A 144,179-nucleotide genomic window follows, 5' to 3' on the forward strand; every position below is an offset into this window, starting at 1 on the left:
TTGGGCGATCGGGTACTCAGCTGCTAACTTGGCTCGGTCCATACTCAGAGACCAGAGGAAAATCCACCCCGTTTCAGTTCTTGCAAAGGGGTTTTATGGCATTGATGATGGCGATGTGTTCTTGAGCTTACCTGCACAGTTAGGTAGGGGAGGGGTTTTAGGGGTGACCAATGTGCATTTGACGGATGAGGAGGCACAAAGGCTTAGGAAGTCTGCTCAGACCATCTTGAAGGTGCAAAGCCAGTTGGGACTTTGAGGATCAGTGAACATTTGTTTCCATGGTTGCTCTTTGCCGGGAGTTTCTTGGATTAATCTTGTTATCATTATATAAATCTTAACTTCTATATCACCAGTTTCCGCCTAATGGTTAGCTTTATAGAAGATCAGGCTGTGAGGACAATAATTATATCTACCCAGTTTAATGTATCTTTCAGGAAAAGCCATACCTGAAATCGTCTAGAATAACAAAACGGGTACTCCGTGAACGATAAAATAGTAATTTTATCTTTTCCGACCATTAAGGTTTATTGAATCAAGTTATGATCATCAAGTCAAAGATTACGCAGCTACTGGAAGTGAACCTAAAATTTTCGTTTCTGTTATACATATAGTAGCATGATTTTGAATTTTATATAGCATTTTTAGAGTCTAAAAATACGGTTCAAATCATGTTCTTCTAAAATTTGAATTTTTTTATTTAAAATTAATTTTTTTATGTTTTCAAAACATTTTAATATGTTAATATAAAAAATAATTTTTAAATAATTAAAAAAATGATTTTTATATATTTCTAAGTAAAAACATTCAGAAAACCAAGATCTTTCTATTGCTTGAAAAACTACACAATCTATAATAGACTATTTCATGCATGTGAAGAAGCTTTATGCTGACCTCGCTATGGCAGGTCAAGCCCTAAAGCATGACGAGATTATCACATATCTTCTTGCATATCTAGAACCCGAGTATGATTCTTTTGTTACCATGATTTATGTTAAAGAAAATATATCTTAGAAGAGGTGTAACATCATCAACAAGCTCTCTTATTTGCTATTCTTTTGGCTCATGCTACTACGTACCAAACAACAACCTTCTTCTGGATACCGTGGCCGCGACAACAACTCCAACTTTCAAGGCAGGGTCCTGGCCAATTTTAATCTCGTGGTAGAGGTAATTTTCAAAATAATTTATGTTTAAATAACAACTACAATAATCTTTGATGTTACGTTATGTGATAAACCTGATCACACTACACACTGGTGCTTTAAAAGATTTGATAGTCAATTTCTTCCACAACCTCCTTGACCTAATCATCAAGCTAACATTGTCTTTAAATATGTTTGGCAGTGTGGTTGTGGTTGTTTTTCAAATAATTTTTCGTATTGAAATACATGCCAATGATGTTTTTTCATTTTTTAAAAATTATTTTTGACATCATCACATCAAAACGATCCAAAACATACAAAATATATTAAATTTTAATAAAAAATAATTTAAACTTTTTTAAAATTACAGTTTGCATAACGTTTCTAAACGATTTCGAGCAAGAACAACATGTCAACACTGCTGCCCACCGTTTGGTAAACAACTTTAATACTCGTGCTGAAAAGTATGTTGAAAACCAAGTAGGAAATGACATAGGTTTGCACATAACTCACCTGGGCAAAACATCTTTATCCGGACATCAATCTTTTATCATCGATCAAATATCAGGACAAACTCGTACGTTTGCATTTCTCTATTGGCAAACAGGGGCGGAGCGAGGAATTATTTTTAAAGGGGCCAAACTAGGAAAATCTTTATAAGGAGCAATAAAATTTCATTAGTATTTAGCTCTAAAATTTAAATTTTGATGGATTTATGAGGGGAATATTATTTACTTTTTTTTTTTTTTGCAGGGGCCAAGGCCAGAGACCCCACTAGCCCTGCCTCCACCACTATTTTTGGAGTTCCTGCAGCACAGTAAGAAAGGGCAAAAAAAAGGAGACAATGAGGACAGTGAAGGACATCTCGCTCATGAGTTTTTCAAAGCCTACCTTGTAATATTGGGCTTCCTCTGTGACTGTTTCTTTACAGATAGTACGGCACTGTTTTTTTTGAAAAGTTACTTCCTATTAATTACTTTTTTAATTTTAATTTATTTATTTACTATTAAAAAAATTATTTTATAAAAATACTTTCTAATTAAAAAAATTTAATTTGATTTTGAAGAACCTTATATTTTGAGCAAAAAACAATTTATAAAGAGTTGTGGAAAAAATAAAAAATAACTTATTATTTATTAAATATATTAAATTTAATTCTTGATATTTAATTTATATATATTTTGTTTTGAATGTTTTTTTTTAATTTTATCTTTTAGAATTTAATTTAATTTGATTTTATATCAACTTTGATCTTCATTCTTTTCATTGTTATTTATTTATTTATTTTTTTAATTAATTTTTTTATTTATCAGATTTGGTCCTTATTTTTTTATTGATATTTATTTTATTTTAAATAATTTATAAAATTGAATTTTGTTTTTCAATTTCATCATCTTTCAATTTTTTTATTTGTTAGACTTGATCTCTATTATTTTGAATACTATTTTTTTCATTTAAAATAATTTATGAAATTAAATTGTTTTAATCTCATCATTCTTCAACCTTTTTATTTTTCAGATCTAGTCTTTATTCTTTCAATAAACTTAAAAAACATCAAGATATTAATAAGTTATTTTCTAACTTATTTTTTATAATATAATCAAACATTAAAAATTATTTTTCAAATTATATTTCACGAGACTATAAAACATTAAAAAAAAAAATTCATGAAAATAACTTTTAAAAAAATTACTTCTTCGTAAACAAAAAAGGATTAAAGACTATCACAGCGAAGGAAGTTGCTCCAGGTGATCAAAGCACGTGTTTCCTGTCAATTGGTTCACATTTACTCAACCTTATTCTGCAATTAAAGGATATATTCCAAGTTCCAACAATCATCCCATTCTCAATTGTGTATTCCAACAAAAATAATTTCTTATTGTGCTCACCATCTATCAAACATTAATTACACATTAACCTCCACTATTAAAATTTATGCCAAAAAGTGTAATTTTTATATGATTTTCAAGAAAATGTTTTTGAATAGATGATTAATTGGGTAACGTATAACATATGATTAAGCCTCTAATAAACTACAAAGTCTTCCAAAAACCAAATTTGGATTATACACAGTAACTGTACAGTGTATAACAGCCCACCCATGATATATAGGGGTGGGTGTAGGAGCCGGAGGCCCGGAGGGGATGTATTTTTCGAAACAGTGCAATGACATTGAGATCCGTTCCTCTCAAACGTCAACTTGCTCGTGAAACGTCTTCTTGCTCATGAAACGTCTTCTTCAGAGAAGATATGCAGACAATGTAAGTGGAGAAACACAAGTAACATCAAGATTCACAAGTGATAAGTGAACCGCGTTTATATAAATCTTATTCAGGAAAAAAGCATGCCCATCAGAGAGAGAGAATGAAATTATAACTTGAAAATCTTTCCATTTATGATTTTAAAGTTCAACTTGCATTGATTTGGACATCATTCTTTTTTGCCCAAATAAGCATGCAAGGCAATGATTTCGTCAATGATCCTCTTCTAACTGATGCGATATATGTGTATGTATTCGGTATGCATGGAGGTGGGTTTTTTGTGTGTGTGAAAATATACATGGAGATGTTAAGAGACAGAGTTTTGCAAGTGCAAATCTTTTCTAGAAATAGTTGAGTGGGATAAAAGATGCTAACTTTATCTAATTATCTTGATATGCAAAATTTAGACATGACTGGATATATAAGAATTATTTTATGCCTAATTAAGATTCATACTTTATATTAACAAAAAAAAAACCTAAATTTAATAGCAATTTCTTAAGTTTCCTACAACTAATTTGTTTTTAAAGGTTTAACTTGGTTACTAATTTGTTTTTTCTCATGTTGTTAATCACAGTTCAAGTCTTAAAAGAAGTTGGAAGAAAAATTAATTATTTATTTTTATTTGTTTTTTTTGGAAGAGATCAATGCATTGAAGGGATTAACTAGAAGGTAGTCAAAAGTAAAACATAAAAATAAAAATAAAAATAAAAAACAGAATAATACAAGAACAGAAAGCAAACAATAAAAAATAAAAAACTAACAAATACAAATTAAAAAAAATATATTAGGATTGAACAAGCTGATACGCCACATTTAAAATCTTGATCTAGTATTTGATTTAGTGTTGTTGTACCAATATATGATACCTTCATATTTTTTAAGATCCAACTGGAAAAAATCTTAATCATAATATGAGAATGCCCTTCTAGCTAAGAACCCCTCCTCTCCATGGGAGTGGGGGCAGTGGTATTCTCTCTGTAGGTTTGAACTTGGTTCTTTCATCTTCCAAATTAAATTATGCTCTTTATCAATTTTTTTACCGTTTTTAGTTTTATTCCTTGAGTTAATTTTTGGATTCAGAGTCTAAGTTCATATCATAATCCAATAAAAGTTTTAATTAACTAGCTTAATAAAGTTTTTAAATATAAATCAATTTTTATCAAAGATTTTTGGGATTTCAACTAATATCTAACAACTTCAACTTACCTCAACTCAATTATGGAGGTAAAAAGTAAAAACAAAATCAACATTTCTGTTCTTTATCTCGAGAAAGATTGATAATGCATAGAGATTAAATGATAGGATGTAATCTTGAAATGCAAAGAAGATGGCTAATATTCCTGTGATATATATCAGGCTTCATTACAAAATAATTTACAATAAAAAAAAGGATCAAGGGCACCGAATAATCTTAACAATGCGCAAACTTGCAAATTTGAAGGGATTTCACTCTCTTTTACCGCTTCAATAGTTTCTTAATCAGTACCACTTCAATCTAGATAGTTTTAAAACTTGACATTAGAGCCTTTGTTATTAATATTGTTAGTTTGATCATAAATATATTCTCTTTTAATGGAAAAAAACAAAAATATACAGGGAATAGTTCACATGTTTACATCGTGAAATGAACTGCAAAATAATGTACGACCAGCGCAGCTAACCCAAAGCTCTACCCAGCAAGCTTTCAGACTATACCGTCACGTAATGACAGAAATAATAGATGATCGATGGACCAAAAGCAAGATCCTAGCTATGCCTGGCTGTGAACCCAATATAATTCATCCCTATATTTCCCTTCAAATATCAAATGACAGAATATAATAAAAGAAAGAGATGATAACCCATAAGAGCAAGAGATATACACTGCGACGTGCGAAGAAGAAAAGCAAGTGGCTAAAAAAACAGGGGAAAATGGACAGAAAATATGAAATTGAAGGAAACGAACAAAGGAAGAGCCATATGGAAATCTGTCAGACCACTGACTAGGGCTCTGAAATTAACTAAACAAGTTCACGGATTGAACTGAACCACAGTCACGGATGGGGCATTGAAGTTTGCAAAGGACCAACAACGTTCCAAATTCTCCTATTTCGTTTCACAAAACAAAGTCTCTTGGATTTCTCGCTGTTAGATTTTTTTTAAAATAAATTAGCACAACCCAAAAAACATTTTAAAAAATAGCATAAGTTTATTGATTGCGCTGCTGTTAGAAACAACACAGTTTAAATAAGTTGAGTTGTTACCGGCAATTTAATGGATTGTGTTATTCTCATTATCATAACTATGAAGTTCTATTTTTTCAAATATTTTTTTTATGTTAGTCTGTGAAAACTCTTTTTTTTTTGGACATTGATATTTTCAAAAAACAAATCTCCATAATATTATATATTTTTGTACACAAATTGATGTTATATGCCTAGTTTTCGCTTTCATATCATAAATGACCAGTCACGGGTTGGTCATAGATTCATCTATATAAACTTGGGATCACACCCCTTCACAAAAAACCCAAGTGCAATTAGCAGTGTAACCTTCCAAGGAACCCTAAGTCATGGGTTCTAAATTTGCAGCCATGCTTTTCATCTTCATGATCTTCATGGCAATATCCTTGCCACCCATTTATGCTTGCACTCCTTGCACTCAACCACATCCACCATCATACCCTCACCCTCCAACCCGCCCTATAGTTCCTCACCCAAAACCACCAACCACGAAGCATCCACCGCATCATGGAGGCCACTCACCTTCCAAGAAACCACCATTGCCACCAGTAGTACTACCACCAATTATAATAAATCCCCCGCCAGTTATAACACCTCCAGTAATAGCACCACCTATAACAAACCCTCCTGTGATAACACCACCACCTTCTTCAAGCTACCCTCCATATCCACCTGGTTCTGGTGGTCCTCCATTTGGCGGAGGTGGTGGTGGAGGAGGAGGAGGAGGAGGTGGTGGTGGAGGTGGAGGTGGCGGGGGTGGCAGCATTCCAGGGGTTAATCCTCCTCCAACAACCCAACCAACTTGTCCAATCAATGCATTAAAACTAGGGGCTTGCGTTGATGTGCTAGGAGGCTTGGTGCATGTTGGATTAGGGAACCCAGTTGAGAATGTTTGCTGTCCTGTGCTTAAAGGATTGCTAGAGCTTGAAGCAGCTATTTGTCTTTGCACTAGTATAAGACTTAAGCTCCTTAACCTCACCATTTTCATTCCTCTAGCTCTTCAAGTGCTGATAACTTGCGGACAGACCCCCCCTCCTGGTTTTGTATGCCCACCTCTGTGAAATTATTGTAGTTGGTCATTATAAAATAAGGTCATTTCAGGATTGTGCGGTAAAATGGTCCTGAATTGTTCTGTGTTTAGGTTTCTGCATGTTAGTCTTGTGAACTAGATCTAGGGTTTGGTTCTTCTCCGTGTTTGAATATTTTTAATTACGTGTAATTTATTGACCATGGAAGCTCTCTCTACCAAACATAAACATGCAGTCTATGTTTATGCATGCACGTATATGCATGGGTAGAACAAAAAAATTGGTCATCTCGTAAATGTAGACTTCGTTTTCCCAGCATAATTCAATGACTTCTTTTATTAGCTATTGAAAAAATTGTAGCAGTATATGGAATTATTGCAGCTTTTGCAAAAGACTACACATATGGGCCCCAAGCTATTCTTTTTCAGCCATGCTCCCTGTGAATAATAGTGTAAACTAATCGGATCATTCTACCACCATTTTTTTTTTATGTGTATTAAGTTTACGCAAGAGTTCTGAGAATGTATTCTCGCGCCTTTAGTTTCAGTTGACAACATGAGCGCTGCTCCTTCAAGTAGGGCCTCGTGTATGGTGTCTAGTCTGAAATTTCATCATGATATTTTGTGACCAGTGAGAGTAAAATTAGGGTAATATTTGGAACGAATACTTTTATGTAGGTTTGAGTTAATCATCCGGATTAATCACTCCAAAAATCAACTATATATGCTTTGCAAGCAGAATTGGCTTCTTTAATTTACTCTTAGGTCAATGAATTCCATTCATTTATTAAGAAAATGCATACATATAAAATGCCCATATTATTAATATTAATCATCGGTCAAAGTTTTTACACAACGGCCAGATTAACATTATGGTTTTTGTATATAGAAAAATACCATAATTATTGGTCAATTAGATATATGTAACATTTTGACTAAGTTTCAAAACTTTGAGGCATAATTCCTATCTAAAGCTGGCCACACAAATGTTTACCATTATAAAAAAAAAGTAAGAAAGGAGTTTATAGAAGTATTTTATGATGAAAATTTGAAATAAAATTAGTATATAACAACGAGAAAAGATAAGTTTATATAATTGGATTCATCTTCCCTGTGGGAAGAGAAGCATAATATATAGTGCTAGAAGATTTCTTTGAATTCGTGAATCTCTAACGTATTTAAATATATGTTGAAAAATCATTTGAATTTAAAAGTTTAAATTGTTGGATTAAGATTGTTATTCAGTACAATATTAGAATTTTGATGATTAAATACTGTTTGAATTTTATTATTAAAATCTTATTTAATAACTGAAATTTTTAGTTAATATGTTTATTTTACATTGTATATATGTAAGACGACCTTATATCAAAATTAATCCGTGCATCTTGTATTTATTCTTGATTAAGTTCCATCATTTTCATGCTAATCTATGAAAAAGAAAAGGGAAATCACATTTCTTTCTTGGAATCTTATCAATGGTGGCTCATTACTGCAAGCTATGTAAGTAGAGACGTGGCATTACATGCGTACTTCATAGCAATATACTCTTTTTTTTTTTTTAGTTTAACATGGATGTCCGGATCAGTTTGCGCGCACCTCGACTAATCCTACGAGCCCTGAAGTTAATGACCATGTAAGCCTCCAGTGACCATAATATGAGCAACCACAGGGTTCGAACCTGAGACCATAGAAGGAGCAAACCTCTTGGTCCTAAACTTTTATTACTGGACCACCACCTAGATCGTTTTCATAGCAATATACTTAACCGCATAAGTAACTGCTCAAAATTTTTTATTCACCGACTGAAAAGCTGGAAAGCACTGAGGATTAATTCTTCACGGGAATGAAATTTGTGGACTTAATATTCATCGAGGACAAGTGTATTATTGATTTCTTAAATGGGTTGATGTTATAACAAACAGATATATTAGATATATAGCAGTTCAAATGACATGTCGCTTTCGCATCATCATGTCTCAAGAACATATAGAAACAAGTATTCAACAAGTTTAGGATGACCATCATCATTAATTCTTGAACAATAAGCATGTAATTGGAGAGTTTCAATCAAGAAATAAAATATGGAATCTTTGCCTTTTCGTGTAGCTGAGAAGTCGAATATGATGAAATGAAATATTGACAGTTTTTCTTTTTGGCATGTGATCGAGGTACGCGTTTCCCTTGATATATGGGCATCGATGTTCAACTTGTTTTTTTTTTATTATAATTTTAAATTAATTATTTTAAATATTTTTAAATTATTTTAATTTACAGATATTAAAAATAATATATTTTTAATATATTTTAAAATAAAAAATAATTTAAAAAACAGTACAATTTTCGATTCACGAGCTGGAGTTGCGGTTGACATATGTCTTGGTGCTGTTGATGAAAGAGGATACTGTCTTTAGCAGTTACTTTGACAAGTAGCAGCACTCCAAGGAATAGACACCACTTTTGGAAGATAAAGACATGCATGTTGTAGCCATCTCACCATCCACATGGTGGATTCATGTTCAATTATTGTCGACGATTTAAATTAATTCTGATTTTGCTCTATTAACGTACCACATTAATCTTTAGACTTCTTAATCATGTTCTTTTTTTTTAATTATTGCTAATTTATTACGCATTGATCATTTGATTCACTATCGAAATACTCGAATGAATGAAGGAAAACTGGAAGAAGAAAAAACCCCATTGATTTTGCACCGAAATTTGCGATCAAAATACTTTCGGTCACTCACGTGTTTTCTCAAATTTTCATTTTTTTTTGTTTTGATAGATTTTTGACTAAATATTGCAGTCACAAATCTATTAAAAACTTGTGAAATTTTAAAAATCTCAACTTCTTTTTTATCCTTGTCATCTATCATTTTTTTCTCTTGTTTTTCAATATAATTTCAAGAAAATAAAAAATTATGAAGTTTCCAAATTATGAAAAAACATTTTGATGCAATTCAGTTAATTTTTTGCCATTTCATGATTTTTCAACCATTTTACTTATCAATTTTTTTATTGATGGATTTTCAAAAAAATCAAAAAATTTGATAAAGAAAAAAAAATCAAAGAAAAAGAATTTAGTGAGCATTGTGATAATTGAGGAAGGGGTGGGACTACTAGAAAATTGACAAATACAAACGAACACATCGATGAAATATTTTCGTCGGTGGATTGCGATGAGTTTTTTTGACTGAATATGTACTCACAGTATCCATCGGTAAACACCGACAAAAATATTTTTTTAATATATACCTAGAGAATTACAATGGAAAACAAATGAAAAAAAAAATAAACAAAAAGTATGATGACATGATGAAAAAACAATATATACTGAGGGGATTACAGACAGAATTACCGATAGATTTAAACTCGTCGATTAAATTCGTTTGTAAATCTATCTCTAATATTTAATTTATGACCTGACGAACGACCCTCTACTCTCCCTTCCTCATTTTTTTTCCCATCATTTTTCTCTGCAACAAACATCATTCCCCCCCCCCCCCAAATTTGTTTTTATCACAAATCAACCTTCCACTACAAATCCAGCCACCTCAACACTTAATTTGTCAGCATTCTTGTTCTGATTCAAATTTTATTGAAGATTCTCCACTTCAAATAAGTAAAACTATTCATTTTTTATTTGAACTCGATTTTAAAATATTAATTTTTCTTGCATATTTTTGTAGTATGTATATTTTGTTTGAGTGTTTACTTAGCATTTTCTCATGAAAATTTATTATATGAATGTATGATTTGTCCATGTTAGAGTTTGTTTGAGATTTTAAAAAATTATATTTATTTGTAAATTGATGAAATTTAACTTGAATTTGTGACCTAGGTTTTTCGTTAAGAAATAAATAATGGTTTATTTAACATGTTCATTTTATATTTTGTCAATTTTATTGTTAGGTTAAGACTTTTGGTAAATGTATTGAAATTTGAATTTATATAGATAATTGATAATGAATTAGTTGTACTTTACCGAAGGAAACACCAATTAAAAAATTAAATATTAATTTTTAATTTTCCAAAGGTAAAGACATCGATGATAAATGACAAGTTTCTGAATTTTTTTATTAAGCTGAAAATTTCAATTAGACTTCAAAGAAGGATACACTAATGAAAAATTAAAAATATTAATATTTAATTGACTGTCAATAAAACTATCGATAAAATAACTCCTATTAAAAGATTAGAATCCCTAAAATCAGAATAGACAAACACATCTCCTTTTCTCTCTTTCTCTATAGCTTTAACTCTCTTTATCCCACATCTTCATCTTTCTCTCTCTTCTCTCTCTCTTTCTCTCCTTAACCTATTGTCTTTTCCTTCATTTTTAGGTATGTCTTCTCCTCTATTCTACTTTTCTTCTTCTCTTGTTATTTAATGATCTGTTCAATTTTTTTTCTCTCTTCACAGGCTCGAGAAAACTCAACATTAAGGTAAAATTCTTCTTTTTCCTTCTTTGTTTTGCATTTTTTTTATATTTTTTGTTATTAATAATTGTATAAATGTTATTAGGAATTATTTTTAAATCTTTTTATTCTTTAATGATTGTATATGGATTGTTGGAATCTTTTTAATTATTTTTTTAATTTTATGTTTTTTAACGATTGTATATAGATTGTTGGAATTTTTATAACTTTTCTGATATTTAATGATTTTATATATGTTGTAGGAATTTTTTAAAAAATTTTCTGTTCTTTAATGATTATATATAGATTGTTGGAATTTTTTAATGTATTTTTGGATCCAATTTGACATAACAAATATAAAAATAGCAATCAAAAGAATATGGATCCAATTTAACATAACATTAAAATGACAAGACACCTTGGTATTTTTGAGATAATTTGCTTGAAAATCAAGGTGAGGAGGGAGAAAACAGTGAGGAGAAGAAAAATAAACATCTATGTGCCACCACTAAATACATGTGCCGGAACACTAGCTAGGGCTTGTTGAGATGCATCCAACACCACAAAAAAAGATGGCATTCAAACACTACAAGACACCACACACGCCATTTAATCACGACAACCTCATTCACATGTTGGCGCATGTAATGCACATGTCAACCACTTTTCCACTACATGTTGGCCCTAGTCACCTAGTTGTTTTAGGTTACAAATTAGGTTCCTTATGCGTTAATTATTTTAAATCAAAGAAATTCAATTTTATTTTTCAAAATCGAGCATCAACCATATTTCAGAACTTTTCTTCGACATCGTGGGATACCTATATTTAAGCAATAAAAAAAATTAAATTCCAATCCCATAAAAATAAATGTAAAATGTTCAAATTGAAAAATATTTTGAGTTCCAAAGAAAAAATTAGGATGAGCTTTCCACTAAATGTAAAATTAAGTCCTTAATTCTTTTAAGAAAGAGGGGTGAAGTATTTTTCTATTGTTTAATTTTAGTCCACATTGCTTCAATTGTTTTAAATCAATAAAATATTTTTTAATTTTTTCAAACTAAATATCAACAGGCTTGTCTTTCTCGAAACCACAAGAATCCTATCTAGAGCCAATTAAAGCAAACCATTAAATCAGATCTCAATTCTAACCAATTGGAAATGATGAAATTGAAAAGCTAAACAAATTTGAGTTGAAAAAAAACACATGTGATATTATTATAATTCATAGTAAAATATTTATAAAGAACAAAGCTCGAAGGATCAACTCATTCTCTACCTCATCACTTATAAATATATAAACTTTTTCATTATCCCAATAAAAAAATCTGAAAAGTTTTTTATTTTTTTGGGATCGAAAACAAAATGCTATTCAAGATAGCGACCCTAAAATGCAACTCTGTGAAAGATAAGAAGATATAAATTATCTCATTCAAATGATAGCACTATTTAAGACAATCATTCCTAGACAACTATTTTTTTTGCTTTAATTTGATTGTTTCTCCACCATCCTTCATCGGGTTACTATTTGATTGCATACTCAATATTCAAACTTCACTTATACAAGAAATGACCTCTTAAGATCTTTTGATGGCATCAAATTGTGGTGTAATAAGAAATCTTAGGCAGTCTTTTTGTTGTCTGCTGTAGTAAATCAGTTTTTTATTTTCTCATATCCCTTATATTTTTCTTTGACTATTGATTTTATGGTCTTTTTAATATACTCTCGATGATTATAAAAAAATAAAAATAAATTCCTAGACAACTATTTAATTCTTTTGCATGGACCCGTGAGCAAAGAAGCACCATTGTTTGAAAAGATCATCGACCGAATCAGGCATCACCCACACAAAATCCCACCATCCCAAATGCGAGACCATAATTAATAACCACACACACACACACACACACACACACACACCCCCTCACAGCAGTGGAGAGAAAGAAGAGAAGCAACTTTAATCAAAGGGTTGGAAGCGGCATCAACGATTCCTTTCTGAAAAAAGATTTTTTTATAATAGTTTAGATATTATTGATAAATCAGTATATCATTAAATCTATAGAGATATAAAAAAAAAAACATTGACGAGCTCCTAAACCAAAACCATTTTACTTATTAGTCCATGATAAATTACCATCAGTACCTCTAATTAAATTATTACTTGTGTATGTAAAGTTATTGCTCGAAGCTTTTAATCGAAGTGTATGACGGTGAAGAATAAGCTGAAACTGAACATTCCAATCCAATATCTTATCCTCAAACATCAGCTTGTTTCTTGCAGTCCAAATACCCCTTAAAATACCATATGATAGTATCATTAAGGCACTTCACTGAAACTTGCTTTTATAATGTCCTGTTATTGGCTCGTTATTGACTGATTATATGATCTATTCTATTTGACATGCATTTAAAGATATCAAACTAGTTTTGAAATTGTTGCCACAATCTCCACGTGTGATAGTAATGGAAAAAAAATGATTATTCTGTTTGATGTTCATAAAAGAGACATATTGCTTAGCTAAGATGTATCAAATAATGACATGCTAGGAAAGATCTAGCACACACTCCATCATTCCTGCAGTAGCAGTTATATAAGATGATCATTTCAATTTTTGGTGGGTAAAATCCTTTCCAGAAGAGGAAAAAAGAGTAAGGGACGTTTCCTTGAAAAAAAGATTGTCTTTAGTAGTTAGTTAATTTACCAAAGACAATATAAGATGATGAAAGACTCCACTTCAGGTGCAGCTAAAGACTTCCATAAATAAGATGAAAATTAAGGGATAGCAATCCGACAGCAAGATGTCATGCTGGGTCGAAACACACCAAATTAACGATCTTGAACATCTTGACATAAAAGTAACCTCGGAAATAAGCTTTTAAAAGACTCTAATGGAAACAATGTTTTTATTCATGATATTTTTATCTTGCGTTTTTTTTCCCTGTATAAAGGATAACTTTTTTTATCCTTTATTCTCTTCTCTCTCTGTTTAGTACTCTTGCTGCCCCCCCAGAGAAAGGCATGCGTGTCATGTAAAAATTGATAACAAATTAGAACACTAAGTTTGTACTATTCTATTTAATGTTTATAATTTGGTAGCTTCTTATAATTGCTACGTACCAGCTTGGGAAAAGAAACTTGTTTCAAGATATTGATAAAGCCACTCAATCAATTTGTGGCATCTTTCTGTATTAGTTGATATCAAAAGTTTCACTAGTAATATATAGTGTTATTATAGATTGGGAGAATGATATTATCGTTATAAATGTATATTAAAAGGAAATCATATTTCCCTATAGAAATAGCATAATTGTATTTTTTTAATTTTTTTTTATTGAAACGGTACTATAGCAGTGATAAACCTATAATTTTTAGGATTTTGTTTTTAAAAAACAGATTTATGTAGAATTTTATTTTATTTTCTTTATAATTGGTATATTTATCACTTTACATGGTATATTTATCACCATTATTTTTTTTATCTTCATGTTTTTAGTTTTTCCTTTTTTTTCTTTACACTTTTTTTTTGAAAAAAACATTATTTTTTATTCTTTACACTTGGAATACTTATCACTCTACATTTAGCCTATCTATATTCTATACTATTTTTTTTTTCTTATCTTCATTCTTTTGTAATTTTTTTCTTTACACTTCTTTTTAAAAAATTATTATATGAAGACTAAAAGTTTCATTATAGCAATTGCAACATTGTCATATTTTTCTAGTACTTAAGAAATTAAATTGAAATCGTACACGTCTTATTAACGTATATGATCTTCATTTTATGTTATTATATGTAACCATCGGCCTTTTGATTTATAATTATATTTTTTACCCGAAGTCAAAAAACACGTTAATAAGACCTACAATTCATTCCTTTGTATTAGAAAAAAAATTATTTGACCCGCATTGAGGCGAATTGAATAAAAATGTTAACTTCTGTTTTGCTTTTATTGGCACAAATAGTTCTCGATTTATATAATTATAGGCCTTTTGATTTATTATTATTATTATTATTTTGTAAAAAAACCATGTTGAAAAAGCCTGCATATTCATTTTTTTTGCTAAAAAAATTTAATCTGACCCGCAGCGAAGCGTAGATTAAATAATTAGTACATGTACTAAAAGCAAACGATGTTTTCCTGTAAAAATAGTATAATTGTAAAAAATTTTAATTTTGTTTACTGGTGGAAAATCTATAAATTTTTAGGTTTTTTTTTAGAAAAATAATTTTGCTTAGATTTTTTCCCTATTTATATTTATACTTGGCATATTTATCATTTTACACTTGGCTTATTTATCACCACTTTTTTTGTTTTATTTTCATTCTTTTTTATTTTGTTTTAGTTTTTCCTTTTTTTTCTTTACATTTTTTTGGAAAAAAAATTATTATTTTTTATTATTTACACTTGAAATATTTATCACTGTACACTTGACTTATTAACCATTCTTTTTGTTCTTATCTTCATTCTTTTGTAATTTTTTCTCTTTTTTTTCACATTTTTTTGAAAACTTATTATACAAAATTAAAAAATAATGGTATTTCACTATAGCAATTACAATATTGTCTCTTTCTTCTACTATATTAAAAATTAACTTAAGATCTTACACTTTTTTATTAACACATATAATCTTCATTTTATTTTATTATAAGTAAGTATTGACCTTTTGATTGACAACTATATTTTTTACATGATATAAAAAATACGTTAATAACACCTACATATTCATTCTTTTGTGTTCGAATTCAACCCATAACGAGATGAGTTGAATAGATGCGTTAATTTTTTTTTTGTATTTATTAGCATAGATGCTTATTTATTTATTTAATTAAATACATGCACAAATTTTATGATTAGGATTTTTTTGTAAAAGAACGCGTTGAAAAAGTTTGCATATTCATTTTTTTTTGCTGAAAATAAATTATCCAACCCATAACGAAGTGTAGGTCAAATAGCTAATTATCCCAATTTTGATGTGATACACATGATTTAAAAAAAGGCATTACATTACATGACATCCATTGTGGTCCGTTTGTTTTAGTGGTTGAAAAACATTTTTGTAAAAAAATAAATTTTCTTGTTTCAAATAATTTTTTATATATATTTTTAAATGTTTTGATATATTTATATCAAAAATAAAAAAATATATAATATTTTTATGCCTTTTCAAGTAAAAATATATTTTAAAAAACAACGGATACAACAATACGAACACAGGGTCATGTATTGTAAACTTTGCATTCCGTAATGTTACATCTGTTTATAGGTTTTAGGAATTTCTTGTCGCAGCCGCCATTGCAATTGTTATTTACAAGTGGAACACAATTACACTACCTAAAAAATCTTGAAATTACTATATTGTTTTCTTAAATTTTTAGATAAGGAGCTTCACATAGAAACAAAAGATCCCTGACAATTCTCATTTTGGAGAGTTAGTGATTAACTTTGTAATGTCTAGTAGAGAAGTAATGTGTTTATGGTGACTATTTATGTTTTTTTTTTTAAAATCTGGAAATACTAATAATATGTATTTTAGTGAAATTCAATCAAATCAATGATGTGTGTGTGTGTATGTACAAATATTTTGCAAGCAAGATGGTCATGATCGTTATATAAAATCTGTGGCAGCCCGTGTTATACAGCGACTGTAATTTAAGAATACGGTACTGTATGTTTCAATATCCGATAATCACACATTAACATAAAAACTAATCATAGTTTGTTTTTTCCAAAACTGGATGTCATGACACCCAACTGAACCATTTCTGAAAATTCTATGGTTATTTCAGTAATTATAAAGGAAAACTGCCCGTTCTGAAAAGTTGTAACTTTTATGGAAATTTGTTTAGGCTTTGCAAGTGACAGAAGTTTTCCTTGTATCACAGTAATTATAAAGGAAAACTGGCCGTTCTGAGAAGTTGTAACTTCTATGGTGATTTTAATTCAAAGGATTTGTAATGACAGAAGTTTGAGCAAATATTACACGTTAAACATGATATCAAAGGAAACGTTTATTTCACATGGGATAAAAAACATGATACAACATCAAGGAAAACTAATAAAACTTATTCGTGGTAGCTGAATAAAAACAGATAAAGCACAGTACAAGCGAAAACAAGCAGCTGTTTTCCTTGTATCACACAATTCTTAATAGAAAACATACTTCAAAGCATGCAAAGGCGCCGTACGCCAATATGTTTAGGAACATTGGAAGTCTTTGGGGACTTTCTTTCCACAGACATTGAGAAGCAAGCTTAGAGAGAGTGGGATGTTAAGGTTGATACCCAGGATGTTAGCTTTGATGGCAGTGCAAAGGCAAACAGCAGCCTCGAGATCAAGAAGGCCTTGAATGACACTGCAGCAAGGCTTTACAGGGGGACTGCCAACGGTGACATTAAGCAATGAACCGAGCAAATCAGCACATACACCTAATTTAAGTGCATCTTTAGGGCACTTTCCACCGGAAGGGCTTGGTGTTGGTGTTGGCTTTGGCTTTGGCTTTGGTTTTGGTTTTGGAGACGGGCAACCCCCTCCACAGGCCGTGACTAGGGAAAAGAAGAGGAGGTTGAGTGCAAGAAAGAGAGCAACTGATGCTGTGCTTTTGGAAGCCATTTCTATCAAAAGCTAATAGCTCCTTTTGAATTTAGAAGCTACAGTGAATACTAGCTAATAGAAGCTATAGAAGAGAGAACTTTAAGTGATGGGAATATGCACCAAAGGAGTGGCTTTTTATAGGGCTCAAGGAGGTCCTGTCGGTTAATTTGATGTTGAGACAAAATAATATATTGAATTTCTGCCAAAAAAACAAATTGAAGAAGTCCATGCACCCATGTGTGACTTGGGAATTTAGCTGGCAGCAGACAGGTGGAATTTTAGGCAAACTTTTGGATGATTGTGTTTTAGCTAGGGATTGCAAATTGCCATGTTCCTAGGCCCTAGCAACATTACCATGGATCATCCATAGTTAGCCAAGATTTCACTATTCCTGTGCATCCAGTGCTGAATAAAGATGTTCTGGTTTTTTTAATAATTCATGCATGAAATAACGTTAAGCGTCTCCCTGCATCACATCCTTTGGTTGTGTATGAGATCACATGTCCCATGTCATCTGTGGTGCAGGGTTGGATATTTAGCTTAAAGAACAAAGCATTTACTCCATCATTCTCTTCCTTCGAAAGACTGCCATTCGTTTCTACCTTCATTTTCATGAGCGGCAGTACATATCTCTTACATCCCTTCTATATTAGGCAAGATCCTACTGCTGAGGACAAATTGGTTTTCATGATTATAAGTTGTTCCCAGCTCACATCCTTCAAGACGCTTCTTCTTTACAATTGACTTGTACTTAATCCTTCACTGTTTTGTTTTTTTTTTTCCCCTTAACAGTTCGAATGGATTCATTATGAAAACGAGGGTGCAAAATATAGAGCTTGCCAAAAACAGAAAAGATCAGTCGAACAAAATAAAATAAGCATACAAGGTAAATAAATTGACACTGACAAGGTTAAGCATAACTCGACTTGTACGATGGAAGTACTATCCATGGATGAATCTCAGAAGATCCATTCCAATCAAATCATACATAAATTCTCAGAGATAAACCTAGTGCCACAAAAAAAAAATGATCGTGTTTTTTGCTAAACGCATCAGATATTAATGGAGAGCCATAGTTTCAATCACAGCAAAGTTTTTCTATGATCTCTTAACCGATTTCAGTGTGAAACAAAAAGTTTGCTTTTTTCTTTTACTGTTACTTAGTGTTTCATGTGTTCTATTTATGAAAACAAAACTTGGAATTTGTCCCTTTATATAAATTATGGGAAGGAACACACTTCCAACTTGGCTTATTTGATTCTCGTGGAAGTTAGATGGGATCGTGTCACGGGCAACCCTAAAACCCACCCCATGGGCTCCACTGCGGATTTTGATGAAATTATGCATGCTATCAGCCGAAAAAATATTAACTTAAACCATTGTCGTCATCTGTTAATTTTCCCTTCATTCACACCGTGTGGAGCCAGTTTTAGCTCCACTAGCTTTGTGTCTGATGGAATTTCTCGACCAAGACAGCAACCCATCTTGCAAACCGTATATGATTTGATTTTAATTATTGCTTTAATTACTAATCACACAGATCAGTACATGATTCCAATTGGTTATGTCTTGATCTACAGAAGATGAACGCTTACGTGATAATGATGGTATTTAGAAACTCGAAGCTGATAAGAATATATTACAAGTTTATGTTTAGTGCATTCCTCTGTTCGGAGGTAGCCTTTTGTCAATATTATGTGCAGTCACTAGCCAGCAGAAAATTAAGGCCAGCCTGATCCATTGGAAAATTCTAACTTCTTCGACTGATTCCTGACAAGGTTGTGCAGAAGATTAAATACAGAACAAAACAATATTTGTTACTTTGATTGAATCTACAACATTGTTGGCATTAATTAAGGGAATATTACGATGGCACATGTACCTTTTCTTTTTTTAATTTGCATTGAATTTTTAAATATTATATTTTCCAGATCAAAAATAATTTTTAAAATAATTAAAATAATCTTAAGACCACACACACTATCCATTGAAACCTCCTATCTATTACTACATCAATCTTGGGATTTATTTTTATTTGAAAATATATTAAAATAATATTTTTTATTTTTAAAAATTATTTTTTATATTAGCATATTAAAATAATTTAAAAATACAAAAAAATAAATAATTTAAAACAAAAATATAAAGCAAAATTAATTTTTTTAAAAACACAAAAACTAAGGCGCCCATTGTATATCTTCCCCCACACCTTTTTTTTTTCCCCCCCGTCGAACACTCATTTCCCTCATCGCACTTTCCAAAAATTAGTCTTTCCCTTATTTCTCCCTTATTGTCATTGTCAGCCATACTTACCGCCACCACTGTCACTTCACATCAGCCCTCCCTCTTAATTATTTCCAAAAATCAGACATTTTTCTTGGAAATCCCCGACCACATGCAGGAACCCATTGACGAATCACATAAGATTTAAAACCCTGTAATTGTAAAACAACATTAGAATAAATCATCTTATTAAACAACTATACAAAGCAGTATAGATTCCATGCAAATGACAAATAGTAGAGAGATGCATTTAAGATGGGCAGGGCAGACTTAACACTTGTAAATACACATTTTTTTGTTGATTTTTTTTAGCGTCAATTCTTGAGGATATAAAATGTTATTGCAATCAAAGTATATAATTCAAAATATAATATTTAAAAATATAATTGTAAAGTTAAAAAAAATGATCAAATCTTGGGGTGTTAAGTGTAATTTTCCCTTAAAATAATTAGAAGAAGGTGAAGAATTTTTCCAACGATTTCGTTATTCACTTTTTGGTTGAAAGATTACTACCTTAGAAAGTCTTTTGGATCTCTTTCTTGCTGGAGGTGGCTATCAGTACAACGCTATCTATTTATATCGACGTTAGTTTAGCTGCACCTTGTCTTAGTTGAATATCCTTCCTTAAAGAATCCTTTTTGAAACATGCACTTAGCTATTTTTGACTTCATTGAATATCAGAAATTCAATTATATATATATATATGGAATTGATATTAATTAAAAGGTATTAATTTAGGTTTAATGATTTTGAATTGAACAAATCATGGATAATTAGTTAAGCATTGATTATTTACCAGGGTGGTTCAGAGAGTATTTATAATCCCTGAACTTCGTCTTTTTTATGGAGTGGAGGGGTTAGAGAGTTATTTTTTCATTATGGCACTAATGATGGATAAAAACTCCTTACATGTTATTAATGAAGAATAAACATTTCTTACACATCATCAATAAAATGGAAATGTGGTAGGTTATTGAAAGACCTTTTATGCACCTATAGATATAGATAGACAATTATTCATGACATAAATAGTTCATGTTAAAAGTCTTAAGAATAAATAAAGGACCCTTATGAACCTAACATGCATGGGTCTATAACGACCCCTAGACCAATTAGCCTTGGCACGTAGCTAAGCTCAGTGGAGGTGAATCTGATAACTTGCTAGATCCATGTTCGTTTAGACTCAAAAAGTGGCTGAAACCTATGGTGTTGGGTGTGACAATTCGTTAGACTTACGCTTACTTGGGCTCAACACATGGCCGATCTTAAGTAAATTGGGTCTGCAAACTTTCCAGACTCACACTTACTTGAGCTCTACATATGACTGAGCTCGAGTATGTTGGGTTTAGTATTTTTCTTGACTCATATTTACTTGGGCTCCGTATGTGTCCAACTCAAGTTTATTAGGTCTAGTAGGTCACTAGACCCACGTTTACTTGGGCTTAGCAAGTAGTCGAATCCAAGTATATTGAATCTAGCAGCTTGCCATACCTATCTATCAGTGGATAACCACCTTGTTATTGGATCTTTTTAGACAGGGTTTTAAGCTTTTACACAAAAGTGTCAAAAATATTGATTCATCAGTAGCCTAATTATTTATTTTGATTTTTAATTTTTTTTATAAGATATTATATCAAATGAAGGGATTTGAAAGGGAAAATGCCATAAAAATAATAAAAAAAGTGAAAGATAACAAGAGGGGAAAAAAAGAGAGGAGTTTTCCATTTAATTTTAAGTATGTTATCTAACATCAAGAGTTATATTGATTTAACTTTTTTTAAAAAAAATACAAGGATAAAATTGAAAAAATTTAACTTTTTTTTATAACTAGAGAATTTTAAATATTTTTTTTAGATGATTAGAAAGCTTAAACTTTGAAATTGAAAAAGATGGTATTTAACAGTGTGGTAGAAGTTATTTTCAAAGTGTTTTTTGTTTAGAAATGTATTAAAATAATATATATTTTTAATTTTATTTTTAATATTAATACATCAAAACAATCTAAAAACACTAAAAAAATAATTTTAAAATAAAAATAAATAAATTTTAACAACAAACAGGTTTAATTTCAATACCCAACAGGCACGTAATAGAGCATCTGGCATAAAAATAGGATGATGGTCAAATGATTGGCGCTTGTCGGTTTGCACTAACGTAATGTTAGAAGCCACTTCATCGATTGGACTGGACGTGGCCCGAAGTGCCTTGATCCATAACTGGTGTTATGTATGAATTTCCAGCCCTATAGAATTGGCAGTAACGGACCATGAATTTAATAAAAGCCCACTTCTCTGGGCTCAAAGAGTGTATTTCTTGTTTTTACTTGTACATTTTCAAAGAGAACATGTCAAATTCAAGGCTAATTAATAATAAAAAAAAGGGAAAAAAAAACATAGAGAGCGAGAGGGACAAGGTTAATCTTTTGACCTCGCAACCTGCTTGCACCAAAAACAATGTATCATGTATCCAACTCTTTTGGAGAAGTTAGATCAATAAAACCATATACAATAATAATAAAAAAAAATTACCCCCAGCTTCCTTCCAACTTAAATTTTTCAAAAGTAATGAAAAAGTCACTTTAAAGATACTTGGGATTTTAATATAACGAATCATATCACCTTTGTAAAGTTGTTTCTCCATAACAAGGTAGAGAATCTGAGCTTTCAGTACAAGTTTTGAAATTGTGAAGTGAAGGCTCGAGCATGATCATGATCAATGTTAACATGTGATTTCATGTGGGAAGTGAAAAAAGAATCGAGATAGATTACATTTTCCTTACAGAAACAGATCAATAATGTTCAGTACCACTGTATTTTTATTGGGGTTTCGTTCAAAAGCAATCAAAGAGCCAGTTTAAATATATTTTAGAAATTTAATTTATCATATAAACTCTTGGAAGTGGTTTCTCGTTAAATATATTTTAGAAATTTAATTTATCATATAAACTCTTGGAAGTGGTTTCTCGTTGATAAAGTAGACAAACTTGAGCTTTAACACATGATTTTTAGTCTTGAAATTAATTATGTGTCATTGCTGTGAAGCGAAGGCTCGAGATTGGCACCAACAACATGTAATTTCCTGATGAGAAATGAAGATTCAAGATTGACATTTACTTGCATGAAACAGAAATAAGGTACGCACGCAGACAAGATGTATTTTCTATTAGGGTTTCAATCACCTCCAGCCCACCGCATTTAAAAAAAAAACCAGCTTTTGATGGTGGGAGATTATTGACTTGTCATTTTCAATATCATGCTTTCCGCTTTCCACATGCCATATAAATCCTGATCTTGTAGCTGGCCATGAGGAGAGCGAGCGTCCTCCACTCTTATGATCACTCGTCAACAATGACGTGCTTAATTTGTGGTAATCACAGATTTTGCTAGCCACTCTGTTTTATTTATAGAAAGCTTATTTTGGTTGCAATGTTTTGTGACCAAAGAAACATGTCAAACATTGACTAAGACACAATCTGTCTTACAATAATTGAAGTACTGAAGCTGATTTCCCCCCACTTGATGCCTCCTCCGGAGATAGGGTGTTCTATACAAAGTCGCATCCAAGGTATAAACAACCTCCTCGTTCCTTTTTGGAATCGAAGAGTTTAGGATCATATTTTACGGAAAATAGGATGCGTTGCGTTCTTTTTAATTAGATAGTAACTAGTTGAATCGCACGTCGTGCTTTTTTTTACTGTGGTTTGGACATAATTTTTTTAAAACGTGAAAATAAAAAATAAAAAAATATGTTAAGAAATCTTAACCTGATTCTTTAATTAATGTGTGATTAAACCGTTAAATTTATTAATTTAATTTGTTTTATTATATGATAAAAAATATATAAAAATAATAATTTATTATCAATCAAATATTAAAAAATAAATTTAAATAAAAGTTTCGTTCTAAATAATATACTTGAAAAAAAAAAAGCTCAAAACAAAACTACTAAGAAAAAACTCAATCACGTTAAAAAAAAACCTAAATAAATTAAGACTAGCCTATTGTTAGTGCAATTTTAAGAGGTGACGGTTTTAAGTTTTAGCAATTGTTTATGCGGTCAAATTATTTCCTATCTTTATTATATAATTTTAGAAAGTTATACAAATGAATGAAATTAAATAAATACAAAATGTAAAACAATGTAAATATATAGTGAACAAAACCTAAAAAAAAAGAGGAAATATAACATTGCAATGAAGAATTATACTCTTTGTATTTAAGGCTAGTTTGTTGGTTACTTGATGCAAATATTTGTTCGTGCAAAAAAAATCTCTAAAAATCCCAACGACACTACCTGTTCTCTTAAAAAGTTGTTTCTTGAATCAATGAACTAGAAAATAAACTTGATTTTCTCTCAACAACACAAAAACCTAAAATTTTTATTAATCAATAATCAATATTCTTTAAGATCAATTTCTCATTCATCTATAATTAATTTTAATCATGTTAATATTTTATATTAAAGTATTTATATTAGAGAATATTTTTTAACAAACCCTTAACTCCAAATGTGAAAGTATCTTATTTTTAATTTGGATTCAACAAAACATTAATTTTAATAATGTTAAAATTAATTTCTAACAATATAAGTTCTTAAAACGTTTTTCGATCAAAAGTTATCAATACTAACAACTAATACTATCTATATCTATGTACAAGCACTTGTAAGAAACAAAAACCCATCTAATTAGTTCAAATTGTCATCATATTTGTCGACGTTGTAATTTGAAGTCTATTAATTACATATAAGAGGGCTTGTGCCGACCATGATGATGACTTAACCTCAGGTTATCATTAAAATTAAAACCAAAGTATCACGAAAAACTTCTTTTTCCAAAATCAACATCGTGCATCAAAAATCGACAATAGATGTATGAAACATAAGACAACTCCCCACTTATCTTAAACACGTATGACGAGTTTCAGCATTTATTTTCATTCTTCTCACTCTTCAATTATAAGCAATTTTTTAGTGAAATAATATCGACGAACCAATGTTTTTGTATTATATATATATGTATTCATTTTGTTTGTCCTTAACACCTATAATTCAGCCACTTGTCTAGAGGATTGGCTCTTGGAGAACCTGAAAGAATAAACTGGGAAAATATACCTTTAATTAATTGACTCCCATCTTATCATAATCCAAAGTCATCATTTATAGAATGAAAATATGCTTCAGTTTTTCGAGAAGCCAACCACTTTATCATTCATTTCGAAACTGTACAAGAGAGTAGCACTAAATTGATTGAATTGTAATAGAAAATAATAAGAAAAAGGAAAGATTGGGTGTTTTTTTGGAATTGTGGTAGTGATTATTTTTGTATTAGAAATTAATATATTAAAATAATAATTTTTTATTTTTAAAAAATTATTTTTGACATAGAACATCAAAATAATTAATTTAAAATTAAAAAATATATTCTTTTAAAAAATAAAAACAACAAGCGGGTTGATACCAACCAATAAAGTATTTTCCAACTAGATTTCTTATGCTATTTTATATTTAGGACTTCTGGGTCGACTTGTCCCCAAAAAAAAAAAAAAAGAGTTTCTTCGTCGACCCCTAAGCCTCGACTACTACTAGGGAGCATTTATAGTCGTGTTGTGAAAAAACAAATAGAAAGTGAATGGCTTAAATTCAGCCCAGAGACTCATGAAGGCGTCACGTGTTTAATTGTGGAGTCGGCCATCTGTCACGGGCTAGCTCTGTTTGGCTGCTTAAACAGAGTTCTCACTTCGGCTAAATCTCTTTCATTTTGTTAACAGTTAACTTTTGCTGAATTTTTTTCTTTCCAAAGCAACTGGTTAATTAAAAAAAGTCAATGATGCCAATAAGAATCTTAATTATGAAATTGTTATAATTAAGTATATATAAAGAGTAATTAAAATAATGGTTGTCGTGCATAAGATATACGTGTATGCATGTGTAATCCCATAGATCTGGAACCTAACTAGGTTGCCACAGTACTGCTTCAACAGCTCCTATAGTAATTCTTCTATTCTTTCTTCCTCAACCTTTCAACAAAAAAAAAAAAAAAAAACCCGGAAGTTGAACTATAAGAGCTAGCGGATAGCTATGTCAATGGCGAAGAGGAAAAAAAAAAAAAAAAGGGAGAATAGGCAAAAGAAGACCCCACCGCGCAAGATAGAATCACAGGACGATTTGGCCCACGAAATATGAGTGGTGCTTGTAGCATAGAGATTGAACCCATAACATCACAAGCTTTTGCTAAAGATCAAAGATCCCGAGGTGTTTTAACTAGTTGCATTCGCGGCATGAAAGGCAAAACCAGAATGATCGCCAACCAAGTAATCTCAATTTAGTGGCCTAATATATGCTTCTCCATCTAGTGGGGTTCGATGCTAGCTGGTTATGCAATGGACGACGGTGATATACTGCTCAAACTTGCCCTCTTCGGTTCAATAACTCACTTGACACTGCTGCTCATATGCTCTTCTGAAGCTGGTTTTTAGTGATATATTCTATTACTTTTTTTCAATGAAAATCGTTGTTTTATTATTTTTATTAATCATTATATAAAATTTATCTGGTTTTATAATTTTACTAATAAATTTGATGTATTTTATTTTTTTTATTCAGTTTCAAAATCTAGTTGAGAGAGAGATTTTATCCAAATCCAATCAGTCTAAAATAATTGGGGTGGCAAATTCCGTCCATAAAATACATATTTTAAACAAGTTGGCATTCATTACCGTACTTGGTTTATGCTCATACACGAACCAAATGGATCTCTTGAATGCAAGTATTGTCCTATTGTTGAAACTAGTTTGACTGTATTAGATCACTACAAAGTACCTCAAAAGTCTTTGGAGTTTTCATTTGAAACAACCGTCTTCCTCGTCAATTGTATGCCTACTCTAGCTTTAGATGGCATTTCTTCATATGTGAGCTTATACATTTTTTAAGACCTGTGGGTGTCCTGTCCATATAATCGACATAAAATTGATTTTAAATCCAAGCTATATGCATTTTTAAGGTACAACTCTTCTCATTTGAGCTATCATTTTTTGAAATTTCATGTAAAATAATTTATTGATGAAATTAGGGGGGAAATTGAATGAAGAAAGGAGGGGAAATGGGGGGAAAGGGCTATTTTTTTAATTAAAAAAAGAAGAAGAAAATAGCATGCTAGATCTTTTAGTAAAGAATGGAAATGTATTTTGGGTTAATAATATTTTTTTTTTGTGTTTTATTTTTTAGTCCTTTAACATTTAATTTGGTATTTTATCATAATTCCAAATCTAATTTCATCTAATTAGCTATGACGTAATTGAAAGAGAGATAAAAAAAAAGTTAGAAAACTAAAAAAGAAAAATAAAAAAGAAGCTCTATAAAAGGATGCAATTGAAATCAGAAAAAAGTTAGAAATCTGAAGTTAAAAAAAGCTTCACTTCATATAAATAGTGAATTTCTCAATTGTTTTGGTGTCAATATGAGAATCACTATTTTGACTGTGGCTTTTAAATGTATGGTAATACTTAAAAACTAATATCACGTCTTTTAAATTTATAACTTTTTAAAAGTCACATTCATAGCTAAAAGCAACAATCTTTCCAAACAGACCCCAGAGTTTAGTAGGGTAATTGTGTATATTATTATTATTATTATTAGTTTGCAATGAAAAAGTATCTACTGATAACTTCTTCCGCCCTTTCCAAGAAACATGGATGAACTAGCTAGATATCATCATTGGAGGAGCAAAGCAAAGAAAAGGAGAAAGGAAGTACACCCTCCCACGTAATATTCAAAAGGTGATTTGAATGTCTAACCTTCAACCTTTCTTTCGAAAAAGCGCCGCCGCTAGGGCGATTCAGGCCACGAAATATCAGTGGTGCTTATGGCTTGAAGATGCACGACCATTAATTGCCAAAAGCTTTTTGATAAACATCAGACAGAAACCAACCAAAGGAATATATACGAAGCAGCGTATGTATGCTCGTTGAACTTCATGGATCTTCGAGAAGAGACCCCCGGTACCTACAAACCATATAAATAGGAAAGCTAATAATCACGAAAAGAAATTCTAAAAGTATTAAAGACTGATTTTCTCATTCCTTTTTCTTTCTTTTTTTTCGGATTCTTAATCTATTTTATCCATTTAAATTAGATTAATTTCGGATTGGATTTTGCTATTTAGTTTTGTTTAGATTGGTATTGACTATTTGAAGAAACAAAATCAATTATTGGTTGATGCTTGATTTTATAAAAATTAATAAAATTTAATTTTATTAAAATAATTAAAGCTATAAGAGTAAAATTTGAACATTAGATAAGTATTAAGCCCCTTTTCCTTGTGAACATTAGGGATTGAGTTGCATGGTTAGGGGAAAGATTCTGTCCTCTTTTTGGCCTCTCAATGCTTTTTTTTCAAATTGATCCTTTTACATTGATTTTGTTTAAGATTGGACTTGATAATTTTTTTTTATTGTTGCTTGGATATAGGGATCCCACAATGTCAATGAAAAATTTCAACACATGTTTGATGCTCGGTTTTGCAAAATCAAATTTAATTTTATTGATCTATAATAATTAAGGTTTGAGGAATCAAATTTGAAACTAAAAACATTTTAGGGATTGAGCTGGTGCATGCAACACACATTCTAGCATGTTGGGTGAAGTCAGTGCGCTCTAACGGGATGTGTGACTTTCTCCAGTGGCAGAACACCACCGTCCATATATAATTGCGTTAGAAACAAAGTAGTGAGCTTTTGCTGATAACGCGGCTCATGGCAACGGAGTAACAACAATGGGGCTTCAACAACCTTTTTTTATAGTGCTGTATTACTCTTATTTCTGCTACTACTTTAATCAACCCAGATTTATATGGTTTGGGATGTAGTTATAATTATAATATAAATTTATCAATTGTATTTTTATTAATAATATTTTCACAACTATCATTATCAATAGTTAAATCAAACAGGTTATTATTTATGATGCATCGGGTATAAACTAACATGTTTCGTTATGAATCATCTACATCCTTTAGTATTAGCAATATCTTTCTAATCATGTAGGTTTGTCCATCATCATATAAATATTCTTTGTCATCTACATCAAGTTTCCATGGTTCATCCTTGTCTTTATAAGGTTATTACTTATATTGTTTATATATATTTATATATATAATGTTGATGGATTTCTAGCGCTCATTTTGTGATAGTCTATCTTATTCTGGTAAGGCTCTACGACCCCCATCAAGTTCGTCTTCATCAACACCCTCTACATAGATAAATAGTTCTCTAAATGGATATTTAAAAGTGAATTCTATAGATTCTCTCAAATTGTTTCTTGGTTTTAACTACCTTGCATGGTCTTTTCTGAACCTTATGTACGAGGTTATGTCTAACTCGAAATAAATCTCCAAGTACGTTTCTCTTCTCTTCGTGATTTTTGTTTATACCTCTCCATTGTAATTGATCCATCTACTTAATTAAGTTTTCTATGGAATGCTCTTGTCAATCAAATTTTTATGGTAGATTTTTTTGCATTGCCTCTACAGCTTTTATAGTGATTAAGATGACATGAGTTAATATCGTTTTCATCTATTAAATAGACTGATTTACTTTTATATCAATTAACGCAACATATAATACGGATAAGGTTCATCAATCCTTAAAGTTTTATAAAATCTAGAAAACAAAATTAGAGATTCTCAAACTCTATAGCTACAGCCCTAACATATAGAGAAAATTGTCTAATATTCTGAAAATTTTATTTCATTAAAATTCAATGAAAATAGCCTAAAATGTTGTCTAATTACAAAAAAATCTAATTAGTAAAATCATATTTAATTTAAAATTTATAATTTAAACAGAAAAGAGAATCAAAATACTATATATATATATATATATTAAGCAATAATTTTTGTGTCAAATTTGAGCATGTTCCCAAACTTTAATAAAGCTGTCTTTTTTAGACTTCCATGGAACAAAGCTTTTATAACCTTTTGAAAAAAAATGCAGTCCAATCTACCATGCAAATAAAAAAATTATGCATATTTTTACAAAATTGCGCATTGGACTCTGTCATGACCCTTTAAAATCTAAAAATGTTAACAATTAAGTAAATAAAATAATTCTGCAAAAAATAATGAAGAGAGATGATGAATTTAAAATATATATGTTAGAATTTTTATTTTGTAAGAATGAAAAACTAATAGTCTAAAAAAATAAAATATCAGAATTTGTATGTAATTACCATTTTTTTTTAGTTCGACAGTAAAGGTCATCCTAGAATGATTTTGTATATCAAATAAAACTTTCTTTTTTGAACGATCTTAAATACTTATCCTAAGCACGAGCTTGGTATATTTAGATAAATTAAAAAAAAAATCCCTCAAACATTAATTTAAATCCAGAAAATCAAAATAGCATACTTTCTTGACCAACCAATGTACTTAAGATGATATATAATTACCTATGCTAATTAATTATTGCACCACGATGGTACTCTTTCACCATTAATGAAGGGCATCTCCAGGAAAAAAAAGCTATAAAAAAGAAGATAAAAAGATATGATTTTCATCCCTCATTTTTATATCTAGCCACAGGATACAGCTATATTGGAGATCTAAAATAATCTAAGTTGAAGAGTTATTTCTATATATTGGTTAAAAAAGCTAAAAATTTGTTTAATATATTTTTATATAAAAAAGAGGTTTTAATTAGAGTTATATTAGTTAGTTACTATTAATAAATAGCTATATCAATATCAAATATATTAAAATATAATTAACTTTTCTAAATAGTTTTTTTTTCATTAGAGTGTATTTATAAAAAAATGCTATATTTATACTATTTAAAAACTATATACTAATTTAACTTTTCTAAATAGCTTATCTTATTGAAGATGCTCTAACATTATAAAAAAAAAAAAAAAGGTACTAAAGAGATTACTGCAAACTTTACTGAGAGGTAGCGTAGCACTGATTTGGTGAGATTACATATTGGGTTCTTATCTGTGCGAAATAGCAAAGACGGCTATTTTGTTTTAAAATAAATAATGTTGTCACAAAGACTACACCTGCACTTAATATAGGCTGGGTGAATTTTACTGGACTATGATAGTGTTTTTAAAGGAAGGAGAAAAATTTAGGTTGAGTTATTGATTCAAATAGGTTGAATAAATTAGATTAATTTAATAATATAATTATAAAAAAAATATCAATGATAAAAAAAATACTTGTTAATATTATAAGAATATATTATCTAAATATTATTAAAATATCTCAATAATTTTATTTAATAACAAAACAAAAATTATATGAGAACGGGATAATCTTATAAAAATAAAATAAAAATCAGAAACTTAATTACTAGAAAATCAAATACTCAATAATAAATTAAAAAAAATCAATTTTATTCGAGTCAGCATGCCAAATTTACGGTTTAGTTATAAGGCTGACATAACCCTGTATAAAAAAAATTAAAAATAATGGAGGTCAACTCTAAATCAAACAAAAAAAATAAAAAAAAACTTGATTAAAAAAAAATAATAAAAAAAAAAAGTTAATTTAAGTTAATTACACTAATATGTAATCATAATAACTTTATAAAAAAAAACGATAAAAATTATGAAATTGAATGTTCAAGATTCTAATCTTGAACAATGAAAATATTCTAACTTGGCCCCTCCAAGAAACTTTTTTCGCTCTCCACCTCTGCCATCTCTTTCTTCCAAATTCCAGCAGCCACCCAAAAGAAAAACTTTTCCAATCAAACACTGCAATTGCCACTTCAAAATCATAGGGTCCACTAACATGTGGAGAGAAAACTGGGATATGCATTTAGGGTGTTCGTCTAAAGATAGATGACAATGGTAGCGTGTGGGTTGAGTTTTGTTTTTATATTTATATTTTATTTATTATTTATCAAATAAATAATTTAAATATTTATAAATTACTCATCAAGTTTTGAATATTCAATAGGTATTTATTATCTAGTATAATTTATTAATTAATAAAAAATAAAATAATATATATATATATGAGATGTATATATGTACATGTATATTAAATGATTAAATGATAAATATTATTTATATTTGTGTTTTTATGCTAATATTAAAGTATGTATATATGTTAAAAAATCTAAATATATATTTGAGATTAGATTTGGGTAATATTTATATCTTATTTATTATTTATCAATTTCAAAAAATACTTATTCATTTCAGTCAAGTTAAATCTGTATATATATATATATAGACGAACATATATTGATATATATATGGAGTCTGCAGTGAACTACTGAATAAATTTTCATTAGAACATAAGCTGACACATTTCACTTTATCCAAAATACAACTACCTTATTGTTTATTTTTAACATTATTAGATCCCCTTAAATCCCCTATAAAAAGGGGCAGTTCCAAAGCATTCAATGTGCAACATAGTTTCTTCTTTTCTAATCTCTCATATTTCTAGTTCTTAGGCTTCGATCCAACATTAAAATCAAAGCAATGTCTCTTCCAGAAACACAAGGCAAGACCCTCCCAGATGCCTGGGACTGTAAGGGCCGCCCTGCGGAGCGGTCCAAAACTGGTGGCTGGACCAGTGCTGCCATGATTCTAGGTTACAGCTTTCTTTCATTTTCTATGATATTTATATCTTACTTATCTGTATATGTTTCTCTATCTATCTGATCTCTCACTCTCCTGTTCTGGGTTTTATCAGGTGGAGAGGCAATGGAGAGACTAACAACACTTGGTATTGCTGTTAATCTGGTGACGTATCTGACTGGTACTATGCATCTGGGCAATGCTACCTCTGCCAACACTGTCACCAACTTCCTTGGAACATCTTTCATGCTTTGTCTGCTTGGTGGTTTTATTGCTGACACCTTTCTTGGAAGGTTTAACCAGTTTTTGCACTTTCGGTCTTTTATTTTGTGCTATATTTGTTTCTAAATTCAGGATTAGTGTCTGCTTTCTGCTTTCTTAACCCTTTCCTTTGTTTCACGACAGGTATCTCACCATCGCCATCTTCGCCACCGTGCAAGCAACGGTAAGACCATCGCACTTACCATTAATTGAACCATTTTTTTTAATGATCCATCAGTGGCCAGGGAACTTTGTGTTAATTGTAACAAATTGAAGTTTGCTAGCCAATACACAGCTATATATACACATGTAGAGCACTTGCCCTAGTCCCCAGGGCACTGGCTTCGCCCTTTTATCCTGCACCTGAAGTTTGTTGTTGCGCGTTAATTAGCTAGCTGATTTCTCTTCATATTTCCTTTTGAGTAAATTATCTCAATATTTTATTATAAATCTTTCTTCTTGGTCGTAGGAGGTTATGAACCTTGTTTTTATTTGGTTCCTAACACATTACTTCACTTGTTTCATTTTTCTTATTAATTTTTGTTGATCAGGGTGTCACAATCTTGACAATCTCCACCGTAGTCCCAAGCCTCAGGCCACCAAAATGTGTGGACAACACAGATTGCATCCCTGCGAACGGAGAACAACTCACGGTTCTTTATTTGGCCCTGTACCTCACTGCCCTCGGCACTGGAGGTCTAAAATCAAGCGTCTCAGGATTTGGCTCCGATCAATTCGATGACACGGACCCAAAAGAACGAAAACAGATGCTCAATTTCTTTAACTGGTTCTTCTTTCTAATCAGCCTAGGTGCACTTTGTGCAGTGACAGTTCTGGTTTACATACAAGATAATTTGGGGAGAGAATGGGGATATGGCATATGTGCCTGTGCTATTGTGCTAGGCCTAATTGTGTTCCTTTCTGGCACAAGGCGGTACCGGTTCAGGAAATTGGTGGGTAGTCCATTGACACAGATAGCCACTGTTTTTGTGAGTGCTTGGAGAAAAAGGCACATGGAATTACCTTCAGATGTGTCTCTTCTTTACAACGTTGATGATGTTGAAGAGGGAAGCAAGGAGAAGAAGCAAAAGCTGCCACATACCAAGCAATTCCGGTTAGTGTTTTATTGAACATTAATAACTTCTTCTTTTTTACTATTTATTATTTTCTACTCAACTAGAAAACTTTTTTTTTATTGGAATTAATTTCATTTTGTCTTGAAATACATGATGAGAATATCCTATTTTATGGAGAGTTGATTGTTTTTCCATTTTAATAATGCTTTTAAAAAAAATGAAATTTTTTTATTTTTTCTTTACTTTAAATTAATATTTTTTTGGTATTTTAAATCATTTTAATATATTAATATCAAAAATAATTTTTAAAAATAAAATAATATTATTTTAATATATTTTTAAAAATTATATATTTTAAAAAATAACTATTATCATACTTACATAGATTTTGAGAAGGGGTAGCTTTCATGTCATTAAAGATTAATAATTATGTTTTTGCTTTTCGACCTAACTGAGGAACTCATCCATATCCTCGAAATCCCTAAAGCCCAGTCCCTAAAATATCTGGATCTTAACATTCATATACAAATCAATCAGGACTGGTTTCGTGCTTCCATTTTCATACATCTTATAATAATAATAGTATATTCAAACTTTCCAAGAGGGTATATATCGCTTTGATCTACAGCTTCTACCACTCTTAACGTGTAAGTTGAAAAATATTAATAACTTATTATGTTAGGTACGTATTTTAATGGTTTTTTTTTTTTGTTAATTTTGATTGAAATCATATTAAAATAATTATTTTTTATATCGGCACATCAAAACCATATTAAAAAACATTAAAAAATATCAATACAATGTTTTTCAAGTCAAATATATTTTTAAAATGCTTTCAAGCACAAAAACTAATGCATTTCTAAATATTACAGTTAGTTTGTTTTTGTATTTCAAAAGTATTTTTAAAAAATTAAAAAAATTTAGTTTTTTTTAAATTTTTTTTATGTTTTCAAATTATTTTGACGTGCTAATATTAAAAATAAAATTTTAAAAAATAAATAAATATTATTTTAATATATTTCCATAAAAAAAACACTTAAAACAAATTACAGCAAAACCAAACTAATATCTCAAGCCACTGAGCCAGTCTGTCTCCCAATCGAATCTCCTGGGGTGATTTTTGTCTTCAGCATTTCAGTTCACATTCCCCCCAGCTATCTCGTGACAGATATTTTAGCTTCAATTTTTTTAAACCTTCTCTGGATAGTGGATACCTTTAGGCTTAACATATAATATAGTACATGTCACCCAAAATGAGTGGAAGAAAACAAATAGGAAATTATGTGTTGGTCACTAACGAGGCCCAGCAGCTAGCTATCTGTCGGTCCATGCCCATGGATGGGTTATCTTGCAATTTTAGAGTTACGTGATAATACACTGATCATGCCATAACTTTTATGTATTCTTCATATACGGTGCAGTTTCCTGGACAAAGCAGCGATCAAGGGCCTAGAAGTGGGCAAGGTAAACAAGTGGAATTTAGCAAACTTAACAGATGTTGAAGAAGTGAAAATGGTAATTAGAATGTTGCCCATCTGGGCTACTACTGTGATATTTTGGACTGTCTATGCCCAAATGACCACATTTTCTGTGTCACAAGCCACCACCATGGACCGTCGCATTGGAAAATCTTTCCAAATACCTGCAGCATCACTGACGGTCTTCTTTGTTGGTAGCATTCTTTTGACTGTTCCTGTTTATGACCGAATTATCGTCCCAGTTGCCAGAAGAGTGCTTAAGCATCCACAAGGGCTAACCCCATTAAGACGCATAGGAGTCGGCTTGGTTTTATCCATTGTTGCCATGATAGCAGCAGCACTCACTGAAAAGAAGAGGCTGAGAGCCGCGAGATTACATGGTTTGGCTAATGATCCAACGGCCGAGATCCCACTGAGTGTGTTCTGGCTGGTCCCACAATTCTTTTTTGTGGGGTCTGGTGAAGCTTTCACATATATAGGGCAGCTTGATTTCTTCCTGAGAGAGTGTCCAAAGGGGATGAAGACGATGAGCACAGGGCTGTTTCTGAGCACCCTTTCTCTAGGGTTCTTTGTCAGCTCTTCATTGGTTACTATAGTGCACAAGGTGACTATAAACAAGCCATGGTTAGCGGATAATCTAAACCAAGGGAGGCTCCATGATTTCTACTGGTTGTTGGCAATTTTGAGTGCTTTGAACTTTGTCATATATTTGATTTGTGCCAGATGGTATGTCTACAAGGACAAGAGGCTCGCCGACGAGGGAATTGAACTGGACGAAGTTGATGAGCCCACTTTCCACTGAAAAGTGTTTTATATTATACTTTTGTACACCCTTTTCGCCTACTTTTGTGTTGGGAAGTGCAGTTTGACAATGTTTTTATTTTTAAATTAATTTTCTTAGTATTTTAGAAAAATAATATATTAAATTGACTTAACTTTCTGATTTGTTTTTTTTAAACCGCGACGTGGATCATGAATTTTAATAGCTTGAACAACTCTATTTTTTAAAATTAATTTTTATTTAATGATATAATAACAAAAATAATCGCTTGTAAAATTGAACATCAACCAAATATCACATCACGATATTTGTTTGAGATTATGATAATTTCACATGTTACAAAACAAAATAAATTATGAGAATCATTTTAAAATCAATTAAATATTGAACGATAAAATTGTTTAAGAAAAAAGCCAAAAAAGATTCAGTCGAAAGAGGGGAAAACTGAAAGATGGAGTTTTTTTAAAAAAAAATTATTTTATATTTTTATTAAACTCGACCTAGCAAGTCAACATTGAAATCTATCAACCATCTAGGTGGTAGCCCAGTGGTAAGAACTTGGGACCAAGAGGTTTGCTCCCTCTCAGATTTGAGTCATGTGGTTGCTCATATGATGGCCACTGGAGGCTTACATGGTCGTTAATTTCAGGGCCCGTGGGATTAGTCGAGGTGCGCGCAAGCTGGCCCGAACACCCACGTTAAACTAAAAAAAAAAAACATTAAAATCTATCGACTTGACTCTTTACTTAGCTCAAGTTTAAAAGTAAACTGCATGAAAGTTGACTTTATTTAACCCAGTTGACATGGCTGGTTCAGATACAACCTAGGTGATCAATGAAAGCATGGTTTAAAATAAAAAAATCAAGATAGCATCTTCTTTTTTTTTTTTTTTCTTTTTGAATATTGAGATGACAATATATTAAATGACTCGAACTTCATCGCTTGTAAAACCGATGACTTGGGTCGTGGACTCCATTGGACTTCTTTTTAAAAAATATATATATATATATTTTTTTTAATAATATGATAATAAAAATATATGCTTGTAAAAATTAAGCACAAACCAAATGTTAGAACGTTTGTTTAAAATTGTAATAACTTCATAAAAAGCGAACCGAAATAACTTATGATGACCAGTTTAAAATCAATAAAATGTTAAAGAATGAAATTTGAAGAAGAAAAATTTGTTGGATCGACTTGGATTTCCCAATGCAACTACATGTTCTAATTAAAAAGTTGAATTATTATGGTACAATATATATTGAGCACCTTTTGAACTACCTAGGAGAATAACTTTAAAATTGTTGAAAGATGACCAAATTATTAAGAACATTATGAAAAATGATTAAAAATTTCACGTAAAGATGTTTCACGTAAAAATGCACTCAAAATAACAATTAAACTGTATAATTTTCTCTTGCAGTACAAGAATATCATACCAAAATTTCTTAATGCACTGAAAAAGAGTTAGAAATAAAATTAAAATAGATATCAGAGAGAAAAGGTAACAGTGGAGTCATTTTACAAAAGTCTAGTCTCTCTCTCTCAAAACACACACACACACAAGGAGATTATTAATTTATATATCAAATAGAACCTATGTATTATCTTATAAATAAAACGAACTATTAATTTACCATATTAATTTAACGATGTTATTATATACAGTTCAACTCACCTTAAAAAATTCTATTAGAATGAGCTAAATTAGGTTTGAAGCACATATTCATTATGATTAAGATGGGCTAAAACCTAAAATCAACTCTCCCAATTTCAGCCCTGTAAAAGCACATAATTTGTTAAACCAAAAGTTGCGAGTTTGGGATGATGACAACAATATATTTCCTTTTTCTTTTATTTCTAAAAAAGAAAAATAAATATCAAAATAAATTTTTTAGCCAATGGCTAGTGCAGTTCAAAGAACTATAACACACAGAAGAGAGTGAGTACATTACAAAAATAACACCTTATTGCAGACAATTAAGAATGTTACAAGAAGATATATCTCTAATCCTATCCATCCTCTATGAACTGCAAAAACCAGTTCCCCCTCAAGCGCCCACAAGAAAAACATAGTCAAACTTGGACTAAAACCTTTTAAAAAGGCTGGAATATGATAAACCCGACCAAATTAATGTGCACAGCTTGCTCTGGGACACCCCTTTCTGCATTATCAACAAGCACATAATCAGGTCAGGTCTAAAAGAATAGTAGTAGTTGGAGCTATATGCTGTAGTCAGATTTGATTTCCGCTTTTGAACTGCTTGGACATTTCGTTGAAAACAGAGGGAATTATTCTATGAATGGTAAAATTAAGCTTAGAGGGGTCCATTTAAAATCACAATATGCATAACTTTTTCATTGTTTATCCTTTACACCAGTCAGCATGGCATGGGAAAGCGCAAGCCAAGACAGGTGAGATGCATTTTTAGACTAGGATATTGTCCTCCATATTGAATCTTGTACATGCTTTAGGTTCAAGTCTCACCATAAACAATGGTGCAGCATTGCAAAAAATTTCAGGCATCCACTATGGCAATTCTTCAGCCAAAGGAGCCGCATTTAAAGGAGTGTGAAAATGCAGTTTTCTGGAAGAATACACACCTAAATAAGTCAGGGCCCTTCAGAGGATTCCACTAGGTCTTCATTGAATTCACCAAAAATATTTGGACATCCATCCCAATTTCCCTGCTCCCGAGCTTCCCAATAGCCACCCCCATAGCGGAAAGATCCATTATCACCTTCCTTTTGGAACCATCTGGGCTTCCATCCATGTTCTTGTAATTTCCTTGACTGCATAGAATGAATGAAGTATGATGACAACGGGTCTTGCAAGTGCATATATAAGATTTATGACTCATTCCACCTCTTAATGTTCAAATCTAGCCATGCAAAGAATTTCTTAAATACGATTTCTTCCAGATCTAAACTGATAAGTAGGATACAAATGATGTTAGTAGAAGTAAAGTCTAGACATCAGTGCAACAGATAGGTAAACTAACAAAAAATTATATGATGGCCTAACAGTCCATATCTCATCTAGTTCATATGCAGCCCAAGCAACAGCAAAGTCACACTAGATATCTAATAATAGTAATAAAGTTCAACTCTTAGCCGGGGAAAAAAAGAAGTTCTTCCATCACCAATAGAAAGTTCAACTCATATTCCCTATTCTTATAATTATTCCAACTTATCTGCACTAAAATGAAGTGTATAATTAAGTTAAGAAAGATCAAAAGGAGTGAATATACCATTCTTTGCCTCCTCTCCAGCCGTTGTTTCTCTGCATTTGCTTTCTCATATTCCCCATTCTCCAAATGCCGCTGGTCTGGTCTAAGCCTGGAATCCGTGGGTGGGAGCCTCTCCTTAATCCGTTATCAAATACCCAGGATTAGACATGGCTATAAAAAACAATTAGAGATGCATACCTAGAAAAGAAAAATTAGAAAATCAAGCTGATACATCATCACTACCTGGAGTCCTGGCGTCAATTCGTTTAGTGTGATAGCAAATGTCGTCAAGTTGTACCGGGTGAGATTAAGAGGTGGCTTGTTCCTTTTCCAAAGCAAGGTGGCATTAGATGAGGGAATCCGATCCTTTGGCTTGCCAGTCTCATCCCCAGTAGTATAATACATGCTGTCATCCCACTTCCCAAATAATGAAGCAACTTTGTTACCAGAAGCATCTTCAACGAACCCTTGAACCTATAAATACTGGACACTAATGAATTGTACTATATATTCGAAAATAACTCAGAACTAAGACCAATGCTGTATCCTAATGATCTGTTGACAGCAGACCTACCAGATGTACACTGATCAGGCTAGTGAAAAGCATTATACTAATCAGAAAATTAAAATACATGTCAGATCTCATGCATACAAGTAGAATTTCCAAAATTGACCAACCTGGTGAGGATTTCTGTCAAGAATAGATTGTTCTTTGAACTTCAGTTTGCATGAATACTGTCGATTTCCTTGTATATGCATCATCCCATGGTGACCACAATACAATTTACCAAGGATAAGATTATAGATTGTTGTTGTGACCTAACAGATAAGCAATCTTGCGTCAATTCAAATGCACCCCATACTAATAGAAATGGAAGCTAGAAGATCAAAAGATTTGACTAGCCATGATGCAGACACAGAAGTACATACCTTGCTCCACTGGAATATTTCACCATCATCAAATTCTAGGGTCAGGATTCCAACAGGGTCAAGCTGAATCGACCGCCCCCAAAATTTTGTGCGGAGGTTGCTGTCACCCCAGAACTTCCACCCTCTACCTTCACAGTGGCAGGCAATGAGAGTTGGGTGGTGACTAACCTGTTTCAACTCAAAATATCGTTGAAATGTACTCTGTCTGAAGAGAAAAGCATTCATGACCAGACAGGTCCTATATCTTCCCTAAGGACATTTTGTTTGGCTAGTTTCACCTAGTGAAGAACTAAAAGCAAGGTTCAATTTTGTTTGAATAATTTTAAATAGAAATTTACTCCCGAACCCTGCATAGTAGTTTGACTGGAATATATTTTTCTTTAAGTGTTACAATTTCTAAAATTTGTAATTTCCCCTTTGGAAAAGAAAGTGGTGCAGGCAAACCCTTATGCATTTATTAGGATTCTAATCACAGTCATGTTTTTCTTAAAGTTCTTTCTATTCATTCATTGAAGTCTCTGACAAAATATATGTCATGATTTTTTGTTAAATATAGAAAATAAAAGGGCATGTATCAACACAGCTTAGTCAGTAGTCTGACTGTGAGTTCAATTTAAATATTTCTTAAGTCGATTCACCCTGTTCTGTTGTGAATCAGAGATGATTACTGACCTTTTCAGAGAAGAAACGAACTCCTTTATCAGGAAAGTCAGCTTCATAAGTTTCTCCTAGCAAAGGATTGAAGGGTTTACAGTGCCGGCCTTCAGAGGAAGCATATCCAGAGACAGCAAATGCGGCAACATTTAGGATCCTTAGGTCGCTGTTCCCCTGAAATTTAAAAATAAAAAATAAAACACATCGGAACAGTCAGAACCGAACAGCAATCCAATAATATATATGGGTAGCATTTTAGTATAGTTACTTGACTTAGTCCAGATTACAAGATCATCTTTAGCCCTCAAGTTATAGAGCCTAATTGCTATCTGAAAACCATCTCACATCTGCCAATCAAATGATAAGAAGGTTTAGCCAACTGCAATGCATGGAATTCTAAAGATATTGTCTATCAGAGTCTGTAATATTTACTTGAGAGCACTGGTTTTCCCAAAAGATGCTAGAATGGCGAGTATTATTTCATATGGAACTTTAGCCCTCAAGTTATAGAGCCTAATTGCTATCTGAAAACCATCTCACATCTGCCAATCAAATGATGAGAAGGTTTAGCCAACTGCAATGCATGGAATTCTAAAGATATTGTCTGTCAGAGTCTGTAATATTTACTTGAGAGCACTGGTTTTCCCAAAAGATGCTAGAATGGCGAGTATTATTTCATATGGAACCTTAACGTACAAGTCAGTATCACAGCAAAGAAACATCATGAACAGAAAAGAGAGACAAGTTTAGTGGCTGAAATCCTTGAATTCCCAAATACTCATAGATAATTCAAATGCTCGATGTTTGATGCAAAGACCATAAACTTGAGTGCAATCAAGATATAAAGCAAAAAATCAATCACTGTCCATGGACTGTCCCCTTTTTGTTTACCATCTCATAATAGACACCAGAATGTGTTCACAATTCATGAATGTCATATAATAATAATAAAAAAAAAAAAAAAAAAACGTTGAAGAGAACAAGATGTAAAGTGATGAATTCAAAAAAAAAAAAAACACCATAGATACTCAGAGAAAGAGTTCGCAATACTCAGACACTTAGATATGTGTCTTTTGACAAAAAAGTTGTTCAATATGAATCAAGACTAAAAGCAATAATAACTCTTACTGCTTTTCCATATTCATAGGCTCTGTCCAAAAGATAAGAGTACTCCAAGTCCTCAAAGCACTTCTGAAGAGAGGATATTGGTTCATTAAAGTAAACAGGGAGACAGACTCGTGTGAGATCCTTCCCCACATTGTCTTTGATCATAGACCAAAGACTGACTCCTTTCTCTTTCTCAACCGGGTCAGGAAGCTTTTTTCGCCTTTCAATATTTGGATATCCAGAACTGCAAACTCGCTTCTCAGCATTCATTTTCTCTTCATTATCAAGCTGATTAAATCTCCTATCCTTCTCAGAGTACTTTGAAACTTCTGTCATTGACAAACCACTGACAGCCAGTTCAGTAAAATATTCTTTTGTGTCATAAAAGGAGGTTCCATCTTCGTCTGACACTTCCTCAAGCTCTTGTTTCTCAATATCATCAGATGACTCAGTTGTGCTATATTCTGAAATCCGTAATAGGATGTCAGGAATAAGAATACATAAAAAGTAGCCTTGGAAATGTAGTTATTGACGCAAATTTGTGGAGCAGGAAACCTTTTTAAAATGAAAAGATAAATAAAAAAAGCATGGCAGAAATATTAATGAAATGTTTTTCAAGAAATCATGAGAACCGAATAACAGAAAATAAAAAATGGAAATTGCATGACATTTTGTTGTTAAAATATTTTTCAACTCCAAGAAAATAAACTAGATACCCTGCAATTTTTGCTACATAAGAATGGATCCGTAGTTGACTCCAGTGATCAGAATAAAGACAAAATTCTAGTAATTCATTATGAGTTCACAATAAGAAGATGAAGTATCAGATGCCCATACCACTATATTTTCCACGCCCTAAACTCGAAAATTCATGCTTTGTCAATTGATATTCGCCATCTGGAATTCCTGAGGTTTCATTTTCAATATTAGCTGCCTGCATGCATAAAACAAACAAACAAACAAAAATTCTTGGGGTTATGCAATGTAAGATTATTTCAAAGCATTCATACTTCACAAAATAATACCTGCAACAATCCACTTTGTATAGGAAAAAAACATTAGAGAATCCATCAATGGTATTGAACCAAATATTACAATTCAAAAGATTTTTGGATCAACTTTGTCAATTGCCACAGATTGTTTCATCACTTGCAATGCCAAGGCAAAAGCAATTTGTCAGTAATTCCTCAACACCAATACTGAGACAACAAATGTTAACCTCTATGTTCTTGTGAATATACTATCGGTCTATATTTGGCAGAATATATTAATTATTCTTTATTCATAATTTGAAATACTCAGGCAGCAGGAAATTTTTTCTGTCCATAACACTCCCATCAATTACAAAGCATTCAGACCTTTCCAAAACTTTATGATAATGTCAGGTTTTAAAAATGAACAGCAGAAGTTGCATTAACCACCTGAAATTTACATTTTTTTCAATTTAAATAGCTATGAACATGTGCCTTACTCATAAACTATGATCCTAAGTTTTCAAACAAATTTCAAAGTTAGAGGTTGGAAAGCAAAACATATGTTAAGAGCAGGGAGGGCATATTTTACCACTCAGGAAGGTTTAAGCTGCTACCTTATCCATGAAGATATTGGAGATCAACAAAACCAAGGGTTTTATCAAGAAACAAGCCAGTCAATACATTACATCTAGAGAAGCTAGGGTCATATAAATTGTCAAAAGGATGAAGATTTGTTTGGCCAACCTTAGTATTTTTTCACTTGAAGATGAACAATTACTTGAATTCATCCTCTCATTAAGTTATTTATGTTTTAGAAAAGGATTGATCACAACATTTTCAAATTTAACATGATAATGCAATGACAAAAAAACAATTAATTCAGATAATGTGTAAGAATAAATAAATATACTGAATATCACCCCAAACATCTCCAATAAAGTTATGGTCGTTTTTTTACCTCCAATTGCCTTAATGTGTCTAGCAAATTGGACCGTTCTTCACAAAGAACTTTAACTTGTACTTGTATCTCAGAAAACTCGGATAGCATTATCTGCTCGCAATCCTTTACGATGTTCTCATTGATACCGTCTTCAAGTAAACGTTTCTTAAGCCTGTCAGTTGAGATAGACAAATCATTTGGAACAAGGGAGATACTATCATTTAGCGATCTTGATGGAAAAAGGCTGCTAGTTGAGACCAGTGCTCGTATCCAAGCCACTCTATCTCTCTTTGAATCAGTTCTCAGATGAAGTGTCTTAGTAGCAGTAAATATGTAAAACCGCTTATCGTCGGACTTGCTCTCACGAAATGATGAAATCTGCCACACCAATTCAGACAACATCCCGATAAACATTTGCAACAATTGCATATCACATTGTAAAATAAGAAAATGCTAAAAATATCACGACTAAGATGGTAGAATAATCGTATGACTAAATCAACAAACAAAATCAAATATCTGGAATAAGTTTGAACAGTGAACGTGTTCTCAATTTCAAAGATTCATTTAGATAAGGAGAAGCTATAACGTTGAAGGACAAGACTCCCCAGGATAAGTAGCAAATCACTATGAGGAAAAAAAAAAAAAAAAGACATACCCAGAAGAGGAACCGTTAAGACTTTTGAACCGAGTCCTATCCAACCACCTTTCAGTTTCAGGTCACCGAGAACTAACCCAGGTAGGAGCAAAACCCTTTAAACTAGTTCGTTATACAACCAGCACCGGTAATAACACGAACAAATGTTTTGGTCACAAGATTATAAATCAGCTGTAGAAACTCAAAAGCCAAAAACCAACACCTAGACCCCAATATGACGTGGTCAAAAAACAAGACCCTGATATACTAAAATTTGTCACTGCCCCAGAGAAGCCTGAGATAGGATATGCTTAAAAATGCTCGCATAAAAGCATCTTTTTTGTTTGTGCGGTTTATAAACAGTAGTAGTCAAATTAAAATGAACTCCCAAACCCAGACTTGAAAAATAAGCCAAGCCCACGCCTAGTGATAGTTACATATTTTTTTAAACCAAGAATATTTTTACAGCACAGAATATAATTATAAACGGAAAAACAAATATTATCATAGTGCAGTCGTCTTCTCAAAAGTCCATCAAAAATAAAGATAAGAAAAGGTCCATAAGGTCTATAGGTTTGGTTTTTGGATGAGATGTGAGAAGAGTGAAAACCAAGAAGTCGATGATAAAAAGCAAGAAATGAAAGATCATTTGATGGTGCTAAAATCCAACCATGCAAGGCCGTCGATGTGACCAAAGCTTGGAATTACCTAGATCTACACCGTACCTTATTCTAGCCATACCATTCCATACCCCCCCGCCCCAAACACCTGCTGATGTGACCCACTGTACATTAACACCCAGTTGAAACTGTAAAAACAAAACCCAAAACAGAGTACTCCATCCATGCATTAAAATCAATAACAAAAGTAATCTTTTTTCTTATAAAAAAAATTCATCCTTTTCCTAATTTGAAAATCTAAAAAGAAAATTCCAATAGCAGCAACACTTCCTCCAATACCGCTAGAAAGAAAAAGAAAAAGAAAATATACGCACAGCAAAGAAAATGGATAGATAAATGAATAATAAAAAAAAAAACTTAGCAAGCACTTCCATTTTGTTGATCATTTAAATTAAAGGTCATAGTTTTAGATTTCCATTTCTGATTTTCGATTTAATGATATTACCTTTAAATGAACAAGGCCAACAGTTTTTTGCAGTTTCTGTCTTCCACTGCCGCCACGACTATCCAATCTCAATAATCGATTCGTCGATATTTCTCCGATCAATCTAACATCATCACCCAGATTAATACTCTCCGGTGGCCGTCGAATCTTCGAGTAAGAAAGCACACCATTTTTCAACAAGAACCACCGCGATCTCCACCCTTTCCCATAATTCGTCCACTTGTACAACACTCCAGCCACCGTCGCCTTCGATCCCGCCTCTGTCCTCCCTACATTGCCGTTAGATCCACCGAAAAATGTCTCCGGCAACGATCTTGCTCGAGTCAACGTTGCATCCGGTGATTGGCTCCGAACTTCTGAACTCTCTAGTGAGATGCAGCATAATGGATGCATTTCTTTGACCCTCATTTTTATAACCATACAAAAAAAAATTAATGCTAAGTTGTTATTGCTAACAGAAAAAAAAAATAAAAAATTGATAATCCCACAACAAGCTAGCTAGCACTTCCTGCATTGACACGCACACAAAGAGAAAGAAATAATCAGAACAATAAAAATCGGAAGAGACAGTGAATCAATGAAAGAACGGAGTGTTTGGCAATACCAGAGATAGGGAATTCTAGAGAAAAATGGTGAAAGAGTGGATCTTGGCTTCTGGGTTGTTCATAAAATGGGTACTTGAGGTATAAAATATTAATGCTGGTACATAAAGAGTTGCAGTTTTTATGTTATCCATGTGTGTGTGCGCGCAAGCCATTGAGGGAGGAGAGAAACTGTGTTGCAGAGAGAGGGAGAGGCGGTACTTAAGGAAGAGAGGGTGATGGCAGAATGGCAATTAAAGTGACAGTGAAGTGGGAGTTTTATTTTTATTCTTCTTCACGGAGTAATGAGTAATTTTACTCCTGTAGTAACAATTGATGTTTTACTGCTTCTAGATTCATTTTATATAAATAAAAAGATATAATTATGATAGAAAAATCTTAAATTGAGATATTGTTATTATTTTTTTTATGAATAGTGAATTTTCTATTTTTTTGTTTATTTTTTTAAAATATATTCAAGAAAATAACTAATATCATAATATATCAGTGCGACATTGAAGGGCAGCCTTACCAATCTTGATTCTGAGCTTTGTTTTGACAATTAATTGTGTCTAAATTGCAAGATCCATGAAAAGCTTCAACTTGTTAATCATGAGTTACCCAGTTTCGAGTCAGCAAAGTAGCATCATAATTGATTGATAAATGAACAGGAAAACGCAGCTTATCCATCTAAATTCCATGGTCAATCTCAACAAGCTTTCGCACTTTGAGATTTTACCTTGCTCGTGCGAAGTTTCACCACCACGTAAACTACACAAGCAAACAAAAGAATGTTCTACCTGTACAGGCTCCACCTGTGTGTGAAGAAAAAAGGTGCCCACCAAGAATTGGAAGGCACTTCGCCTTTTATGATTGTTTGTCTTCACCACGTTTATATTTGATATAATCGACTTTTTAATGTAGCTTCAATGATCGAAAGATGAAGATCCTTCTCTATCTTTGAATTCAAATTAGACTTAAGGTTACACAAACTTTGAGCAAAAAAAAAAATGAAAAGAAAAGACACTTATCCCACTAATTAACTAAAAAGAACAAAGTAGTTGCGGACTCCATTACCTAATTGTGATTGTAAGCATGAACAATCAAATAAAATGTTAATGTCCATGATCTAGAACTTCATGATTTTCATGTATAAATAAATATCTAAAGAAAACATTAAAAGAAAGAGTATCTAGACCCATAGCAAACCCCTTCAAATATTATGTAAGTTTTGATGGAATAAAACTAATTGTTATGGGTAGAGAGAGGATCAATAGACTCCTTAATTCACACGTCCATCAAGTTTGCAGTTATTAAAATAAAAAATTACTTCTCAAAAAGTTGACTAATAAGGTTTCAACATTAATATTCTGTTAAACCATTTAATAGCCTATTATTTTATTTATGTAGCCACATCTTATAATATTCTTCCACTTGACTCGTATAATATTATCTTTCTTCATGATTTAGTAAATAGATAACATAATACTCATAGAGTAACGCTAAAACTTTACATACATTGGTCTCTACGTATATCATAATTAAGTAAGAACGAATAAGATTCATGACGGTTGTACATCATCTATTTGACATAAATCCTTCCATGTACAACAATATTAGTCTTCACTTACCATGATCTGTAAATAAAAAACACATAATTGGTCCAACAATAATGTCTTTATTAAAGACAATTCATGTTATCATTATTCTAATTCAATCATGTTTACCAAATAGAAAAGAGGAAATACCATAAACATCAGCTTATAGTGTCAAATACATAATCATTATAAAGTCATGATATAATATCAACAATTATATGCCATGATACCCACTATTTTACATGAGTGCTAAAAATTTTAGGTGACAATCCTTTCGTCAATGGATCAATAATCATAAGATTGGTGCTAATGATTAACACTCTTTGTTTATAAACTTCTTTTTTAATTACAAAGTATTTCAATTTCATGTATTTTGCACCTTTTTAATACCTTTTGTTCTTAGAAAAGAAGACAGTTGCAGAATTATCACAATAAACTTTTAGTAGCTTGGTGATACTATCAACTACTCCGAATCTTGAAATAAAATTTTGTAACCAATTCATCTATATTGTAGCCTCAAAGCATGCCACAAATTCAGCTTTTATAGTGGATGCATCAATAATAGATTGCTTTGCACTATTCCATGAGATTTCTCCTCCAGCTAAAAGAAACAAATAACCAAATATGGATTTTCTTATATCTACACATCCAATAAAATCTAAATTTGAATATCTAATCACCTCATGATGATCAAATTTTTTTATAAGTGAGTATATAATATTTAATTTGTTCCTTGCAAGTATCTCAATACTTTTTTGTAGCCTTTCAATGATCTAAGCCTAGATTACTTTGGTACCTGCGTAGCATTCCAACAACAAAACTGATGTATGGTCTAGTACAAGTTTAAGCATACATCAAGCTCCCAATAATTGATGCATATGAAATTTCTTCCATTTGTTTGTGTTCCAATTCATTCTTTGAGCATTGAATGAGACTGAACTTATTTCCTTTTTGAATGGAAATGGTATTTGTTGAGCATTTATTCATCCTAAATCTCTCTAAAACTTTATTAATATAGGCCTTTTAAGATAATCGTAACAATTCTTGTGATCTATCCTGTAATATTTCTATCCTAGTCATATAAGTTGACTCTTCTATATCTTTTATATCAAAGTTATTAGAGAGAAAAAATTTTGGTCTCGTGAAGTAAACCAAGATCATTAGTTTCAAACAAGATATCATCAACATGTAGAATAAAAAATATAAACTTACTCTCACTAACCTTTAAATATATACACCAATCAACAATGTTTTTCTTAAATCCAAAAGAAATTATTGTATCATTAAACTTGAGATACCATTGTGTAGAAGTTTGTTTAGTCCATATATTGATTTTTAATTTTCACTCCATGTGTTCCTTTTCTTCAACTGAAAATCCCTCAGGTTAATCTATATAGACCTTTTCTTCTAAATCCCCATTTAAAAAGGTTGTTTTCACATCTATTTGATAAAACTTTAAATCATAATGAGCTACTATAGCCATGATAATTCTAAACGAGTCTTTCCTGCAGACTAGTGGAAAGGTCTATTTGTAATCAATGCCATATTTATGAGTAAATCTTTTGGCAACAAGTTTGGCCTTATATCTTTTAACATGGCTATTTGAGTCTCATTTGATCATGAAAACCCATTTACATCCAATTCTTTTGCAACCTTTAAGTATTTTAATAAGGTCCCAAACTTTATTTTGTTCCATAGATTTTAGTTCATCTTTCATGGCATCAATCCATTTGTTAGAATTATCACTATCAATAGTATGTGAAAATGAAATTGGATCATCATTAATTCCACGATCAAATCCTGACTCATGTAAAATATCACCAATTATTTGAAATAACAAACTTTTTTGTTTTGTTTTTGAGACCTTCTTAATGTTATTTCTTATGGTTCATCTATCATGAGTTCATCAACAATATCTTCATTGTGTGGTGTATAATTATTAATTTATTGTTCTTGATAATTGTTAAACTGTTCAATAATTTGAGGAACAACAACTTTAGAAGATGTAGAAGGTAAATGAGTTTGTACCGTAACTTTTTAAATTTCCACATTATATGGTGTTTCACTCCCACTAACTTTATCATTTTTAATGAACCTAGCGTTTATAATTTCAACAATTCTTGTGTTATGGTTAGAATAATAAAATCTATACCCTATAGATTTTTCTAGATAACTAATGAAGAAACCATCGGTTGTTCTAGAATCCAGTTTCTTTTCATGTGTATTATAAATTCTTACTTCCATTTGGTAACCCCAAACATACAAGTGCTTTAAACTAGGTTAACTATCAATCCATAATTTATAAAGTGTTTTTAGTTTTGCCTTACTATGAACCCTATTTAACAAATACGCAGTAGTTTTTAATGCAGACATCTACAATGAGATACGTAAAGATTAATAATTCAACATACTCCCAACCATATCTAATAAAGTACAATTACGCCTTTATGCTACATCATTTTGTTGTGGTGTATCTAGCATTGTGTATTGAGCATATATGTCATGTTTCTTAAGGAATTTAGCAAATGGACCTGAAGATTGTCCAGTATCATTAAATCTTTTATAATACTCACCACCTCTATCTGACTTAATAAATCTCACCTTCATGTTTATTTGTCTTTCAACTTCATTAATAAACACCTTCAAGGTATCTATTGCTTGAGATTTTTCATGTAACAAATAAACATATCCATGACATAAATAGTCATCAATAAAGGTGATAAAATATTTTTCCTTACTAAAAGAAGTAGCATCAAAAGGTCTATATATATCGGTGTGTATAATTTTCAAGAAGCTGTGTACTTTTTATGGCTCTTTTCTTTATGTGTTTTGTTTGTTTGTTTTTAGTACAATCCACACTGATATTAAGATAAATAAAATCTAAACCTGGAAGGATTTCATTCTTTACTAATCTTTCCAATCTTTATTTGGAAATGTGACCCAAACATTTATGCCACAAGTAAGCAGAATGTTCATTTACTAAACCATGTTTTGTACCAATATTATGATGTAAGGTCAAAAAAGTTTCAACAAAAAGGTTTTCAAGGTTCAACTTGTACAAATATTCAAAAATAATACCGAAACCAATAAGGCGATTATGTTTAAAAAAACTAAAACATCCTTTCCCAGATCTAAAAGAATATTTAGCTTTATCAAGATTGGATAAAGAAACTAAGTTTTGAGAAACTGAGGATACATAAAGAGTTTGAAACAAGTCCAAATGATATATTGTGTCTAGAATCAAATGATAAGTTCCAATGGCTTCAACTAGAACTTTGACTCTATTTCCCATATAGACAAGCTTTTCGTTTGGGTTTGTGGTTTGGATTGAAAGAAATCTCTGCATTGTATTAGAAACATGAACGGTACATCATGAATCAATCCACTAAGAATTATAAGGAACCTTAATTAAATTTGATTCGAACATACAAAAGCACAAGGCTTACCATTCTTTTCTAACTATGCCTTACATTTCAGGAAATCTTTCTAAAAATGTCTAGGTTTTCCATAAAAATGACACTTATCTTTCTCATGTTCCTTCTTACAAACTTGGAAAGAAGATTCATTTATCCTGAGTGGTCTATGCTTGCCCTTTCTATATTGTTTACCAACCATCTTTCCAGCTCCTTGATTGTTTACAAAATGAATGGAATGAGTTCCTTGATTCTTAAATCTTGTTTTCTCCTAAACAAGCATATTTTGCAATTTATGCACATTCTATTTGTTCTTCGTGGTATTATAGTTCATTTGAAAATGACCATACTCAAGAGGTAATGAGTTGATAATAAATTGCAAAAGAAAACTCGCATCCATATTCATTCTCAATGACTTAAGTCTTACTGTGATATTTGTCATTTCAATGATGTGCTCATGTATGGTACGAGAACCATCAAACTTCATGGTGGTTAAAGTACTCATTAATGTCATAACAAGTGAATTATCAGCAGTTTAAGAATGCTCTTCCACAAATGTCATAGATTCCTTAGCACTTTCAGTTTTGGGAAAAACAAACTTGATATTATTAGTTTTACTCATTCGCATAAACGTTAGACTCGGTTTGTTTGATCTTTCATAAGCTTTATGGAAAGATTTTTCTTCGATACTGCTAGTGTCAATAATAGCAATTAGAGAAATTAAGCTCATTGAATATTGGAACAGACGAATCATGCGAGTGAAGGGAAATAAGAACAGACACGACAAAGATTCATAAAATACTCAAACATTAATACTTTGCACCAAAACTTAAATATATTATAGAAATCCAAAAAAAAAATATTCACATAATGATCTCCTTTAGGTGATACAACAATATACACAAAACAATAACCATAATGATGCTAATACAATTTGACTTTATTTGGTGATTAAATATGTACTAAATAGATACATCTATTATCTTTGAATATACAAACACATATTGATTACCAACAATTATGTTCATTAATTATAAAAACAACTAATCAATCTTTGGATGATCCTAAAATATCTTATAACAATGAAGTTCAATTTACCTAGAAATATTTATCATCATGACATTTATAAGCATCAAAATTCATGGGTAATTGAAAAGAAAAACATTATACAACGTGAAGCTTATTTATCTTAAGGATTTGAATACTTTAGTGATAAAAGTTTATCATCATGACATTTATAAGCATCAAAATTCATGGGTAATTGAGAAGGAAAACATTATACAATGTGAAACTTATTTGTCTTAAGAATTTGATGACTTTGTCGAATAACAAATCATTCATTTTATTTAAAGTTGTATATTAAGATGATATATCTTTCACATGATATTGTAATAAAAGAGAATCCCATATGACCCCGCACCTAAATGCATGATAGAACCCACCTCTTTATTTATTTTTATTTATTTATTACACGAGTGAAGGAAAATTAATGGCTGAGCTCTAAGATTCCCAGTGTACTAGGATTTAATGTGCGGATATAATAGAAAAAGTTTTTTTATTTTTTTAAATTTTTTTCTCTCCCATTACATAGATTTCTGTCCTCTAGCTGAAGGCACATCCAAGTCATCTCCATCTTATTAATTCGATGTACTGGTACAAGACCTTTTATTTCAATTCCATTCATGTTCTTTTGCACCAAACACAAATTCAACAATGATTGTCCGGCACAATCAAGTATCATCTAACAACTAGCTCTTACTTATAACGAGATTTAATTATATCTTGAAATATTCCTTGATTCATCATCAATTATCATAATAGGCAGCAGGAGGTTAAAATAAAAAAAATCCCTCGTTAAAATCTAGGGTTTATAAGAAACTAAAAGAAACAATAAATTTCTAGTGAAGAAACATGCATGAGCTCCTAAATTCAATGCTTTGATAGGACATGTAATCAGTTATCTAATTGTAAGCATAAACAATCAAATAAAATGACTTCTTAAGTATCGGTTATTTCTTTTACATAATTGAATTGCAATAAAATAAATTAATAGCACTTGAAGTCGTGGAAGTGATGAAAACTGCATCTTTGGAATCTGATTAATTACCATACTTCAAAATGTTTGGCAGTGCTGCTGTACTAAGGTTACCTCCACCATCCTCAGAGGGCATGGAAGTACCAATTTGACTAGATAACAAAAAAAAATTATATATATATATATATATATATGAAAGCAAATTAATAAGGAGGAATTTTGTAGAGAGTCGCCGTGCAGGGGGGGGGGGGGCCGGGACCTCTAGAATCGGCGGTGGTTGCAGATTTTGCAGCTCCAATAACTACAGACAAAGTTATTTGAGTGCTAAATCCAGAGCCATAGATAGGACCTGTACAATTACCCACTACAATATTCCAGTCTTAATTTCTTAGCTAGCAAGCATATTTGACCCAAAACTAAAGGGTGCGAAATGATTTCTCAGGACCAGTTACTTCTGTTTTTCTTTTCTTCATTTCTTTCTTTCTTTGACCAAATTATAGCTATCTGTTTGGTGAAAGTGACAAATCAATGAGAACAATAAATTAGATTCATCGAAAATGAGGTTGGAGATCCAGGAGGTAAATTCACGCAGAAAAACTAAAATCACTGTAATACAATGGATTTAATTTGGAACATTTCAAGGAAGTTTCATGGAAAAATGAGTGATAATTACCCTCCTTCTTCTTCTTCTTCTTCTTTTGAGAATTGCAATGAGTCTCATAAAAAAAAAGTTAAGTAAACGTTTTCGTTATTATTATTTGGATTGGTATTTGGTACAGCCAATCAGCCGTAGAAATTATAATTCCAACTAGTATTTTTTTTAACATAATTAATTATTGATTAGTCTGATCTTTTCAGATTTGGGTATCTCCTCCGCAAGACTTAGCTGCTATCCTTGACAGGTGCTGGTGTTTCTTTCCTGAGGAGCTAGTTTTCTCGTTTAATTTCATCTTATGTACAAGAAAGAAAAAAGAAATTAAACCCTAATATAATAACACAATGAGAGAAGTAGATCAATCCAACCGATATATCTAATCCCAGGAAAAAAGTATTATTACAAAAAAAAAAAAGGGGTTGGAATCATCATATAAAAATAAAGGTGAAAATTAAGATTATTGTGCTAATAAATTATGCTGGTTTCACAAATTTCCATTTCTTGGCAATAAAAAACTGGGAGAGAGTAAAAGGTGAAAACGAAACAAGAATAGCTAAAGGCATTTTCAATACTCCAATAAATAACATCTGTATAGTGAAAGCAATACAACAATGTCAGCATATATCACTAGCTGGGCACTGATGCCTCCACAAACAATAACTAAAGGAAGAAAGTGAGTTTTTTTTTTTTTCCACGCGCAAATATTTATTATGGGAACAAACAGAGGTTGGAGAAAAACAACAAATATTTATTGAGAATGATTCCCATTTCTGTTGGAGTTAAAGTAAATGATTCAATCGCCATTGATGACTGGTTAAGATAAAAGCTTGCCATTTTCACATTTCAGTCATTTCATTCTCGTATGGTGTTTTATTTCTCTTCTCTTTTCATGGGTTTTTAAAACGATAGCCCCCCTTTTATATATATATATATATATATATATATGATAGCTCTACCGTAATGGAGAGTATAGGGATTAAATAACAATTTAAAAAGTCATGAGGACCAATTACTTTTGTAAAACTGCAGGGACTGAGGTTATAATCAACTCATGATTAATTATTAGTGCAATAATTAAAAAAGAAGAAGAAGAAGAAAGAAAGAAAGATGCATGCATGCATCTTATAAAGAAAGCAAAATCTACTCTAAAAACAATCTCACATCATCTCTGTCACACAACACACAGATAAAGAGCGAAACAGAGAGGACGAAAGTAATTCAAATGATGCGCTGTCGACCTCATCCCTCCAAACTCTACCAGGATTTCTCTTGCATTTTGTGGCAGTCTTTGATCTCTCTGCCCAGGTTATCCGATTGTTGCCAGGCAGGTAAATAAATTAACTGGTGAATAGAGGGAGGGGAAATTAATAAAAGAAAGAAGCAAAGGCATGAGGTAATAAATCCAACCTTCATAACTCCAAAACCCAAATTTGGCCTCCCAGTGGTCCTTCAACTTTTTGGAAAATGGAAAGATACCGATTATCCAGCTAGTGACAATATGTCCAAATTAGTCCAGTCAATGCCCAATGCAATCGCCACATCCAAACTCCCAAAATAATTACTGTATTTATACGTACAAACTGCAAAAAAAACCCAGTTCAGCCTCGTGTATTCGCATCATTGTCTTGGGGTTCCACTCACTAGCTAGCAAGAAGAGAAATATGACAGATACTGATCATGCTGATCCATAACAGGCTTTCTCAGCATAACTTTTGTCTCACATTTGGTCATCATAAATGTTAAGAGTTGACTGGCCTAACATTTCAGAGGGACTCGGGTTCTAGGTCGGTCCATGAAGCTTGAAGGAACATACTTCATTGGTGAACAACCACATTGACATGTATAGCCTAGGGTGCCGTTCTATAAACCTGCACCAGCCACAAAATGGTCAACAAGAACAAGTTCATGCATCCTGGCACAATGGCAATAGTACTTGTTTTAGCCATTTATTTCAAAAGCTGATGATACAAAGAAGATTTAAATAATTGTATGAGATATTTTTATGACATAAGAGATAGGGACATTTATAGAATTCATCCTTTTCGTGCTAATTCCATCTACCAATCATGATACACTGACCAAAGCCCTCGACGACACAGTGCAAATAAAAAAGTCCATGTATCATCTCCAACCCTAATCTTCTAAGACGGAGAAATGACAATTGGCCCACGATACCGTATAGAAAATGACAGGGTTGGTGTTTCTGTGGACTCAAGAAGTCTTAAAACTCTGACGTTTCATGTCCATTGTAGAAGTGCTGTAACCTGTTGCCTGTTGGTGGTCTTCTATAGCTTATGCATAACAAGTGTTGTGTAATCAATTCAAAACAAATCCGAGCATATTTTTCCTCTAGCAGGCCGTTTTAGCGCCGACGGAGCATCGGCAAATGTCAATCTCGTTAGCCTCTATCAATGATTGTCCCGTTTCTTATTTGGGGCATTCTGTCTTCAGATTCCACAGTAACAACATGTGATTGCAACTCAAAACGCAGTGTAAACACATTCAGAATTAAAAGAATGCATGTGCATATCTTTTTCAACAACAGCAATACTTGGAAATGGACTTCAAGAACAATGATGACTCGGGTCACGCTAGCCAAAAACATCATCCAGTATTCTACAACTCCTTTCTATATATCCACCAAGCTGACATACAATAATGATACCAGATGTCAGTATCGCGTGACATCTCAAAGTATCGAAGCTCTTTTTGCCTGGATGTGTTCCATATTTTCATCATGACATTCTTAATCCAGCAAGTTTCCATGCGCTTTTTCCTGATTGACTAAAACCAAAATAAGATCCATCAACCAACAAACATTACCTTATCGGATAGAGTTACCTTATCATGGCTAATTCAAAAAACAAAAGCAAGTTTTTAGATTGCAAAAATCTTTGAGCTAACTACTTTGTAAGCTTTTAATTATTTGGAAATACAATGCTTAGCTTCTGTCGGAAAATACGCAATAGCCATAGAGTCAATAAGGGGAGTTAATTCGTCTCTTCTTCGTTTATGATAATGTAAGAAATTACCAATCTCTTCAGCATCTCGAGCATCAGTTAGAGCAATTGCTTAGCTTCTCGGATGATAGAACCAAATGAAAGCCATGAGAGACCCCATAGGAATTCCTAAACTTGTAGTAGCACCAGTTTAGCCTCCTGTTCCGGTTCCAGTTCAGTGCTTGCATCTGGGGTTGAAGTTGTAAGACTACTTTCCTCGCGTTTGTAGGAAAAGGTATGCCATGACATCATTCATGGGCCGTTACATTACCTAAACTGAATAACTATGATTTAAGGGGCTGGCCCAAATTAAGCAAAGCTGGCTGCCCGCAGCTAGCTAAACTAGCTCATGTGCCAGTCAAGGACAGCCGGAAAGTTTTTTAGCCATCGATGATATACGTGACCTTTGCATCAGCCCCGTCGTTTTTGTGCCCCAAAAGATACATGCACTATTGTTCTGAACCCTGAAAGTTGGATGCACTACAAAGGTTTCGCATCGGCAGGCGACATTATAGTGGATGCAAGACTCTCAAAACAGGAGAGGGTTTGAAGTTTGAACACAGATAATATACGGTTGCTTCTACCATGCGTCATCCATTATTTTACTGGAACAACTTATGACCATGTAAAGGTCCCAACTAAACCAGTTCCATCAATCCCATTATGACTAAATTGTAGCAAGCACCAAATTGCATTTATGTGATATTAAAGAGAATCGAGAAATCATATTTAATGCCAAAGGGCCAATGAACTATGCAAATTGAGACAAAACAATGCCACAACTTAGTTGGCTAAATGGCATTCGCCAGCAGCACATTTCAGTTTTCTGTGTGTTCAGAGAATTCGCACCAATCATCTTCGAATTCTGGGGCTTCGCATCAGAGAAAATGATACCTTGAATATGGATCTGGCATTAAGATAAACCCAGAGAGGTCCATCCGATGATCTGTTTCAAAGGAAGTATCTCCCATGCCTTCCATTCCAAGCACTTAGCTTCTACCTTGACCAGATTTGATGACGAAAGGTGCTGCAAGTAGGAAAATTAGGCTTGTTTAACTCATCTTTATTAGTAGTCAAATTTTAGCTAGTTAATAAATCCAAACAATATAATTCAAATAAGTTATATTAATGTACATCTTTAAGGGTAAAGCTGACAAATGAAAAACAATATTCATTAAAGGGGAGTGCAGTGCAGGTAACGTTCCCTGCAGTTATGTTAAGCTGATAATAGGTAACCCTTCTACGGTCATATTTCCCTATGAGCCAGTAAATGGTCCATCAAATGCACCAAACCACTTCATTCTACTGCTTTGTCAACCAATCTGTGTACACTATGGAAGTACATTAAAAGACATCCGTAAAGTTGGTATTTCATGGAAAGAAAAACTTGAGAGAGAGAACGAGAATAAACGAGATTGAAAAAAGTTGATCATAGATCAGGATGGCTAACCCAAAGACTAGTGGGAGGTGAAGGTGTTTAGGAAGTTCAGAATCAGCTCAAGCATTGATTTGAATGACAGTGGACTGAAATCTAAACATAAGTGATTTTTACAGAGCGGACTGTGCTTGAAATGGGCCTTTTGCTTTGCAAGCCGAGATGAAAATTCTATCTGCCGATTCCTGATCTGGTTTATCGGTGCTGGAGATCTAGTGATGCTAAACCATATACCTTCCTCGGAAAATCTTACATTGCATGTTTAACAATTACATTCTGCAATTTTGTCAATCTACAATCATGATTTCCCCCATCCCTATGCCCACAATTGCACTACATGAACCCAAATTTACCATTGCATGATCAATTTCTAACCCAAAATTAAGCAATCCAGCCAGTTTGTGACGTTTCAGTAGCAAGCCACCCAACAAGTATTGACAACGACGACCCTCCAGCAACACAAATCCAATAAAAGAATGATATTCCTCGCGCATTGCCATATTGGACATGAAGGTACATGAGCAAAGTGGAAGAACCAGAAAATAAAACTCAGCATGTAAACCAACATCTTTCATGACTAGAACTCAATGGGTCTTGACAACCTAACACCAATGACAGATGAATTGATCAATTCATCAAAAGCAAGTAACGCAGAAGTAACTGAACTCTTACCTCATCATCTAACTAAGTCAAACATACTTGTAAATTTAGTCACATTCTGTAAACATCATGGATAGCATCATTCCTTATTTGAAGCATAGTCCATCATCTACTCCTGTCTACTATCTGAACCAAAACTTTTTAAGGTTCACGTTGTTTAAATTTCATAGATCTTTGAACACTACAAAACCTAGCCAAATGATGATCAATCTTATCAGAAAAAATCCAACTTAATTAATGTAAATGCTAACTTCCAATTCTTGAGATAATAAACTTTTGTACCAAATTGCATAGCCAATAATAAAAAAGTTAAGTTTCAAATCTTTACCTCAAAATATCCTCAAACCTCAAAACCCGAAAGGCGAAAATCCCTTCAATCACTCCCAAACAAAACCCTGCGAAGACATCAAAAAAGTAATGCCTCCCTAATAAAACCCTAGAAACCGCCGTAACAACTGCCCAAACACAAACTCCCACCACCACGACGTCCACCAACTTCCCGTCTTCCCCCACCCAACTTCCAAAGACTCCACCTTTTTCCCTCACCTCCACAGCCGCTACCTCCATCACCTCCTTATAGAGAAAAACCAATGCAGCAACAAAGGAAACACGAGAGGAATGGCCACTAGGGAAGGAAAAGTGGTCGGCGGAGACAGGGGTGGACATGGAGGAGAGGTGGTTATAAGGAGGGCGAGGGCGGCGCAAGAGGATTTTGACAAGGCCGACGGTGGCGATATCAAGGAGGAGACCAAGTAGGAGAGAGGAAAAGAAAGGAAGGAGGGAAGGGAGGGGAAGGGCAAACAAAAGGGAGAGGGAAATTGGGAAGGAAAAGCGGAAGTCAGCGGAAATTTCTAGGATGAGGAGAAAGAATATTGGGAGGCGAGTGTGGAATTTGGAATGGAGGTAGTGGGAGAATTTTGTGTCTACCGTCAGGACTTTTTGGAGGAGTGTCGGTGGTGGTTCGGCCATTTGTGGTAGTTGGAGTGGTGTTTATGTGGCGGTGGCGGAGGTGAAGATTGTGGTCGTTAGAAGAGGTTAGGGACTTAGGATATGAAAAGGCGTCGTTTTGGATAAAAGAATCCAGCACAGCCTAGCGCATGTGATTTTTCATTTTTGGAGTTTATTGATTAATAAAAAAAAAATCTTAGGTCGGAAAATTTTGAGTTTTTCAAAACAAAAATTCTAACAAATAAAAAAAAAATGAAGAAAAAGGTACTTATTGAATTTTTTAGAAAAAAATCAAGTGTTTTTAAATTATTTATTTTTTAAAAAAAATAATTTAAAATATTGTTTAATTTATCATCATTATAAAAATAAAAATTTATTTAATTCACTCAATATTTAATTTATTACTCTTCATTATTTATTATTTTATGTAAAAAAAACCAAAAGAAAAGGGAAAAAAACGAATGGCTAGATCCAGAGCCTAACCCTGTTTTATTTTTAAATAGTATTCTATATTTTATATAATTAAAAAATAAAAAATCATAAATGTTATAAAATTACAATAAAAATCTATTTAAGAATTTTAATAATAAAAAAACAGATTTTAAACGATTTTTCATCAAGAATTTATTACTAGTATTATTATGTTTTAAAAAATTATTAAAATGCAAATAATTTTTTTTAATAGTATTTGAGAAACATATCAAAATTAAAAAGTAGGTTAACCTAGTAAATATTTTTTGAAGTATAAAAAAAAACCTTAAAAAAAGAAAAAAGTAAATGGCCAGACCCGGAGGCTCCGCATAACCCTATTTTATTTTTTTTATATTAAAAAGCAGAAATTATATCATCCACTTTTTATGTTCTTAAACAAAAAACATTTAGTAAATATATGACCGCAACAAGATTTGATCTCATCACCTCAACTTTGTCACAATTGCGCTAACCACACTTGCTACGGCATGAATTTTGTATACAATAATTAAAATATATTTAGATATATATATATATTAAGATGTTTTAACAGTTAATCACCATATAAAAAACTCGCAGTTACTTTAGATTGTTTAGGTAATCGTCTCTTACAAAAGGATATTTAAAAATAAAAAGGCAGCTTGATTTTGATTTATTATCTTTAACATTAAGAAAATGGGCCAGTAAGGTTGCTGTTTTTGAATGGGTTTTAACGACGTCGTGCCGGCTAGTATCTATTATTAATGGGCTTAAGTATGGGCTCTTCATAACAAGAATTAAAGAATGTATTACGGGACTCCTTAGCTTATCTTGCTTCGTAATACTGGGCTGAGAACTTACTCTCCACTGGAATGAAATTCTTTTTTTTTATATACGGTTTGAAAAGCAGTGGGCTATTACCCTAAGGCATCAGTTATTACTCCTCCTGTCTGTTTTGGACATGACTATCATCTCATTTGTTTTTATATTTTAAATTTTTTTTTTTTTACTTCAAATTTTTTTTTTAATTTTTAGATATTAGAGAATAATATAAATCATATCCTGGAACATCACTTAATAACTTAAGCTTTTAGGTTGAATTGGTTATTTGACATGGTATCAGAGTCTTGATGGTCAAGTGGTCACAAGTTCGAATCTCGTTATCCCTATTTATTTGATAAAAACTAAGTACAAGGTAGTGTGGACCTGTACAAATTTCAAGCTCAAAAGACTTTCACTTGAGAGGTGTGTTAAAAAATAATATCAATTATATCTTGAGACTTCACCCGATAATTTAAGTTTTTGGGTTGAATTGGTTCTTTAATATTAAATTATTTTGATGTGTTAATATTAAAAAAAATATTATTTTAATATATTTTCAAATAAATTATTTTTAATATTACACTTTCAAACTCATTGAATAAAGCTGGAAATGAAAGATACTTAATCATTAAGAAATAAACCGGGTGCTTGCCGGCATAAGTATCAGTGGAATCAGGTCTAATGTAATGATACGTTGACCACGAAAGAAAACACATGAATCAATGATTGAATGGGCTCTTAAGTAACTCAGAAATACCTATACTGAGATCGTGCTCAAATATGCTGGTGTTAGGGAATAACATGGCCAAATAAGATCAGCGAACTTGGAGGAAAAACATGTCGGAAATCGAATTCGATCATGTGCTCCTCCAAACAATACCTATAATTGAACATAACATAATTAGGATGACGACCTCCTACTTATTTTTATGACAAAAAAGGAGGGGAATATGAATATTAGTGGACAGCTTATGATGAAATAATAGATGTTTTTTTTCGGTTTTTAAATTATTTTTTTATAGCATAGTCATAAAACACAATTCGATGACAAACCTTGCTTAAACTTCAGCTTCAGGTTTGATTAGCTAATTTGTGAATTGATATATTAACTCCATGATTGATTTTTTAAAAAAATTATTAAAACAATATTGTTTTATTAAACAAAATCGGTAGCCTCGGCCAGGAATTGGGTTGATGGTTTACATTCACCGGGTTGTATATTTTTTTATAAGCATGGTTTTTAGTTCTGACTTTTTTATATAATTGCCTATTTGCAACGTACAATTACTAGAGCTTCACAACATGCAGCTATCATCAATTTCAGACCCTGTAAAATGTCCTAGTCCTAGAGCTATAGTAAAACCTCCTCCTGGTCCAATTATACTACCTGGCTTGCTCCTATGTAGAATAAAATATTTGGGGTCAAATCATGCGTTCTTGCTGTTTTATATATAAGAAGAGAAAAGTTCGTCGGCACCATAAAATGGTAACAACAAAATTTTCAATTTGGTTTCTCTCTAGGATTTACTCAAAGAACTCAAAATTGACCACCTGCGAATTACCAAACACAGGCTTCACCACAGATAAATAAGGGTCCAAATCTCTAAGGACACTATTTTTAAAACCCACTACCACCTGCGTCCAACAGCCCTACTACAAGGATAGAAGAGTAGAAGACCCCAAATGGTGTAGGGTAGACCGTGGGCTAATGTCATGGAAGTTGCTGTAGGTCTAAACGGGGACCAGCCTCATAAAACGGGACCTACAAATAGCAGTTTTTCATGCCCAGCCAACCTTCCCTTACCAACCTGCCAAATCCCCAAGGGCCACGGCCTAAAAAATCACATGATCGCAGTCCTTCCATCTGGACAAGTCAAAAACAAAATGTTTTGATTGATCCGATAATCACTCATCAACTGATCAAGTATTTTTGTGGTTCCTTGGCATTCATGAGTTTTTTTTATAAAAAAAAATAGCACAGTAGCATAAACAATATACGCAAACTATCACAATTGAAAACTTATTTTCTAAAATAACACGGTTTTATAGAACATGTAGGACACCACATGCGCGCCTATAAAATGTGCAAGTGAAACTTGTATGACCTCAAGATGCGCAGGTAAAGAGAGGGAGAGAAAGGACACGGTGGAGAGAGAGAGAGAGAGCTTTTTCGCGGTGGAGGATAAGGGGGAGGGTGGTGCAGGGGAGGAGAAGGTGGAAAAAGAGAAATAAGGGGGAAAACGAAAAGGAATTTTGCCAATTTTAATCTCATCTACGTGCCGCAACTGAATGTATTTGAGAGTTTGGTTGTGGTTATTTTTTGAAATATTTTTTATTTGAAAATGTTAATTTTAAAATAATATTTTTTTTTATTTTTTTAAAATCATCTTTGATATCAACGCATTAAAATGATCCAAAAACACCAAAAAATTATTAATTTGAAGGAAAGAAAAACATAAAATAAAAATTATTTTTTTTCAAAAACATTTTTAAAATGTAAATTAAAACAAACAAGACCTTAAGTGGATCATGCAAGTGTGATATGTATGTTTTATAAAATTGTGTTATTTTAAAAATTAAGTTTTCAGCTTTGCTAGTTCGAATATATTTTTTTAGCTGCTATTTTTTTTTAAAAAAAAAAAAAAACCTTCCTTTCTGACATGCCGCTCTGTATTATTCATTTTCTTTCATGTTTAAAATTAATTGATAGCGTTATTTTCTTACGTACATTTTTCATAAATAACCTGAATTCTTGTCTGGTTTGTTGATGTCGGGTTGCTGATCTTATAAATCCTTAGATTTGAGCTTGCTTACAAGTCTCAATCTCGAATAAAATTCCTGCTAATATGCCTAACACAGATGCAAGGATAATAAAATGCTACGAAGGGTTCACATGCTACTCAGAAAATTCGTGGTAGGAAATGGTAAAAATGGGTTGACAACGAGGCATCAAAGGGAAAATCCCAAAGCGGCATTTAATGACATGTAGAAGAACAAGGTGGTGCAGGAAATAATATGACATTAATGGGGGTGAAGGAGGGAGCTAGATTCATACAGGTGCATTGAAGTCATTGGCATTACTTGTCCCAAAAACGCATTGATTATTTCATGGCTCGAGGGTGGTAAAAAACAGAAGAAAAAAATGTGTCCAAGTGAATATCTTCTGCCTTGTCGAACCTTCCAAAGAAATAATAAAGTCATTGTTTTCTTTAATTTTGTTTTTGGCACAAACAGATGTGAGTTCATAGCTACTGCTTCTTCTTCTTATTTTACTACTACGCACCAATATTAATACTTCGGCTTTTCTATAGCATTGCACGTGTCTTATATATAATTCGTAGGTCCAGCGAACATGTCAAACTCATAAAATTTTAATTTAACAATCAATTAAGTCCAAGGTAATATAAATTAAACATTATAAATTTAAGAAACTTGAACTTGACAGATAGCTAGGTGTAAGATAACATAAGTCTGACAACCATGTCAGACCCAAAGTATTTGGACTTGGCATTTAGCCAAGCCCAAGATAACATGGGTATGGCAAATATGTCACACTCAAAAAACCTGAACTTGATAATCCATCAAATCCAAGGTAACGTGGGTCTAGCAAACATGTCAGATTCAAAAAACTTTTTATCTTTTAAGATAAAAATATATAGATTTTAAAGCATTAACCAACTTAAAAATCAAGAACAAATATCTTTTTTTTCCTTTAATTTAAGGCTTTTTTAAGTCATTTAATTTCTTTCCATAAATGTATTGACTTTATCATCGGATGGTCTTTAAATCCCTCGATTGAGACTATTTTTGTAAGTATTCAAACTTATATCATAAACTTGGAGTTCCTTATATTAAGAAGAAGAAATTCAAATACTTAAACATGTTGATTAACTGTTATTTCAAACACAAAATAACCTTTTATTTATGTATCTTAGATTTTAGGGCCTCTTGGATAGGGTGCATGATTATTTTGTTTATTATTTTTTATGGGTTTGGATTAGTTAGATTTGTTTCCAATTGTAGTTCACAGTGGGTTTCAGATTTTATTTTTCTCCAAATCTTTTTGCCTATTGCATTGTTTTTTATTTTAATGCCTTCTCGTTTTCAAGATTTAAGCTATTCACAATGGGTTTCAAATTTTATAATTTCAAGTTGCTCGCTTTCCGAGCTTTTTTTCATATGGTAAGTAATTCTTAAAAAATTTTATAGTGAGACATTGTAATTTGCCTTAGACTTGCCTTCTTACCCTATGTTATTGCCAATATCATCATGATGCCATGTTTGAATTTGTTACCAACTATTTTTTCGACTTATCTGATGAATTTGTTAATATTTACCAACTATTTTTTCGGTTGGTAAAATTTTGCATGAAAAATTACCAGCTGATTTTGTCAGTTGGAAAAGAAAGTCAGTTGGAAAAGAATTTTACCAACTGATTCCCCTAAGGTTACCAACCAATCTTCCTCTTGGTATGCGGTGAATCCTAACTTGTCTTTTCCAAGGATCTTAGTTGGGGGATTCGAGTGTTTCTCTAAGTCCTCCACCAATCAAAGATTCTTTAATTGTTTTTTTCTTTTATTTAGATAATATTTGAAAGTGGGATGTATTTACTTTTCAAAATATTTTTAATTTGAAAATGTATACAATTAATATTTTTTTATTTTTTAAAAATAATTTTTTTATATCAACATAACAAAACGATTCAAAAATATAAAACAAATTAAAATAAAAAAAAAATTCAAAATTTAATGAAATGCTATTTAAAATGCAATTTCAAATAGCCTCTTAGATAAATGCCATACATTGAAAGAGTTGGATAAAGCATCTCAACTTGCTTTTAAATTAAAATGAAAGGATGTGTTTGATATTACGGTTGAAACACTATTTGTTTAAAAAAATTAAAAATTAAAAAATTATTATCTTAATATATTTCCAAGTAAAAAAATATTTTGAAATAAAACCTCTACCACATTCCCAAACAGATACTTTGTTTCACAAAATTTAAAGCAAAAAGGTTTAATTTTAACAAATGAACAAAGTAGAAGGATCACATATCATTTTAAGCATTTCTACAAGTAAAAGAACTTTTAGGACTATATGCTGCAATATTATACTTTTAACTACTAATTAAAAGGAACCATTTAGATTTATTTTTTAATAATAGGTGTGTTACCAAGAAAAATACTTTAAAAAAATTTAGAAAATATAGATATAGAGCAAAGAAAAAACGATTTATTACCTATCAAATGAAGGGGTAATCTCGCTTCAATATCATAAGGATATTCAATAACTTATTGGAATAATAAACAAAATTAAAACTAAAATCAAATTAAATAAAGCAAAGAACTAAAAGTAAATTAAATGAAGTAAATAGAATGGAGAACAAATCAATAAACTTGAATTGCAAATATGTGACAAAGTCCAAAAAAACAAAACATATTGAAAAAACGATTTTTATTACATAGGTCTTCGTTCTATGGATATCAAAATTATAATCTAACTCAAATTCTTTTCGATTTTAATTCAACTATAATTTTTTTTTTCAACCAACCAACTTAAAATAAAATCGAAGAATTCAACTCAGATTTAAATTAACGACTCTAAGACCTCCAACATCTATATTTAAAAAAAAAATTTGAGTGTAAATTTGATATGCAACCCGTCGATTTCAATCAAATCTAATATTAACTAGTCCGAATCCAAAATTAAATTTGAGTGTAGACGTGGTGAATTTGTAAACTGCCACCTATCGCATATTAGCAATCGTGTCCCACGTATAGCCAGGTTTTCCATTGGTTTTAGGAAAATTATTAAAGGGATGAATTTCTTTATAAAAGTTATTGGTTATTGTTTGATGATAAAAAGGAATAAAAATAATAGAGATAAAAATATATTTGGTTAAAAAAATAAAAACATGAAAATAAATATATTTCTCATATAATTTTAAAGTGAATTTATATACTTTCAAAACAGGAGGTACATAAATAATATATTTTTGGAGAAAATATTTATTAGTTATCATTTTTAAAATATCCTTATAAAAAACTATCAATTTCAAATTGTCAAGCTAAAACATGTAAGGATAAAAATAATAATTATTATAATTTTAAAACCAAACTCAGGAGTCGATCCGAAGTAAAGCTCAGGTCACTAGTCGAGGCTCAAGTCACGAGCGCCAAGTTGACTCGAGTCAGCGTACGAAAAAAATTAACTATTATCATAGTTTTAAAACTTGATTCAAGGGTCGACCCGGGACAAGGCTCGAGTTACGAATCAAGAGGGTGAACCTAGATTTACTTGAGTCAATATAAGAATAAAATTGTTTTATCATAATTTTAAAACCCGACTCGGGGGTTGACCAGGGCAAGGCCTAAATCATGGGTCGGGAGTTTTAAAACTCAACTTGGGGGTTGACTCGGTGCAAGATTCATGTCAGAGGTTGGAAGGGTCAAGCCAAATGACCCAAAAAAATTTCAAAAAAATCAACGGGTTTTTGACCCGTGTTTTATCCCGTGTTGACTTAGGTTTTTGACCGTATCAGGTCGAGTCAATCATCCCTCTGTTTTTTTTTAAACTCAAACTAGTCCAGACTGTGGGTCAACCTGTTAAGTTAGTCCTGATTTTATAACTAGGTTTATTATAATATTATTGATTTCAACACTCATTATAAACTAAAGTAAAAATAAAATAAAACTAATTATTTTTTTAAAATATATAAGTTTGACAACAATATATATTATAGTTTAAATATTTTATTTTTTATTTTTTATTATGTCTTGTCTACTGTAACCAAATAGGATATAGAAACAATTACTTTATCTTTATAATCAAACATAATTTTATCTCTGTCTTTTTTTTCATATTACCTCCATTATCTTTATCTCTATTATCGCCAAATAATAATCAAATAATACATATTAGTCAAATTCACAAAATAATGGATTACGTGATGACTTTTAGGGTTTTGCTTTTAAGAAACACTAAGTGCATTGATATTTTTCTTTTGCTTCTTTTGCTTATCTCATGTTATTCTGGAATATTATCCTAACATTGCTTTAATATGTTTCTTTTTGCATCTAGAAAAATTTGCCTCAGCTCACGCCAATGTGCCGACTTCCGATGTAAGTTTACTAGAGTCAAGTTGTCTATGTTTTTATTCATTTTCAGCCTTTTTATATTAGGTACATTATAATCAGACTTTCTAATTTGTTTTAGTATGAATTTATGGTTTTATTACTATCTCATATTCCATGTCGCGAGTTTCGTGGATTAATCATGGTTAACCTGGATCAATTTGATGTGTCAATATCTTAATTTTTTTTAGAAAAATATTTTGTTCAACACATCACCAATTAAGTGTCTTAAAAGTGTTTTAGATAACATGGATCGAGTTTTTACTTTTTAATGCTTTTATAAATTTTTTAAATGTTAAAAAAAGTTAACTCATTGCTTAGCGCGGGTAAAAAAACTAGTCTAGCTCTCTATACACGATCATGAATTTGGTATATATATAAAAAAAAAAGATTTAAAATTATTTAATAGTGCTACTTGATATTAAAATCCAAAAGGAAAAAAGAAGAAGAAATGTGGAGGACAAGTTGTCGTTTTATTGTTTTAAATCTGAGCGCTTCTTTAATATTCCATTCTCTTTCTATTCTTCTATTCTCACTGTACCATTCAAACTCCAACGAAAGAAGATTCATCTCTTCGGTCCTCTATCTTATCTCTGAAGTCTGATCTATTTGCAAGGGATTAATCTCAGGATAACCAATAAATCATTAAAGAGAACCCACTCATCATTGTTCAGTGTCTGAAAGCACCCTAATCGTGGTATTTGATGTGATTGTCCCTCTATATAAGCAAAATGGAATATCGCTACTGAAAACAAATTCCTATTCATGGAGGTCCTACTCCGATGAGCAATATCCTTCAAGCAATTCCCTGTAATTACGATCCAAGAAATTATTTAATTCCTTGACATAAAAACTGCTAATGGCCATTGATCAATTTGTCAAGGCAGCCCTCCTTTAGTTTTTGAAGGAGGCCGGCTCACAGGAGAATCAATAATGCATAGAGAACAAAACGAAAACCTGGAGGGGTCCCCTAGGGTTTCTTATTGCATTGAATTTCAGCCAGAACACTGCTAGAGCAGCTCCAAAGGTTGTGATAAATAATGGAAAGTCAAAAATAAAAAAAAAAAATTATTCTTTTTTGTTAATCAATTCGTTTTGAGTGCTAAACAAAATGTGAAATTGACTTTTTTTTTTTCAAAAATATTATTCCTATGTATCTTTAAAAAAAAACTAACCAAAGTGAGACAAACAAAAAATAAATCAATTAAATGCAGCTATGTGTAAAAATAACGACATCAAGCTCCTTAAAGAAAAATAAAGTATTTATTTCTCCAATCCAGTACAATTAGTTTTTTAAATCGTTTTTTTTTCATTAGAATATACGTAATAAAAAAAACTATATTTATGCTATTTTAATTATTATTTTATTAATTTGACTCTTCATGGCTACTCGGAGATGTTATAAAGCCTATTTAGGGTTGCCATGATGTTGATTTATTAATACGAAAATTATTTTAATATATTTTAAAGAGAAACTGCACTACAGTAGGGAATAGCTGGTGTAGCTTCGATTCGAAGGAGAAAGAAAGCAAAACGAAACGCAAAGTATACAAAACGAGGTGGGAGAGAGAGGTAGCCTTAAATGGAAAATGACTTGACAGGATGGAGTGCTAACTAATTTAGACTATACTGATGCAAAATAATTAAGATTTTGATTAGGGCAGATCGATGGATGGTACGCTGACATGAAAACTGATTGTGAATTTTAAACAACCCTAAAGAAACAAGAGGCAAATATTGTCACCGTGGGATTTACCAAGAAGAGAAGAAGAGAAAATGACTGATATGACACTGGTAGGGGAAAAAATATATCAGCTTCCCCTATGTTACCTTAAATGAAAAGCTGCGAAATCAAGCCAGTCTGCCGGTGTACGTGACTGCGGTTAATTATACTGTCTTTTTTTTTAAAAAAAAATTAATCTTTTATATATATTTTTAATTATTTTGATAATTTAATATTAAAATTTTATTTTAAAAAATAAAAAAATATTATTTAAATACAAACAGAAAAAAAATATCTACCACACTTTGAATTAGATACTTAATTAGCTTTAAAAACCTTTATAACCTTCCTCGATTCAAAACTTAAAATTTATACAAGTAGTAAAAAAAAACAAATCAGGCAAATCAAATCTCTTTTAATAGCAAAAATTAAATAGAGAAACAATAGTTATCTTGATCGTGAAAGGTTGAGAGTGAAATTAAAAATTATCTTTCAATGAAAAAAGTAAAAATAAAAGTGTGAGCATTGTCATTTTTTCAGTTAGATCTTTGTTTTTTTTTTTTTGCACCAAAAAGTTAACTCAAGCATTTAATTAAATGAATTAAAAATTATATATGTAAATAAATATTAGGTAGAGTTGTTGACATAAATAAAAAACTAAACTAGGAAGCTGAAAAATAAATGTAGATTGAAATATCTGATTTTAGAATGATTCAAGCTGTTTTTATTTAATTACATATCAATATTTCTTTCATAAAAAAATTAATAATTTAAATTCTATCAAAATAAAATAATTTGCTAGTATAATCTTTTTTTATTAATTTATTTTTCTCAATTAAAAAATAAAGCTTTTTTGAGCTATGCACTTCATTAATAAAAATAAAAAGTGATTAGAATAAACATTTAAAAGACTCATAACGATCCAAAATAAGGAAAAATGCATCTCTTTATTTAAGATATATTTATCCTATTAATGTGTATACTATTTTTAGCAATTTATTTATTGAAGCAAAAAGAAATTAGAATCATAAAAAAAATTTAAAAATAACAAAAAAAAAATTATTTTCATTATTATACTGTGCATACTATTCACCAATTGGTCCTTTTCTAGTCAGTTTTGGTGATTAAAGAATTAAGGTATAGATTTCTGATCAAAAACCTATTTTCATATTATTTTCATCTAAAAACACTTGAAAAAATAATATAATCCTTAAAAAACCACTTATCAATCCCAGAACACTTATTTTACACTTTAATACTCTTTTATTGAATTTTATTTTTCTTTAACTAAATATAAGAAATCAGTCATTAAATTGGTCAAAGAACGCTGAATTTTAAAATAATGTCTGAGAATAAAAAATGAACAAAAAATACAAAAAATATGAATTGCTCCAATTAAATATCTAGAAATTGTATTATATTTTGTAATCCAAGGTAAGGTAATGCCTTTTTCCTTTCTTTCTGCCCTGTCTATTTATCACATCAGGGAAATCAGGTTAAAACAGACAAAAGGAAGAGAGAAAGAACACTCTGTCTAGGTCATTATCGTCATTTGAAAAGATTAACCAGTTGCCGTGTCCATTTAATATCGCGCCATGTCCCTTCCATTTCATTCTTTATATTACAACACAAAAAACAAAACTCTGACCTCTGTGTCGAAAGAAAATGAATCCCCAAGCACATCAACACCTCACTCAAAAACTCTAACCCAACAAAATCGACATAGATATAGAAATGAAATAAGAAACTCTCCCTTCTTCTTGTTTTTAATTTTCATTTTTCAAGAGAGAGGATCCAATTGGTTTGCAGGTCGGCTTGTCCTCGTTCAATGGCGAGCGGGTGGATTAAGTCCTTACAATGTAAGTCGAGAGCATTTGATGATGTTTTTAACCCCAACCCGAAACACTTGTTACCCAGCTCCAGTTGCAGAAAAAACTCTTCAAAAATGACTAAAGATGTCATTGTTGAAACCAAAGCCAAGAGATCAAAACCTAAACACCATCTTTTTAATCATAACCAACAAAAACCCACCTCAAACCCCGTTTCAACACCCCCACCACGTTCTCTCTCAACCCGGAACACTGACCCCGTTTTCCCTGCCCTCACCGAGCTGCCTGACGGACATCCTTCAAGAAATGTGGTGGATATCATCTTTCACACCAGTTGGAGCAATAAATCATTCCCGGGTCGAATAGAGATGATTTTCAAAGTGCAAAACGGGCCGAGAACGGTGACTCGCTTTGAAGAATATCGAGAAATTGTTAAAACCCGGGCCGAGTTAACAGGTGGAACGACGCGGGAGGAAAACGCAAGGTGTGTGGCGGATGGAAACGAGATGATGCGGTTTTATTGCTTGGGTCCCGCTGGAGGTGTACATGAAGCGCGTGGTGATGCGTGGGTTTTCCCTGGAGGGAAAGGAGCAAGAGTTTGCACGTTTTCCGGCAGCGGAGGAGCTCATGAGAGCGCTGGTGGTGGTATAGGACGGAGAGCAATGCTTGTTTGTCGGGTCGTAGCAGGTCGGGTCACGAAGCAAGTCGGGGTTGATTCATTGATTGATGACTGTCGGGTCGGGTTTGACTCGGTGAGTGGGGTTAACGGCGAGTTGATGGCATTTGATAGTCGTGCGGTGTTGCCTTGTTTTCTTATTATCTATAAACTGTAAAAATACGTGGAAATTATTTTCTTTTCATTTATTTTTTGGAAGTGCTTTTCTTTTAAATATTAATCTGGTGCGTTCATCAACACAAATTTTCTTTCTTGATTTTAAAATCTTGAGCTGTTAGTTTTTTTCTTAATATTTTTTATGGTGCGGTTATTGTGAGAGAGATTGGGTTGATAAATGCTAATTAACCTACCCACCGTTACTGTTTAAATGTACTAATTGTTATTGATTGCTCAGTAACCTTTCTACCACATCCTGTTCTTTTTGTAACTTTTTTATTATTATTATTATTTTATTAGGAGAGTTTGGTCAAAAAAGAGTAGGGGGGTCATTTGTCGTTGTGTGATGATATTGATGTTGATTTGTCAAGCTATCAACTCAGTATTTTTTGTAGAGCTCTAATGCTGACAGGAAGAGAATGCCACACTCTTAAAAAAAATAATTCAGATCGTTTTAATGTATAGTTTTAAAAATAAATAAATAAATATTATTTTAAATAAAAATATTAGAAAAAACAGCACTGTCTAAAGATTTGATTGTTAGTTATCTTCTATTGATTTTTGGATAAACTAATTTGCACAATGATGACTTAGTAGAGTGTCAAAGAATATGAGAATTATAGTGTAATGATAGCAATATTTAAGTGGTGGATTTCTTGTGGTTTTCCTTGGTAAGAAAATATTGGATTCTGTAATTATGATTCTGGCAACAGAAAATCTTGGCTTTCTAAAGGGGATGATGGTCAAATATTTAGCAATGATTCGATTGGGAAAAGTCATTTACCATTTGGTGTCTTTCTTTTGATTTCAAAAGTTAGATACTTCATTCAAGGTTTATGAATTTCAGCTGTAATTTTTTCCACTTTTTTGCTTATGATATATATATATATATATATATATATATATGTTAAAGTAGAGGGTTTTTTAAAAAAAAATTAGCATAGCGGTAAAATAAATTTATCAAAATAGCATTGCTAAAAATTTATTTGTGAAAATGACATAGTTCGTCGAGAGGCACAAGTCTCGCATGCAAGACCAATTGAATAAAAAGATTGCTAGAAAAATCTTAAGGAGTGTAGCTTAACTGGTCAAGCTCTGAGTTTGTTTTCTAGGTATCACCAGTTCGAGTGCCACAAATCTTACGGTCACTGGAGGCTTACATGGTCGTTAACTTTAGAGCCTCAGTGGATTAGTCGAGGTGTACGTAAGCTGACCCAGACACTCACTGACTAACAAAAAAAAAGGATTGCTAGAAACTATTTTCCCTTTATTTCTCTCTTCACCTCCTCCACGCCACCCTGATTCTTCTTTTCTTGATTTTTTTTCTCTATTGCAACTACTATCTTCATCTCGACAAAACATCTCTTTTCAATAATTTAAGGTATAATCCACCCTCTCTTTTTAACCATTGTCAAAGCCAAAATAAGTATTAAAATTATAATCTTTCAAGATATTATATGTAGGTATTTTAAAAAAGAAATTAATTTTTTTTCTTTAAATTTTTATTTTTTTAATATTTTTAAATCATTTTGATTTGCTAATATTAAAAATAAAATTTAAAAAATAAATTATTTTAATAAATTTTTAAATAAAATATACTTTAAAAAACAATCACTAATATATCACAAATAACTTTTAAAAAGGATTCAGATTTCAGAATATATTGCAAGGCTTCACCTGGTAATGCTAATGGGGCCACGAAAAAACCACATAATCATGTCACGGGAAAACTCAAATAAAATGATAAATCTAAATAGAAGTGCCCACAAATTAACTTATACAATCACTACCTAGCCAAAATTGGATTCCCATTTTTATTGACACTCTCTCTCTCCTTCTACAAGTCTCCTCATAGTGGACCAAAACAAAATAAAATTGAAAACTCAAAAAGAAATCACATGGCATCGACTTAGAGTGTGTTTGGCAGTGTGGTAGCGGTTGCTTTTCAAATAGTTTTTCGTGCAGAAATACATGTCAATGATGTTTTTTCATTTTTTAAAAATTATTTTTGACATCAGCACATCAAAACGATTCAAAAAGTACAAACCGCATTCAATTTTAACAAAAAAAAAAAATTTCAAAATTTGATGAAACGCAGTTACAAACGCAATGCCAAACAGTCTCTTACTCATTGACAAATTCAATTGACATACCCAAGGCTTTTTAAAACAATTCTTAAAATTACGTGAATTTTATTTCTTTCATAAATCAATCAAAAATTGAGTCTTAAAACTCACAATAAGACTATTTGAGGATTGTTTTCTATTCATGAAGAAAAGTCTCAAAAAAAATGTAAGCTAAGAAATTGAACCTAAAACCTCCTGTAAAAGAGGTGAAGTACACGCATATCGATAAACAGTAGGTCGACAGGTCCATGATGGGAGTTGAATTTTTTTTTTTTTTTATAATTGGAAGGCCTGGTAGGTGTGATTTTTTTGTTCAACTATTTTATGATATATTTTTTAATCTCTAATGGATTTTTTGAATTATCTATAAATCAACAAGTTTGAATGGTTATTATATTAAAATATTTTAAGATATAAATAATTTTAAATAAAGTTCCACAAGTTAATTATAGTTAAATATCTTATTTTATTTTTAAAATTTAAAATTAAGACTATAAATTTGAATTATCATTCAATATTTTAATAACTAATAGTTAAAATAGTAACTCTTAGAAATAATTTTCACTATAAAATTTACACTTATTTGTTTTATATGTATAGTTTAAATTAAAGAAATTGGAATCATATTTAACATATCGTCTTATTGTAAGAAAGTCCTGTCTTTATTTCAAAAATAAAAGCAATAAAAAAAGTTTGTCAAATATATATATATATATGTTAACTGAGGTAAAAGTGCTGTAGGATAAATAGTTAAAATAAAGTGTTAATAAAATAATGTATTTGTTAATAGCGATTTAAGAATCTAATTATTTGATGTTTAAGTAGAAAAAATGCGTTGGAAATCGTAAATTTTGTAATTTGTTTTTTAAATTAGAGATGGGATAAGTTATAATTCTTTAAGTATTAGTGTTTCCATGCGCCTATTAAGATTTGGGCAATCACATGTTTTAAATGAATTAATGGTTTAATATATGTATGACACTTTAATTTCAGGGATTTATTTATGCAATTAATACAAAGTTATGACGGCCTAACCATACGAATATTATAACTGGAAACCACCAGCTTCTGTCTCTAGTTAAGACATATTAATTAGGCCTCCATTGGAAGAAAAAGAAAACAGCTAAAAAATATCTCCAAACCATATCAGGAGTGTCTAGGGTAGATTGGAAAAATGATTTTAGTTAAAACAAATCTTAAATTCAATGGAGTCCATTAATTGGACGTGTTAAGATTGAAAGCTCAAGTTGATTTTCTATATCATTTCACTATTAAAAATAGATATAATTTTGATTTTTTTTATTGAAAATCAAATCATAATTTTTATCGGTTGGTTATTTTTTTTTTAAGCTTGTCAAATCAAATGAATCATTTCAAAATAAATCTAATGCAGGTCGAGAGATTGAGCCACTTGGTTAGACATCTTTTTTTCATCTTCCTTTTTTTTAAAAAAACAAATTCACCTTTTAATTTTTCTCTTTCGATTAAATCATTTTTTTTCAATTTTATCCTTCAAACATATGATTCATCTTAAATTTATTTTGGTTTGTTTTCATATTTTGTTTAGGTTTACTTTCTAAAAGATTATCACAGTCTCAAATGAATGTTTCAATATTTTATTGATGTGTAATTGTGTGCATGTCTATTTTTATTATCATATCATTAAGTAAAAAATTATTTAAAAAGAAAAAATAAAATTGTTAAACCTAGTGTAGTTCATGGTTCGTGTTCTGGGATTTGTGGGTTAAATTACAAAGTCCAAATCAATCTAATATATTACTATCTTAATATTAAAATAAAAAAGATGTTAGCCACGCTTTTTATTAGTTATTTGTATTTTTTTGGACTCACCATGTTGACTAAGTCATGTCAAAATAATTTTTATAAAAGTTAATTTTAAATTCAAATTAAATAAAAAATCTGACAAGAAAATTTTAAAATTAACACAATGAATCTAGTTTAATAACAATAACAGATATCATTAATTACCTCGACTTTTTTTTCACGTTGAAATAATTTTTAACCACAGCATAGTGTGGTTAAATAAACTAGTATGAACATGAGAAAACAAGTTCAAGTCCTCCCGTCCAATATTTAAGAAAAAATATCTTCTCTTTTCTTTACGGGCCATCATCCAGGCCTAAGAAATTTTCATTTATTTCATATTATATTGAAAGGGTGCGTGGAGGACCGAATTGAATATCATAATATATATGAATGCATATATTAGTGGATTTTCAAGAAATATTTTTCTCACGACCTTTTCTTTGAAAACAAAAACCCCACTCGCCTCTTAATTTAACAGCTCCAAAATCACTGAAAAAGGAGGTTCTAGGTCAAGATAAGGCCATATGAAATATATTTTTACAGTGTTCGTAGCTTTGTCCCTGTGCTGTTCACCACGACCAAGCCAACCAAGCAAACGGTATGGGCAAGAAGTTTATCATCTCAAATCTCAATAACAATGGGTGTTTATCCGGCGACACATAACTTTGCAATGCACGGAAGAAGGGACATTTCTTGATCTACAAGCGTTGCCCTTATACCGTATCACTCTAAATACATCAATGGCAAGTGTTACGTGAGAAGCGAAGCAAAAAACTGATGGTAAGATTGACCTTGTATTTTAGCAATGGCGACACCTAATTTTGTTGTGATTACAAGAAGACCTAGTCTAGAAATAACTCATCATCTGCTGATGAAAAACGAACAAGAGATAACTTAACTTACACTTGTACTTGTTTTGTTGGGCATTGAATTTCCATCCTCTCTACTTAATTAGCTCTATTCTCCAGCTTTGAAGATGTCGAACAATTGCTTCGCTTGGGAGAAAATGAAAGGCAGATAGATGGTGTTTGGTCAACATCTTTGATAAACACTTCTAATCCTATTACTGCAACGTCAATGTAACACTAGATCTATGGAATAGAAGCACCTACCTATTCGTTTCCGTAGTTTTACGTAAAGACTGTAACTCCATAGCTTACAAAAGTTTCATCAGATGGGTGCTTGGCTATCCTTAATGTAGTTTCTGTTTGATGTTGTAATGGCTTTTGCGGGTTGCTGTACTTGAGAAAAAACAAGATTAAATAAAGCATATACGAAGAAAAAGATATTAAAAAATTGTTTGGTTTGAATAACAAATTATTTAAAAGACGTTAGAAAAAAGACTAAAAAATACATGTATTAAAAATATTATCCATACCTTAGTGTTCTGAAACACATTTAAAGATTGTTTTTGAAACTTTACACAAAGCAATAATAATAACAATTGATTTACTCTTCCTCTGACAATGAAATTTTTTGTTTCTAGATATCAAGAATAAATTTTAATAAATAAATAAAATTTTATTTTATTTTATTTTAAAACTAAAAATATTTTAAAAAATAACTCTGTCACAGTACTAATCGGTCACTTCATCATTAAATTTAGGCACGCCCCAGCAGCCTACGGGAGTAGCGAAGTGAACTGCAAAAGCTACTAATCCCGTATGGTTGAGGAAAGGGAAATAAAAAGGATGATTGTCTGAACTGTAGCTGTGTGTGATTGCAAGGTTGAAGATACGCAAGGAAGAAATGTGCATTCGTTACACAGACAAAATTCATAGAATCTGGAGTGTGTATATGAACACCAACCTCTCATCATGCAAGGTTTTTACTCTTCAAGAAACAATCCTGCTTATCCTTCTTCAAAAGTTCGTATATATGTGTTAACTTAATTTTATTTTAATTCTTTTAATTCTTGTTTCTTCATTGTACTCGATCACAATTAAGAACGATGAAGTCTTTTCTATTAAAAAAAGAAAAGGAAACAAAAAGGAGAAGGAGAAGGAATAGGTCAGGATATTCTTTTGTATTTTTTTTTTATCAACAGTCTAGTATGCATAAATTTGTAACACAAACACAAACACCACCCATCATGTAACAACCAAAAGAACATAAACAAGTAAGCCTTCAACAAGAATAGGTTTACCAAGTAAATTCATAGCAGCGCACAGAGTGCCACCAGTAGCAATTTATTAATCGTCAACCACCAGAGCACTTGCAGCCGATTTGATTGCTCCAACATGCATCTCAAGACAATCTCTTCCATATTCTAGAATATACTCTTCCGAAATAACTGTTTTTAACTGGGTAATTTTTTTAATTGAATTTTTTATTATTATTATTATTATTTAATATTAAATTGATTAAAAATTAAATTAGTTTATTTATTTATTTTTAGATTTATGGTCGTCTCATAATCTAGATAGTAAATTTGATATGTTAACTTAAATTGATCTGAATTGATCTAAAATATTGTTGTTTTAATATTTTAAAAAAGATATCGTTTTAATTTGTTTTTAATCAAACTATATTTTTAATTATCATTTATATTATCTTTAGATATATCAAGTTAATTAGATCATATCATCATGTAAATCTGTAAATTTTTTTATAGTTAAAATTAACATTTTATATGACAAGAATAATATGCAGCGTAGTGCTATCAATAACATAGTTAAATCTAAATGATTTGGCGTAACAACACTTCCAAATAAAATATATTGTGAAACCCCAATTCAGGAAATTTACTTACATTTTCACTTTCTCGGTTCAAGGAATGTGGAAAATAATAAAAGAAAAGTCTTGATCAAAGTCTGTTTGTTTGTAATGTAGTTTTTGTGTTTGTAATTTGAAAAAAATAAATTTTAAAAAAGTGTGATTAGGTGTGGTTAGTTGGATTTAAATACGTGTTTGGTAAAAAATATAGTTGAGGTTTATGTGCAACAAAAGACATGTATAAAATATTTGGTAGTTGCGTGGTTGCGGTTGCTTTTTAAAGTATTTTTTACTTGGAAATGCATTGAAATAATGTATTTTTTATTTTTAAAAATTATTTTTGATATAAGTGCATCAAAATAATCTAAAAACATAAAAAAATATTAATTTGAAGTAAAGAAAAAAAATAAAAAATTATTAAATTTTTTCAAAAGCTTTTGAAACGCAAAAACAAACAATGTTTTACGAAATTCAGTTAAAAAATCATATAAAAACTGCTTCATGAAAATTGCGTTTCAAACTCAATTTTTTAATGATCTCTATAATATAAAACATAATTTTTACCGTTACCAAATACTTTGCATCACAAATACAAAAACAGGTGCAAAACAAACACACCACCCTTAGAAGTAGGACATTATAAGTAGGACATTATAGGTTGGGCCTGAGCATGCATGCAATATTAGCAAAAGTTTTGGATCCCACATGGGCCATCCAGGCTTATAACGAGAAAAGTTTTTCTAGCTAATCTTATTTTTTATTTTTGCTTTTGATTAGTATAAATCAAACCAGATTTCGAAGTGAAACATAAAAGATAGTGGACTTGGTTATAATTCATCCCATGTAATTTATTAAAACAAATCAATTAATCACTATAGTAACAGAAATAATAAAATAGTCCCAGTATTGATCATGCTTACTTTATTAATATTTTGTTAAAAAAATCTTTATTTTTCATCAAGTTTTTTTCTATTTTAATTAGCTCAAAGATAGTGCACAGATCGTGGAAGAAGTATGGACCCATCAGTTTGTCCGTTTGTGGAAAAAATTGTGTTGGGCCAAAGGATTGGTGTTGCCATTTTCATATCTCTTTTAAACTATGAAGTTGATTCATTTTCCAAGTCGAAGCAGCAACATTAAACAATTTGCATAAAGCATAAGATATATAACTAAATTAGTGTCAATAGGCACTTAAAGATTTTTAATCAAAAGAGACTCTCCAAGCATTTTATGCTGGATCGGGCCATGTGTTAGGTGAGGTCTGATCTGACGAGGTTGAGCTCCTGGAAAACAAATACTATGCAGGCAGGAGTTAAACAATCAAAATAAGTCTCAAAAGATGAATTTTCATAGTAAATTTCAGTGGGATATGATAAAACTTCTGGTTCAATGAGTCTTTCTTTTGAAGTGAAAGATATTTGAAAACCAAACTAGAAAAATTCAGTCGTGCATGAAACAAATAAGCCTTTATTAGAAAATCTTAAAGAGCATGTATACAACTAGACATGAAATCCATTGATGAAGAAGAAGCATATAGTCTAGGAGTAACTAATCGGGAGTCTTGATGGAGTGACAGGATCTTTTTTGAAGGAAACACATGGAGCAGAAGAAGAACCTTGTATAGCTTGCAGGTGCACGAGCAATTCCAGCTTGGAAAATACTGTTGTCCTACGGTTTGATTTTGTTGTTAAATATGAAGCATCATGTTGGGAGATTGAAATGCAATTTTGGAGTGATTGTGTTCCCCTTCATAAGCCACAACTAACATGGTAGGATCCTCCAGGCTCCTTTCTACATGTTTTCTTGCAGGGCATCCCCTCTTGCTGCTGCATTTATAGTAGCTCCTTTGAAACCAAAGAACGAATTAAAGAGATGTTAATAAGCAATATTACTGGTCTAGGTAGCTTTACTCTTAGATGGACAGGTTAGTGTCGAAAGCTTGTGTTCGGTAATGAAGATTACAAAAACCAAATTGCAAATGTACCAAGTAGGTGTAATCATATGAATCTTGACTACAAGTATGGTTGTTGAATGGGACATTGACTTGGGGGAGAAAAGAAGAAAACAATAATAATTTATCTCAAAGCTTCATAAATCACACAGATGTTAAGCTTGAGCAGGATGATGAGTTGGTCCGGTGTGTCCTGTTTGATTCTGTATTGTGTTTTATTGGGTAGACGAATGCAGAGAAAGAACGAATTTGAAGTTCTACACAACTAAATCAAGTTACTTTCAGTTGCTATATATCAAGGAGAGGAAATAAAAATCTATAAAGCTTGCCTCTCCCAGCAACAAAAGAGATTTGACAGGAGACAATGTCAGGACTCAGGATGAAAAATACCTGGGATATGGAGATCCTTTTATTGGCTTCTGTCCATATTTTCTCCAGGAGTGATCATCGGGAGGTATGTCAGCTAGTTTAGTGCTTAAAGCAGGAACCTTAATAATTTTCTTGATCCTCGATTTCCTATAGATAATAAATGAAAGATGGGATTAAAAGCAAGAAATTAACACAAAATCATCCAGCACATATGGAGTTGGTCGAGGCAACCGAAATTACAGCTATCATGTCATTATTAATACCAAGATTTCGTCAACTACAGATGGAAATAATTTGATTCTTGAAAAATATTAAAGTAAAAAAAATACAGCAAAAGACGATATCATAAGCATCAATCAGCAAGACAAGTTAAAGCCTGCAAAAGAATCTCTCCCGATATCACAATCGAAAAGTTTCCTCAGGGTTAAGTAAAATAAATTCGAGTCAAATCAGAAGAAACAAATTAGGTATGACTTGCCTTCGCTTTGAGCAGTGACATCCACCGGTTGAGGCAAGGCATTTAGCACTAGTCTCTTCACTCTTGCTCTTGGAAAATATGGAGGAGTCATCTTGAGAAGGTAGACCTTCTGATGATGAATGATGAAATATCCTGCCACTTCCATCCGAATTTAAAAAATATGCGCTTGTCTGTAAGGGAGAATGGTTCAACCCCATGATCAAATTATTTTTGACATCGACGTTGTCTTTAGACTTCTTCTGTTTTTCCCTGTACAAGTTGAGAGTATTGACATGGGTCAAAGAAGTAGTTGACAGAATACTCTGTAGAGGGAATAGCTGCCTATTGGGTTGAGAAAAGTTGTGGTCAGAACTTTTAGACACAGAGTTGGGACTATCCATCAGTTCAACTGGGTTTATGTCATGGGCATGTGGTAAGGGACCTTTCCTGATCCTCTTACAATCTGACTGCTCTGAATCGTCAAGGATTCTAACTAAATTTCTGAATTCATTAACTGCATCTTGAGCAATCAGGCTTACTTCCTGGATGCTTCTTTTCTGATTTTTATCAGAAATACAGCTAAACAGATTATGAGCATGTCTGAAACTACTTTGAGCAACCTCATGAATTTTGAAATCCCATCTTGGAGTCATTGAAACACAAACAGCTGAAGCTTCCTTCGTATTCAGTCTGGAGTTTGCACGCTACGCTGACAACCTAGTATCGGAACTACCTGATAAAAGGCCTTGTCTAGGTTTAGACAGTGAGAGTCAAAACACCATGAATGACGAGATAAGCCACGATCCTAATAGACAAACTATATTTTTCTAATAGCAGGTGAACCAAAAGCAATTAACTGAGCAAACTGTTCAAAACCAAGCAATGAAGATACCTTCTTCTTCTTCTTCTCTCCCTCTCTCTCTGTTTTTTATGTACGCAACTGATATGCAAAACGATAGCTTGGATTATGGAATCCGTCTAATCAATAAATAAGTTCGAAAAAATAGAGACAAAGGGAAGAAAGATCAGGAAGATTTTTTTAAAAAAAGAAGAAGAAGAAGAAGAAGAAAACGTTGGAGTAGAAACAAAGGTGACTGTCATTGCGTTCTCAAGTGGCTTTGTGCCGGCTTTATGTATCATTTAGTAATGTTGATAAAATAATGCTGCAAAACTCCGTAAAAATCATTGAAAAGACAAATTTCTCATCAGTTACAGCCACTGGTGATGCTTCTTCACTCCAAATCCCAACTCTAGCATCACATCCATGACGTTGAAGTTACTAATTAATGTGATCAGGGTATTCACACAGATTAATCAAGAACCTGCAAGTTTTCAGGATGAAACATCTTATTACATGAGAATAATACAAATGAAAAACAATCAAACATGTAATTAATATGCTTTCTTATTTTTTTCTTGGTGAATAACAAACATATAATGTTTATCCCTGTATTTTTTTAATATTTTTCACTTGTCATTTTCTTAAAGATTTAGCATATCCACGTTTAATTATGAAGATACTTTGAATAAATATACGTGCGCCGTGTGTGTATTGTCTATGGCAATAAAAAAAGATTTATGAATGCGTTTTAATGATATTGTACCACGAAGAGCTATTAATTTTATTTATTTAATTATATAACAATAAAATTATTTTTTTAAGAAAAATAATAATTTAAATTTAATCAAAGCAAAATATATAATTTTCTAGTATAATTCTTTCTGTTTTACTAATATATTCTTTAACAAAAAAAAAATTTTGGGCTATGTTGTTAATTCAATAAAAACTAAAAGAAATAGAATAAAAAAATAAGCGATTTAAATAAGGATAAAAGAGACATATTTTTAATTAAAACCCCTTCATGATTTGTTTTATATGTTTTAGCAGAAAAAAATATTTTTTTTAAGTAATAGCTTATAAAAACTATAAAAGCAAGCTTTAATAATAAAATAAAAGGAATTATATTTTGATAATTTTGATGTTAATATATTAAAAAAATAAGAATAACATATTGTTGGTGCACTGCCATGAAAAACTTTTTGAAATATATTTTTAATTAATTATATGATAATATAAAATACATTCATAATAAAGACAACAAATAAAATTAGGGAGAGAATTTTTTTTTTTCAAAACCTTCTTTTTTGATTCATGTAATATTTATTTTGTTTAGAAAACTATAATGATTAAACATTTTTTTCATTAATTATTCATGATCATAAACTTAGAAAAAATCTGCATAGGTTAACATATAAAAATTAACAAAGTAATTGCTCACATTATAAAATAAATGTCAAATTGAATGGGATCTAATGAAATGATATCTTAAATATAATTTAAATTATTTTACTATAATGAGTTTTGATTAAAATTCAGAAGAGAAATAATAAAAAAAATTAATTACAAAGGGCTTAAAAAATGCGATTATTAATATTATAAAAATAGTATAATCTTATTTGAAAACAAATTTAAATTTGAATGGTATTTAATAGAATAGTATACTAAATATAATTTTAATTATTTTATTTCAATACTCTTAATTAAGATTATAATAAATAAATAAATAAATAAGAGCTTTATAAAAGAGTCTAGAAATCTGGGTTTGAATGGGCCAACTCCTAGCTCAAAATAAAAAGGGTTAGACGATTATGCGTAGACGTGTAAAGCCGAGCCCACACTTCTAGCTCTCTTTTTATGTTTAATTTTTTTAAAAAACAAAAAAGATGACGGGTTAAATTTAAGCCACCTCATATGATCAAAAAGTCAGGGTTCAACTTCTAGGACCTAAAAAATTCATTTTCAACCATGTTTTTACCTAAAAGCTCTTAATAAAAACTCTCAAGACCTTAATAAACTCATTTCTAACATTGAATCATGCTTTAATATGTTAAAAAGTAAATAATAAATTTGAATAGAAAATACCTCCAAGCTTGATTTACCTTTTTCGGGAAGATGAATGATAAAAAAAAGTCACTTCAATGACATTATTCTTATAAAATGAAACATATTAACATAAATATTAGTTTTTTTATTTTTAAAACATGACCAATCAATCACTATCTTTTTTTTTTCTTGTTTTTTCAGTTGGTTTCACTCTCGATCCTTTCTTAAATTTAAAGACTAGAACATGAAAGAAATGAAATTTTGAATCAAATCTTGAAATTCTAAAACTACAAGGATAAAAAAGAAATCAGTGAAGAATATATAGACTAAAACTATTTTTTAATGTGAATTTGAGAAAGGTCAATTTGTTTTTTGATTGTCAGTTTGATCCTTTTTTTATTATGTCTTAAATTTACAAATTCAAACTATATTTTATTAAACCGGCTTCCAATCAAAGTATGAAACTAATCAAAACTTTAAATTTTCAAGAATATGCAAAGAAAAGAAACAACTTTCAAAACACATATCAGATACAATCAAAGAAATTCGATACCAATATATATATATATATATATATATATATATATATTCACCGTGAAGCTGTAAAGTGAAACCATTGCTATGCTTTTTTTATAAATAAAACAAAAATCATTCCACTGTATATGTGGGTTGCGGGACAGGCACAAAGAGATTCAAATATTTAGGTGAAAATTTTTGGCTGTATGTGGCCTTGTTCCACTTGCCCACGATTCTAATCCACTAACCAGGCAGCCAGCCATTGCAATGGCAGTCACTTTCATTCAAGAACTGGGACCACTAGCTAGCATATATCCTTTTTGGGTTCATCATTGAAGCATGCTTCTTCCCAAAGGATGGCTTTTAGTGGCTTCATCTTCACTCCTCCTATTAATTAGTGCAGTTTTTATTTCCCGTCGCAATAAAGAATCCATATCAGAATAAGCACATCTTTCACAGAAATCTTACCTACAATGTGCTCTCAGGCAGGCATGGCCTTAGATATCAAGAATCACCCCATCATTGCTGATAGTACTCGAAGGGATACTCCATCAAGTTCTCAGTCAAAAGATCATATGGTTGGAAACAACTGTGCTCCCTAACGATATTCTCATCCATTCAAACTGATTTGTTGTGTTGCTTTTCTATGTCCAATCAATTAAATAACAAGCTTTGGCCTTACTTGTGCAGTTGCCTAGTTGCTGCCTCCTGAACTGGCAAGTGATGTCATAGCATTGATACTTGCATTTTGCCACCTAAAAATCAATCTCTTACCATGAGTGTTTTGTTAATTATGTTAGTGTTTATGATTTCTTTGATTCAAATTTTGTCAAAATTATGGGTCATGATTAATTCGCAATATTGATAAATTAGGATTGGATATTGTTATGTTTTTAGCAGCAAGTATAGGATTACTATACTTTTATAATGGTAATATTATGGACGACAATAATTGTATAATTTACAATGGAGAAAGTAATAAGTTCTTGACTACAAGATTAGACATGTCACTTAACTAAAAAGATTTACATGTGGTTGAATTAAATAGAATTTAGGAGAATTAAAGTTAACATTACTTGGAGGATGAAATACGAGGTGTGTCCAATTTCTTATATTGGTGTATCCATTTCTAGTGATGACAATATGAATTCAATGTTTGGGCTAACCACAAAAAATGAACTGTAAATTTCAGAACTCTATATAAATAATAGACCACGATAAGAAAAGTCACTTAATATAGAGTTCACTTAGTAGGAGAATCAATCGGTATGAATTAGATTTTTCTTATAACATTTATTAAATATCTTATTTATATATTATAGATTACGATGATAGTTTTTTTATATATGTATTAGATGTATTATTTAATACGGGAAGCTCAAAAAACTGCTGTTATACTCCATGAAAGAGTTGATGAGATGAGACATGTCATGACCAATACTATATTCTTTTTGTGTTGTGATGGACTTCAAGAACTTAAGAAGATTGAGCATCTTGGAATGACATTAGCGGATGATGAAATCATTTTCGTGAACAAGGATATTTAGTTGGGGAGGCAAGCTCATCCATGAGTGATTTAGATCTATTCATGAGTTGAAATGATTTTGATACATATTTGTTCACGACTTATGATAATATTTAGATGTAGTTAAATGATACACTTGAATTTATAAGAATTAATCTTGTTTAATTATTCATGAATTTAGTTGAAATTAAATTAAGTTAAATGTTATGTGAATTGAATTATGAATTGTTGAGTTGATTGATAGAGTTAAGAGGTTAGAGAAATTGTGTCTGTAAATTTTTTAAATTTGAATTGTATATAATAATATATTTGATTTTACAAACTGTGTTATTCTTCTAATTAAACTTTTAACTGTTTTACATCAACAATATTTTATTGTTACAGTACTACTTTGAAAAGAAGAGAAAATCTTTAGCCTACAGATCACCAGATCCAATATGACAAATGACATTTGAGCTCATGACATTTGAGCCTGCTTCTCTAACGAGACCTTGACAGGTGTGTACTTGACATGCCACTTACGCCAATGTGTTAATATATATATATATATATATATATATGATGGACACATCCAGGACGGCCACAACCCAAAAGTCATAATATGCTTTGAAATGACTAAATGGTCCCAAATTAGGTCATTTCCTCAACGACTACTATTTCAGAAAAGTACAACTCTTATATAAAACTTTCCATATATATATTAACTGTTAAAATCCAGCAAAATGAACTGCGGAGCCATCTAGTTGTAAAATTTACAACAAGTTTGTTCGCAAGCATATGCATTGTTCTAGCAGCCATTGCGAGACATTTGCTATGACCTTTTCATGGCTGCAAGTTGGGCCGGTTCAACTTTGACTCCAAGAAAATCCAGCTAGGACAAGACCAGATGTTTGCTGGTAACAGCAGCCAGAAAGTTGGGCTGGATGTTTTCACACCCCGTAGCATGCCCAGGATTGGTAACAATAAGGTATAATTCAACTACAAGAAATCATTGATTGAATTATCAAGATGACCGCTGTTACAGTCCCCGATCGCATGCCCCGCTTCTCAAAGTAAATTGTCTGGGAGAAAATGTTTTTGCCGGGGGTACCAGCATGGAATCCATATAGTGCACGAGCCATGAAAGTGCAGAAGCTAATCATTATAAATGTGGCAATTACTACACTGCTCAAAATGGAACAACTTCTAAAATTCGATGTCATTCATCGAAAAGGGCGTGTTAACATATACAACAGCAGTAGCCTTACCGAGCAGCAAACTTTTCTGTCAGCAACTTCTTTTGCCATCAGTAAAGAAGCAAAATATCAACTCTCTCACTTAGTGCCATCATCAAGGGAAACAAACACGAAAAAGTGATACATAGAGAGAAGCATTGAAGGTGCCAAAGATAGGTGTGGTGAAGGAAAATATTGCCCTAAGAATGGAACAAAATATGAAGACCAACCATCCATTTGAAGTAATGCGTTCTGTTTCTAAAGCTAGGAAATGAGATCGAACTATATGTGCTGCTATATATGCAAAGATGCTCCGTAGATCTAGAACGGATGTGATTAGATATCAGGCTGTTAATGACTTCTACTTGAACCTCGATGAACAATTTCTCCGTCCAGCATAATTGAGTCTTGACCGTCTACTTCTCAACGGTGGAGACCAGTTCTCTCCATTTCTTGCCATCTTGCCGCTGATTTTGCGGTATTCTCTTGATCTTAAAACTCCCTCAATAATGTTTAAATCTTCATGAATTTCATGTCTTGAAAGAGATGCCAGAGCAGGCAGTATCTCCTTCTGGAAATCTTTCATTCTCCTTCCCCGTCTCAACTTTGAGCCAAAATCTTTTGTCTCCACATCATTTACTTCATATGGCTTTGATGTCACGGAATTTTCATCCACATTGCTCTCCGTTAGATCCACAACTATTAATTCAAAAGAATCACAAGTATACTGGGGCTCCTCTCTAGTCTCATTTCTGATTTCTTTGGCAGACGAATCTTGATAGGAAACTGAATTCTCCAAAGACAAATTTATAAGTGATTCAGCTGCTCTTTTCATCAAACCATCCACTTTGGCTGATTCTTCTTTCTTGTGGTAGCATTCATTTTTCAAATCACAACTGTTGGAAGTTCTTAGGTCATTCTCATCTGATGAGGCATCAGCAACTTGTGCCCCTAAGTGGCTTTTCAAATCAGTGTTCACATCACCAGACACATTGCCACATTGCGCTGTCTTTCCACTGTTTGAATCATTATCATAAATGCCAGACTTGCATGAAACAGGAGATTGATTTCCATGTCTATCATTTTGAGACTGATATACACATGAAAAGACAGCGTCTTCCACTTGGCTCTTCTCAGAGGTCAGTTCTATAGCAGCTAAACGCATTTGATTTAAATCATGTAGAAGACCATTTGCAAGTTTCGCCTTCAGCACAACATTATCATTCTTAAGGTCGCCACTGCAGCTGCCAATGTCTACAAAAATGTCTACTGGGGAGCTGGCCATGGGCTCTGGCCCTGTAAGGTTCACTACCCTACCGCTTATTCCATTATGGTCGGAACTTCTAGTCCAAACATTTGCGCTCCTAGTTGTGCTGTTTAAATCTACTTGAGCAGCATGAAGGATATCAGAAATTTCATTTGAGCAGCCATTGACTCGTTTCTCCCAAGAAGTGGTTGGGCAAGTTTCTTCCTGCACGCTCCCAATAACTACTGCAGATACACCTGCTGAGCTGGCCGGTGAAGGATAGGCCAATAGAGGATCATTTGAGAAACATGACGGGTCATCGAGGCAAACTTTGTTGAGGTCCAAATCAGCTTTTAGATGTGAAGTGGACTGTTGAATTTTGGTGGAAAGATTATTAAACAGGATATCATCATGTAACTCCATAATTCCTGCTTGCAAGAACAATAAGAGGAGCTAAATATGATGGTGGCTAACCATATACCTAAATTGCACAAGATCAAAATCCTGAAACACACATTCATGGATAAAAAATACTATATTGACTTCCAAGTAGTGATTATCAGTACCTTCATTCGAAGAGGTCTGCTCTCGGCAGCATTCACTATGTTCTTGAAAAGAGCTGCTTTCTGCAATCTCAACAGATGGATCTTTCTTTGCTCTAGTTGAGAAGATTAAATTGGAGAAGGCAGAAACTAGTGACTTGTGCTTGCCTGGGGAATAAGTTTCTGGAGCAGCACCGCCAACAGAAGGTGTGCATTTTGCATGATCATCTGATATCATCTCATCTGATTCCAAATCAATCACAGAACAGTACTGATGAGTTTTCTTATCAAACCAAGTCCTCAATGCACCTTCTGTTCTTCTATAGTCAACTCCAGTGGTCAGGGAAAGCTTCAACTCCTCAGTACCTGAAGAGTAATTAGAAGAGAGAGGATGCTTAAAGTCTATGGGTTCTCTTAAGCGATGATTCCAAGCATGTCCTATGCTTGGGAGATCCTCCTCGACATGGCTGATGAATTCATCAGCAGAGAGCTGAAGATCAAGAGGCCTCTGCTTAAGCCTATAATATGCATCTTGGCACCCATCTAACAACTCCTCGCTTGTGGAAGGTGTTGAGAACACCTGAAAGACAAGATCCTTACATTAGCACAACGAAAAGCGTGTATGATGATTGTTTTAAAGCTATCTAGTGAAGTTTTCCATGGAAAGATATAATACATGATACGCCAGTTGTTGATGATTCAACAACCACTTGTCTTTTCTGAAGGACCAAAAAGCCTCAATCTAACCAAATTAAAGCAGGAAGCCATTGAAAGGAATTAAGAGTATGTCTCTACTAACTGAATTGCCAACATTTTTGTCATTGCTATAGGTTGGACTTTCATATGGCATGCCGTAGAAGACTTGAGCTTGTGCCACAAAAACACGAGAAAAAGAGCCTAAAAACCATGATTGAAAAAAAAACCCTCCTCTCCTACATTAAGGATCACTTTTAAGAGCAAGCTCATAGTTGGAGGTTTCATTTACCTTGGAAAATGAGGAAATTCCTGTTTCTTTCACCAGCGGTTCAACTCTTGTAGGATTTGTAAATGGTGGTAAAAATGATTGCACATTTGCATCCCATGAATTGTATGCACCACACCCCTTACAACCAAGATTCTTCATTAGTGACTTCTGTGTCCTATATAACTGATGGAGTTCATGGACCTAAAGAAATACAAGTAAAATGAAGATAAGAGTATTGTGGCAAAACCATGGTTTTGCAAACACGTAAACTTCTATGTTTCATGCCATCAACCATGACCTTATGATTCACCCATAAGATAAACCATATTAAAAAAGTGTAACCCAAAATCTCAGAGCTCAGCTTAGTTTTAGTATGACCGAGTAGTTCAAGCTACATATGACAGAAGTGACCCAACATTCTGACCAAACTCAAAGGAATCATATGATATCAGATTTAGCTCAAAACATATTATGATGCATGTTGAATGTTGAGGTCAAACCTGAGTCCTAAATATAACCTCCTGCTTGAGAATTGTCTTCTTTATAACTTCTTTAAATGAATCTGTGTATAGCTGTACAGAGTTCAGATCTAAATCTCCTTGCATCAACATCTCCTTGCTAGGATTGAACAAGTCCATCGCATCACATCACGAATCGTACCCTAAGCTGCATTTTGTGATCATTTGTCTCCAAAATCTATATTCCATCCAGTAAATTCCAAATAAAATTTCTAGTTATGAGATGGGCAGCACCGATAAGAACCAAGAAACCACCCATTCACCATCCCTACATTTTCAAAAGAATTGCTAGTTATAAGATGCCCAGAATCAACCAATGAACCGGCAACTCTATGACAGTCTAAGCGGCACCAATGAAATAAGCTTTCCCCTGCTTAAAGCACTAGCAAAATCATATGAATACTAAGCAGCACTAATCATGCACATGAAAAACAAACTCCAGAGAAGCTATTTACACGTCAAATGAGAAATGAAGTACATATCAACAGCATGTCTACAACCGAAATCATCACCAGAGCCGTTGACATCCTTGCAGGGTCACGAACTCTGTTTTCAGCGCCCAGATGTAACAGTACCACCAACAATTATGCATGTCCCACACAATGCAAAATATGATCTGACTCGCTCTATAGTTAACTCTTCCAGCACTATTCAGTAGCAGAAAAAGTTCAATGCATAGAAGCCAATGCATACATGGACATGGACATGAAATTTGGCCAATAAGAACCCAGATATGGCTTAACAAAGGACACAAATTCCATGAACACTTGGACAACGATGCTTTCTCAAATTTCCCATTCACCAAGCCAGCCCCAAATGGTTCCCAAAGACCCCCAGCCACAAAAGAAAGTAGCCTCATTTTTTCAAGCCACAAGAAATGACTCTGATGCCTTCATAGCCAATCAAAATTTTAAGCCTTTATACGATGAGACTCATGTACACTACAAACTAAGCCAGTTCTCAAAAAAAAAAAAAAAAACCGCAACCAAACTAAGCCCTGATAATTTGCATTAATGACATGGGATTTGCATATTAACAACGGAAATAACTTCGCTAATGATTCACGAACCAAGTAGAAGCTCAATATGTATTCTTTGGCATGTAAAGTTTATATCTTGCAAACATTTTGGCACGAGTTATACAAGGACATTCAACGGATCAAAACTCCACTTCATATCCAGCCCATACACAATAAAACACTGTTATAGTAACCCCCCTCAAAAAAAAAAACCAAAACAATACACAACAAAAACATGTTATCAACAACAATGAAACTCAAATCCCAAAATGATGTAAGAAAAGAAAAAAAGAGAAGGAAAAGAGAGTACCATGAAGCAAAGAACCCATAATCTTCAACTTCTTCTTTAGAAACCCACATGGCAAAGAAAAGAATGTAAAAACCATACAAAACCCATCATGAAAGACAAGTAAAAAAGAGAGGGAATCAGATCAAAGAGAACCCAATGAGAGAGATAAATTATTTTCTCTCTCTCACTGAATATAACGAGAGAAGGAGTGAGAGACTAGAATTGAGCTACTAATATAGTTAACAGTGAGGGTTGTGTATCATTTCTTTTTATGGGTTAACTTTCTGTCTCTTTCTTTCTTTGCTTTCTCTGTTTTGTGATTCCATCTCTCTCTCTCTCTCTTAATTTTAATTGTAATTATAATTGTTTTTTAAAATATTTTTTATATTAAATTAATATTTTTTATATTTTTTAAAAAAATTAACACATCAAAATAATCCAAAACATATAAAATTATTTTTTAACAAAAAAAATTTAATTTTTTTAAAAATAAAAGTTAGAACACACTTAAAAATACTTCTAAAAATACAATTGTAATGAAATTATAATTTAATTTCACTAATAATTTATTATAATTTTTATCTTTATAAAAATATTTAATTATATTATTTAAAATATTTATAAAATAAAATTGAATTAACAATTTTAATTATTTTATCCTTAGCTTATATACTACGGGGCTAGAAAATTATTTATTTATATTTTATATTATAAAAGACATGTTTAGTTGTCTTTTCAACGCTTTTGAAAGAACAAACCCCCTAAAATAAAGAAGCTAATTCTTTATAAAAAAATCAGTGAAAAGGACAAATAACAATTTTCTTTTGTATTTATTTACACAGGAGGTATTGTCTTCTTCAAGAAATTGGCAGTTCACTGCACACAAAACCGTCAAGCTAGGTGATAATGATAAATAATAGCCTCGTTAAAATGAACACTGGAAATGCTACAGGGAATAAAAGCGGACAGTTTTCATTACACAAACCCTGTATCCAACCGAACATGAGCAGTATAAACATGATGACATTTTCGAGCATAAGCAAAATTATTCCCCTTAAAGCCGATATCCAAGCAATCCTCTCTTTAAAACGCGAGGGTCGATTAAAGCAAATTAAAGTCTCCTACTAAGGTCCAAGGCTCCTGAAAACCAGTTGAAAACTTACGGAGACGAGTCCATAATCTATCCCTGAAAGCAGAAATAGGACTAGCATAGCAGAAGCATTGCAGCCCAGCATGATCCACCACTGACAGAAGTTAAACAACGAAAATGAATGTGATGGATACAGAGACATGAATCATCTGAGAATTCCATAAAGATTAATATATATTAAACTATTTGAAATCTTGATTCATTCTTCTTGACTTCAAGATTCTTTTTAAGTGTTATCTTGGTTGCAACTCAATATTGATATGCTTCTATTAATATAAATTCGATCCTCTCAATATACAAAAATGTTGTCTGTGCAACGTGATTTATTGGGAGTTTAAAAAAGAAAATAAACCTTCTATTTTCTTAATAAAAAATTGGATAGGCAAATATGCTCTTTGAGCATTAAATGATCAATCTTCATCTAACATACATTGGACAAACTTATTTTAAATCTTATGGCATTTTGAAATATTTAATTATATTATTGAAAGTACTAGATATTAAGAAAAACAACAAGAGATTTTTTTAAAAATAATTATGAGACATTGAATTTGATATTAATGCGGAATCCAATGACGAACAAATCTACTGATGGGCCTTGTAGAAATTTAATATCTTCAAACTCATAACAGATGCTAGCAGAAAATTCATTATGCACTGTCAATTTGCTGGTTTATGGACAGATATGAACCCTACTATATATGTCCCATGCATGTTCTCGACTCGATCAAATGTTACTTTAACAGGCTGTACATGATTACTGGGATGCCTGAATTGTCTCGATCTTTTGATTATTGTAAATCAAGTGTTGTTTTATGCTGTGTTTTTTTCCGTTTTGGTGTATTTATGAGAAAAAATATTTTAAAAAATAATTACTGCTATATTTTTATATACTATCTTTAAAATTATACATACATTATTATCCAATGGTTTATTAAAGATTTCAAGCAACAGTGAAGTAAAATTATTCAATTCGTTACAGAGAATCCTAGTAGCATTGACCGACCTCACCTTTCTCTGTTGCTTCTTTTCTTTTCTTTTTCTTCTCTGGGGACAAAGCATTGACTAACTTACAACTATTATTGTCGTGGAGCATGGAGCGAGGATCAATATAATAATTTTTTGCGCGCATATCAACCTCCCAAACACAATCCTTTTCATAAAAACGACCGATACTTACCAGAGAAAGAGACGTTCTGGGCCACCGAACTTGGCGTTGTGACAATGACTTGTCAAAGGATGTTACGTGCCGGTTCGGTTTCAGAGCTTCAGTCGGTCGGTGGTTATGTCAGAAGTAACCAAATTTGTTACCTCTAACAACGCCATAGTAAATAGAACATGTGATGATGCTAGACTTTGATCTTGCTGTTTTCTACCTTCTTAGCGCATTATGATTAAATTAATCCCTCCATATTCATTGATCTATGATAAACCATCCAATCAAAATTAAGAATCTTGACTCTTCTAATGTCACTTAGATTAAAATTCCAATTATCAAGATCATGTTCGGAAATATGGCTAGCCGTGTATTTTTAGGATTTTTTAATTTTATTTTGTTTAAAATTAATTTTTTTATATTTTTGTATTTTTTTTAAAAAAGTGATATCAAGATTAAAATTTTAAAAATAAAAAAATATTATTATTTAAATATATTTTTAACTAAAAACAATTTTAAACCAAACCTATAATTAGCAAACCTCATCGAATGCCTCTTTTGTTTTTGTACACGGAGAGTAGAGGTTGCATTTTAACTTCTCGTTCAATAAAAATCCCTCCATATCGGAAAGACAATTCAATTATAAATTAAAAAAAAACCCCAACAAGTTCCTTAATGATTGAGATTTCTTTTTTTGTCGGTGGGTTATCATAAACGTATCAAGTCTTCTTCTTTCTTTTCTTTTCCCCTTCTTCTCGTTGTCTCGCTTCTTCAATGAATGTTTTAGTTTCCCAGATTCTATTTTCTATGTTCTAATATTATCTTGACTTTGACCTGTCATATTTGATGTAAAAAAAAAAAAAACTTTGGTCTGTGATGTATAGTTATTATTAAGTAATAAATTCAAATGCCTACCATAGTTATTGCCAATTATTCATTGTCACTCTCGTAACATTTCATTAGAATCATTACTGTATATTTTTTTTTGAAAAAGTTCGGTTTGATACTCGAAGGTTTTTTAAATTTTTTTATTTTTAATATCCGTAGTTAATTTTGAGTTTTGATATTTCGGTACTTAAATTTTAATTTTTTCACGTTTTAGTTTTTTAAGAACTGAAAAGTAAAAGAAAAAAATCATTGAAAAGAAAAGGAAAAAAAAGTTTTGATCAACTATATTTTAAATATAAAATAATAATTTTGGTATTTATAGGTTTGTGTTGAATAGAAAAGTTTGATGTAGGTTATTTAAGCCCTCATTCATGTTGGAACTTGAATTTGGGCCTGAAAATGTTTTTTATTTTAAGTTTAATTTTATATTTTTAGACCGATCAAAAGATATTTAATGTTTAAAATGGAGTTATTGCTGCATCCTCGTCCAAAGGTTTTTGTTGAAGTTGTTCCAATTGTATTTTTCTTTCGCATCCTTTTCAGGCATCAACTTGTGGCCTGGAAAACAAATACACTGTCACAACTATCGCACTCCTGAGCCCTTCCGGAATCGAGTATGTGTGAAGTTTCTAGTTCTCTATCCTTTATCTGATCATAACTGTAGAGAATCACTATTTCAATATTACTGCGACTTTTGATAGGTTTTCTTATACTTTCAATTAATTGTTGTCAAGCTAACGCTCGGTTACTTAAACATCCTCCTCTTTCCTCTCTTTCCAGTGGGCTGTGCTCACTTTATTGGTTAAAACCCATCGTTTGATTTCGGATTTGAAACCAATCTTCTTTTAAAAGACATCTTTGATCAATCCATATATTTGTAACGCTTCTTTGATTGTGAAGTTTGAGAGCATATCGAGCTTGCAAAGGTTATGCAAGATTAAACAAGCAAGAGTTTACTTGTATTTACTTCCTTTCCACCTTTTAAAGCAATTTTTCGTTGTTTTATGGCGGTTTCTACGTGTCTCTATGCATTGTCGCTATTACTTGGAGTCCCTGATTTTATTTGTTGTTTTATTCAACTGGACTCTGTTGTTAAATAATTTTCCTCCATTGGCAGGTTGTGGTTTTGATAGGCAGTTCCATGAGTGCTGCTGATTTATCTATTGAGATTGCTGAGGTAGCCAGAGAGGTCCACATTGCATCCAGATCAGTGGCTGATGAAACCTACGAAAAACAGCCGGGGCATGACAATCTGTGGCTTCATTCTATGGTAAAAGTACTAATCCAAGTTAAGAATGGAAATTGTCTATCATTAGAGAGTTAATGATTTTGTGGGGGCCGGCAACTGTTTGACCATGGTGCTAGGAGATGGCTTGATCTAAAATGCTTATATTTTTCCAAAAACTATTCAGGTGGAAAGCGCCAGTGGAGATGGTACCGTGGTTTTCCGATTTGGCAGTGCTGTCGTTGCTGACATTATTCTGCATTGCACTGGGTATTTTTTATTTAGTTTTGTCCAGTTGAAAAGATAAAGCAAAATTGAATACTGGTTTCTTACAATTTGCAATTGTTCTTGTTATTGAATGAAGCCACAGATTGTGACTGTGGATGACAATCGTATGGGACCACTTTACAAGCATGTTTTTCCTCCCATCTTTGGCTCCAGGGCTATCCTTTGTTGGTATACCATGGAAGGTTGAACTCTAAGATATTGTCATCTGCCATTGTTTTGATTTGTTTTCGCTACATCATTGAAACTAACCCTTCGTCTGTGATTGGTCCTAGGCTGTCCCTTTTCCAATGTCTGAGTTTCAGAGCAAGTGGATTGCTGGTGTGTTATCAGGTCGATTTGTGCTTCCATCACCAGAACACATGATGGACGATGTTAAGGCCTTCTATTCTACACTTGAAGGTGAAGCTTCTGGCATTCCTAAACATTACACTCGTAAGATGTTAGATTCTGGGGGGTACTAAGCCAAGCCTCATGTTTGTTTGTCTGCTTTTTTTTTCCCTGACAAATTAATTTCCATATTTTAAAATATAAATTTCAGGAGCGATAAACATCCACTTCATTTTCCTAGAAGTTCGTTTATCACCTGCTTATATTACAGTCTAAGCTAGCGTTTTGTTACTCTTGTGGACAGTACAGATAAATACAATATAAACATAAATGTGTTTGGTTAATAAGATAGAAGATAAAAAGATAAAAATAAATATGTATTTAGAATAATTTTAAAGTAATTTTTTATATTTTTAAAATAAAAGGTACAAAAGAAATATGTTTTTATAAATGATATTTTTTATTTTTTATTCCGAAAATATTCTTGTAAAAAACTTTTAATTTTAAAATTATCCAACTAAAATATGTAAGAATAAAAATAATAATTATTATAATTTTAAAACTCAACTTGAGGGTTGATCCGGAGCAAAGTTCAGGTCATTGGTTGAGGCATGGATCACAGGTTGGGTTAACTCGAGTTAGCATAAGAATAAAAATGATTATTATTATAATCTTAAAACTCAATTCGAGGATCAACATGAGACAATGTTAGGTTATGAGTCGGGTTGACCATTGACCGGGGTCAATATAGGAACAAAAATGGTTATGATTATATTTTTAAAAACCTACTCAAGATAAGGCCCTAGTCACGTATCAAGAGGGTCAACATCAAATAAAAATAATTTTTATCATAATTTTAAAACTTGATTTGGGGTTCAACTCGGGGCAAGGCTTGGGTTATGGATCAAGAGGGTCAACCCGGATCAATATAAGAATAAAAATTGTTATTATCATAGTGTAAAAAACTGACATGAAATCGACCAGAATAAAACTCAGATGAACAAGATCCAGGTCACGGGTTGGAAGAGTCAACACGAATTGATCCGAGTTAACATATAAATAAAAATAGTTATTATAATAATTTTAAAAATTAACACATTTTAATCTAATTTTTTTTATCAAATTATTAAAAAAAAACGATGAAACAGTAGATCCATCTACCTACTTTCTTAGGTCTCTCTTAATTTTATTTTTTTATGATATCGAGTGAGGCTTGTCGTATAAAAAAAAAAGAAAAATTCTTCGTCGTATCTAAAAAAACACCATTTCATTTTTTTATACTTATTTAAATTATTTAGATACACTTGTCTTCTCCTTTTGTTTTCTTTGCCGTATCTTTCTTTCTTTGTTGTTTTTTTCAGAAATGGCAAGTGCATCCGGGTCCAGTAGTCCTTCAGCTCCAAGCCTCGGAAGGAAGATTGTGCCTTCAACAGGGGTTATTGGATCTGGGTTTTGGTCCATCAAAGGAATCTCAAGGAGAGTGGTGTGTTCCAGCACCATTGAAGGTTCAGAGAAGATTTCCCCTTCTCAATCTGGATTGCCCAGGTCAGTATTTTGGTTATGGACTCACTTGTTTTTTTTAGTCTCAATTGGGAAATGAGTCTTTAATGCAAGTGGGTTTTGATTAGTAATGGTTTTGGTTATTTGTTTGATGGTGAATATATGCTTGTTTTGTTGAATGAAGTGGAAAAAAATTTTAGAGTTCGCAGCTGAATTGTTGTTGCATGAACCCATGTAATTGAACTTTCAATTTAATGAAAGAATCAAGTGGGGTGGACTTTGTTGGTTTTGTAAGCTTGATGTTAGATATGGTTACAGTGTGCAAGTTTGTTGAATCATTAGCTGGATATCAATTCCAAGGTGATTTTTGAGAGGATAGTTTTTCAAGGATATATTAATAAAGTGATTATGAAGTGGTATTTTGGTTTGAGCAGGTTATGGAAAGTTAGAGCTGAAAAAACTGTCTATTGAGTTCATGAAGAAATGAATTAGTAATGGAGTTTAGTGATTACAAGGTGGTGAATGACGTTCTAGTGTCATTTTCTTTTTCAGCTGAATCAAATAGCACAGTAACTTGAAGTATTGTGTATATGATGAGGGAACTCTGATATACTTGAACAATATCTCGGTGACTGCTATATAGATATAGCAAAATGGTGAATAGTTAGCTTAGTCAACACATTGAGGTTTACATAGCATCCTGTTCTGCGAGTGAGCAATGATTAATTTGAGTTCATCAGCTATCCCAAAGTGTATTAGTTCCCTGGCGTGTCAATTATCTTGTTCAAATTGTCTGGTTTTTAGGAGGCTAATGTAACGGCACCTCGATATCAAAGCTGCCTAGGTTACAGATTAGAGTTTCCCTTAAAAGAACAGGTCATGTTCATAAAGTTGGCTTTGTGAAGGTGATTGAGGAGTTCCAAGAACACTATGAAGTCAGAATGCAAATGATGTTTTGTTTCCTCTCCGACAATTCTATTTCTTGTTAATATCTGATTTGCAGAGTGCATCTGTTTGATAGCCAGCTAGAAAAAATTTCAGATCCTCTGTCGATAGCGAATGCTGCATTGGTTGTACGATTGCTTTCATCTTTTTAGTTGATTTTCAAATAAATCTGACTTACTCAACAAAACATTTTCCTCCATTCTGCACTATTTAGGGCGATAATTTTTGTGATATTTAAAATTTTAAATTCTTTCTTTATAACTTGAACCTACACCGTGACATGGCTCCTTTAATTTACCGTGTTAAAAGTTTTGCACAATCATGGCTCAATAACCAAGTTGATAATAGATTGTGCTTTCAGCTGGATCTTCATTGTTTTTCCCATCATGTTTCTTTCATTACTTTCAGAGATTCAATCATGTCATCACAAATAGTGTTAACCACTGATTTTTCCCATCATGACTGTATAGCCTGTACTTCTAGATGAGTAATCACAGTAGTTTAGTACGAGTCTCTTACTATTTTGGACTCTAGTTTTCTTGGTATTGATGCTGGGGGTTTTATGTCCATGAGGCCCTTCACTTGAATGTTACTTACACTGAGATTTAGTCATATCAACTTATACTTGAAAGTACCTTGCATCATGTTGGTGCAGTTCTAGGTTGCCTCAACTTTTTAGTTTCAAAGAATTATAGGAAGCGAACCAAACATTTCTTGTTCTAGCTGTCTCTGTATCATACTTAGTATTAAAGGACTAACAGCTTGATCCCATCTTCCCTTATATTAAACAGTTTATGTAAGATAGATTCATAATATTCTCAGACAAACCATAAGCATTGTTATATTGAATTCCAATCCTTGTCTCCAGCTAAATGCATGTCTACAATTACCAAGCTTCAACAGCACTTAGGCTGGAGAGAAAAAACCTTGTATCCTGCACAGCGATGGAGAAGGTCTAAGGTAATGTGCTTCTTAAGTTTCTTCAGTAAACAAGCCGCATGCCTCCTGGAATGTGATGCAATATGTTTCCTCCATTTGTTCAGATATTTAAATACCTCCATCGAAGATAATGAAGTTGATCATGCATTGGGTTCTAACGGCTCAGTTTTAGACTTTCCTCCTAAACGTCATGCCATCATTTCCTGCCTTCAAATGAATGGAAAAGAGGTTTTCCGCTTTGCTGTTAGATGTGTGCCCCAGTCTATCGAGCGTGCTCTTGAAAAGGCCGGTCTCACTGGGTCAAGCATTGACTGGCCACTGATCCACCAGGCATGAGATATTTTATTGGCCCTATTAACTTTTGAAAGGTAATATAACAAAATTTTGACTAATTTTTTCTTTAATCACTTATTAGATATATATATATATATATATATATATATATATATATATATATAGAAGAGATTTAAATAATTTAGACTTTAATTTTTCAAAAACTCAATTTTTTAGAAGTTTATCAAAATTAATTTTTGCTGACCTTTTGGTTTGACAAATATGCATTTTATGGTTCAGGACCTTCAGGTTTTTAAAGTAGAATGATCATAAAAAGGGTAAGGCAAAATGATTCCTAGATTCACTTCCATTTGCGCCTTTAGGCATTAGGAAGGGCTGAAAGCAACTGGGAAAGATCTTGATGTCCATTAATTGATTAATAGTTAGATGATATTTAATTTGCAATAGGAATGGTTTAGCTAAGTTCACCAATGGTAGCAACTGTAGTCTGCTGAAAATAAGCAGGTGGTGATAATTCTAGTAAGGTAGTTTACACAGACAGAATTTGTGAATGAAACCGCTTGCAGATTATACGAGACTACTTACAAGTAATTCTTGCAAATTCTCATATGCTGATAGACATTTTATAATAGAGTGCTTATAAGTAACAACAATCGATTTCTGCAGGCAAATCAAAGGATCATTGATGCAGTTGCAACATGCTTAGAAGTCCCGCCAGAAAGGATCATATCAAATGTGGCAAATTATGGTAACACAAGTGCTGCTTCCATTCCATTGGCTTTGGATGAAGCCGTCAGAAGTGAGAAGGTGAAGCCAGGCCATACCATTGCAACTGCAGGATTTGGAGCTGGTTTAACTTGGGGTTCTGCGATCATCAGATGGGGTTGAAATCTTAAACTTCCGACCAATTACCATACAGAAGAGTAAAGAGACTTCCCTATAAGGTGCAGTTCCCCAGTTCTTCCATCCGGTCCCGTTTGTATTTTGCAAAATCTAACAGCTCCCTTTTGTCTGTCATCTTTTTGTTGCCTTATTTTTGGAAATTTGTCTTGAATTTCCAGTGACTGCTAAACAACCAGATATGAGCATCTCTGCATGCCATGGCCTAAAATATGAAGAATAAAAAAAAGTAATATCGATTTCCTTCAAAATTGAGTAGCTTTACAAATGTTACAAATACAAACTAATCTAATTTTCTCTCCACCTATGCAATAAAGGTGGTTAGAAGAAGAAAAAAACAAAAATAAGTAGATATAATAATTACAACAGCCAGAAAATAACAGAATTCTGGTCATTGATCAAAGTCCCTTGCTTTTAGCCTAGAATGGATCCTCTGCAAAGCACCTTCAACAGCCATGTCAAATGCATCCTTTCTAGCTCTTAAATCCAATGAACTCCCATGCTTCCTGTACACAACTCGTGGTATCAATTCTATAACTCTCTCCCTCATCCTCCGGACTTCATCTCTTGGTATCCCCATCAACACATCCAAAATCCTCAACCCTTTAAATACAATATCCTCCTTTGGCATAAAAACAGCAAAATCTCTATACATCTCCTCTGGCAAATGCCATCCATATTGTGACTTTGCGGATAGTTCTTCAAAGAAAACTGGTATACAGCCTGCAATAATCCCATCAAAAGTTGACCTCGTAGTTGGTGTATCCCCTGGAGGCTGCAAACAAAATGTTGCTCGTAACATTGGCCTCATATACCTTATTGGGTCATGCTCACATACCCCATTAGAGCAATCCACTATATCACAAACTTTCCTCATCTTGGAGTAATCGTGCCCTCCACCATTATTAACATAAACGTCGCTGCTATCACTTAAGCTGCTGTTTTCACATTCATTCCTGATACTCCTCCTGATATTCGGTGAGGAACCAACACCACCCCCACCTGCAAACAGCAACAGAGTGGTCCTCTTTGAAGCCTTGACACGTTTAATCCAAGACTCAAGTAATCCTAAATTTGGGGGATGAAACGATGTCAAATAGGGCACGGCCTGTTCTTGCCAAGGCCAGGCCCTTCCTTCAACAATCAAAACAGTGAGATTATAAAACTCTGGCAATTCAAGAAACGAAGTACCCCAAATAGGAGGATTAACATCTACAGATTGAGAGAAATCCAAAGCAGGCCTTGACATGACCAAGAAATGATCAGCCCCATGATTCCTTGACCATATCCAACCTTCATTGTCTTGCAAATAATCATACAATTCAAGCCCATGCTCCATGCTGTTGTTAACAGCCGGACCATATAGATATCTCAAAGAATCAATAGCTGCATAGTAAGGTAAGTAAATGGCATTGGCTTGATTGGGATCTGATGTTAAACATGGGTATTCAAGCATCCTACGATGGAAGATAAGTTCCAACAATAATGGGTTTGAACGGTACCAAGATTGAGACTTATTGTGTGTTTTGGGGCCTAAACCATGGTTTGCTAGGTAAGGACAGAAGTTATCAAAAAGTGGGTATTCAGAACAGTTTGTAAGGAGATCAAGATTGAACCTTGATGGTAACCGTCTGATGTGGATCCAACGCTTACTGCAATCTGTTTCTGTGTCTGATAATTGTTGAGAAGAGATTGAATCAATGGAGATGAAAAGGAAGCAAAAGAAGAAGAAAGAAATGGTTTTGCAGGCCATGGATATACAGGGGGAGAGAGAGAAAGAGAAAGAGAAGTTACGAGGAGAGGATAGAAGTAGAAGGATAGAAGTAGAAAGAAAGTACCACGATCATCGCTAATAATGTCTTCCATGTAACAACATTATTGTGTTTTGTATTTTAGTGGGTGGTAAATTATTATTATTATTTTTAACTGCAATACTACTTCTAGATTTATGTTGTGGTAAGAATAATTGTTTTGTAATTTAGAAGTAGAGACGAGGTGTTTTTCCTCTGATGGGTTCCCTGTTCCTACAAGTGTTGTGTTACGAGGAAAATAGACAAGATGAAGTGGAAAATTTTGACTAGCAAGTTAGAGAAAGAGTTAAGCCCAGGAAGTGTAGCCCTGTAATATGGGAGGAGGACAAAACTTAATTTTATATATATATATATATATATATATATATATATATATATTCAGGTTTATATTCGAATCCTTGTAGATTCCAAAATGTCTCATTCTGTTCTTTATAGTTTTAAATTAGTTTTTTATGAGGATTTTATGAGGATTTTTGCTTTTGAATTAAATATAAGCATAAAATATTTTTCGTGCTTTGTTCCAATTACTTTTGAGACCCAGGCCAACGTCAGCCCTGGGTCCCCCGGGTCACAAGCCAATACATCAGGTCGACCATTTTTAGCATCAAATGGTGTATTTTGATTTTTATTGTTTTGGATTTTTTTGTGAATTTGTAGATATAGAAATCTTTGATTTGGCCATTTAGTTCAATATTTGATGGTATTTTAAGTTTTAACCCTTAATGTTTTAGTTTTAAATTTTTATTCTTAGTACCTTTATCAAATTTTAATTTGTTTTTAATATTATTATTGGATCCATAATCTTAATTTTTTTTAATTTCATCACCTGGGTTAGCTGATATTTTTATTTTTTTTTGTTCATTGATTTTTTTTGTTTGGATTTTATTTTTTTTTGTTTGATTTCTTAGGAATTGATTATTGATTATTTTTTTCATTCGTCTATGATGTGGAGCCGTAAATTTTTCTTAGCTATTATTTTTCTTATACCTAAAAAATACTGGGCCGGCCTGCAACTAATAGCAGACAAGCTATCTAGTATGTAACTAACAAGGCAAGGACTGTAGGATAAAATATGAAATAACAAATTCAGTACCTCCCTCTCCCTCCCCCGCTCTCTCTTTTCTTGTATTCTTCCTCTTCTTCTCTGTATCTTCCATATATAGTTGAGCATTACTCGCACTGATAATACCCTTCCAGACTTGTATAGAAACTTGAAAGAAATCCAAGTTGGTACCATTTCCATGAAGCTTGCTCCAGGATGTTTGTCAAAGGGCTCGGTTTCTAGAAGGATTAGCCCAATTTCTTGTTGGGTTTCAGGATAAGAATTTGCTCCATGAATTCGAAAAATACAAGACTCCTATCAGTGAAAGAGTTGGGATTATTTTATGAATCTCAACTGTGAAGAATGGCATCCATAGGAGATTTCACGTATTGTTTCCAACTTGGTGACAGTTTAACTCTTTTTCGTGTGAATTCAAATTAACATTATTTTAATGTTTTTTGTTTTTTTAGGAATAGTGGCATATAAAATACTTGTATTTTTATTTTTATTTTTATTTTTATTATTATTATTTGTATTGAATTTAATTTAATTTTTTATTTGAGTATTTATACTCACAATATTTGATGATCGAGTACTCGAGTTAATTTTTGTTATGAATTTATGAAGGAAAGTAAAATTCATTTTCTTGAAATTAAAACTTAAAACCTAATTAATTAATTTTATTGGTTTTTTTTTTTTTTTTTGGCAATGGTAATAACTAACATGCTTGTTGATTTGTGAAGTAAACTTTTAAAATTACTTTATTGGCCAGGATTTAGGAGTCCAAGTACTGATAAAAAAGTCAATACATATACTCAAATAGAAACAAAAACATAAAGTAAAAGTGCTTTATATATAATTATCTTAGAGAACTGAAATATAAAATAGTATCAACTGGACTGACTTGAACAGAGTTAGTCGTAACATCAACATCTGAATAATGAAATAAATAAAGTGTAAGTGTAAGTACAAATATAAAAAAATAATATTAATTCAAAAGAAAAACAATCTTAAAATAAGTATGCTTTGGATTTTAAACCCGAGAAAGTTCGAAGGCCATTTCCTGTTATTTTCGCCCGTTGCCGACAAACACAGGGGATTTAGAGTTAGAAAACAAAAGTTGAATTATTATTATTATTATTTGGTAATGTTGAAGAATCAAGATGATGTCATTTGTTTCAAAGGATGACAGAGGTCAATAAGGATGTGATGGCTTGCAAAGTCATTTCATTTTAGGCCCATAAATGGATAAATCAAGCCCATCCATATCTTCTTCTGCCTTTAGTAAACTACTCGCTCATTAGTCTGTACTAGTTATTTTACCTGCATTCCTCGACAGATACTCCTTCTTAGTTAAAAAATGAATGTATTTTGATTTTTTAATGTGTTTTTGGATTTCAAAAACTGAAAGAAATTCTAGTTACTCCGGATTACTTCACTAACCTCGCAAACATGAGCATAGAAGTGGGATAAATTCATATAAAAAAAAACATAAAGACCAATTAAAAATAAATAAATATTAAAGGATGAAATTAAAAATAAATAAATTTTATAAAAAGACCTAAAGAAATTCAAAGCCATCCCATGTTAACCTTTAAAACGTGTAACCTTGATCATAAAGTCAGGACTAACCTCGTATAAAGCAAATAAAATAAATAAATAAAAATTCTAAATAAAAAAATATTGAGAGATGAAATTAAAAAAATACAATAAAATAAAATCCAAAGTAAAATAAACAATAACAAAATGATTTGGGACCACATTTGACATAAAAATAAATTAAAATTGAATGTTGAGAGATGGAATTCAAAACAAAATTCAATCAGTAAAAGGGTTAAAAAATAAAAAGAATGAAAACCAAATTTGATATAAAAATTAAATTAAACTAAATGAAAAGGGATAAAATTTAAAAAATAATTAATAAAAAAAAAAAAAAAAAATTAAAAGAAAGAGAATTAAAATGAATATAAAATATAAATGACTTGACATTTTTATACTCTAGTAAAGAGAAAAGGGAGAAAAGAGAGATAATGAGAAGGAGAAAAAAGAAAATTTTCACCAAAGTTCAACCATTGCGTCACCGCTCACACGGGTCGTACTACTAGAAAGAGAATGCCAATATGCTTTCAATTTTTGCCGCTGAAGGCCGTGTTTTACCACCTCATAACAACTCATGCCCCCCTCAAATTCCACTTGCTACTGCACGGGTGGCATGTGCTAGCTATTTTATTTTTTATTTTTTACTAATATTTTATATTTATAAAAATATTAAATGGCCTCTTAGTCAGCGTGAGTATAGAAAAAAAAAACCAAGTGTAAAAGATAAAAGCCTATGCAATGAAGCTTTAAATTTTTCAATCCCGAGAGCAATTAAGTAATTTTAGTGTGCATAAAACCTATACTTTTTATTTATTAAGAAGATCAAACTGACTCTTAGTCAACGTAATTATAACAAAAAAAATAATAATCAAAGTGTAAATAACCAAAAACCTTTAAAGGAAGTTTTAATTTTTTTGATCTAGAGGATAATTAAGTAATTTCAATATGCATAAAAAATAAAAATGCCTATAAAGCCCCTGTATGCCGGTGCATTAATTTTTGCTCCTAGGATTATTTTAGTCATTGTATACAAATTGAAAAGACAAATCCAACCCTAGTGAATTGGATAATTTAGTACATGTCCTTGTAAAAATATCTTTTTACCTTTTATTGACCAGTTAAGTTGATTTTTTAAAAGGAAAAATGAGGTTTTAGTATGGATGGTTACTGTGAAAACTCCAAGGCTTTTAGATTTTGTTAATACGAAATGAACTAGTTAATTACAGATTTTGTTGGTCTCTTCTAAGTTATAGCAGCCGCACTAACATTTAAGCCCCGGCAAAAATGAAAGCAAGCATCAGTTTTTGTTTACTATAGTAATAATCCTAATCTTAGACGACAATATTAGCTGGAAAAGATGGAAATTGATCGTGTCCAATGAATACAATTTACTGTGGGAGATAGGTCATCGAAATCCAATAATTGAAAGAAATTTTGATGGATTATTACTTTTATTTCGGTTAATTTTTTTTAATATGGGTATCCGAGTCAGTTTGTGCGTCCCTCGACTAATCTCATGGGCCTTCAAATTAATGATCATATGAGCTTACAGTGACCCTGAAATTTGTAGGACTCAAACTGAAGATTTCTAAAATATAATTTTATAATCTAAATAATTAAACTACACATTTCAGAATTTGTTTGGGTTAATCTAGATGAATGGCTACAGTGAAGATAGTAAAAGTTATTTGCAGCAGTTCCTCTTCATCTTTCTCCAGCAGTTGAAAGGAAATTCATCTCTTCTTTCAACCGTCTACGTGTGCGATTGTCAGTGAACCTTGACAGTATTATTATCCTAAATAATAAAATAATATTGTTAACTAGTCCGCCTTCGAACAGGCTGAGTTTAACTCGAGTTTAATATCGGTGATATTCGATTTGTTGGACTAATTAGTTATAGCAGTGAGTATTATTCTAAAAATAGTAATGATTAGCTGAACCAATTCGAATAACAAATGTTTTTAAAAAATAAGAGAATTGATCGTCCAGGTAATTATTCGAAATTCTTTTTAAGGTAATTACGAACAATATGAAGAAAAAAAATAGGGATACTCGAAGACTCCTCCCAAAATTTGCTAAATGTTTTGAATATATATTCCAATAGTCCTGCTAATGAACATATATCAGGAGGATATCAATTCTCAGAAGACATTTCATGCCTGGAAGATATATAGCATTATACAGTCGGTGTCCAATTTCCCATAATCAAGATGTGAAACCGTGAACATTTTGAGGCCAAATATGTCATTGATACTTGTGATTTGATGTGTGGCAGATTATGACCCCTTGACAACATCAACATAGCTAACTCTGTAGCTGTAGCCTGTAGTGTTCTTCAAATCCTGATACATTTAAATGTGGCGAACCACATTTTAGCAGACCAAATGTTCTTTTTTCTGTCTTTCATGTGCCACTAATGTTTGAGATCAGCTTTCATTAAACTCCTTCAAGCTCTCTTTGACATTAATTTTCTTGTGAATTCAGAAGAAAAGAGATGGGTTTAGTGAATTTGACAAATTGCATCTTGATTCTTGGACTAATTTAATATAAACGAAATAGTAAACAAAAACAATCTCGAGATTCCATTACCAAAAGAGCTGGGAGTGCAAACAAGAATGATCGTACTACCTTGAAATATATCATCATTTGATTTCAATGCTCATGATTTTACATATTTCCGAAAGTTTGAAAAATGAAACGAAAGCCCTGAAGTAATAGAAATGCATTTAGAAATACATGCATGTGGTCTAACTATATTAATTAATTTTCTATCCTATGATTTCGTATATATAAAAGAAAGTTATGCGTGTCAAGGGGAGTTTTTTTTAGATTAATGTGGGTATTCAGGCTAGATTGTATGCACCTTAACTAATTCTATAAATTTTAAAATTAATAATCATATAAACTTTCAATGATCCTAATGTGATCTTTGAAAAACAAATTTAAAATTTAACTAGTTAAATTATACCTTTTAAAATTGAAAGTTATTATTTCATTCAGTAGTTGCTTTAATGCTAATTGCATTATTTTGTTATAAAATATATACACACACACTAAGCACACCAGCACAGAAACTAGCACATCTAGGATTACGACACTCCCACGCCTTATGTTTGGACCATGTTTATGCCGACATCTAATTTGACTTCGTATGATTCTTAATGAAAAACCAATAACAATAAGTTAATGATAGTGAATACATGTCTTGAAATTTCATTTTCATGTAATAGTATTAGAATTTTGATGATTAAATGATTAAAAATTTAATATTTTTTTATCTAATTAATAACATAATATAATATAAATTTAAATTATTAAAAAATAATATAAAATCATCAGCTTAAACTTAAAATATATATACTAAAGTGGAACTTGCTTTAAATTTTTGCTACACTGCAACTATGCATTACTCTTAGAAAGTACAAATCAAGGATCCAATTTTATTTTTATGCGTGACCTTTATCTTAAGCCACTCCTGACATAACACCTTCCCCACGCAAAAAGCCAAGCAAAACAGAAACGAGACATTCATACATAGTAATTGAATTTTCCACAACCCATGCATACATTTAATGAATTAGTAACTAATTAAATCAGTAGCATCTATCAGAAATATAATAATTTGCTGTCAAACAATTCAAATTGCCCACCATATTGGACATTTCTGAGTGTCTCCATGCATCAAAATCCGAAAGAGGTAAGCAACGGTTGATCGTATCGTATTCCTTGCTGAATATCTGCAGTGTCTTTCACGGACCGCAGGTACAATTTTCTTGATAAACAACTCGAATGCCTTGATTGGTAACGTCTGATGATCTAAACACAGCCATTCAGAATTCTGGTCGACCCTAATTTAGATGCTAGTGAGTCAGCACTTTTGTTTTACCCAAGGAGCCTAGACTGCTGCATATTTGATTTGCAGGTAGTCTCTGCACATGTATCATATACGATGTTGTGTTTGATTTGATTAAAGACCAAGTGGTATAGTTAATGTGCCTGAGTCCATTGTAATGAGTTTCAGCTGTAGAAATCATGTAATTTAATTATTTAAAATATCATTCTTGTCCCAAATCTTTGCATGCGTGCATGAATCTGTGTCCAATCTTTAAATGTTGTCTTTTATGACAAGTTGGGGGAGCAAGTTAAAAGATTCTTTAAAGCTGCTCGCCAAGCAACGTGTGATGCTGTCCATGAAATCTGTTCAAAAGGTTTCTAAAAGCGCAAGTTGATCACAAATTAACAGGAACTCCAATGTGACATCCAACTCAGGCATCAAAAACAAAAATCTGTTTCAGCAAATTAACAAATCATCCTAATAATGTTTTGAAGCATCATCTAGAGTGTATAATAATGTGATTGAAAATGTATTTTCTTTCAAGTGCTTTTTCTTTAAATTTTGTTTTTTTAACGGTTTTTTCATGATTATAACATTTTCATATCAAAATTATTTAAAGCATCTAAAAATATAATGTTTTTTTTCACAAAAAGCGTTTTAAAAAGCACTAAAGAATGCCCATAACCTCAACTACAGTTAGTGTGTAAAGAAAATAAAATGAAACTGAATTTTTTAAACCAATATTTTGTTGTCAAGTGTTTAACAGTAGCAACTTCTCAGTTAAATATTGTTAAGTCATGATCTGTTCATGTTATCGGCATGTTTCAGAAGTTTTCAGGCCTCACAAGCTTCTTAACCTGTTATCCTCTGTCCAACCTTACCATGCTTGCTTCTTGTTTCATCTCTCTCTCCCCCTCCCACACACGATCGATCGAGCTCACACAAAATAGATACTGCGCAATTTGTTTAGGTTATTAAGAGTACAGTTCAAAATGATTGGCAAAATGACAATGTTTTATTTATTTCTGTAGTTATAATTAAGTATAACCCAGCAGTTTAAGTATTTTGTTATATTATTGACGTGGGGTTTAAAGGGTGTGCCCCCACGTCGATATGGATTCCTAAACTAACAGGCTAATTAAGAACACGTCAAGAATCAAGATTATTTTTGTAGTTTAAGTATTTTTTTTGCTTATATTACCATATACTTAAAACCCCTCGTGATACCTAATTACTTCTTAAAATATCTGTCACTCCTTGTAAAATCCTTAACTCACAAGCTCAGAAAATGTTTCGCAAGATCTTGAATCAATTCGTAGGATCCTTCTATTATTAATTTAACAGTAGCACTTTTGTCACATGATGAGTGTATGGTGACAAGCTAATTAACAAAGTGGCCGACAGCTTGATGTCCATATAATTGATTAAATATTGTCATCACTTGCAATGCAAGCTAGGAACAAGTAGATGTTTTTGCCCTAACTTGTATCTACGACTCATTTTGAAGCGCTTAACATCTGTCTTAACTGGTGGGCGATATTGCATGATAAATTAACGCCAGGTTTCATATGATGCCCTGGACCATGCATATCTCTCACAATGCAATGTGGAATGTAACAGTGACATTTTTATTTTTCACTTTAATATCTTAACCTTTTTTTATTGTATGCTTTAATTGCAAAATTATTTTCAAATCTATTAGCTAGGGATAAAATCAAAATAAACAAGATCAAATTAGAAAAAGAACTGAAAATGGGTGATGTGTTTAAAGTTGACGTAAAAAAACACACTTTAACACCCTATTTATAAAATTACACCTTTTCGGTTCTTTATGTTTTTCTGAATTTAATTTTGATACACAATTTTATTTTTATTATTTTTAAATCCTTGGTTTTTGAATGAGAGAAATAGTCACTGGATTTCGGTATAGAAAAAAAAGGTCGTCATTTTCGTGCCACCAAATGGGTTGATATTGGTGTCCACGGGTTCTATTTCATGAAAGGAATTGGATGGTGGTTGTTTAAAATTTCAATATTACCTAAAAAGTCAGATGAAAGTCAAGAAAGAAACATTTAATCCAATTTGATTTCATGTTTTGGGGCGTTCATGGAATTTTTTATGTTAATAAATTGGTTTCTAGGTGTTTATAAGGTGTTTTTCTTTTGTTAAAATAGGTTAAGCGGGGGTTTTTGGGGCAAAACTTCCTTTGCCCTCATTTTCCAGCTACTATAATGGTGGCTGAATTTTGAGCAAATAGACAACATGTCATTTATTTTAAGAGGTAACATGTCATCAAAATTTTTTTTTAATAAAAAGAACGGACGACAAGTCATCTATCCTTTAAAAATATTAAAAAAATATATAAGGCTCAGGTGTGCGGGTCTAGGCCACCAGGCCCAAATGCCTAGGCTTTTTTTTTTAATAGACCTAGACATGCTGGGCTCTTTTGTGAGGGTTTTTTTTTTTTTTTTGCAATTCTTTTTATTCTTTATTTTGGTGCAACATAAATTTAATTAAAAAAATTATTAGATCTCGTTGAGTTCTTGGCGTGAATCCGTGATTCAATGAGTTATGACACAACATCCAGGGCTTTTTTTAATAGATTTTTCCTTTAAAGTTTTTTTAAAATACAATTTAACCCTTTGTTATCATTGACTTCTTTTGTTTAACTTTTAAAAAAATAAGAAGCAATTTCATTATTTTTTTCACTTACCTTAAAAAATTTATGCCTAATTGGGATTATGTTTTGACATGAATTCTAAATTTTGTTTGTTAATTAAAGTTGATTGAGAAGAGCATGATATATTTTTAAAGTTTTAACTTAAGTTCTTTTATAACTCATTTATTTACTTCTAGATTTAATCTGATTTGTGGTAAATTAAAACTTGATAAAAGTCCAATCAGGAAGAGAATAATGGAAGGAGGAAGAAAGATAAATTATCTGGTCTGATTAATTTATTATGGTCATGTCCATTACTCGAGTTATGAAGTTTGTGTGTTAACCCGGATCGATACATTTTGTCGTTATCTTTTCATTTAACTCCCTCAATTTTTTTCTTGGTATTTCTTTGTTTTTACATTTAACCTAGGGGTAAACAAGGCTAAAATGACATATATTTTTTTTATAATCATATTACCATTTCAGTGAGGGAATCAATTTGTTATTTGTCTGCCTTGATCAAGAACAAGTCACACCAACTTTTTATTTATTTATTAATGGTTATGATGGTTGATTAATTTATAATGATATATTGATCTGGATTTTAATCATCATTTTAAATATTTCATCATATATAAATAAAAATATTTATATTTATATTTTTTAAAATAATTATATGTTTCTCGTCTGACCCAAACCGACGCTTATGACAACGCATAGTAACAGGCTCGTTAAATGACGTTCAGACAAAATATGTCTATAGAACCCTCATGACATTATTATTTTACTTCAACATTATTCCACCCATTAATTATTAAAAGTTACAACTCTTAACGACGACCTCTAATAATGAACCTCCAAGTAGGTTCATTATTTTGTCTGTATCTCTATGCATATGCAGGTTGTCATGGTTCATGAATGTATAAATATAATGACGTAATGAAATGCATCATTATTGAAAGAATTTTATTTTTTAATTGGGGACTTGGCTTAACCGGATTAATTAGAGTCAGTGAACTTTTAAATACCAAAATTTAATATATATATATATATATATATATAAAACAACGTGAACAAGATCTGGCAATTTGAAACAAAACAGGTTCAATTCAGTAATTAATTACGCCATTTGTGAATTACTCTCTAGATTTTAGAATAGAATATGTAATTAACTTCCTTTAACGAGGAACGAAGAAGAAACTTCCTTTAATGGACATTGCCCATTTCAAACCCTATAAATGCGTTAGAATTCTGCAACTATAACACTTTTTTCAGTAATGTTGACGAGGGGGAAAATACGCTTCAATCGACTCTTATGCATCACTACCTTTTCTCTCCTCCCTCCGTAATAAACTAGATTTTTGTCAACACCACTCCACGCAAGTGTTATAATTTATTTTATTTTTTTTTAAAATAAAAATATTAGAAAAATAAAAAATATATATACTAAATAAAAAAATATTTTAAAATTTAAGATGACAACATATTTTTAAAAAAAATATTAAGACGATGACATACTGAATCGACCTAAATCTAATATAATTAACTTATGATCCAGAATATAAAACCGTGATAATCCCATGAAACTCAAATTAAAACACAATAAGGAGTTCAATTCTATTAAATAAAATATTATGAAGTGAGCGTATGATGACTATATTTAAGCAATTAACTTAAAACAATAAAAAATAATTTTTTTTAAAAAAAACTAAATCTAAAAAGGAACGAACAATAAATAAAAAGACTTAAGGTAACCCGGGTCACTTTTAAATTAGCGAGGAATCTTATAGAAAAGAAATATAAAATAGAATGTCAACTTGCGTTAATTTTTCAAACCCGTGATCCGACTCAGTGGATCGAAAGCACTATGCATGATAAAACTGAGAAGTCCAATCTCCAATAAATCAAACAATGAAGGACATCGAAATCAAAAAAAAAAAAAACAAATTACACAGAAGTATCATAAACAAAAAAATAGTAATTAAAAGAATAATCAGGATAAATTAAAATCGAAATAAAAACAAATTAGAGGGCAATTGCAAATTTTCAATTGAAAGGTAAATTTGAAAAAAAAAACTTAAACAAAGGAACAAAATAATTAAAAGATTAAAGATAAAATTGAAAATATAACATACCATAAATTTAGATTGAATGATGAAATTGAAATGGAATAAAATACTCATCGATCTTTTTAATTTTTAGAAACCTTTAAAGAAATAAGATAAATACAATGACGAGAGTAATATAAGAAATAAAATAAATTGAATTTTATGTTTTTTAAATATATAAATTTAACTTATTTATTAATTAAATTTAATTACAGTCGAGAATCAATTCCAAACAACTAAGGATCTTCTATTTTAAAAATAACAAAATTCAGTAAAAGAAATCTAAAAAATATATCCACCATTACTTTTAATCAGATACATTGTTATGGTGACTTCCATCACGAAATAAAATAAAATAATAGTTATATAGTTATTTTGTCTGTACAAAAAATATCCACCGTCAGTCCATCCAACTTGTCTTGAACGCGCCAGCCCAAGGGCACGGGAAACTTGTATGTAAACATGGATGGATGCCTTTCTTTCAAAAGAAGCCTCAAAAACGGAAAGGCTTGTTGAAACTTGAATCTGACCAAACGCGGCTCTTTCTCCTCTGCTTCGCTTGCTCTCTTTCTCTTCTTCTTCGGCTCTCCTTTCTTTCTCTTTTTTTTTTTTTTTTATCACAAAACGACCACCTCTCTCTCTCTCTCTCTCTCTCTCTCTCTCAAGCCCGCAGACATCCCCGCTTTCTCTTTGCTTTTTCCCTCCAAATTTAGTTTTCAAAAAAGCAAGTCCGAGTCAGCACCGAGTCACGTCCTGGCTCATGACATCACCACCACGTCATCCAATAAACTACCTCGTGGTGTGTGCCATAGTTGTGGGACCCTTCCTCTGATTATTATAATTAAGATTGAGTCCTGAAATTGGTAACCTCTGTTAGTCCCCATCTAAGAGAGTATGTTGACACGTCAGCATGTAACATCGATGACTACAAGACCAAAAGCCTAAACCAACCGTGTGAACCTTCTCTGATTGCGGGGCCCCTTTTTTGTGCTGTCTTACGCTCAAGACAAAGGTCCGCCTCGTGTATCCTAGGTGGCTGCATTTTCTTATTTGTAATCAATCCATGGTCGCTTGTCAACCACAATAATTCGCCTCTCGTCTCTCTCTCTCTCTCTCTCTCTCTGATGATCTTCTCTATGCATATGCTCATTGGTTTCAATTTGAATATATATATATATATATATATATATATATATATATATATATAAAAGATCTTGTAAGTGCATCAATTATAGAGATGATTTTGATTTTAAAAAAAGGGTAAATTATATTAGATTCGAGTGACTATATGATGAAGAATTATGGTCCGTCAATTATATGCCATTGGTTTTGATATTATTGATGTGCGAATGGCTGTATTTTATATTGAAGGGAAAAAAATGAATTTAAATTAATAAGGTAATATAAGATTTATTATTATTTACTGTTACTAGCTATACAAATTTCTTGAAATATATTTATACTATTTCCTTCCACTGCTATTTTCCCCCGTACATGTATTAATTTACCCCATTTGCTCTTGAACAAGGAAAGAAAGTCCATGGTTTAGACCCGTTTGTTTGCTGGAAAGTAATTTTTTTTTGAAAAGTGAATTCCAAAAAAGTAAATTATTTTTTGATATTTGGTTGTGTAATGAAAAATAAGTTGGAAAATATTTTCCAATGTTTCTTTATGTCATGAAAAATGAGCTGGAAAATAACTTATTAATATTTTATTTTTTCAAGTTTATTAAATAATGAGGAACAAATCTTACAAATTAAAAAGTTGAATGAGAATGAAATTAAAAAAATATATAATTTTATAAATTATCTCAAATAAAATAAATAATAATCAAAATAATAGAGATCAAATATAAAAAATTAAAAAATTAAAAGATGAAGAAATTAAAATAATAATAATAAACATTTCATAAATTATTTCAAATAAAATAAGTAACAATCAAAAGAATGAGAACCAAATTTGATAGATAAAAAATTTCAATTAAAAAATGATAAGGGAAAAACAAATAACAATTATAAAAATGAGAACCAAAATTAATATAAAAATTAAATTCTAAGGGATGAAATTGAAAAATAAATATTCAAAAAAAATATAGCAATCAAAAGTTTGAGGACCAAATTTGATATAATCAGAAAATAATATGATATTTCTAAATTTTTCACAATCCAAATCAAATTTTTCTTTAACTGAAATGTGTTTTTTATTGATCAATTTTTTTAATAGCACATAATCACAAGAAAGTTTAAAAAATAATTTTTCAAAAACTATTTCTCAACAAAACAAATGCAGCCTATTCTTCACAAGAAAAAAAATATTTTGCTTTGAAAAATCGCATTTTACCTAGCTAGAAGTCAAGGAAAGAAATTACATGGTTATGGAAGGAAGCTTCTTTCCATTCAATTGCTTGGTTTATTTTTTCTCTCGGGACGTTTCCCCTGGGCTTCTTGTGTCGATGAGAGATACGTTTATGATATCATAATATTCAAGTTTGAAAAGAGCATTTAAGAACAGACTTTTACTCATGACTCTGTCCAATTCGTACCAAAGCTGCAATATATTCTAATAAATTGTCAATTCCAATGCTTCGTATTTGACGTATTAGCTGGAAAAACCTTAAAAGAAATAAGATTTGCAAAGATATTTCACGGTAGTTTCTTCTCGACGCTTTTAATTCATACGTACAGGGTCCATCTTAATTACAAAGACTCCTCGTCTCTTTTTCCCCTTGGGACAACCCTCGAGCTCAGATTTTATTCTTTTTTATTATGTCTTTGTAAAAAAATAGAAGAACAGGAAAGAAAATCAGTGCACTGATAAGAAGGAAAACTCCTACTTAGTACCCTCTCCCATATGAGAAACTATAGGAAAAATAAGGAAAGAACTTCTCGAGAAAATGAAAAAAAGAGAGAAAGTTAGGTTAGAAAATTAAAAAAATAATATTTAACAAGTGAAAAATATCGAACAAACTCATCCTCATTTAATGATGAAACTTACCACCATGTTTTTAGTCCGGCCATATTTATTTTTTAGTTCATGCCAAAATTGTCACTTTTATTTTGGTTGATGTTTTGTTTTTTTTAATTGGAATAATATGTTTTAATTTTGGAGCATTTTTTATGAGACCATTATCCCACATCGATTAGGAGACGAGGATCTTGGTTGCTTATATGGCACCAAGAACACCTCTCTCTTTGCGAGGCACCCTTGCAGGGATAAAACCCACTGGAAGCCATGTGGAACAATACTTCATGTTGACCTGAGACAGCAGACCCTCACTCCTGCGAGGCGCCTTTTAAGGGACAAAACTCACTGGAAGCCATGTGGGAGAATACCTCGTGTTAGGCCTATCATGCTGTTGATATGGGCACACCTCATCAGATGTCGTCGTCTGTGGGGACGAGTCATGTGCTCCACCCAAGCCCCTCGTTTAGGAAGGGCTCTGATGAGGCCATTATCTCACATCGGTTAGGAGACGAGGGCCTTGGTTGCTTATATGGCACCAAGGACACCTCTGTCATTGCGAGGCGCTCTTGCAGAGATAAAACTCACTGGAATTCATTCTGATGAGGCCATTATCCCACATCGGTTAGGAGACGAGGGCCTTGGTTGCTTATATGGCACCAAGGACACCTCTCTCATTGCGAGGCGCTCTTGCAGAGATAAAACCCACTGGAATCCATATGGGACAATACTTCGTGCTGAGCTGAGACGGCAGACCCTCGCTCTCGCGAGGCGCCTTTTAAGATATAAAATCCACTGGAAGCCATGTGAGACAATACCTCGTGGTGGGCCTACCATGCTGCGGATATGGGCACACCTCATCAATTTCAGCATATTATTTCGAGATTATACGATTGAAATGGAATGAAACCAGAATATTTTGGTTAAAATTTGAGTAAAATTTTTAGAACATACTGAGATTTTGAGGGAAAAAAGTTATTTTAATTTATTTCATCTTTTAACTTAAAATAAAATATACCGACCATTCCAACAAAACAAAATATAATTGACAATGTTGGTTCATGCATTTCACTTGCTTCGTGTCTGTGTTGAAAAATCTTAGAAAAGAGACGCCTAGAGAAACTAAAATTGAATAATTATCTTAACCTAGGGTTAAAATCTTGTCTAGCATGCATTGATTTATGATTCTGTCATTCTATTCAACAAAAAAGTTTTCTCAAAGACATCATGTACAGTAACGCATGCATGTGAAATTGTTGAAAATAAAATATGATGTAATTATTTAATTTAGTTCAATAATGTTTCAAGGAATACATCATTTACAATAAGTTATTTCACTCAAAAATTAAGTTACAATAACAAGAACAATAAGAAAAAGCAGCAGCAGCAACGATGACACACACATATAATTATAGAATTATATAGAACTATGGTCTAGCGCCAAGTAATTAATTTCATTTAGAACTTAGAAATTAATTGAAACTACTAGTAGTAATATTATTGTGATAATATTCTTCCAAAAACTTCGTGATAATGTTTATAACATTTTGTCTCAGCTTTAACATTATAGTCAGAAGTTAGGAGTATTTATGCTTGTGGTGTATCTTATATCTCTCGCGTCTTCATGAGGAATACATTGAAATACACACACACATACACATACAGTGGAATAAACAAGATAACTACTCATAAACTTACGATTATCAACAATACCAATCCAATTAGCATCTGTAAAACCATAGAAAGCAAAGGAAGAGTTGCTAGTGAAATGTAAGCCAAAAGAAATTGTACTCTTTAGATAACGCAGAATGTGTTTAACTTCAACTCAATATGCATATTTAGGAGCATTCATAAACTAACATACTTTGTTCACAACAAAACAAATATTTAGTATTGTAAATGTGAGACATTGAAGAGCACCAATAATTTGAAGAAAACGTGTAGGATCAGTAAACATAAAATCAGACACCATAGCAAGTTTGAGGCAGAAATAAGAGTATCGACTGGTTTGCAGGAAGATATACTTGTTATGTGGAGTATGTCAAAAATATACTAATCTTTTCGGAGCACGATACCTATACTAGTAGGGTGAGCCTCAATCCTTAAAAAATAATGGGCAACTCTTAAATCCTAGGGCTAGAATTGTGAGCTCAGTAACTGGATTAAATGGTGAAGCAAGACTTAATTGCTTCTAGTAAGCAAAATATTATTGACGTAAACAAGAAGATAAAACATATCAGTACCCACAAACAAGATGATTAAAGAGGTATCAACATTTGAAGCACAAAATTCAATAGATAAAAGAAATTCACTCAACCGAGCGTGCCATGCCCAATGAGTTTGTTTCAACCCGTACAAATATTTATGTAGCCGACACACATGAGAAGAAAGAGTAAGATCAACGAAACCTAGAAGTTGTTGAATGTACACCTCTTCGTGAAGTGTCACATTAAGAAAGGCATTATATATATCAAGGCGATTAATCTTCCAACCATTTGAAATCATAATGGTGAGAACCAACTAAACAATAACATGTTTTACCATAAGACTAAAAGTTTCAGAATAGTCAATACCTTCCTACTAAGTAAAATCTATAGCAACCAACTAATTAAGCATTATAGCACTTAACATTGCTATTTGCACGATACTTTATCTTGTACACCCAACGACTACCAACAATATTCATCGAAGGATGAAAGGGAACTAAAGACCAAATGTTGTTAGAACTTAGAGCCTAAAGTTCAACCTTTATAGTATTATGCCAAGCCTCATACCTGTCAGCATCAGGTAAAAATAGGTTTATACACAAGAGGAGTGGTTACCCGAGAGGGAGGGCTGACAGAGGATGCCAAAAATGTTGTCATATATGCTGTCTTAGGCAGCCTTGAACGAAGGACCATAAGATGATAATGAATAACTGAATGAGAAGCATGAAGATCTAAACTTGAAGGCTGTTGCAAATGATAAGAAGAGAGGTCGGCAACCAAGTTCAAACCGACTGGAGAGTCAAGCTTAGACACATGATTTGGAGTAGTAGGACCGGGGGAACCAACAGTAGTAGAATAGAAAAACTTGCATCTCAGAATGGAGCATGACCAAAAGAACTGCAAAGTTGTCACCTAACATTCTGCCCAAATGAGCGTGGATTAGAACATTGTTGAGGGTTGGTAAAATGGTTTCCCTAATGCCAATTACCTTGTTATTAATTTTTGTTGTTATGCCTATTAAAACAACGGTAACTAGAAAACCTATGTTGCTGCTGTTTCGGTTATTGTTGTTCTGCCAACCACCATAAAATCTCCCCCTACCATGGTGTGAGTTGAAGCTGTTGTGAGATGAACCATAGTGTTGGCGATGTGCAACAAAGGTCGAAGGAGGTTGGGTTGACATCGGCAATAGAGGAGCAATAATAACAACAATGGATTGTTGGGAATTCTTGTGAAAAAACTCATGAGCAAAAACATGGCTATGAAGATAAGAATATGAAAAAAGACCAGCCTTGATAAAGAGACTAATCACCAGGTCTCTGAACTCACCTCAAAGTCCACTAAACACATATAAATTAAAACCTAACAGTGAAAGAGGTCGGTCAACTGCTGGTAATTCATCAAATAAAGCCTTTTCTTTCTATAGATATATGGTGACTGAATCATCACCCTAACAAAGATCTTGAAAGGTACTATAAAGTTTCATAATGCGAGAGTTGGACGGAGAAACAAATGCTTACTTAAGAGTACGCCAAACATGGTGCGAGGTTTAATAATTGACAATAAGATGCAGCACATCCATAGAAATAAAAGAAATGAGTGCACTCAAAATAAGTTGGTCCTATTGTTTTCAATGAAGAAAAGAGGGAGTAACCTGAAGAGAAGAGTCATTGGTAGCAGCCAGGTGGGAGGAGGGACACAGTAAAAAATCATCAACAAATTGGAAAACACTTTGTCCAAACAGATACGGCTTCATCTACATTCGTCAATAAATATAATTGGTATTCATGAGCTTCAAGGAGATAACATGTTGAGTGTTAGAGAGAGGAACAATTGCTGCAAAGGGAGGGTCTAGAACAACAGCAGTAACATGGGGATAAGATGCACCGATTAGAAAAGAGGAGGAGAGTGATGTCTGCATTGCATGTGGAGGAGGAGACAGCAGCGTTTGATTTGTAACTGCAGCAATGACAATAACATGAGTATCCATTGTGGAAAAAAAAAGAGTTTAATGTGTTTTAGGGCTTTGATATCAAATTGAGAAGGTTTAAACAATTAGTTAGCTAACCTTTCGTATTTATATATGTAAGACAGTGTACAATATTTTATACAGAGATCACAACACATAATTAACTTGTACACATGATAAATAAAATTACTTTAATATATACCCTATAAAGTAGCAATTCCTATAATATCCTGCGTCAATATTGTGAGAAGAAGAAAGCATAAACAAGAAGAGGAATAACTTGTCTGATTTCAAGACTCCATGCAGAGAGCCAGCTTAAACTAAGAATCACTTGAACAATCTCGATGTGAGCCCTCTTTCATTATGTTCAGAAAGAGTCCTAAAACATTCCAATGACAAACACTGTAGGCAAAGAAAACAAGACCGACAACATACTGTTTTGTCACTTACATTTCTGCCTATTAGATAAAAAGGTAGCACCAATCACGGATTTGAAGGGTGTTACCAAAACTTACAGCACATGCAGGTATTAATTAGCTAGTTGATGGGTTTTGTCTGGTATCACTTGAATGTTTAATTAGCTGGCCAGTTTGAGTTTTAGAAATGTACAACCTTACCTGCTCTTTCTACTGACAATTTGAGCGTTGTCAAAAATGGTAGAATCAGTACTTTTCAAAAAAATTACTGAATACCCCAGTAGATTAATTAATCATTCTCAAAGTTTAATTTTATGTCGTGAATAGAGGAAGCTGAGATTAAATTCAAGGCATCCTCGAGTCAAAATTTAAATTCATCATGGTAATTTAGTAGCGTCACCAATTCATCATTCATTTAGCAGTCTCTCCATTGCGACTACTAAGAAAATCAAAGATTACGAGGAATCAACCAAGAAACTAACCTATTGAAAATCGTAAGGGCCTCACACACACGACTTGGAAACTTTCACATGCACATAGCTCGAGTCTATACCTCGGTAGGTCAAAGCTAATTTCCCACTACATCTATCTAGCTGCACCCTTGCGTCTCCCCCATCGCTCCTTGCTTGTCCATATTTATGGATTTTTTTGTTTGATTTCATAACGCCACCAGCTTCCAATGACCGTCTATTAAAATGCCAAATGTAACTTATTATTCTTTTTATTATTATAAAATGCAATTTATTCTTCACGTTTGTAATGACATGACCGATCAATCAAGACTCTTGAGCTCGAAGTTCTAGAGAGCATGAATAAAATTTAGGTTATTACCTCAGTAGTGGACCCATAATCCACAGTTACTGTTTCCGCGTGCGCCTTGAGCTTGACCCTGGAGAGGGGATGCACGAAAGCAGCAAGAAAGTGAAGAAACCAACATTTGCGTCTACTAGCTGATTATAATGATTCGTAAATATTACGTGATTAAGTTTTGTATTTTAAATGTTAAAATTACATATCGTCTTGATCATTATTTTCCCTCATTCCATTTGGTTCAGTAGGATATTTCACTATATGAATACCTAAAATCCTTTCCTTCTTTGATTTGAGTGGAGTTTGAATTCGAATTTTGCTAATCAGCACCCACATCTTGAGAGAAGTTTAAATTGAATGTATTTATTTAGATCAGAAATCAGATGAAATGGTGAACAAAGAAAAAGACTAGTGCGTGCGTGCACGAAGATTCCTCAAAATCCATATTATCTATTACTACAAAATGAAAGAAAAACACAAAAAAGTTAGAAGCTGTCTTTGATCGAAAGTTCCATGGAACCTTTCAAAGATTTGAAGTTTTCGCTTTTGTTTTTAATGTATTGTTCTGTGATTGTTTATTTTTAATATTGTCTTTAAACTTCTTGTTTCATTTTTTTTTTTTAGTTTAATGTGGGTGTTCGGGCCAGCTTGTGCGCATCTTGACTAATCCTACAAGTCCTGAAATTAACGACCACTTCTTATTTCATTTTGATTAAAGGGGTGTGGGTTGGTGTTGTGTTTCTCATAATTGGATTGCTTTTTTTATAATAGAGGAAATATACTTCGAGAAATAAATGGACTGATCAAATTATTTAAACCCATAATTATATGTTTCTCCTATCATTGATTTTCGAGTCTGTTTGGCTAAGTATTTGTGGTGGCTTTTATTATTTAACAGTTGCAACATATCGTTTGGTTATAAAATTAGTCGCAATTTTTATACATGGACCCTACCATTATATGCGTTGAAAACTCTGTTTTGTTGAAGCAGAAATTGCATGTTACTTATTGCGTTCGTGTAAAACAGCCTCTCTCTCACACACACAATGGAGAATGAATTAATTCATTCTCCACCGTTCACGTGAACAGTGAAAACACTCTCCACTGTTCGGCCGGACCAGGTCCGGTTCAAAGCTAAATGCATTAAACCGGGTCCGACCCAGTAAAAAAATTCAATTTTTATTTTTATTTTTAATTGTGTTTTATTCGAAAACTAGTGTTTTCACACTCTCCATTGTTCCGGCCGGATTGGGTCCGAACCAGTAAAAAAAAATTTAATTTTTATTTATATTTTTAATTGTGTTTTATTCAAAAAATTAGTGTTTAACATTATTTAATGACACTACATAAATTAGACGGAGATCATTTGATGACATAGCATTTGCATTAAAAACCATCAATATTAATATATATCTTTTTTAATTATTTTATAACCTCAATTTGAAAAATGTTCTTAATCAAACACATTAAATTACTTTTTATTCAACCTCAATTTCAACCACAGTTTTAACTAAAAATATATAAATATCAAACTAACCTCAACTAAAAATATTTATAATAAAATAAGTTTTTTTAAATCACAACTACAAAAATTATCATAATCCTAAAATCTACAAAAAAAAAAAAAAAAAAAAAGTGGAATTCTCTACCGACAAGCTCCACAAATTAACTATAACTTTCTCAACATCAGAACCGGGAAAGCAAATGCATCATCAATGCCACGTCAGTTGAGTTAGCGGTAGCGCGTTCGTTCATGTTTCCACTGTGGAGCGCGTGTAACAACGGGAAAGTGTTAGAAGATTCCTTCTCGATCAACTAGGAAAAACAAAAAACAAAAAGCAGCCAGCGTATTGGGTCCCATGCTCTTCTCCAACCACTCTATTTTCATTGCTACCATCATCTTTGGTTCATACTACATTTAGTCACCAATCTCTTAGAAATTTCTCAATATAGTCCTCCCATTAATATTATTCTTAATGCCACGCTGTACTCCCCATTGTATTTTGTATATCATTTACATCATCACACAATGCTGTTTTAGATGTGGATTTATGTGGATTTAACAATATGTTTGTTTTTGTGTTTTAAAAATGTTTTTGAAAAAATTTTAATTTTTTTTATTTCAAATTAATATGTTTTTGGTGTTTTATATCATTTTAATGCGTTGATATCAAAAATAATTTTTTAAAAAATAATATTATTATTTTGATACATTTCTAAGTAAAAGGTACTTTGAAAAATAACTGCAATTATACTCTCAAGAGGCTCTGAGACTTCTATTGTAAAAGTTCTTTGTGGTGCACATAATATACTAAGAGTTTAGTTTGCATTTGGAAACGCGGGCCAATCCGCATTTCCAATAAATTTAATTTTTTTTTTGTTAAAAATTAATTTTTTTGTATGTTTTGGATTGTTTTGATATGCTGATCTCAAAAATAATTTTAAAAAAAATAAAAAAATCATTTTGATGTATTTCGGTATGAAAAGCACTTTAAAAAACAACCGCAACCACACTCTCAACCAGACAATAAATCATACAAATTGAACTACTTCAGTCTCCATCTTGAACTAATTCCATTTATTAAAATTTAAAAGCATACAAAGGGGATTCTTATAAAGAAAATAAAAAAAAAATGTGCATATGCGTGTGTGAAAAAAAAGTATAAAGTTGGTGTTTTTCATCCAATTTTAAAAATTGCCGTTATTGATTTTATGATTTCATTAGTCAATTAACGCCAATACCAAAGTCATCGAATGAACAATAAATCAAGATATAGTATTAAGATTTAATATGCTTAAGCTAACCTAGGGACAAAATTTATGAAAATAAAATAATTATAATTTTATATAATGAATATGTTGTTTTTAGAAAATCTTAAAAAGTAAAGGGGTAGAAGGTTCTTTAAAATTGGCGTTCCAAACAATATTTTAGTTATATTTGATTTTTTTTATTTAAAATTAATTTTTTATATATTTTTTTAAAATATTTTAATGTAATGATGTTAAAAATATTTTTTTAAAAATAAAAAAAAAATTATTTTAATATATTTTTAAATAAAAAAAATTAAAAAGAGTTTTTTTATATATATATATAAGGACTTGCCCTTTTAAAGATTTTGATAGTCTACAAACAATAAAGCCGTTTGCCAGTTGGGATGATGGCCCACGTGAGTATCCACGAGATTCCTGCTTCTCTGACCGTTTAGCCTGGTTGGCTATGCGGTTGAACTTGTGTTTGACCAAATTTTAAATTTTTTTTTTTATTAAAATTAAGAGCGGTTTATATTTTTTAGATTGTTTTGATGTGTTGATGTCAAAAATAATTTTTTAAAAATGAAAAAACATCATAGGTATGTATTTTGGCACGAAAAGCTATTTGAAAAGCAACCACTACCACACTGCCAAACACCCTTTTCTGAGTTCAGATTTTTAAAGTCCCATCTTTTCTGCCACGTGGTTTTTGAATTTATGTGGCAAGTGTAGTTAACTGGTATTATTGTCCAAAAAGTCTCAGATCTTTTTTTCTTAAAGACTTCGAGAAAAGATTTTCTGTTTTTATATAATCTATTTTATTTCTTTATTTATTTTGTCTGAAAAAAAAATACACAGAGCAATGACGGGCCAATATTATACATGAATAGGACTTATAATGCTGATATTATGAGATTGGACGAATACCTTTTATAGGAAAAAAAAAGTAAGAAGAAGAAGATTTGTCTATCTCTAAAAACATTTTTTTTCTATATATAAGTTAAAGTGCATTAACTAGCATAAGTCGTCATATAAAAACTACATTTATCAACAAAATACATGAATTATATATCATTATTGCTCAAAATATTGTTATAATCAAATTAAAAAATAATTTATAAACAATTGAATGATTAAAATTAGATTACTTTACAATGAGTTGCTGGTGATTGAACTAACATAGTCATAGTTTTGAAACTCGGCCCAGCTCGGCAGGTCAACCAGGGACCCGGCATACTCGGGGCTAGAACGGGGCCAGGTTGAAGAAAAAATAAGAGAAGGAAAAACTCAGTGTGACCCGGCAAGACCCGGTCAAAAACTCGGTTGCAACCCGTTGACTTTTTTATTATTATTAAAACGACGTCGTTTTGATTTTAAAAAAATAATCTGGGCGACCCAGTGACCCGGTCAAAACTTGGAACCCGGGTCTTAAACCGGGCCGGGTCTGAAAACTATAAACAAAATACAATCTCTAACAATAATTTTCTTAGTTGTGAAGAATAGTGTGTTGATTACTTATATAGGTTTTGAAAAAGTTAGATTCATATATCTAGGTTATTGGTCTTAAAGCCAACACCTATTAAAATCTATTAAATACATTTAATTAATGCACTAGATTTGTTGAGTACAACTTTAAAATCATAAAAAAAACACCATTAAAACATAAACTATTTCAAAAATATTTCTTATTATCAAATATTACAAAATTATTTCAAAATAATGTCTTTTTCGGTTCATATTTGAAAATTTCATGGCACCTTTTTAACTTTTCTAGAAGTGATTGGATGAAAATATTAGTTGGTGAGGTATCCAATGCTCTTTACCGATCATACTAGACTCGCGCTACTACAGTGATTCAAAATAGTGCAAGGCAAGTTTTAAAAGTTAGCTTGTAGACTAATATCCATTACCAGTTGGGGTATTTGGCTATTAAGAAACAATTTTTTTTTTATAAAGAAACTATAAACTTATTTAATTGTTTCTCTATCATTCCTCAGCGGATTGCTATTTAATTACATGTTTCGGATTCAAGTTACACTTATACAGGAAATAAAATCTTAAAATCTGCTGACATCAAATTGTGATGTAATAAGAAATCCTAGTTAGTCATGATTTGTTTTACTTTTTTTTTTGGTTTCTTTGTATCTGTTGTGGTAGATTAGTTGTTTTTTTTTTCTTGTTTGATCATGTCCCTGTATATCACTTTGATTATTGATTTTATAGCATTTTCAAAATATTTTTGATGATTATTAAAAAAACAATAATATTTTTGAATACTTAAAACGTGATTGGTTTTGATTAACCGAACCTTACAAAAAAAAAATACAATCAAATCATATTTTTGTGATGAGTGAACAGAAAGGGATGGAGGAAGGAAAGACGGAGAAAGAGGGATTTTTCGGAGAGTGAAAGAAACAAACAGGGCCTTAGAAAAGCCAACGGTGCATGAAAGAGACGGAAGCGCCGATTCTGGCCGTATTTTGCAACGCGGACCCCCAATACTGACATGTGGCCTCTTCTTTCTATGTGTTTCACAGATGGCACCATTTCAATACTCCTCTGTCCCTAAGCTTCCAGTTACACGTGTTGGCGATGCTGCTTTTTATATGTAAACACCAATGACCAACCCCACTCCACCGCCACTACTACTTTTTTACAATAAATTAATTAATTAATCAATCAATTATTCTTATTTTTACTTGGTAAATATTATAGTAATGATGCTATTACTATTGAATTACCTTTTTCTTCTAAGAATGCTAAATATATAGAAATTAATTTTTTAAATGGTCTTAAGTGCATCTCACATTTTAAAAAATTATTTCTTTTCTTAAGTTATGGTTGTAAGATTCAAACTCAAAAAATATATTAAAAAATGAAAACAACTATTAAATCAACCTTTTTCTTATTTTTGAAAAGTGTATATATATTGCACCAACTTAATTATTTCTTTTTTTGTTGCAGAGGAAGGGACGCTAATACCAACTTAGTTATGGCTCCTTGACTACACCAACTTAATAGAGACTAAGATATTGTATAATTATTAGTCCATAGTTATATTTATTTATAATAAATATAATAAATTTGGTGACCAAGTTTATATTTTATAAAATTAAACAGTCAGGTTATAGATTTATTTTTTAAAGATTATCAATTCGAGTCTTACAAATATTAGAGCCATCGAAGACTTATATGATTATTAACTTCAGAATCCGTGGGATTAGTCGAGTTATGCGTAAACTAGTCCAAACATCTATATTAATAAAAAAATATATATTAAACGGAACAACATTTGCAATGGGACCGTTGAATTTGTGAGGAATTACAACTTACATTTGCCTACATAAGCATATGCTTCTCAAGCAATCAATTGAAGTTTTTCTTATTATTATAGTAATCAATATCCAATACTTAATTTAAACATATTTTTATTAAAGATTTACGTTTTCGGAAAAGGGAAACTACAGTGTGTTTCCTGATTCAACAACCGGGTTGTTTAGGGTTTACCTTGTTAAGCACGTCTTCTAAGGCATATCAAACTCTATAAATACTCGTTCTTCTCGCCTTCCTTTCCTTCCCTTCCTTCCTTCCCTTTACTTTCTCTCTCACGTTAAGCCTCCTCTGCAACTTTTCTAATTAACAACGAGGTGATTATTCCCTTCGCTTTTCATTGTGTGTATATGAGAGTACTGCTACCTCTCTCTCTCGCTCTCTTTTTTTTTCTCTCTTGCTCCTCATACTTGTTTTTATTTTTTTCCTATTTAATTTCACAGTTCTTATTTTTCCTCTTTATGGGATCTTCAGATTTTTCATTTTTGATCTGGAAACTGCATTATAGAGATCAGCTCCTGTTTGGTTGATAGGAAAAAAAATAAAAGGAAAGAGAAAAACACAGGCCGGCACGTTTTGTTAACTCGTGGATTAGGTGTGAGCTCTGTTGTTTGTTTTGTTTATTTATTGCAGAATCTGAAAATATTTTCATGTTTCATGTGCAATGCTGTTATAACCTTTGTGCCAACATATATCAGTGAAAAACAGGAACCCTTTTTGTGAGATCTGTCTTGGCTCCTCTCTCTTTCTGGTTAGACATGTAAACCCCTTGACTTATTAAAGTTGCGATCTTTTTGAAGCTCTTTATTTTTCTTAAACCATAAATATGGAGACTTTTCCTTGGCTTGACCTCAATTCATTTTGGGAGTTTTCAGACCATAGGGTTTATGACTTTTGAATGCCTTTTGAGTTGGTTCTTGGTGAAATTATTTTGAGTTTTTTTTTTCATACTATAGGATTTCTTCTTTCTTTGATTTGTTTTTTATATTTAATTAATAATTAATTAATTATATCAGGCGATTTTGACAACCGAGCTGTAAAGTTTCTTCATTTTACCATAAATTTCTTTTTTGTCGGTTGTTATGATTAAGGTAAATCAGTTTGTCGAGGCTTTAAAACGTGTGTTAATCGCTTTCTCTTGTGATATAATGACCCTCTAATGGGAAAGATAAAGCTCTATGTGTTGCTCACAATTTTGATGTATTTTCCATGCTGCAAAGTTGTTTTTGCCTGGCAGTAATGGTGTGGTCATGACAGAGATTTGAGCTGTCAATTGTATAGTCAGGAGTTAAAAAGTCTCCGACTGGTGTTTCACACCTAAAAAAACCCCAAAGAAAGTTTTCGCGTTGAGGAAAAGTTGATACGTTTGCTGAATGTTTTACTATGTCTTAAATAACTATTTTGAGGTCGTTTTGGTAGTTGTAGTGTTTTTGTCATAGTAGGACATATGAAAATTTCATAATGATGTCTGTATATATATATATATATATATATATATTAGATCTACAGCTGAAATTATAACCTTTCTAGAGGCCCGCATAGTCCCACCTTTTTTGTGTTTATACACACACACACGCTCATCATAGTATTCTGCATTATGAATATGTTCTGTGTATTGTTGCTAGACAAATTGGAAAGTCCCAGAAATATTTGCTATCTTTATCTTCTTGATACTGGAATGCATCTCGATGAAGAAGCGGCACACCATGTGGTAGTGGATGAGGTGGAGAATATTTTGAGATAATTTAAATTATTTTAGCAAATTAACAATTATATACATGGTTCTTGGATTTTATAATTATTATCCAGTGTGTTGTTAGTACTGTGCTGTCGAGTATTGGTACAGTCATGTTCTTTTTCTTCTTTTTTTGTTAATAATGTTAGTTGTCACTTGGAGGTTTTAAAGAATGTAACAAGAATAAATGCGCTGGTTCATGTTTTTTTTTTGGTTGATGCATTTGTGATTTTTCTTACCTAAAAAGTTTATGTCTCTAGCGAACTATAAGTCTCGATGTGATTTGGCCAACCCAATTAGATGTTTTTCGTATGTTTACATAATTTTGAGTTAAGTTTTGATTGTTAGGTCATGAGTAGTATTCTACATCATGGGGATTGGCTTCATGTTTGTTTAATTCTTGCTTGCCTCATTTTGTTTGCGTATTTATCTTCATTTGCGTCATTTTCTACCATGAATAAAGCTGCTCTTTAAAATGTTGCCGCAATCTGAAAATTTATATGAGCTGAAATATATGTTGACATGTCAAATTCATACGTTGCTGTCCCTTTCCTTTTATTTTCTTTACATGCCTGTCCTTTTTGTTGTGCAAAATAATTGATGTCCTCTGGAATCCCATTTGTCAAAAGTATTATGATCTGTTCTGAAGTCATTAGGCCTATGATCTCGACCCTTTTCTTAGAAAATCCTGTTTGCCTGTATCTCTCAAACTTCTAATGTCAACGTCAGCATCAGGATAGCTGGCTTAGATATAGATGTGGAAAAGCTATTTTCTAGTCTTACACATTAATGGTGGTCAAAATCTGAACATTGCTAAGGGGAAGTTCTGCATCTCTTCAAGACAAACTTGGTCCATTTGATTTGATCGCTAGCAGTTTCCAAGTTTCCAATGTGAAATTGTAGACTCTTTTATGTAGAAAGCAATGTTCACGGGACTAATTAAACATGCCGCGTTTTGTTATTCTTGGTACAGATATTTTTGGTGCATTTTGCTGGAACCATACTTTCATTTCTCGAAAATCCTGTGCAAATAATGTTCTTTCATCCAACAAATGTTGTGTGGTTTTGGAGATGAGAAGGTATGGATATAGGTTTTGCTCAGTCATACATTCTTATTTTGAAGCAAATATTTAATGGTTTGTCCTGACAGTTCTCAGGAAGTCCCTGCTTGATGGACTGCTCTCCTAGTAGTAGTGACAAGAAAACTTTGAAGAGGTGGTTTTTCATTGATAAGAGGGTCGGGTGAAAAAGTTCTGTATAAATTTGTATTCGGTTAAGTTATACTTTACAACAACTCTGCTGCAAGTAATTTGGCTACGATGGATGTCGAGTCAAATCATTCTTCTCCTGTTCTCGCTGACCCTGCATCGATAAACAGTTCAAGGCTCGGTATCTATTCTAATCTGTTGCCTTACTCACCACCAGGAGGATCACTCTCCTCTAGCAAGTATAGTAGGAAAAAGCCAGGGAAGCTTGACGAAGTCTGCTCGAGTGGATGGCTGGATGCCATGAAATCTTCATCACCCCCTCGGAAGAAGCTCTTTAAGGATGGTTCTGACACCGCTTACAGTTCCTGGATGGTAATGCTTGCTTTGTGGTTGATAATTTATCATGCCATATGTTTAACAAATTCACAATTGCTAACTACAAATGTGTTTTTTAGAACAAGGATCATGGTGTTTTATGTTCTGCTTGTATGTCATTTCTTCCCTTCCTTTCCTGATTGTGTAGTTCAAGCATCCATCAGCACTCAATTCATTTGAGGAAATTGCAAATTTTGCTAAAAACAAGAAGATAGCAATGTTTCTAGACTATGATGGGACTCTTTCTCCAATTGTAGATGACCCGGATAATGCGTTTATGTCTGATGATGTAAGGATTGCTCATAATTTGTTGGACGTTCAACATGATAATGTTTTATCCTTTACCATTTGACATTTACTTCTTTAAATTGATATGAACTGTTTTCAGATGCGTTCTATTGTAAAAAACGTTGCGAAGTATTTCCCAACGGCGATTATTAGTGGAAGAAGTCGTGACAAGGTGAGAGGAGAATTCCAAATTATGCACACGATCCTTTTTTTTATATAGTATAATTATAAATTATTGCCATAGACGTGGGAGCTAAATTACTGCATTCTTTCAGGTTTATCAGCTGGTAGGACTAACAGAACTATATTATGCTGGTAGTCATGGGATGGACATTTTGGGCCCTGTAGGAAAAGCTTCAATGTCCAATGATCATCCAAACTATAGTGAATCTACTACTGACCAACAGGTATAAGATGACTGGCTTTTTTATGTATGTGATTGTCTTCACGCTTCCATCAAAACTGGACTCCAGGGGATCAGAGATTATGTTGATTTTTTTTCCCAGCCTAATCAAGTCGTTGTACCTTATGTATGAGTTTCATAGGGCAAGGAGGTGAATCTGTTCCAGCCTGCTAGAGAATTTATACCTATGATCGATGAGGTGCATTATTATTGTGTTTTCATGTATAAAACAGAGCACTTACATCATTGTTACAGAGGGTAAACCTACTCACTTCAATTTCACACAGGTTTTTAGAACCCTTGTCGAGAATACTAAGGGAATCGAGGGTGCAAAAGTCGAGAATCACAAATTTTGTGCCTCTGTGCATTTCCGAAATGTAGATGAGGAGGTAAGGGAATCTGTTGTCTTTTAGACATCTCTCATAGCATCACTGTAAGTTTGACCAAGTCCTTCTGCTTCTACTTGACTTTAGAACTGGCAACCTATTGCACAATGTGTTCAGGATATTCTAGATAAGTACCCTCGTTTGCGGAGAACTCATGGACGGAAGGTATTGTGATTGTTTGCTAGATATTCATGTTAGTGATATGATTTTATCTATATGGTGCTTCCTTGATTATGATTTTGGACTTTGCCTTTCTACGTGACCAGGTTTTAGAGGTCCGTCCAATGATTGACTGGAATAAAGGGAAGGCAGTTGAATTCCTGCTTGAATCTCTAGGTGAGATTGCTGATTGCAAACATCTTACGCAGTACAGATTTGTTTTTCTCAACCATTTATATTTCATAAATTGTGGTGCGCAGGGCTAAGTAACAGAGACGACGTGCTCTCAATTTATATCGGCGATGATCTGTCAGATGAGGATGCGTTCAAGGTATTGAATTTAATCTTGACAAGGACTTCAATTTTCATATAGAGGGAAAAGGTGGCATGCTTAGTTTTATGTGGTAAATTGGTCTAACATTAGGTGCTCCGGGAGGGGAATCGAGGTTATGGAATTCTCGTATCATCTAGACCCAAAGAAACCAGTGCAGTTTACTCTCTCAAAGATCCAATTGAGGTAAAAATCTTCTGTGAACTCTTTCCTTTTCTTGTTCGCTTTTCTTTTGTCAAATCTTACGGTGGAACTTCAGGTGATGAAATTTCTTAACTCCTTGGTGACATGGAAGAAGGTAGAAGAAGGTGGATGCATCCTGAATAACAGGAGGACTATCTGATGACATGCATATAGCTTAGGTTTTTGATTTCGAGCATTTTAATTATTGATATTACATAATAAAGAGGCTGTTGGTACAGCTGTGTATTATTTTTCCTTTGGGACCAGCAATTTAGAGATGACGGTTTAAATTGTTGTTAATTTTCCCATTTTCCCTTGTAAAGCTTTTTTGCTTTAAAGCTTATGCTTAAGCTTAAAGGTCTATTTATCCACATGACATTTACTTTAGAGTCATGATTCTGTGTAATTTATCGGAGATGGCAAGGTTCAGTTCACCGCATTGCTGCTGGAATTTTAGCTGCGGTCAGTGTATGCAGCTTTTATACTTCAATTTTCGATTTTAGTCTTGCAGATTTTGGATGTGTTTCAGCTTTTGAGATGGCTTCAGCTTTGAACCCATTACTTTTCCTGTTCGTGATAGTGCAAAACAAACTTGAAAGAAAAAAACTCGACTAACCTGTTTGAGTCAGGTCTGAAAAGGCTGCACTATTCTTAAATAACCTTTAGACCATTCAAGTGAGGCTCAAAATGGACTGCACTAAAGTTAGCACCAGTACATGGTCCATTTGGCCAACTCAAACTGACCTTGTCCACAAAACCATGGGCCTCTAATCAACCATTTGTAGATATCGACCCAATACCATGCAAATTCCGACACTTTAGTGCAAAGTCCATTTTGAGCTTTTAAGAAAGTCAATACCACACCACATTCTCGACTTGCTCACAAATTATCACCATGGTGCCTAATTTTACACGTTAATAGCAATCTTCTGCCAGCATGTCTCCTCAAAAGGCATCTGCCTTTCTCGTCAATCACTCACAAGCACCAATGTTCCCATCTATAACATAACATGGCACATCAACTAACATCTTTTCTTTTTAAGTCATATGCAAAAGGAAAGGGAAAGCAATTATTCTACATCATTACACTACTCTCCATGAGGTAGCTAAATACATTGAGTCAGTCACCGAGTAAACATTTTAGATTGAAAATTCAACAATACCAAACTCCGTTAAGAGCAGTAGAGCATACCACATCTTTATTTCTGTAGGAATTTAGAAAATCATGACCGAAAGAGTGGACTTGGTCACAGAAAATCTGTTCATCTAGTTCCTTGGACTCTGATAGACTTTTGGCGGGTTAGGGATGGGGGTTGCTACTGCCCCATCTCCTCCCATGTGTTCCAGACATTTTGCTTGGATAAAAGAAGAAGAAGAAGAAGAAAGAAGCAATTTTCTCCGTCTCAATGAGCCGTCTATAGCTGTTACTACTAGCTGGTCTTCCTTATCTGCCCAGCTTATTAAATGGGATCAATTATGCCTTGCCCAAGCAATATGGGGCCTGCATCTGTGGAGCTTCTGGCTGCTGGATCGGATGATTATGTTAATCAAGCAAAGCGAGCTGAGGAGCCTTGCCCAAATGTATAGATCTTTCTAGTTCTAACTGAGTACTCGGCTTCATGGAATAAATGTAAAGGAAAGTACACTTGTTTTTCTTTGGCCACCCTTGTTTTTATGAGCTTTTTTAAAAAAAGAGAAAAATCGCACAGTAGAAAAAAGAGGAAATAAAACAACTGGAGACTTCTTATCATCATCGATTCTAAATTCGTATGTGTTATAAGAAAAATATTTTTTTAAGAAACCATTTTAAATCTTGAATTTAAAAGAATAAATAAATATCATCTTTATCATATCGACGGTAAATCTATTATTTATTTATTTTTAAATATAATATTTTTAAGAAATAAATATTAGTCTATGAAGTTATAATAAAAATAGTATTTATTTAAATTTTAAAAATAAATCATTCTAGGATTCATTGTCAATGAACATAGAACTAAACATGTGCTAAAAAAAATTGAATATAACTTATTCTCAAGGAAAAAATATCTAATACTATTTAATATAAATATTTCTTTATTATAAGACCTCGTTTGATATTCTCATTTGATACTGTAATTGATTTTCTTTCAGCAAGAAAAACAATAAACGATTAAATAACAAAAAAAAAAAAGTTAGGTAGTTCAATGGAACTTAAATTATCACATTATATTATCAGATTAAACTTGACCTAGATAGACTAAAGTATTATATTATATTATTATGCCATCAGTGATCGTGAATTAATTTACTTTTTAAATTTAAAACTTAAATAACTTTTAGATTTAAAGTATTATCTTTTGAAAATAAAAAAAATATTGTCTAGTTGTGATAAATAAGTTTTTAAATTTTTTATTTTCTAAAAAATAGTTTTTAATATGCTTCCAAACAGGTTTTCAACTTATGATGTTTTTTTATAAAAAAAAGAAAATCCAATGTGCAGATTTGAAAAAAAAAAAAAAAACTGTTTTTATTGAAGGTTCTGGGGGTGAAAATGGGCAGCGCATGTGTTGTGACCACGCGGTCGGAATCCGAAAGATGTCACTGCATATCTATTACACGTGGCTTTGCGTTTGCCTTCAGATGAGTGGATTGTGAACTTTTTCTTGCGTGTCTTCTTCTATCTGGCCCCCGGGATTCGATCTGGTTCCTCCTTTAAACTATTATTATTAGCCGTCACTGTCTTTACCCCATCAAAACACGTGTGATGATCGAGTTTCATATAAAAATCAGCAAACTAACATGATTGAGAAAAAAATAATGAAATATATTTTAAATGGTTCTATCAGCTTAATATATATATAATAAAATAAAATAAAATAATGGAGGGAACTCTCATCTTGAATTAGAGGACGGTTAGGTCGGTTTGTTTTTGGATTTTAAAAGTATTTTTAAAAAATTTTAAAATTTTTTTATTTTTTTTTATTTTAAATTAATAATTTTTTTAGTGTTTTCAGATCATTTTAATATGTTGATATCAAAAATAATTTTTAAAAATAAAAAAATATTTTAATATATTTTCAAATAAAAATATTTTAAAAAGTAATTATAACTATACTTTCAAAATGTTATTAGTTTTTCTTCTTCTTCTTCTTCTTCTTCTTTTTTTTTTTTTTTTTTTTTTTTTGACAGTGTTATTATAAAACTCTAAATTTGTGCCGCCAGTTATTTTGCTTCACGCATCGTGGAAGTGATTGGCTTCATCAGTAAGACTGTTTCTGACCACCAAACACTCGCCTCCATATTCGAGTTTCAAGCTTAACCAGAGCCAAGCCACGATGGTGGCTCCATCACAGTACTGTATTCTTGGTCGGGCAGTATTCTAAGGTAGACTTAGGGTTCGGGACGTCGATGGGTCTGGTCGTGGATAAGTTTTTTCGTATCAACAGCCTTAGGACTAGTCGGAGGACTTGAGATTTTGACCATCCATTGGCCACTCCCCTGTGCACCTGACCTGTATTTTCTTTTAGGAAAAAAAAAATATGTTTATATTTATAAGAATTTATAAATCTCCACCTACAGATTAAACATCATAAATATCAGTTTCATATAAAATGAAATTCAAAATGTAAATCTAAGCATTAAAAAACTTTTGGTTTGGATTAACCTTTCATTATCAGGCCCCATGCTTCACTGTGATAAAACCCAGTGTGATTTTATTTATACATGACTTGATCATAATAAATTATATAAAAATCTAATCTAATTTGAACGAATGACACAAGTATATTTGTGAAATTATCACAGTAAATATGTTATTTATTAGTTTTGATATCTGTGCTAAGCTGCGAGCTAGATCAAGTCAACTAAAATCTAATTATGATGACATTGTTTTTTTTTTTTTGTTAGTAATGGAAGATATCAAATAGATATTTAAAGCAAAACTAGTGTGTTCAATAAAACTAATTGATTACATACATTTTAATAAACAAAAAAGAAAGAATAGTTAACAATAAACAAAATCTTTAGAAAAAAATTATGGCGCATCATGCTATTTAACATCTTTGCTTAATCATATGTTTATATTTTTTTTTGGAAAAAAGAAAATAAAAACTGAACTGCAAAAATAGATGTTAGCATAATTTATGTGGTGTTTATTTTTCCAACTCCATGCCATGTCATGGTCCCTTGCATGGTACATAAACTTCGTGATTGAGTAAAATAATTATTTTAAAGAAAACATACTACCAGAAAATTGATAAATACAAACGGAAATACCGAGGGAATATTTCCGTCGGTAAATTTCCGAGGGATTTTACCGACGGAAATATTCCCTCGGTATGTACCGAGGGAATTACCGTGGGAAAAAAAATTAAAACAAAGCAAAAAAAAAAATGATGACGTGTCATTTTTACCAACGAAATTACCGACGGAATTACCAACGGCATTTTTTCCGTCGGTAATTCCGTCGGTACATTTGTTGGTAAATTATGAACACTGTTCATCATGTTAATTACAAAGGGAATCACCGACGGAAAATTCCGTCGGTATTTTCCAGAGAGTAAATCACCGACAGATTGAAAAGTCGTCGGTGTTATTTGGCGGTTTTCTGAAAAAATTCAATTAATTTAAAATTTTCATTTAAATATTACAGACGGAATCACCGACGGATTGAAAAATCGTCGGTAAATTTTTGGCGGTTTCTGAAAAAAAATTACGAAATTGAAAATTTAAATTAAATATTATCGATGGAATTACCGACGGAATAATTAAAAAATATTAATATTTAATTATCCGTCGGTAAATCCGTCGGTAAATCGTCCCAATAAAAAACCTGAATGCCCTTATTTCACAAGAGACAGAGCCGTTTCTTATTATTCTTCTTCTTCTTCTTCTTGTTCTTATACTTCTTCTTGTTCTTCTACTTCTTCTTGTTCTTCTACTTCTTCACTATATGTAAAAAACATCATCAAGGTATGTCTTCTTCTTCTTCTTCACTTTATGTAAAAAACATCATTTCTTATCTATTTCTTTCTCTTCTTTTCTCTCTTCATCTCCTTCTCTTTTCCTCCATGCTTGGGTATGTCTTCTTCTTCTTTCTTCTTTTATCCTCTTAGTTTTTTTTTTAATTAATATGCTTAATGAAATTTTTTTTCTCTCCTTAGCTTCACTTGCAATTACATTAAGGTAAGATTTTTCTTTTTTCTTCCTTTTTCATGATTTTTTTCACTATATTTGTTTTTTATTTTATTTTTAATTGTTTTTGTTCTTAATAATTGTATAAATGTTGTTGTGAGATTTTTTTTTTCATATGAGATCAATTTTTAGTAGATTTATTTATAGGATTTTTAAATTTTTAGCAATTGCAACTTCATTTTTTTCATTTGAATTAATTTTTTAGTTGAATTTATTTTTTTATTTTATTTATTTATTTGTTGCAAATTTGTTTGAATTGATTTTCTTATTCTTTTTTCCAAGCATTTTGAGTATATATTATACAGTGTTAATTTATGTTAATTTAATTATTTTATAATTTTATAAAATGAATTTTTTTAAAATGTTTTTCAATAATTACCGACGGAATTTCCGTCGGATTTACCGACGGAAATTCCGTCGGTAATTCCGTCGGTAAATCCATCGGTAATTCCGTTGGTAATAAAAAAATTATTACCGACGCGTCTGTTCCGTCAGTAAATCCGTCGGTAATTCTATTACCAACGGATTTACCGACGGACAAAACATTACCGACGAACGATTCACCGACGGATCATTTCCGTCTTTGATTCCGTCGGTAATATAATTACCGATGGAATATGTGTCCTACACCGACGGAAAAATTCCGTCGGTAAAACTGTTAAATCTTGTAGTGTTACATTTATGTAAATTTGGGTTGAAAATATTTATAAAAAGAAAATATAAGAGAATTTTAAATAAATTAATGTATGATTTTACACGTAAATAACATTAACTATCGATATAAGTCTCGCGTGCAATCACGCAGTTTTTAATCGAAAAGGAAGGAATCCTCCATGGAATTTCTTTAATATGAATAACGATGAAATCTCCGATAAATTAGTTTGAAAATATTGATTATTTAAGTAAACAAAATAGTACAAAATTCAGATTTTGCGTTTAATATTATCTAGTTTTACAATATCAAAGCATAACTCTTAGTTTGTTGTAAAGTTTAATATTGTCCAATTTAAATTAGTTCTATCTTAGATTAAAATTTTAGATCAATCGCAATTTGATATTTGACTTCAATGAAAAAACCATTATTTATATATGTTCGTCTACGATGACGGAAACCAATGTGTGTGTGTGTGTGTATGATTGTAAACAATCTCAATGGTTAGTAACTGCCTATAAATTGTAAACAATCATAATATTATAATGCAATGTGCAAATTTTAAATAGATCATAACTGTGAATTTGATAAAAATAGATAGTTAGTCGACTAATGGACTTAGTTGGTTGGGGATGTCAATTAAAAGATTATTGATTACATAGTTAACCCTTCTGATGGTGACTATGGACTTAGTTGGTTGGGGATGACAACTAAAAGATAATTTATTACTTAGTTGATTGTATTGACGACACTAAGGTTATTGATTTGATATTTAGACGACTATGTTGACGGGACTAAGATTATGAAATTAATACTTAGTTGACTATGTTGACGGTAATTAAAGTGAATGATATGTTACTTAGATGGTTGTTTGGACAAAGATGAAATTAACAACATGAATATTTAAGTCAGTTGTTGGTTAAGGATAAATATAATGATTGAGGTGTATTTTTACCTTGCAATTTTGAAAATAGATATAAGGATATTATGCATTTATATGAGATCATCTAAGTTAAATGTTGTTAACATAGAAGATAAAAAGACATGTTAATTCATTGTTCATGGGATGTGTAGGTGGATGCTGGTTAATTCTATAATTATTATGTATATTGCAGGTTTATTTTGATCTCTTGAATAACATTGTCATTGTTATTGTATTTGCTAGATTTGAATTGATATAAATCTTTGTTATTAGATGATTTAAAATTTCATTTGTGTATATGTATAAGTTCAATGTAATAATCTTTATAACCATTTTAATATCTCTCGAGTAATTTGTAATATATAATATGTCATACATGAAATTAAAAAGAATAGACTCGACTGTAAGATAATGAACCATCAAATGATAAAATAAAAAAAGTTGAAAGATTAAAATCAAAAAGTAGCATCATATTAGATTAATCATGATCAACTTTGTTAACCTGCTAAATTCATGATCTGATTTATGACATGATTACTATGAACTAATCTAGTGTGACAATCCACCCCATCCATTTCTCTTCTTTTTTTTTCTCCTTGGCTGGACCTTAATTGTGTTCCGGTGTAATGAAATTTGGGAATAATTTAAAGAGTCATCTAAGAATGAGGGATCGAAATTAAAGAAAAGAAAAGAAAAGAAAAGTTATCAAAGAATCAGGACTAAACCAAGAAAAACAATTGTTCACAGCCTTCTTGGGCGATGCTGAAATCATCATGGGCGAGCCTTTCTTTTAGTGCAGCGGCGAGTCAATATAATGGCTTCAATTGCCCCCCCTTTTTTTTTCTAATCATTTCCCCCATTTTCTCTACCCCCTGATACACAGACAACACCTAAAATAATATTGTTCCCTCGTGAAAAAATATATAGTGACCACTCGATGCCATTAAATCTTTTCTATGATTCTGTTGTTAAGAGATTAATTATTTCTAATTTTTAATAATGTTTTATGAGATGTCATTTTATGTGAAATTCTTGAAGTTTGGTTCATGATAAGACTTCATTTTCAATGGTTTCATCCGATATTTGTACCACCTATGATAACCTAGGAGCCGGTAGCACACTTTGTTTGAAACCCTCTGATGTTCATGCCTGCATGGCAACGTTATCAAATTTCCCAGACAAAAAACCACATTGTTTCTTGTACAAAATGTCATGTCAGCAAGGATATGCTCAAATTAATGTTAGAATATATTTTCAAAATAAAAGGCAAATTAAAAAACACTTGGAACACAATCTCAAATAAAATACGTACCTTGATATAAAAGTATTACTCTTATTGTTCAATCAAGATTCATCGGGCCTTCCAATAATACAAACAAACAAACAAACAAGCCAAGAGAATCTCAATAATTGGTTTGTACAGTCAGAAGAAACTTAGGTATGAATCCCTCTAATGGGAGCTGTAGCATAGATACAACCGGATTCCTTCAAATATATATGTAGAGGTTAATGGCTAAGAAACCCATTCTAAAGTTGATTTGGAATCATTTTTTCCTTTTTAAGTTTATTTGATGTAAAATTAGATACTTACATGTATATTATATATATTGCTCTATTAATTTATTAAATTAGTTCAAAATATATTTGAGATATTATTTTTTTTAAACACTATTAAAATGTTAGTTTAGTTTTGGATAAGATTATGGTTGTCTTTTTTAAAAAGAAAACCTAGCAAGCATTCTTTCTTATAAGCCATCATATTTTTTTCTGAAAAATATTTGGTTTCTTTCCCCCAACTACTTTTATTATTATATAATTATATAAAATACAGTTTTAAAAAAACAAAATGATTAAATTTAGGCTGATCTAGATCAATTTAATATATTATTGTTTTAATATTTAAATAAAAAAAATGAATTTTTATTTTTGTTATGAATTTTTTTACTACTACAAAACATTTTAATAGCTCTTGAATATTTTTTGTGTGGCTGTCAACGATGATCTTGATTAAACCTGTTTTGCACGTCAAAAGTTGTAGCTGGTGTCGTGGTTCAGGTATCCTCTAAGGAGTGTAATCCCTTTTATAAAATATTTAAATTGCATTGCGACACATTTCTTCCCCCCATTGCTCCTCTAGCAACGTTTCAACCAATATTTTACTTACCAAGCCCTTCCATTTTTAATGTTTCAGAATTCAGAAGGACTTTTATTATTATTATTATTATTATTATAGTAATAAATAAAAACT

At 31.9% G+C, this 144,179-nt stretch overlaps 11 protein-coding genes and 1 pseudogene across 28 annotated transcripts; 6 read left to right on the forward strand and 6 right to left on the reverse strand.

Annotated features, from left to right (window-relative positions):
* LOC127905116 (L-lactate dehydrogenase B-like) overlaps nt 1-565 on the forward strand; it is a 2,320-nt pseudogene extending 1,755 nt beyond the window's left edge.
* A 5,334-nt stretch (nt 566-5,899) lies between these two features.
* LOC18097015 (36.4 kDa proline-rich protein) lies at nt 5,900-6,997 on the forward strand. Its single transcript, XM_024597184.2, has one exon. It carries the CDS (start codon nt 5,958-5,960, stop codon nt 6,687-6,689), a length of 732 nt encoding a protein of 243 aa, XP_024452952.2. The 5' UTR covers nt 5,900-5,957; the 3' UTR covers nt 6,690-6,997.
* A 10,071-nt stretch (nt 6,998-17,068) lies between these two features.
* On the reverse strand, nt 17,069-17,785 carry LOC7465518 (14 kDa proline-rich protein DC2.15). Its single transcript, XM_024597062.2, has one exon. The coding sequence runs from the start codon at nt 17,685-17,687 to the stop codon at nt 17,274-17,276; it is 414 nt and encodes a 137-aa protein (XP_024452830.1). The 5' UTR covers nt 17,688-17,785; the 3' UTR covers nt 17,069-17,273.
* Nucleotides 17,786-32,352: 14,567 nt separating this feature from the next.
* On the forward strand, nt 32,353-36,287 carry LOC7479211 (protein NRT1/ PTR FAMILY 6.3). The gene is made up of 5 exons (XM_002303476.4): nt 32,353-32,550; nt 32,653-32,830; nt 32,943-32,982; nt 33,350-33,912; nt 35,296-36,287. Exons 1-5 carry the CDS (start codon nt 32,439-32,441, stop codon nt 36,152-36,154), a joined length of 1,752 nt encoding a protein of 583 aa, XP_002303512.2. The 5' UTR covers nt 32,353-32,438; the 3' UTR covers nt 36,155-36,287.
* A 1,671-nt stretch (nt 36,288-37,958) lies between these two features.
* On the reverse strand, nt 37,959-46,550 carry LOC7458170 (oxysterol-binding protein-related protein 2A). 5 transcript variants are annotated; one of them, XM_024598165.2, is made up of 12 exons: nt 46,335-46,549; nt 45,731-46,133; nt 43,987-44,346; nt 42,892-42,988; nt 42,076-42,518; nt 40,966-41,121; nt 40,294-40,461; nt 40,042-40,182; nt 39,607-39,837; nt 39,385-39,504; nt 38,738-38,926; nt 37,959-38,298 (listed from the first exon to the last, which is right to left on the reverse strand). In XM_024598165.2, the coding sequence occupies exons 2-11, from the start codon at nt 46,121-46,123 to the stop codon at nt 38,747-38,749; spliced, it is 2,289 nt and encodes a 762-aa protein (XP_024453933.1). In that variant the 5' UTR covers nt 46,124-46,133; nt 46,335-46,549; the 3' UTR covers nt 37,959-38,298; nt 38,738-38,746. The 5 variants fall into 5 exon arrangements, with proteins under 5 accessions (XP_024453933.1, XP_024453931.1, XP_024453932.1 ...); XM_024598163.2 differs by having other exon boundaries at nt 45,731-46,238; XM_024598164.2 differs by having other exon boundaries at nt 39,385-39,498; nt 45,731-46,238; nt 46,335-46,547.
* An 11,133-nt stretch (nt 46,551-57,683) lies between these two features.
* On the reverse strand, nt 57,684-60,203 carry LOC7479212 (probable lipid phosphate phosphatase beta). 2 transcript variants are annotated; one of them, XR_002980729.2, is made up of 3 exons: nt 59,435-60,203; nt 59,119-59,296; nt 57,684-58,038 (listed from the first exon to the last, which is right to left on the reverse strand). XR_002980729.2 is itself a non-coding variant. In XM_002304387.4 (2 exons), the coding sequence occupies exons 1-2, from the start codon at nt 60,073-60,075 to the stop codon at nt 58,008-58,010; spliced, it is 672 nt and encodes a 223-aa protein (XP_002304423.1). In that variant the 5' UTR covers nt 60,076-60,195; the 3' UTR covers nt 57,684-58,007. The 2 variants fall into 2 exon arrangements, 1 of the variants encoding a protein (XP_002304423.1); XM_002304387.4 differs by lacking the exon at nt 59,119-59,296 and having other exon boundaries at nt 59,435-60,195.
* An 11,582-nt stretch (nt 60,204-71,785) lies between these two features.
* Nucleotides 71,786-72,930, forward strand: LOC7479213 (uncharacterized). Its single transcript, XM_002303477.4, has one exon. The coding sequence runs from the start codon at nt 72,011-72,013 to the stop codon at nt 72,842-72,844; it is 834 nt and encodes a 277-aa protein (XP_002303513.1). The 5' UTR covers nt 71,786-72,010; the 3' UTR covers nt 72,845-72,930.
* Nucleotides 72,931-80,958: 8,028 nt separating this feature from the next.
* On the reverse strand, nt 80,959-83,679 carry LOC7465520 (probable WRKY transcription factor 17). Its single transcript, XM_024596958.2, has 3 exons — nt 82,310-83,679; nt 81,853-81,978; nt 80,959-81,355 (listed from the first exon to the last, which is right to left on the reverse strand). The coding sequence occupies exons 1-3, from the start codon at nt 82,939-82,941 to the stop codon at nt 81,199-81,201; spliced, it is 915 nt and encodes a 304-aa protein (XP_024452726.1). The 5' UTR covers nt 82,942-83,679; the 3' UTR covers nt 80,959-81,198.
* Nucleotides 83,680-88,339: 4,660 nt separating this feature from the next.
* Nucleotides 88,340-93,271, reverse strand: LOC7479214 (uncharacterized). Of its 5 annotated transcripts, XM_052451749.1 has the most exons (6): nt 93,026-93,271; nt 91,680-91,965; nt 91,201-91,380; nt 90,240-90,795; nt 90,083-90,101; nt 88,340-90,046 (listed from the first exon to the last, which is right to left on the reverse strand). In XM_052451749.1, the coding sequence occupies exons 2-6, from the start codon at nt 91,815-91,817 to the stop codon at nt 88,789-88,791; spliced, it is 2,151 nt and encodes a 716-aa protein (XP_052307709.1). In that variant the 5' UTR covers nt 91,818-91,965; nt 93,026-93,271; the 3' UTR covers nt 88,340-88,788. The 5 variants fall into 5 exon arrangements, with proteins under 5 accessions (XP_052307709.1, XP_024452253.2, XP_024452252.2 ...); XM_024596485.2 differs by having other exon boundaries at nt 88,340-90,101; nt 91,680-91,875; nt 93,026-93,270; XM_024596484.2 differs by having other exon boundaries at nt 88,340-90,101; nt 93,026-93,270.
* Nucleotides 93,272-96,298: 3,027 nt separating this feature from the next.
* Nucleotides 96,299-102,867, forward strand: LOC7479215 (beta-ketoacyl-[acyl-carrier-protein] synthase III, chloroplastic-like). Of its 3 annotated transcripts, XR_008058863.1 has the most exons (8): nt 96,312-96,812; nt 97,316-97,468; nt 97,611-97,693; nt 97,788-97,893; nt 97,984-99,583; nt 101,352-101,443; nt 101,527-101,790; nt 102,383-102,530. XR_008058863.1 is itself a non-coding variant. In XM_052451713.1 (3 exons), exons 1-3 carry the CDS (start codon nt 99,402-99,404, stop codon nt 102,602-102,604), a joined length of 630 nt encoding a protein of 209 aa, XP_052307673.1. In that variant the 5' UTR covers nt 98,497-99,401; the 3' UTR covers nt 102,605-102,867. The 3 variants fall into 3 exon arrangements, 1 of the variants encoding a protein (XP_052307673.1); XR_008058864.1 differs by lacking the exon at nt 101,527-101,790 and having other exon boundaries at nt 96,299-96,812; nt 102,383-102,520; XM_052451713.1 differs by lacking the exons at nt 96,312-96,812; nt 97,316-97,468; nt 97,611-97,693; nt 97,788-97,893; nt 101,352-101,443 and having other exon boundaries at nt 98,497-99,583; nt 101,527-101,752; nt 102,383-102,867.
* Nucleotides 102,837-104,457, reverse strand: LOC7465523 (probable xyloglucan galactosyltransferase GT19). The gene has a single exon (XM_024596413.2). The coding sequence runs from the start codon at nt 104,367-104,369 to the stop codon at nt 103,008-103,010; it is 1,362 nt and encodes a 453-aa protein (XP_024452181.2). The 5' UTR covers nt 104,370-104,457; the 3' UTR covers nt 102,837-103,007.
* A 25,824-nt stretch (nt 104,458-130,281) lies between these two features.
* LOC7465524 (probable trehalose-phosphate phosphatase F) lies at nt 130,282-135,694 on the forward strand. Of its 7 annotated transcripts, none has more exons than XM_024596675.2 (14): nt 130,319-130,431; nt 130,589-130,711; nt 132,823-132,928; nt 133,000-133,429; nt 133,581-133,721; nt 133,821-133,892; nt 133,996-134,127; nt 134,266-134,322; nt 134,411-134,512; nt 134,597-134,674; nt 134,776-134,845; nt 134,929-134,999; nt 135,093-135,185; nt 135,259-135,694. In XM_024596675.2, the coding sequence occupies exons 4-14, from the start codon at nt 133,169-133,171 to the stop codon at nt 135,340-135,342; spliced, it is 1,161 nt and encodes a 386-aa protein (XP_024452443.2). In that variant the 5' UTR covers nt 130,319-130,431; nt 130,589-130,711; nt 132,823-132,928; nt 133,000-133,168; the 3' UTR covers nt 135,343-135,694. The 7 variants fall into 7 exon arrangements, with proteins under 7 accessions (XP_002303518.3, XP_024452447.2, XP_024452443.2 ...); XM_052451807.1 differs by having other exon boundaries at nt 133,007-133,429; XM_024596677.2 differs by having other exon boundaries at nt 130,352-130,431; nt 130,558-130,711.
* The last annotated feature ends 8,485 nt before the right edge of the window (nt 135,695-144,179 follow it).

This window comes from Populus trichocarpa, chromosome 3, assembly GCF_000002775.5.
Source record: "Populus trichocarpa isolate Nisqually-1 chromosome 3, P.trichocarpa_v4.1, whole genome shotgun sequence".
Taxonomy (NCBI): Eukaryota; Viridiplantae; Streptophyta; class Magnoliopsida; order Malpighiales; family Salicaceae; genus Populus; species Populus trichocarpa.

What these genes read in the sequence shown, in the direction of transcription:
- LOC18097015 (XM_024597184.2), top strand. Translation starts at nt 5,958, where the DNA reads ATGGGTTCTAAATTTGCAGCCATGCTTTTCATCTTCATGATCTTCATG.
- LOC7465518 (XM_024597062.2), bottom strand. Translation starts at nt 17,687, where the DNA reads ATGGCTTCCAAAAGCACAGCATCAGTTGCTCTCTTTCTTGCACTCAAC.
- LOC7479211 (XM_002303476.4), top strand. Translation starts at nt 32,439, where the DNA reads ATGTCTCTTCCAGAAACACAAGGCAAGACCCTCCCAGATGCCTGGGAC. An exon ending in CAGTGCTGCCATGATTCTAG is followed by an intron (nt 32,551 to 32,652) that starts GTTACAGCTTTC and finishes GGGTTTTATCAG; the next exon opens with GTGGAGAGGCAATGGAGAGA. An exon ending in TCGCCACCGTGCAAGCAACG is followed by an intron (nt 32,983 to 33,349) that starts GTAAGACCATCG and finishes TTTGTTGATCAG; the next exon opens with GGTGTCACAATCTTGACAAT.
- LOC7458170 (XM_024598163.2), bottom strand. Translation starts at nt 46,150, where the DNA reads ATGGTTATAAAAATGAGGGTCAAAGAAATGCATCCATTATGCTGCATC. An exon ending in ACACATTAAGGCAATTGGAG is followed by an intron (nt 42,989 to 43,986) that starts GTAAAAAAACGA and finishes TTATGCATGCAG; the next exon opens with GCAGCTAATATTGAAAATGA. An exon ending in TTCGTTTCTTCTCTGAAAAG is followed by an intron (nt 40,462 to 40,965) that starts GTCAGTAATCAT and finishes GAGTTGAAACAG; the next exon opens with GTTAGTCACCACCCAACTCT.
- LOC7479212 (XM_002304387.4), bottom strand. Translation starts at nt 60,075, where the DNA reads ATGGCCGAACCACCACCGACACTCCTCCAAAAAGTCCTGACGGTAGAC. An exon ending in AGGTTTGAGGATATTTTGAG is followed by an intron (nt 58,039 to 59,434) that starts GTAAAGATTTGA and finishes TCCTACTTGCAG; the next exon opens with CACCTTTCGTCATCAAATCT.
- LOC7479213 (XM_002303477.4), top strand. Translation starts at nt 72,011, where the DNA reads ATGGCGAGCGGGTGGATTAAGTCCTTACAATGTAAGTCGAGAGCATTT.
- LOC7465520 (XM_024596958.2), bottom strand. Translation starts at nt 82,941, where the DNA reads ATGACTCCAAGATGGGATTTCAAAATTCATGAGGTTGCTCAAAGTAGT. An exon ending in TGTCACTGCTCAAAGCGAAG is followed by an intron (nt 81,979 to 82,309) that starts GCAAGTCATACC and finishes TATTATCTATAG; the next exon opens with GAAATCGAGGATCAAGAAAA. An exon ending in AAAGGATCTCCATATCCCAG is followed by an intron (nt 81,356 to 81,852) that starts GTATTTTTCATC and finishes TTGGTTTCAAAG; the next exon opens with GAGCTACTATAAATGCAGCA.
- LOC7479214 (XM_024596485.2), bottom strand. Translation starts at nt 91,817, where the DNA reads ATGGACTTGTTCAATCCTAGCAAGGAGATGTTGATGCAAGGAGATTTA. An exon ending in AGGTTATATTTAGGACTCAG is followed by an intron (nt 91,381 to 91,679) that starts GTTTGACCTCAA and finishes GTATTTCTTTAG; the next exon opens with GTCCATGAACTCCATCAGTT. An exon ending in GAATTTCCTCATTTTCCAAG is followed by an intron (nt 90,796 to 91,200) that starts GTAAATGAAACC and finishes CTTGTCTTTCAG; the next exon opens with GTGTTCTCAACACCTTCCAC.
- LOC7479215 (XM_052451713.1), top strand. Translation starts at nt 99,402, where the DNA reads ATGGCAAGTGCATCCGGGTCCAGTAGTCCTTCAGCTCCAAGCCTCGGA. An exon ending in TCTCAATCTGGATTGCCCAG is followed by an intron (nt 99,584 to 101,526) that starts GTCAGTATTTTG and finishes CCATTTGTTCAG; the next exon opens with ATATTTAAATACCTCCATCG. An exon ending in ACTGGCCACTGATCCACCAG is followed by an intron (nt 101,753 to 102,382) that starts GCATGAGATATT and finishes CGATTTCTGCAG; the next exon opens with GCAAATCAAAGGATCATTGA.
- LOC7465523 (XM_024596413.2), bottom strand. Translation starts at nt 104,369, where the DNA reads ATGGCCTGCAAAACCATTTCTTTCTTCTTCTTTTGCTTCCTTTTCATC.
- LOC7465524 (XM_002303482.4), top strand. Translation starts at nt 133,169, where the DNA reads ATGGATGTCGAGTCAAATCATTCTTCTCCTGTTCTCGCTGACCCTGCA. An exon ending in ATGCGTTTATGTCTGATGAT is followed by an intron (nt 133,722 to 133,820) that starts GTAAGGATTGCT and finishes AACTGTTTTCAG; the next exon opens with ATGCGTTCTATTGTAAAAAA. An exon ending in TTATACCTATGATCGATGAG is followed by an intron (nt 134,323 to 134,410) that starts GTGCATTATTAT and finishes AATTTCACACAG; the next exon opens with GTTTTTAGAACCCTTGTCGA.